The 140,973-nt window shown below is 52.9% G+C and overlaps 3 protein-coding genes and 1 long non-coding RNA gene across 9 annotated transcripts in view; 2 read left to right on the plus strand and 2 right to left on the minus strand.

Annotated features, from left to right (window-relative positions):
• Positions 1–547: 547 nt before the first annotated feature.
• CBS (cystathionine beta-synthase) lies at positions 548–31,862 on the minus strand. Of its 5 annotated transcripts, XM_058296297.2 has the most exons (18): positions 31,736–31,842; positions 29,656–29,727; positions 25,892–26,108; positions 21,760–21,866; positions 19,274–19,408; positions 18,769–18,848; positions 18,555–18,689; positions 17,589–17,658; positions 16,216–16,307; positions 15,396–15,521; positions 14,184–14,268; positions 10,360–10,465; positions 9,366–9,443; positions 9,143–9,277; positions 8,529–8,637; positions 4,202–4,286; positions 3,527–3,571; positions 548–2,808 (listed from the first exon to the last, which is right to left on the minus strand). In XM_058296297.2, the coding sequence occupies exons 3-18, from the start codon at positions 26,098–26,100 to the stop codon at positions 2,699–2,701; spliced, it is 1,707 nt and encodes a 568-aa protein (XP_058152280.1). In that variant the 5' UTR covers positions 26,101–26,108; positions 29,656–29,727; positions 31,736–31,842; the 3' UTR covers positions 548–2,698. The 5 variants fall into 5 exon arrangements, with proteins under 5 accessions (XP_058152280.1, XP_058152279.1, XP_058152278.1 ...); XM_058296296.1 differs by lacking the exon at positions 29,656–29,727 and having other exon boundaries at positions 31,736–31,862; XM_058296295.2 differs by lacking the exons at positions 29,656–29,727; positions 31,736–31,842 and adding an exon at positions 28,513–28,645.
• A 32,362-nt stretch (positions 31,863–64,224) lies between these two features.
• U2AF1 (U2 small nuclear RNA auxiliary factor 1) lies at positions 64,225–76,319 on the minus strand. Of its 2 annotated transcripts, none has more exons than XM_004452734.2 (8): positions 76,204–76,319; positions 73,789–73,876; positions 70,076–70,142; positions 66,459–66,508; positions 66,180–66,278; positions 65,596–65,729; positions 65,399–65,491; positions 64,225–64,523 (listed from the first exon to the last, which is right to left on the minus strand). In XM_004452734.2, exons 1-8 carry the CDS (start codon positions 76,245–76,247, stop codon positions 64,367–64,369), a joined length of 732 nt encoding a protein of 243 aa, XP_004452791.1. In that variant the 5' UTR covers positions 76,248–76,319; the 3' UTR covers positions 64,225–64,366. The 2 variants fall into 2 exon arrangements, with proteins under 2 accessions (XP_004452791.1, XP_004452792.1); XM_004452735.2 differs by lacking the exon at positions 70,076–70,142 and adding an exon at positions 70,942–71,008.
• A 77-nt stretch (positions 76,320–76,396) lies between these two features.
• LOC131278314 (uncharacterized) lies at positions 76,397–85,328 on the plus strand. The gene is made up of 2 exons (XR_011648735.1): positions 76,397–77,120; positions 77,560–85,328. It is a non-coding gene; the product is annotated as an uncharacterized lncRNA (long non-coding RNA).
• Positions 85,329–137,822: 52,494 nt separating this feature from the next.
• The window catches only part of CRYAA (crystallin alpha A), a 3,859-nt gene continuing 708 nt past the window's right edge, over positions 137,823–140,973 (plus strand). Inside the window, exons 1-2 of the mRNA XM_004463450.4 lie at positions 137,823–138,173; positions 140,446–140,568. Of these exons, the coding sequence (XP_004463507.1) occupies positions 137,985–138,173; positions 140,446–140,568 (312 nt within the window). The 5' untranslated portion in view covers positions 137,823–137,984. The remainder of the gene's footprint in view (positions 138,174–140,445; positions 140,569–140,973) is intronic.

The raw sequence follows: 140,973 nt of genomic DNA on the forward strand, positions 1-140,973 counted from the left end.
GTCCCCAGAATCTGAGATGGCGTCACCCTCTGCGCAGCCTCCTCGGCGGCCCCTGGACCAGGGCCCCCCGCAGCCCCGCCGGCCCCCCGGGACCGGCTCCTGCGCGTGGCCGGCTGGTTCACCCAGTGACCCGTGCCCGGGCCAGCTCGGCCGTCGGGAGGAGCCCCTGCCCCCCTCGGCCACAGGCTTGGGCCGAGGAGCAGCGCCCATCCACGGTGGGGGCCAGCGGGCAGGGCCGCGGTGCTCAGCCACCACCCGGCTCGCGACGGGGCCTCTGGCTGCGCATCCCTCCGTGGGTTATGGCTGAACCTGCTGCACCGGGCCCGGAACATTCCAGAAGCTGCTCACCCGCCGTGGGCTGTTCTCTGCTGCAGGTGCACGGGCTTGCTCCAACCCTCCGGGCACAGTGCTCGGCTGTTAGAAACCCCTCAATAAAGACAGGACGAGCCGTGTGCTAGAAGGCGAGCACCGACCACCCCCCACCTGCCCTTCCGGAAGACAGGCTCCTGGACGGGGTGCACAATTTCAACTCCTGACGGCACGAGAGTTTTGGAAGACATCAAATTTATTCATCCCCATTCATCACATTCAGCTTTTAGCCCCATGTAAGTTTTGTTCACGAAAAAAATTTGTTTTCATTTTGTTTACTTTTGTCAACAGAAATTAAGAGCGAGAAGCAATCCCGGATCCACAAAGTTGCGTGCATATCAGCTCCCACCACCGTCTGCGGCACCTCCCTCAAGCGAATTCCTCCCACTGAGGTTGGTTTTCATCTGGAAGTGTGACCATGCTGCACAACCCGCCCCCACCCCAAGACAGGAAGGAGGACCAATGAGAAAATTCCCTCAGCATGGCTTCAACTCAAAGCTGCTTTCCCCTGGAAGGATAACTCAGAAAAGGCAGGAGTGGTTCTGGGGGCCACTAGGACCTCAGGCTCACACCCCGTAAACTGTAATAGAGGATGCCACAAGTGAGTGGCCGAGGGAGAATGTTACCAGTTAAGGTAAGGTGGTGCTGAGAGTAAAGGCTTGAGGGTTCTTGGAGCAAGTTCATTAACAAGAAAAGGCCGTTGTGATTTTCAGAGGCGCCAGTCGGCCCACGGGCTGCCCTAGCCACGTCCGTCCTCCTGCGGCCGCTCTCAGGAGCCCTCGTCCAGAGCCAGTGGCGTCCTTCAGCCGGAGGCGGCCACCCCTGCTCACTAGAGTTGAACTCACTTCCGTTTCCTCCCGCTGCCCACGATGAACAACTGGGAGTCCTGGACTGCCTGCTTTGGCCCAGCCCGCGGCCCCGTCTCCCTCATCTTCCCGGGCGCTCGTGGGGGGCCCCACTCAGGAGAAGCCCACCTCCCCACCCTCGGCCACGACCCCAGATCAGGGGTCGGCAAGTTACAGCCCAATGACCAAAATCCGCCCACCGCCTCTTTTGGTAGCACCCGTGGGCTGACCCTGTCCACATCTTTAAATGGCTAAGAAAAGGGAAAAGAGTAACGCCGCCCAACAGGAGAAGAGGAAATGAAACTTGCGTTTCGGTCCATCAACTGAGAGCTGTGGAGCGCAGCCGGGCCGGCTCCCCTCTGACTGGGGGCTGCCGTCCACGCGTGGGCCGAGCCGGGCAGCTGGGATGGCGACGGTCCCCCCTGCGGCCCAGAGCAGGCACTGCCCGGCCCTTCACGGCCAGCGCCGCGGGCCCAGCTCTGGACTCGTGCCGCCGCTTGGAGCCTGGAAAGCAGCGGCGCTTCCGCCGGCGGCCACCGCTTCACGAGAGGACACCCAGGAAGACACGGAGGTGACAGAGGAAATTTAAAAAGTAGCCTAGTGGCCACGGCCAGGGTGGCAGTGACGAGAAGGCCCTAATTCCAGCACCCGCGGCGGCCCCCAGATGCGAGTGTACGAAGTGGGCGAGAAGCCGCTGCCGGAAAAACAGCGCGGACCTCAGGAACCAATGACAGGGGCCATCCGACGCCTCGGCCACGGTGGACAGGACGTCCCCGTGGTGCGTCCAGCTGGCCCCGGGCAGGGCGGCCCCGGCGGCCGGGGCGGGGGGGCACTGCCAGGACCTGTCACCACGACGCCGGGGGCTGGCGCCACAGTGAGGAGGGAGCAGCAGCGCCTCGTGCGGACGCAGGACGCGGCTTCGTGGGGGCCACACGGCCCCTGTGGACACCGCTGCCCGCGAGGAGGGACGGAACTGACCCGCCGCCGGGGCCCGTGCTGTCCCCGCCCGTGGCCCTCTCCAGAAGAGGCATTTTCTTCCACCTTCCGTCCACCCGCGCAGGAGCTCATCCACCCGGCCGCTACGCTGGAGTAAGTTCTCCTTGTTGAGCCTTCTTAGAGAGCCACACGAACACAAAGGGTTAACAGCTGGGGACCGTTAGGTGGACGACTAGGGGGGCTATGCCAACTCAATTTTCTGCCTGATTTTCCCATAAACTACAACTTCTCTACAATTAAAAAGCTAAAGTGAAAGAAGCATCTTAAAGAAGCTAAATGAGCCTAACAGAACACGCCGGGCTGGTCGGGGTGGCCGGGGGCAACGAGAGGGCAGCGGGGGCGCCGCCCTGCCCCCTCGCTCCCCGCTGGCGCCGGGCGGGCGGCCCGGAACCCCACGTTCAGAGCCCACGAAAGCCGAGAGCACGGAGCCCCGCCGCGGAGGGGCAGGCCGGGCGCCGCGGCCCCCGGAGCCCGAGGCGCGCCGGGCTCTAGCTCGTCCTCTGCGCCCGCGCCCGGGTCGCCACGAAGGTCAGCAGGTCGATGGCGGTGACGACCCTGAACACCGTCTGCCTCTTGCTGGACGTCCCCTGGCCGTGGTCTGGGGGCGAGAGGAGCGGGGCCGCGGCGTGAGGCGCGCGGACGCGGGGACCCGCTGCGGCCCCCACCCTCCCCCGACCCCCACGTGCGTCGCGGGAGAGCAGGGCGCCAGCGCGGAAGGCCAGGGGCGCGCGCCCCGACCCCAGCGGCCGTGGCTCTGCCCCCAGCCGGCCGCCGAGCGCGGACCACGGCCCTGGCCAGCCACCCAGAGCGTCACGCCCTCGGGCCCGTGGCGCGAGCCCGGGGATGAGATTGTCACTGTCACACCCAGGAACGGCTCGACCCTGGCCTCCAAATCCACTTCTAGGGGATCCCAGTTCAGAGTGGACACGTCCCTCGGGCTGCGCGCAGGTGCCCCGGCAGCCCCGGCGGGGTCCGGCTTCCGGGCGCCGCTCACCCTGCCTTGGCCGTGGGCCGGGGGGTGGGGAGGGGCACGGCTGGGTCTCCCGGGGCACCACTCGCCGCCCTGGGGTGCCGCAGAAAAAGCAGAGGGGCGCGGAGGAGAAAACCTGCCCCAATGCCAGGGGCGCGCGGGCGAGGGCGGCTCTGCAGGCGCGAGCGTCGGAGATGCTCGAACACAGGAGAGCGCGACACCAAGAGGGAGGACACCCCCCGCCCGCGGGCCCCGCGGCTGCCGGGAGCGAGGGGGGCAGGGGTGGATGGCGGGGGCTGAATGCAGAAGCCGCCCCTTCATGGGGGGCCGCTCGCCGCGTACGTACCTGCAGGCCCCCCCGCCGCCGCCGCCAGCAAGGCCTGGTCCTGTGCTGTAGGGCCGAGGGACGGGCGTCACCTGGTGCCACTGAGGCCCACAGAGCCCCGGGCCGGGCGGGGGCGGCGACGCTTCTCGGGCTCGCCCGGGGCCCGGCAGGGTTTAGAGCACCAGGCGCGCCGGGAGTGGGGTCCTGAGGGGGTCCCACATGGGGGGGCTCCCTGAGATCCGCGCGGGCCCTGGCCAGGGGCCCAGAGGAGGAGGCCGGAGAGCGGACCTCCGTGAGGAGCCCGGGGTCAGCACGCGACCGTTCCAGGTTTTTCTGGACCAGCCCTTAGAGTGGAAACTGGCCCCCTCCTGCTCGACCCAAGGCGCCCGAGCCCCCAGCCCACGCGGCCTGGACGAGGGGCACCGAGAGCCGACGCCCCTCCCGTGCGCCGAGGGGCCCCTGCTCGGCCTGCCCCCCCATCGGGGTGCTCCACCGGAATCACCGCTCACAGGGGCTCCCCGAGTGTGGGAAGGGGGGAGAGAGGCCCCCCCGTTCTGGGGGTACCTCGGCCCGGGGGCCTGGGGCTGGGGACAAGGAAGGGGCCGGCCCGCCTGGCTGGGGCAGATTCCACCTGCAGGAAGGGGTGCCATGGGTTGGCACCCCTATGGCCGGGACAGCCCCCCCAGCCCCACTTACACTGGATCTGCTCGTGCACCACGAGGGCGAAGTGGTCTGTCTCCAGGATGCGCGAGAGCACGCCCAGGGAGTCCGTCAGGCGGACCTGTGAGAGAAGGTGCCGTCAGCCCGCTGCGGCCGCTGGGCGCGCCACCACGGCCCGCCGTGCCCCCACCAGGGCCACAGCCCCTGCCTGTGCCCACACCGCCCTGCCCCACGTGCCCACCCACTGCACCACGGCCCACCAGTGCCCCCACCAGGGCCCTGCCCCTGCCTGTGCCCACACCGCCCTGCCCCACGTGCCCACCCACTGCCCCCACAGGCCCTACCTGTCCACCCACCAGGGCCCTGCCCCACCTGTCCACCCACTGACCCCCTGGCCCTGCCAGTGCCCCCACCAGACCCCTGCCCCGTCCACACACTGACCCCACGGCCGGCTGATGCCCCCACCAGGGCCCTACCCCACCTGCCCATCCACTACCCCCATGGCCCCACCTGCCCACCCATTGCCCCCACAGCCCCACCATGGCCCCGCCTGTACCACCACTAGGGCCCTGCCCCACCTGCCTACCCACTGCTGCCACGGCCCGCTGGTGCCCCCACCAGGACCCTGCCCCGTCCACCCACTGACCCCCTGGCCCTGCCACGGCCCCACTGGTGACCCCACCAGGGCCCTGCCCCACCTGCCCATCCACTGCCCCTACCTGTCCACCCACTGCCACCATGGCCCCACCTGTGTCCCCACCAGGGCCTTGCCCCACCTGTCCACCCACTACTCCCACAGCCCCTGCCTGTGCCCCAACTGCTGCCACGGCCCCACCTGTGTCCCCACCAGGGTCTTGCCTGTGCCCCCACTGGGGCCTGCCCTGCCTGTCCACCCACAGCCCCCACCAGGGCCCTGCCCTACCTGTCCACCCACTGACCCCACGAACCACCAGTGCCCCCACCAGGGCCCTGTCCCACCTGCCCACCCGCTGCCCCCACAGCCCCTACCTGTCCACCCACTGCCACCACGGCCCCACCATGGCCCTGCTGGTGCCCCCACCAGACCCCTGGCCCATCCACCCACTGACCCCATGGCCCGCCAGTGGCCCCACCAGGGCTCTGCCACACCTGTCTGCTCACTACCCCCCTGGCCTCGCCACAGCCCCACCTGTCCACTCACTGACCCTCTGGCCCTGTCACGGCCCCCACCGGCGCCCCCACCACCCCGCCCTACCTGTCCACCCACTGGCATCACGGCCCCTGCTGCCCCATCCCCTCCCACTCCCATCCCCATGTTTGTAAAAAAGACCCTCAGCTGAGCCATCAAGACACGAAAAGATCCCCCTGAAATGTGCACTTCCCAGTGGAGGCAGCAGCCCGAGGGCCACAGGCTGCACGGCCATCTGGAAGAGGTCCAGCCAGAGACTGTGGGAGAGCAGGGGCCGCCGGGCTAGAGGGGTGGGCAGGGGAAGGACTCTGCAGGGTGCTGCGGCCTGGACACGGGGCACGGGGCATTTGTCAGGGCCCACGGGCCTGGACAGCACCAAGAGGGAGTCCAAGGTGAACCCTGGACTTGAGAGTCAACAACGTATCGATAACAGTTCATCGACTGTAAGAAACGCAGTGCAGAAATTCAAGATGTTCCTGTGGTAGTTTGAGGCATTTATGGGCCCCAGAAAAATCATGTCCTTAGGGCTAATCCAGGCCTGCGGGTGTGAACCTGCTGAGGGTGGGACTTTTTGATGAGGAGGCTTCAGTTAAGGGATGGCCCAGGGTAGGTCCCAATCCCCTTACTGGAGACCTTTATGGACAGGATGAACATGCAGAGAGAGAGAGAAAGCTGCAGGAGCTGAGCAAGCCATGGACCCAAGAAGCTGGAGACAAGAAGCCCCAGAGACCAGGAGCCGCTCCATGTGCCTCGCCGCGGGACACAGGAGCTCAGGATCACCAGCGGTGGTCTTTGGGAAGAAGGCGTTGCCTGACGATGCCTTGATTTGGACTTTTTCTCAGCCTTGGAACTGTAAGCTCGTGAACTAATAAATTCCCATTGTAAAAGCCAACTCACTTCTGGTATCGAGCATTTCAGCAGCCTAGTGGACTAAAATAGATTTTGGTACCAGGAGAGGGGGTTGCTGCAATAGCAAATACCAAGACTGTGGGAAAACCTTCATAATTGGGTTAAGAGGAAGATGAGACGCTTGACAGAAAAGGCCTCGATGGCTTTGGAGAGACTGTAGGTAAAAACATGGATGCTGAAGATGCTGAAGACGAGGCCTTAGAAGTGATGAATGTGCCACTGCAAACCGGAAGGAAGGCGACTCTTGTTTTAAAGTGGCAGCGAACTTGGCAAAATCGTGCCCTGATGTCAGATGGAAGGCAGAAATTGAAAGTGACGAGCTTGGGTACTTAGCTGAGATTTCCAAACTAAACGTGGCAAGTGCAGCCTGGGTTTCCTTGCGGCTCATAGTAAAATGTGAGAGGGAGGAGATAAGCAAAACCGGGCTTCTGGGCACAAAGAAACCAGAAATTGGTGGTTTGGAAAATTCTCAATTTTTTGGAAAATGAGACCTTAGAGAATCATGCCCCGTGTGAGGACGTAAGCGAACGCAGACCCAGGAGCTGCTTCGTGCAGGTCAGGGCTGGAAACGTGGCTGTCAGGAAGGACCCAGGGAAGGTCCCACTGCCTGACGGCTGGGACCCCTGCGTGCTCCACGGGAAACCAACCAGCTTTTGTGTGAGATCTGTATGAATGGAGCCTGCCAGCCTGGACAAAAAGCATGGAGAGGAAGCAGACTTGGATCAATCGATAAGAGTGTCCATCCGCCTACCACATGGGAGGTCCGCGGTTCAAACCCCAGGCCTCCTGACCTGTGTGCAGCTGGCCCATGCACAGTGCTGATGTGCGCAAGGAGTGCCCTGCCATGCAGGGGTGTCCCCCGCATAGGGGAGCCCCACGTGCAAGGAGTGCGCCCTGTAAGGAGAGCCGCCCAGTGTGAAAAAAGCGCAGCCTGCCCAGGAATGGCGCCGCACACACGGAGAGCTGCCACAGCAAGATGACACAAGAAGAGACACAGATTCCCGGTGTTGCTGACAAGAATGCAAGCGGACACAGAAGAACACACAGAAGTGAACACAAAGAGCAGACAACAGCAGGGTGGGGGGGAGAGAAATAAATTTTTTAAAGAAAGGGATGGAAAAAGGACAGAGTGAAGGAAAAATGACTTGAAAGGCAGCAGCCCAGGAGGTCAGGACTGAAGCACCTTCTCGGGCGGAGAGAGCAGCCCACCCGGGGCGGGGAAGGGCGAGCTGGCCCCAGAGCCTGGAGAGGGCGGCCTTCCGCCCCGTTGTTCAGGGAGGGGCCTGCACCCAGGCTCCGGGAGGGGGGCACATTCCCGGGGGCAGGGAGAGGGTGCCGCCACTTGGGGCAGGACAGAAAACGGGGCCGGCAGATGGAACCGGGGGCCATCTCTGCCCAGCCACGTGCAGACAGGAAATGTGGCCTCGGCTGCCCCGAAGCGGGGGACGTCTGAAGAGCCGTCACCTGCTGTCCCCACATTCTCCTGAAATCCCATTCAAGGCACCTGTTCTGTATTTTTAGGAGGACCTGAGCCAGAGGCAGGCCCAGCGCCCTTCTGACCCTCGGGGTTTGCTGAAGTAGTTCCGTGTTCCCACGGGGTAGGGATGCAAGGGCCGCGTGTGCACGTGTGAGCATGCACCTATGTGTGCCTGTGTGCGCGCGTGCATGTATTACATATGTGCACATGACCGGAAAAGAGAAAAACCTACCTCTCCCCAGGTCTGGGCCGAGCCCCTCAGCTCCCAGGAGCAGCAGAGCTAACTGCAGCGCCAGTGCCACACCCGAGGGACCCCGACCGCCAGGCCTGTCTGCCCACCCTGGGGCCCCCGTGCCGGCGGCAATGCCCGGGCCCTTTGGTGGCTGCTTCCCATTGAGGGTGTGTCTCGGGATCTGCCGTGCCCCGGGGGGCTCAGCCCAGCAAGGGGCCAAGTTGCTGCTATTTCTCCCAGAACATTCTAGTCCTTTGCGACCAAGGACGCACACCTGGCAGTGTTAAATGAACACGAGCACGGGAAGGAGCGAGGACCTGCTGCCGAGCCGCGTCCGGACAGAGGCCCCACCAGCCTGGGCAGGGGTCCAGGGCCTGCCGGCGTACCCCGACACGCCCACACGCGGTCCACGCGGATGAGCCCTCGCCACGGCGGCCTCTCCCCGCTGGAGCTGCTTTACGGCGCCGACGGCGTGGCCAGCGCGAGCCCGGCTGGCACCGGGGGGTCCCGGGGGCCGGGCAGCGATACCCCTGCCCACGGGAGGGCTGCGAGCGGCCGCAGGTCCAGGCGCGCTTACCTGCTTGAACTGCTTGTAGATGACCTTGTGGACTTGGTCCGAGGGCTGCACCTTCCCGGCCAGCAGGGACGACAGCATGTTGCCCAGAGTCACCATTCCCAGGACGGCCCTGGAGGGGAGGGGGGGGCGGTCAGGGCACGCCCCCACCGATGGTGGCCTTGGAGTCAGAGCGGGCGGCCTGAGACAAGCCCCGCCTCCTCGTGGGACCCAGCGCGCCCCCGAGCTGGCCATCCAGGCAGAGGGTCGGTGGCTGCATGTCATGTCCTTCCGAGGGTCCCCAAGAGGCTCGGGGCAGACCTCTCGGGGGCCCGCTCTTCCGGAAAACGGGGCTCCAGGGCTAGAAGGCCAGGCACGCCTGACACGAAGCCCCCGTGTCCTCGGAGCCGGGCAGTGGTGGCGGCCCCTGCTCCAGGGCAGGGCCTGGCAGGGCCGGAGCGTAAGGCCCGGTGCACCCGGGCGGGCACTCCGGCCGCTGGAAGAGGGGACCCCAGGGGCGGGGTGGGGGTGGGGTGCCCAGCCAGCCCGACACAGTGGGGATGCACGGCCGCCCTGCCCTGCGCCTCTGACACGGGGTCCCCCCGCAAGCGGCCCGGGACGGGGGCGCTGGGACGGACCCCGACTCGTCCACGACAGGTGCCTGGTCGAAGCCCTTGTCTCGGAGGATGTTGATGGTGTGCTGGCAGGTGACGGAGGGCAGCACCGTCAGCGGGGCGGACAGGCTCAGCTCCTGCACCTGGAGGTGCCACCACCTGCGGGGGGGGCGGGCTGTGGGCACGGCTGCATGGCCAGGCCCGCCCCCCTCCCCCGGGTGCGCAGGCGCAGCCGCTGCATCCTCACCAGGGCTTCTGCCCCACGGCCGCCTCCTCCTTCAGAAAGCCCTTCTGTAGCATCCACTTGTCGCTCAGGAACTTGGACCTGCAGCCACGGGGGACGGGGTTCACCAGGGGGCACCCCACCCGCCGGCCGCGGGGCCGCCAGAGCGCACGGGCTGCGAGCCGGGGGTGTCAGCCTGGGCATGGGCAGTGGGCTGGGACCTCTCCAGGGACCTTCGCCATCCTCCAGCTCCAGCGACTCCTCTCGGCCCCTCCCCACAGAGGCGCCCAGGGAGGCCTGCTTTCAAGGTGCAGGCCCAGCGCGGGGCAGAGGAGATGGCCCAGAGCCCACGCCGCCAGATGTATGCACACGCCACTCGCACGCCCTCCCTCCCCCAGCAGGTGCACGCAGGGCGCCACTGGACGCAGCCCGGCCATCGAGTGTGCATCACGCCCATCGGGGGTGCCGGTCGGGGAGCCCAGGAGTGCCCGGCACCACCACGGGCAGCTCAGCTCCTGGAAACGCGTGAACCCCGCGGCTCCCTGGAGGAGCCCTGCAGCCCGGGGGCCCGCCCCCCCACACCCCAAGGCAGGGTGCATCCTTCCACGCCCCTCAGCCCAGTGGGAGGAGCTCAGAGCTGGAGGCTTCGCGTTGCCGCGGCAGGGGGGGCATCCTCTGAGCTGAGGGCGCCTGGGGGATGGACGGTCAGACGCCCCTGTCCCAACAACCCCAGTACGGGGCCCAGCCCCCACTCTCCAGGCCCAGGGGTCGGGGGTCAGGGCAGGTGGAAGCAGCTGCAGCTGAGAGCACCATGAGCCAAGCCCTAGAGGAGGGAGCGGAAGGAATGGGGTGGCAGGTGCCCTCTGTATACCCGGGTCCAGCTCCTCGTGCCACGCGGTCCCCATACGGGCCCTGTCAGTCCCAGCTGCAGCCACGGCAGCCAGGGAGGGGCACGCTCGCAGGCCCTGGAGGGGCCCCCACAGGCGGGAGGGGGTCCCGGGGCGCGGGGACCTCGTACATGTAGTTCCTCACGGAGTCAGGCAGGATGACCACGCAGCGCTGCCCCTCCTGCAGCTCCTGGGCCGCCTTCACTGCCACGGACACGGCGCTGCCGGCGCTGCCACCTGCCGGGGGAAACACGGTTAGACTCGCAGGGTGTGTGCGACTGAGCGTGTCAGCGTGTGCGTGAGCAACTGAGCGTATGTGCGAGCATACGTGAGTGCAATATGTGCATGGGCGTGAGGGCATGCATGTGTGCATGTGAGCAGGCATGCACATGAACACATGTGCTTGTATGAGCACGTGTGCCCGCGTGCAAGGTGAGTGTATGTGTGTGCACATGTGTGTATGCACGAATGCATGTGCCTGTGTGGGCATGCAAGTGCAAGTATGTGCACAGGTGTGAGGGTATACACGTGTGAGCGTGAACAGGTGTGTACACAAACATGTGTGCTTGTATTATAAGCATGTGTCCTTGAGTTGCATGGTGAGAGCATGTGTGGGTACATGTCTGTGTGCACGCACGTGTGTATACACGAATGCATGTGCCTGTATATGTGTGGGCATGCGAGTGCAAGTATGTGCGTGGGTGGGAGGGTAGGCATGTGTGAGCGTGAGCAGGCGTGTACATGAACACATGTGCTTGTATCACAAGCATGTGTGCCTGAGTGTGCACGGTGAGTGTACGTGTGGGTGCATGTGTGTGAGAGCAAGTGTGTGCACACATGTGTATACACGAATGCATGTGCCTGTGTATGTGTGGGCATGAGTGCAAGTGTGTGCGTGGGTGGGAGGGTACGCATGTGTGAGCGTGAGCAGGTGTGTACGTGAGCGTGCATGCTTTATGTACTGTGAGCATGTGCATGTGCCTGAGTGTGCATGGTGAGTGCATGTATGAGTGTGTGCTCGTGTGCGGGTGTGAGTGTGTGCACATGAGGACCCCTGCAGAGCTGCCCAGTGACTCCCTGTGGGGAGAGGGCCCGGCTCCCGGGGCTGGGGACACCCAGGTCCTGGGCACTGCCCGTTGGCACGAGGGTGGAACCAAAGACCCTGCGCCCACAGGGCTTCCTGCTCGGCCGGGCAGGGCTGCTGCCGGGCAATGTGAACGAATGCGCCCCCGAGGCGGGCCACACGCTGGCTTTACAAACGGGGCCCGGGGCTCAGAGGCCACGGCCACTGCCCCCGGCTGCGGGAGCCGGTTCAAGGCCAGAGAGGCAGGTCCTCACGGAGGTGACCGCGTTTGCCTCCTCAGGGCCGTGGGGCGGGCGGCCGGGTCGCGAGGCGTCCTGTTTATGAACAGGCGTGAAGAGGGTGTCGCTCCAGAGAAGGGGCCTTCGTTCTTGGCAAAGCCCGTGAGCTCCTTCCCAGGCTCCTCTTTCAAACGGAAATGGGGAACAGGGAAGATTCTGGAAACACCGAGGGTCCAACAATTATGAGGAACGGCGCCACCGTTGGATGACAACACCGTTTTGGAAAATATTTTCAGCCTGGCGGGCCGGCTCTCGAAGCCAGCGGGAGCTCGGCTGTGCAGGGAGCTGGCCAGGCCGGGGCCGGCCTCCCTCCATGTCCCTGGTCCCAGCCCGATGGAACGTGGCATTTGAAGTGACTGCCTGGACTTTCCCTGCACAAGCGCTGGGGGTGGATGTGCGTGACCGATTTCTCGCTCCCTATCACCCTAAGAGCCGCTCCCCACCCGAGGCCTCTGCCCACCCCTGGCAGGGCAGGCGAGGGGAGGGGGGCTCGGCGGGAGTCAGAGGTCAGCCTGCTTGGCCTTGGGACCTGCTGAGGAAACAGCTGAGGGGAGCCCTGCCCCTCTCCTTCAGGGCGGCGGAGGTCAGAGGGATGGACAGCTCGGCCTCTCCCAGCCCCCCGGACAAGCCTGCTCCTGATTGAAGAAACACGGCCCCCAAACTGTACCTGACCCAGAAGGGGCCAGGGCTGCTACCTGGGGCCCCCCGGCTCCCCACTGGCTGGGGCAGAGGCAGCACCGTCTCCTCGTTTGTGCTAAGCCTCTCAGGGCACCCTGAGTCAGCCGGCGCCAGGGGGGTACATGTGGACTCTCGGGGTCCCCATCCCCACTCCCAGCTGCCTCCTGCCCCAGGGGCCCCCGAGTACAGCTGCTACATGGACCTGACGGGGGCCTTGGGAGCACGGGGCACTTTTGGGCAGCACAGCTGTCCTGACACCCTAATGCTGCAGACACGACGGGATGCAGTTGTCCCACGCATGGGGCCATGCGCCCGGGAAGCCTGCTGGAAACTGCCCACAGGGCCGTGTGCACAGGGAAGCCTGGTGGAAAGTACCCATGGGGCCGTGCGCCCGGGGAAGCCTGGTGGAAACTGCCCATGGGGCCGTGCGCCCGGGGAAGCCTGGCGGAAAGTACCCATGGGGCCGTGCGCCCGGGGAAGCCTGGTGGAAACTGCCCATGGGGCCGTGCGCCCGGGGAAGCCTGGCGGAAAGTACCCATGGGGCCGTGCGCCCGGGGAAGCCTGGTGGAAACTGCCCATGGGGCCGTGCGCCCGGGGAAGCCTTGCGGAAACTACCCACGGGGCCGTGCGCCCGGGGAAGCCTGGCGGAAAGTACCCATGGGGCCGTGCGCCCGGGGAAGCCTCACGGAGACTACCCACGGGGCCGTGCGCCCAGGGAAGCCTCACGGAAACTGCCCACGGAGCCGTGCGCCTGGGGAAGCCTCGTGGAAACTACCCATGGGGCCGTGCGCCCAGGAAAGCCTGGTGGAAACTGCCCACGGGGCCGTGCGCCTGGGGAAGCCTCGTGGAAACTACCCATGGGGCTGTGCGCCCAGGAAAGCCTGGTGGAAACTGCCCATGGGGCCATGCACCGGGGAAGCCTCGTGGAAACTACCCACGGGGCCGTGCGCCTGGGGAAGCCTCACGGAGACTACCCACGGGGCCGTGCGCCCAGGGAAGCCTCACGGAAACTGCCCACGGAGCCGTGCGCCTGGGGAAGCCTCGTGGAAACTACCCATGGGGCCGTGCGCCCAGGAAAGCCTGGTGGAAACTGCCCACGGGGCCGTGCGCCTGGGGAAGCCTCGTGGAAACTACCCATGGGGCTGTGCGCCCAGGAAAGCCTGGTGGAAACTGCCCATGGGGCCATGCACCGGGGAAGCCTCGTGGAAACTACCCACGGGGCCGTGCGCCTGGGGAAGCCTCACGGAGACTACCCACGGGGCCGTGCGCCCAGGGAAGCCTCACGGAAACTGCCCACGGGGCCGTGTGCCTGGGGAAGCCTTGTGGAAACTACCCATGGGGCTGTGCGCCCAGGAAAGCCTGGTGGAAACTGCCCATGGGGCCGTGCGCCTGGGGAAGCCTCGTGGAAACTACCCATGGGGCTGTGTGCCCAGGAAAGCCTGGTAGAAACTACCCACGGGGCCATGCACCGGGGAAGCCTGGTGGAAACTCTGGTCTTTGGCTCACACTAACACACTAGTGTGGGCTCCTCAGTAGCATCAAATGCAGGTTATTAGACCCAACATGTGACGAACAGGGTAGCTGCGTGTAGAGAAGGGCACATGCCAACTCCAGGGTTCCTGCACTTCTCTGTAAACCTAAAACTGGTGTAAAAAATAAAGCCTATTGTGGAATTAGTAATGTCCGTGATACAGCTCCTGGAACACCTGCCAGGCTGCTCCTGCGGCCTCCGGCCCTCACCTGCGGCAGGACCCCCCCCCAGCGGCCGGGCCGAGGAGCGCTCAAGCAGGACGCCGTGAAGGGCCGGGGCGGACCGAGGTCCCTCCGGCGGGGCCGTCAGCGGGGCCTGGGCAGGAGGCGGCAGGGGCAGAGCCCGCGTCCCCGCGCCCGCCCCCCGCGGCCCGCAGGCACTCACCGCACAGCAGCCCCTCCTGCGCAATCAGCATGCGCGCGAAGGTGAAGGCCTCCGCGTCGTTGCTCTTGAACCACTTGTCCACCACCTGCGGGCGGCAGGGCACTGTCAGCGGGTGCAGAGGCAGCTCCCCGCCGGGCCAGGACCCAGGGCTCATGTCTGCACACCCGGGGCTCTCCCCACCCCTGCCCCGGCGCCGTGCGCGCAGAGCGAGAACCCCGGCCAACCCACCGCACGGCCAGAGGCCCCTCGGACCAAAGCCACCCAGAAGGGCCTCGGGAAAGAGCACTCCCCGGGGGTCTCATCTCCCAAGTGACCTGTTATCCCCTGTGCTCCCACTACCACCGGCCACGAAGCTGCATCGCTGGCGGCCACGGTGACTGAGAGCACAACGCAGGGGGCCACGGGGACTGCCCAGCGGGCCGGGGGTGGAGGACGCACTCCTCTCACCAGGCCTGGCTCCCAGCACCACACACCTCACTGCTGTACCAGCACTCGCTTCTCACTCAGAAGCCAACAGCAACGGCTCACGGGGAAGGCTAACCCGGCACCTTCTCCAGGACGGCAAACCCGGCACCATCTCATTAGGAAGGCTAACCCGGTACCTTCTCACTAGAAAGGCTAACCTGGCATCTCACTGGGAAGGCTAACCCAGCACCTTTTCTCTAGGAAGGCTAACCCGGTACATTCCACTGGGAAGGCTAACCCAGCACCTTCAACTAGGCAGGCTAACCCATCACCTCACTAGGATGGCTAACCCAGCACAGCTTCTACTACGAAGGTTAACCTGGTACCTTCTCAAAGATGGTGAACCTAGTACCTTCTACTGGGAAGGCTAACCCGGTACATTCTACTAGGAAGGCTAACCTTCTCACTAGGAAGACTAACCCAGTAGTTCCCACTACAAATGCTAACCTGGTACCTTCTCAAGGATGGCAAATCCAGTACCTTATACTAGGAAGGCTAACCTGGCACCTTCTCTCCAGGAAGGCTAACTCAGCACGCTCCAATGGGAAGGCTAACCCAGTACCTTCTACTGGGAAGAGGAATTCAGTACGTTCCACCAGGAAGGCTAATCCAGCACCTTCTCCAGGAAGGCTAGCTCAGCCCGGGTGGGCCAGCTGGGTGTCACTTTCGGAAGCGAGTCACAGGGGAGTGAGCCCCGGCAGTGGGGCCAGCCGCGCTGCGTCCACTGTGGGCGCCCGGCCCACCTACCGTGCGGTCCAGCACCGTCGGGATGAAGTCGTAGCCGATGCCTTCCACCTCGTACGCCGTCTGCTCCGTCTGGTTGAGCTCCTCGGGCTCCGCGAGGATGGACCCCTCGGGGTCCACGCCGATGATCTGCCCGGAGTGGCCGCCTTAGAGCTCCGGCCCCCGTCTCCTGCCCGGGCCAGGCCGCTGCGGTGGCCCAGTCCCGCCGCTAGCAGGTGCCTGTCGTGACCTCGGGAGAGGCAGGCTGGAGAGCGGCTGATGTGCCCCAGTGCAGCGCCCTGGGAGGGGGCTCCCCAGACAGGCCCACCCCAGGGGGGCATGCTCGCCGGTGTTCATGACCCCCTGCCCATGCCCACTCGCACCCCAAATCCAGGGACCCTTCCGCGGCACACTCAGCCCCAGGCGAGCCCTGGCCCTAAACACGTTGAGGAGCTACACGTGCGGCAGGCTCAGGCCTCGGGGGCGCTGCTTGGGGGCCGCTGATCTCCAGCCCACGCCCACCGTGATCGGTGTGCACCCCGTCTTCCCCCCGCCCTGTGGGGGGAGCCCAGTGCAGATGGGACCTCTTGAGGGTGTTGGCTTAGCCCCGGCCAGCTCGAGAGGGGTCTCAGCCCGGAGCAGGTGCCCAGGGCACAGGACCCTGCCACGCCACGGAGGCGGAGACTCCCGGGCCCCTTTACCTGCGGGGCACACCCGCTGAGCAGCGCTGCTGTGTGAGCCGAGGGTTGGGACCGACGAGGGCCAGCTGGAGGCAGAGGCCGCAGCCCCGGGGCTCGGTGGTGGAGCTGGCGCAGCCCACCTGGCCCAGGAGAGGCGCTCTCACCTTGCATCCAGGGCACTTCTCCTTCAGCTTCCTGGCAATGCCCGTGATGGTGCCGCCCGTGCCCGCCGAAGCCACCAGCATGTCCAGTTTCCCTGGAGGGAGAAGCCGGGCCAGGGGCACGGGCTCACACCACCCCCGGCCGCCCACTGCCCGGCTCTGAATAACGACAGGTGCGGCAAATGCAACTACGTGAAGGCAAGCAGCCAAACTCCAAAGAAAGGCTGAGCCCACCAAAGCAGCCAGCCTCTCCCACAGAGGCAGCCGCTAGCGTTTCTCTCTAAAGCTTTATCTGGAAAGGCAGTCCAGGACCCAGCTCGGGAGCTTGGCCAGGGCTTTCTGTCCCCTCACTGCTTACTGCCTGAATGCCACGTGGCCGCTGAAGTCCCTATTTGTTCACAGATCCTGAAGGACACACTGGGAGAGTGTGCAAGGGCATGGCCCAGGGGAGGATGCAGACCAAGGGGAGGACACAATAAGGAGGGGATGTGGACCAAGGGGAGGACACAGTAAGGGGAGGACACAGACATGGCCCGAGTACAGATAAGGCAAGGACGTGGTTAAGGCGCCGGCCCACTGGCTGCGGCCTGTCGGCTGGGAGGGGCCTGGGAGCAGACCCTTCGCTGTCCCTTCCTACGCTCTTTGCTTTGGAGGACGTAAGTTGAATTAAAAATGAAACAGGCTTGGCAGCTCCACCATGCCGGTGCTCGGTTGTCACGGCAGGCCTGGGCACGGTGGCACCCGCGAGGCAGAGGGGCTGTGTGCCAGGCACGCAGTTCCCACACAGGGGGCCCAGGCGGGCGAGTGCCCGAGACTGGCTCCCGGGCAGGGGACGAGCCATACCAGGCTCCCAGGGGAAAGCGGGGCCCCGGCCATCGGCAGGCAAGACCCCCTCCCAAACGAGGCCCTAGGAGAGCATCACCACCAGCTCCCGCGGGCCTTGGCGCGATGCCTGGGAGAGGCTCCCGGGCACCTCGTGCCTGTACGCAAAGCCCGCTCCTCGCAGCGTCACCCCCGCTCTGGACGTGGGAAAGTTCAGTGTAATTCAATGCCACGTGCGGCTTGAGTCCAACTCCTGTTCAGCCCCAGCCCATCCCAGACACACTGGTACCTGCACACAAGAGCCCCAACAAGGGTGTGGTGTTGACAAACACAGCCTTAGGCAAGGCACGGGCAAAGCGACAAGAGCACGATGGAGGAAGGAAACCAGTCTAGGAAAATGTGCTAGAAAGCTTTTCATAGAGCACCCATTTAGGCTGGGTTTTGAGGTATGAATAGGAGATTACCAGGGAGCTGGTGAGTGGCTTGTACACTCCCAGGCAACTAGGGGTAAATACAACCAAGATGGCCAGAGAGGGCAGGCTAGATGCACACACCGTCACACTGCTGCAGGATCTCCTCCGCGGTGGTGTCGTAGTGAGCCAGGGGATTGCTGGCATTGCGGTACTGTGTGGAAAGGGAGAAGGACTGAATGAGGCCAAGGGCACAGCAGCAGCCGCGGCCGGCAAACGGCTCTGCACACACCGGAGAGGGTGCAGGCGGTCCCGGGAAGAGCGGGGTCAGTCGCAGAGGAAATTTTAGAAACCTCACCCGGCCCAGAACATTAAAACCGGCTCTCGGGAAGTGGACGTGGCTCAACTGATAGAGCGTCTGCCTACCATATGGAGGGTCCGGGGTTCAAACCCAGGGCCTCCTGACCCATGTGGAGCTGGCCCATGTGCAGTGCTGCTGTGTGCAAGGAGTGCCGCACCACGCAGGGGTGTCCCCCGCGTAGGGGTGCCCCACGCGCAAGGAGTGTACCCTGCAAGGTGAGCCGCCCTGTGTGTAAAAAGCGCAGCCCGCCCAGGAGTGGTGCTGCACACACAGAGAGCTGATGCAGCAGGATGATGCAACAAAAAGAGATACAGATTCCCAGTGCCACCGGCTAATGCAAGCGGATGCAGAAGACACACAGCAAATGGACCGAGAGAGCAGACAATGGGGAGGACCGGCAGGGGCGGGGGGGAGAGAGAGAGATAAATAAATAAAACCGGCTCTCAAGCAGGTGCAGTTTCTGGATTAACCGGAAGTGGACGTGTCTTTCCACTGCCCGGAGCCTGCAGGGCCTTGGGGGGAGAAGCCCCTCCGGGCCGACACTGGACGCTCTGAGCGGAGCGAGCTGGCATGGCCGGCCCCCCCACGGCTCCCTGCGCCGCCAGGCCCCACGGAGGACCCGGCCAGGCCAGAGGCCGGCCGACCCGCCCACGGAGCCTCCGACGCCCGTTTGCAGCCCCAGCCCCTGGCAGACATGCCCCCCAGGAAATCCCCAAGCCCATCTCGCCCCAGGGCCCGGCGCCCCTCACCTGGTCCAGGATGTGGGAGTTGGGGATTTCGTTCTTCAGCCTCCACGCCACGCCCACGTGGGACTCGGGGGAGTCGAACCTGGCGCTGGTGGGCGTCCGCACGATCTCGGCCCCCAGGGCCCGCAGGACATCCACCTGCACCGAGGCAAGCTGCATGCCCGTCTGCCCGCCAGGCCCGTGCGGGCCCCGCCCCGGCCCCCCGGCCCCGGCCCACCTTCTCCAGGCTCATCTTCTCGGGCATCACGATGATGCAGCGATAGCCCTTCACGGCGGCAGCCAGGGCCAGCCCGATCCCTGGGGGCGCACGCAGAGGTTGGGGGGCTGCGGCGCCCCCGACCCGCACCGCCTGCCCGCAGCCTGGCCCCCGCCCGAGCGCCGGCCCCCGGGGAGGGGGTGCCCCGAAGAGGGTGCCCTGGGATTCCCAAAAGGCACAAGGCGTGCCCGCCCCGAGGGAAAGTGCGGCGGCAGAGCACCGGGCACGCCTGGCAGCCACGCGCTGGGCTCCGTGGGGGATGCGCGCAGCGGCCATCACGGCCGGCCCCGGGCAGCTCCTTCCATGCGGGACAGCCCTGGCCGGACCCAGAGCCGCGACGGGGCCCTGCCGCGGGGAGCACGGGGAGCAGGGGGCCGGGCGGGGGCCGGGCGGGGGCCGAGCGGCGGCCGAGCGGCGGCCACCAGCCAGCGCGCGGGGAGGGCCCTCGCGGCCGGGCCCCGCTCACCCGTGTTCCCAGACGTGGGCTCGATGATGGTGTCCCCCGGCCTCAGCGTGCCGGCCCGCTCGGCGTCCTCCACCATGCGCAGGCCGATCCTGTCCTTGACGCTGCCGCCCGCGTTGAAGAACTCACACTTGGCCACTGGGGGCGGGGACCAGTCACGCGGGGGAAAGGGGCCCCCACCCCGCCACGCCCTCCTCCCACCCCGAGACGCCCCGGCACGCGGGGACAGGCTGCAGCCCCCTCCTCCCCCCACCTCCCAAGCGCGTCCCCCCAGCCCCTGGCCGCATTGCCCCCGCTCCCACTGTGGTCCACAGGGTGGCTTTGTGGGGGGCGGCACCCCAGGGGCCCCCACGGCGTGGTCAGATGAGGGTGCCCCCACACCGAGCTGCACGCTCGGCCTGGGCTTCCTGAGGCACCCCTCACCCCGACCGGGACCCCAGGGCCCCTGGGCCCAGCGGGGCTGCTGGAGACTCTGGCGCCAACACCAGGACGGCGCTCCTGTCGCGGTATAAACGTGCCGTGTGATTTCCTCGGGGGGACACGGCTGCAGGACCGGGTGGGCCCCCCCATGTCCCCTGCCCCCTGCCACGTGCTTTAGAAACCTCACCACGAGGGGCGGCGGGCTTGGCCCAGTGGTTAGGGCGTCCGCCTACCACATGGGGGGGTCTGTGGTTCAAACCCCGGGCCTCCTTGACCTGTGTGCCACTAGGCCCATGTGCAGTGCTGATGTGCGCAAGGAGTGCCCTGCCACCCAGGGGTGTCCCCCGCGTAGGGGAGCCCCACGCTCAAGGAGTGCGCCCCGTAAGGAGAGCCGCCCAGCGCGAAAGAAAGTGCAGCCTGCCCAGGAATGGTGCCACCCACACGGAGAGCTGACACAACAAGATGACACAACAAAGAGAGACACAGATTCCCGTGCCGCTAACAACAACAGAAGCAGACAAAGAAGACGCAGCAAATAGACACAGAGAACAGACAACTGGGGTGGGGGGGGAGGGGAAATAAATAAATAAATCTTAAAAAAAAAAGAAACCTCACCATGAGACAGTCCCCACCTCCATGCCCCAGACCGGGTGCAAGTGGAGGCGCAGGGTCCCAAGGGCCCGGCTGGTGTTGCTGTCCCACAGGAAGTGGGACACAGGTGACAGGTGGGGCCCCGCCGCCCACGCTCTGAGCCCTGCTTGTCCCTCTGCGCAGCGGGGACGCCGTGCCCCACCGCAGGGCCCGGGCAGCAGGCGGGCTTAGCTGCGCGCCAACTGCGCGTCCTATATGCTCTCCGGGCGGGGGGCTGTGCCATTGCAAACTCCGCGCCCCCCACCCTGTGGAGCCCATGTGGAGGGGGCAGATGACAGCACCCACACGGCACTCACTTAGAGGCTTGCTCTCCAGGGGCTGGGAGGGGCTGCCCGGTCCCTCCCCTGGCTGGCGCCCCCCAGCTCTCACGGGGAGCCCCCCTCTGATGCCCTCACCTGTCTTGGCCTAACGGGCACGTAGAGTAAGACTCCTGAACCAAGTGACGGCTTCCTGCCCGGGCGGAACGGCGCCTCCGGATGCGCCCCAGTCCTGGCCCTGAACCCTCCGCGGTGGCACCCACCGGGCGCCACGCCGCCCTCCTCAGCCCCCGCCCTGCGGTCCCGGCACTGTGGCCCAGGTGCCAAGGAAGCCTGTAAGGGCACGACTCGGAGGTCCCCGCACGGAACCGTCCAACAAATCCGCGGCGTTGCAGGCGGCGGGCAACCGTCTCCCCCAGACGGAGCGCCCTGCTCCTGCTGCCCCTTGCTGCCCCCACACCGGGCCGGCCCCCACCCAGGGCTCGGTGCCTGCGCTTCCCCGGAGAGCAGCACCCTGCCTGAGCCCCAGGCTCCTGGAAAGCAGCAAAACCCTCTTCTGCCCTGCTCGGGGGGCACGGCAGCCGGCAGAGGAGCCACGTCCCACAGACCGGGGAGCCTCACGGTCTTCCCCGGTCACCAGGACCTGGCGCGACAGCCGCTTCCCTCATAAATGACTGGCTGAGCCGCTGCCCTCCCCGCCGGCTGGACCCAGAGATAAAGGCTCTGCTCGGGGGTGACTGGGACCAGCCGATTACGAAAACAGCCCCAACTGCAGTGGCCCGGCTCTAACTGCCGAGCGGGGGACCTGGGCACGAGCCCTAGAGCTCAGCACTTGGGTGGGGTTTGCCCGCGATTGTCTGGAACCTTCTTTCCCAGCTCTCTCCGCAGCTCGGCCTGGAGAGCCTGGCCTCAGCTCTGAGGCCACCTCTTCCCTGCCCTCAGCATCACCACTCAGACATGCCCCGTGCGCGCCCCTGAAAGGCTCTGCGTTAGCGCTCCCTGGCTTCTGGGCTGACTCCCCTGCACCCACACCCACCCCTACCCCTACCCAGGGCTTGTCTAAGGGGTCCCTCACTGCACCCCCGGGCCACCAATCCACCGCTGGGCCGGCACAGGCCTCCAGCGTGTCCACAGCCCCAGGGCCGGGGCCGGGGAACTCACAGAGCTCACACTTGAGGCCAAAGTTCTTCCCAATCTTGTTGATTCTGACCATAGGGGTATCCCCAATTTTCTTCAGGATATCTGGTAAGATTTGAGGGTTTTTTGACCTAAAAGAGAGGAGTTCACAATTATTCAGAAAAACAGAAACAACAGAAAAAAAAATCACAGCACCAGTCTTAGCAGTCCTGTGCATTGTTTTAAATAATGCAAGGCTCAGAGAACTGGCTTCAACAAGGGGTCTTGGGGGTGACCCCACTATCTACGCATGGGGTAAAATGCCACAGTGCTACACACACACAGTCACACGCACGCGTGTAAAAACTGCCAAAAACCAAATAATGCCTGGACTTGGTTAACAGGGTTGTACCAATCTCAATTTCCTGGATTTGGAAATGGGCTGTTAAGATTCTATCATTGGCTGAGTGGGGTAAGTCCAATAAACCAGAGTGTAGGAGCTGCAAGTCTGTTGAGGCCCAGGGCCTGGCTATCACATGGTCAGTCCAGAGATTCAGGTCCCCTGGTATACATTAAACCCCAATACCAATGGGAGGAAGAGATGTGATGTGGAGGTATTTTCGGGACTTGGAGTTGTCCTGGGTGGTGCTGCAGGGACAGTTACTGGACATTATATGTCCTCCCATGGCCCACTGGGTGGACTGTGGGAGAGTGTGGGCTATGGTGTGGACCACTGACCATGAGGTGCAGCGGTGCTCAGAGATGTATTCACCAAGTGCAATGAATGTCTCATGATGACGGAGGAGGTTGCTGCTATGGGGGGAGGAGTGGTGGGAAGGGGTATATGGGAACCTCATATTTTTTTAATGTAATATTAAAAAAATAAAGACAAAACAAACAAACAACAAACAAACAAACAAAAAGATTCTATCATTGGGAGTTTAGGGCCTCGCTGTGTTATTTTTACATCTTGAGTCTGACATTTTTCCACGTAAAAAAGTTAAAACAAACTGTCCACTGCGGAACAACAAACTAAGCTGCCAGGCAGCAAAGGTGTTTTATTTGGGGTTCTGAATTGTAATTCGGGGAACACAGATTCACGTAGCGGCCCACATCGTGTCCATCTTGGCATTGACAGGCCAGGGTTTCTGAAGAAAAAGAGATTAGGCAACTTGGTGGCTATTTGGGGGCTCCAATTGTCCTTCAGTTTAGACAAACTCCAAGATGACCTCCCAACCCCATTTCAAATATCTTAGCCCTAGCAACTCTGCTTTCTTTCTTTTTATAAAACCCTGGCTTCAAGACGGCAGCAGCCGGCCCTGGTCCAGCTCATCACTAACGAGGAACTCAGCTGCTTTCACCTGTCAGCATTTGGCCGCTGAGCTACCTCCTTTCCTTTACTGCCCTTGGATCAAAAGGTGGTGCAGGGAAGTGGATTTAGCTCAATGAATAGAGCATCCGCCTACCACATGGGAGGTCAGGGTTCAAACCCAGGGCCTCCTGACCCGTGCGATGAGCTGATGTGCGCAAGGAGTGCCCTGCCACGCAGGGGTGTCCCCCACATAGGGGAGCCCCACATGCAAGGAGTGTGCCCCGTAAGGAGAGCCGCCCAGTGCTAAAAAAGCACAGCCTGCCCAGGAGTGGCGACACACACACAGAGAGCTGACACAGCAAGATGACAAAAGAAAACAGAGACACAGATTCCGGGTGCCGCTGACAAGAATACAAGCAGACAAACACATAGCAGATGGGCAGAGAGAGCAGACAAGTGGGGGGTGGAGGTGGGGAAGGGGAGAGAAATAAATCTTAAAAAAAAAAAAAAGTATTTGAGGGGAAAAGGGAGTGCTTTTTTTTTTAAAAAAAAGGGGGGTGCAGACCCCAGGGCAGAGGGCTGAGTGGAAGGGCAGGGGCTCCCCAGGACCCTGTCTGGCCGCCAGCCCATGGCAATCACTTCAACAACAGGCCAGATGCCTGGCATTATACAGAAAATGTCAGGACAGGTCCTGTAAGAACGAAGACAGGGGCTGTACTGTTTTTGCCCAGGGAGGAGGGGTCAGGAGACCCCAGATGGGCTTCTTTTCCACAGACCACCTGTGTGCACTCACACTCCAGTGAGCGGCCTCCAGCGGTCCTCCTTGCCGGACAAGATGGGGGACAGGTGACAGGCTGCGGGAGAGGCCGGTCACCCGGCATTCACAGGTGTGCAGACTGAGAAAGGCAGTTTCCTGGCATGACGGAAGGAAGCTCGTCCAGGGCATTATGCCAATTCCACGCTCCCGCCCTCTGTGCCAAGGGCTGTGCTTGGCAAACGCGCACCAAGGAATCTGTACAACCAGTCTCGGCCTCAAGAAACCCAATCTCTTCGTGGCACCAGTGTATTTATAGTTTACCACCCCAAGGTGCTCAGACTTTAGTGAGCTTCCGAATCATGTGCGGAGGTACATGTTTCTTCAGGTACCTTCCCTGGGCCGCACTCCCCAGCTGGTCCTGAGGAGCAGGTGCTTTCCATGGTGGGAGGGGGCGGGGGCACAAGGAGGACCCAAAGCGGCAGCCACGTGGAGGAGCCGATGCCAGACCCAATTCCACCCACCCAGGTGGCAGAGACACCCAGAGATCCAGAAAGAGGAGCAGGGGGAGGGAGGGGCAGCGAGGGGAACCACGAAGAGGGAGGAGCAGGGGTGCAGGGGGCGGACCTGTGCCAAGAGGCAAAAGGTCCTTGCTGGAGGGAGTCGGGGAGTCTAAGCGCTGGATGCTGGGGTTTGGCTCATTAACGCAGAGCCGGGGATCTGCGCCCCAACAAGGGGGAGGCAGGGTTAGCAGACGCTGAGTCACGCTCACCCAGGGGGCATCGTGGCGTCCAGCCACAAGGGGACTCCCAGGCAGGGGGGCTGGGGCCAATGAGGAGCCATGGGAGGAGGCCAGGAGGACCCCTGACCCAATAGAGAATAGCAGGGGCACCCCTCTTTCTGGAATTCCCTTCCTCATTTGCTACCATGGCCGGGGCCCCTGGTTATCCAGGTGTCGGCTCCGAGACACCCTCTCCCCAGTCACCTGCCTCGTCCCCTGCTCGAGCTGCTCCAGGTGCTCTCACAGCAGGAGCCCCTGGCCGTCCGCCCGCAGGTGACCTTTGCTAGCTCCCCTCCTGGCAGATAAACCTCCAGTGCGACTTGGGGGCGACTGGGCGGAGTTAGTCCTCCAAGTTTCCAGACCGGAGAGGAGCCGCTTAAGGGTCTTTGGATGGATTAATTGGGCTGCAGGTGACGGCACCTGCATTGCACCCCCCCCCCCCTCACAGTCACAGCCCCGGTGCAGGGTGGGGGGCGCTGAGAACCGTTTGAGGTTCAGATCCTCTGGGTGTATAAATGACCATTTCTTCTATTGGCTCCTCACCCCTAGTTCTTATTTTTAAACGTGAGCCCTCTTGGAAATGTTGGGTGCTTGCACATGAACTAAGGATCAAGCGCCTAAAACACTCAGTGTTTGACTTATTTGTTCTACTTCCACAGGACGATCCCCAGGAAATAACCCAAGATAACCCTAAGATGGAGTGAGCCCAATTTAAGGTTCCTGGCAGGGAGGGGTTTTCCCACAGAGTGCATCTCCTGCACCTGCAGCAGAGCAGGCGTGCAAGAGAGATGCGCTGGCCGAATGCAGGTGGTGGTACCAGGTGCAGCCATTTGCTGTCAGTTACAGTCATTTAACGAGATGCCCGCAAACATCCAAATACCGACAGAGGGCTGGGCACATCGTGCTTTATTCCACCCACGAAAAGAGCCCAGTGTGCAAGCACACGGCTGGCGACCCGAGCCAAGCAGAAAGCCGGGCCACGGGACGGTTCCTGAGGACACACTCCCCTCTGCCACGCTCGGCGGCCAGGCACACCTAGAACGCTCAGCTCTACCGTCCCCAAAGCAGGGGACCCGGCGCCTCCCTCGTTTCTCCAGCAGCCCCGGCTCTTGCTACGGCCGAGACCAGCTGGGGCGCCTCCGAGCCCCGTCCGCTCACCGACAGAGTGCCCCCCGCCCCAGCTCTCCAAGCACCCGGGGTCACTGGACAAGAGGGGCGACCAGGCGCGTCGCACAGCGGTCACGCGGCGCCGTGGCTTCTGGGACATGGGCCCTGCCCTTGGGCGAACGTGGAGGAAGGCGAGCACGCCGGGCGCCGGCAGGGGACTTACAGGGCGGTGTGGTGGTGCGGCGACTCGGCCGCCGGCCGGCCCAGCTGCCAGGCACACCTGCTCGGGGCGTCCGGCCGGATCCACAGGCGCTCCGTGGTGTCCTGGGCCTCCGTGGGGTCCATCTCCGGGCCCCCTCTCCCCGAGGCCGCGTTGGCGAGGTAGGGGCACCGCGCGGCCCTCTTTGCCGCCGGGGGCGTCTCAGAAGGCATGCTGGCACCTGCAGGGGAAGGCGTCGGCTCAGCCGGGCCCAGGTGTCCGCGGAGAGGCCTCTGGCGACTTCTGCGGCTGGAAGAAGGCTGCTTCCCTTTCCCCAGGCCCGCCTGGGTTTGGGATCCGCTCATTCCCACGAGCCCAGGATCTTAAAGCAGAAGCAAATGGGTCAACAAGGAAAGACCGGAGCGAGCAGGGCACACGGGCACGGCCCTGCCTGGCGCGGGCCACCGGCCTCCTCGGGGACCCCGCATGCTGGCCCGGCAGCCACCAGCGCCCACCCACCTCCAGCAGGGCCGACCCTGGCCTCGGGCCCTCTCTGGCCTCCTTTGATTTCCCACACCCAACGGGAAGACCAGGCCACGTCCAAGCACCCCTGGACTCGGCGACTGCCCGGGAAAGGACGCGTTGAGGTGGGGGAGGGGCCTCGCTGGCCGGGTCTCTGTCCCCAGGGCCCAGGAATGTTCCCTCTCCCGGCACAGATGATCCTGGAAGAGCTGGGGGGGGGGTGTCCAAGGCCATCCCAAGGTCAGGGTAGGAGAGGCGCAAGAGACTCAGACGGCTGTGGCGGGCTTCGAGGGCGGATGGGGCCGCGGGCCAAGGCGCGTGGGCGGCCTCAGGAGCTGGCGGAGGCTGGGAAATGGATCCTTCCCAGGGCCTCCCGGAAGGACCAAGCCCTGCCCACCCCTCGAAGTCCGCCCAGTGACAGCCACTGCCGACCACCAGCCTCCACGCCGTCAGAGAATGCATCTGTGTTAAAGCCACCGAGGGGGGCGCAATTCGCTCTGGCAGCAACACTGATAAGACGCCCCCAGAAATCTATTCCGCGGGGGTGTCGGCTGAGCCCTGAGCCTGTGGGGGCAGGACGAGTGACCCTGGCCAGTGCAGCCTGGACTCGGTCTACTTGGGACACCCAGGAGCCCCGTGCCAGGCAGGACTTGGCGCTGTCGAGCAGGTGCTCTGGAGGTGGCTCCCCCGAGGGGACTCCCGGCCCGTGCTCCCACACCCTCCTCCCTCCTGGCTGTGCCGAGACCCTCCTCCAGGGCTCTGCACTGTCCCTGGGCTGGGCCAGCCCCACTCCCTCATCTCAGATAAAAGAGAGACCAAGGAAACAAAGACAGCCTGGCCCCCAGGACAGGCCGTGGCCCAAAAAGGGGGGCCCCTGGGCTTTCCTGCTCCAAGGTCCCTGCCGTTGGTCACCTCTCACCCACCCAGGAAGTGGCGCCGCTGGGCTGCAGGTGCTGTTCTGGGCAGGAGGGGCAGGAGTGGCCCTGTCTTTAGGAAGCCACCACCCCAGAGTGAACAAAGACAAGAAAGCAATCAACGAGCAAACAGCTGTGCACCACCTGCCCCGTGGGTCGGGGTTGGGAGCAAACTTGGCATCGCTCCAAGGCCAGAAAGCTGGCCGGGCAGCTCCAGGGGCTGCTGGAGGGGGGTGCTAGTGCCTTCACCCCAAGCTGCCTGACTCTGCCCTGGGGAGGGCAGGAGGGTCCGCGGGCGGCCCGGCAGGCGGGGCTGCGCACTACCCAAAGGAGGGCCGATGTGGGGCATGCCCTGGCTGGAGAGCGCAGGGCGGCGCTGGGCGTGCGGTGAGGACGTGGCCCGAGCGGCCAGGTGGGTAGCGGGGCCCCTTCGGGGCTGGGAAGCCTGGGGCAGGCACGGAGTTCGCAGCGAGGAAAGCAGGAACTCCACTGCGGCCGCCGACCTCCAATGCGGCAGCGTGAAGTCACAGCCGCTTGCTGGGTGTCCCAGCCGAGATGCCAAGACGATGATGAAGAGAAAGGCAGGTGCATTCCGAGGCCAAGGGCTCCGCGGGGTTGAGGCTAGAGACACCACTTGGCTCGCAAACCCCCTCCGCCATCCATTCACACGGCTGCCCTCGAAGGCCCAACTCACCCGGAGAGGCACCTGCACCACCTGTCCCATCACTCACAAAAACTAGAGTCCTGGACAGGTCAGCTCCTGATCATGAGAATTTAACGGCACAGAGCCCTGAGCGCAGAGTGGGGTGGCGGCGAGACGCATGGGGTGTGCAGACAGGAGGCCTGTATGGAGAGCCCCCCCGCCAGCAGCCTCCCCCCCGCAAGAAGCTTCACCTTGTACGGCAAATGTGCCACCTCCAGTTGGGAGAAATGACAATAGCCCCCCATGGGGAGGCGTGAGGGTCAACTGCACCAGCCCACAAGATGCAGGTGGCACCGCGCAGCTCGAGGGCTCTTCCTGCAAAGGGCAAGCCCAGGCTGGCGGCTGGACTGGGGGCCGGGTCAGCAAAATGTGCAAAACTCAGCGAAAAACTGGGAGCTGTCAGACTCCAGGTAGGACCTCTGTACAGGGATTTGAAACTGCCACGGAGGAGTCACCTAGCTTCTAATCCAACAAAAAGAAAATTGCCCCCGTGACACTAAAATCACCTTCCATCGGTAGTGGACTCTAAGAACCGAGCATGCCATCTCTAGAGTAGGAGAGAAAAAGCCACGGGTGCACAGAACGTGTCCTCGAGCTGCAGTGGGGGCCCCAGGGGGTGGCCCCTTCCTCCTAGAATTCAGCTCTGGAAAAGCCACCGCTTGTCTATTTTGAAAGTCTCTGCTGTGGACAGTGGGGGGGCTCTGACACGCTGCAGGTGCACCTGAGCCCTGTGGGGGCTCCAAGGCCGTCACAGAGAGGAGACACCTGAGCACCGTCCCAGCCGAGAGGAGCCTGCGGGGACGACTGAACGTCACACGGCGCCCTGGACCGGCTCCTGGAGCAGAGGGACAGTAGGGAGAACCAAGGCAGTCTGGATGAAGTGTGGCCCTCAGGCAACGACGATTACCAGCTCCGCTTTAACTGTCACAGACGTGCCCCAAATGTGAGGTGTTAATGATCAAACCGGGAAATCTGGGGGCGGGGGGCAGTAGGTGGCTTCTCAGGACTGTCTCTTCCATTTCTCTGCACATGGAGAGCTGCCCTCCAAAAGGAAGTCTATTTTGTTGAAAAAGTCTCCGGAGCCCTCCGGGTTTGAAAGGTGCCCACGAGGAGTTTCCAGGAACCAAAGAAACTCAGGGTGGTCTCCGAGCGCGGCCCCCACCGCCCAGCGAGAGGCGCCCGGGTGCCCACCAGCCCCCAGCCCAGAGCCCGGCGGCGCAGGCAGGGCTGGCGGCGAGCCAGGCGCGCGCTCCCGCGGCCCGCCCCCGCGTCGGCATTCACGCGCTGGTGGCTCGCCAGGCGGGGGCGCGCGCCTTCCCCGGCAGAGCCCCACCCCGCGGCCCCAAGAGTCGCTAGATCTGGGGTGGGGTGGGGATGTTTCAAGGGTGGTCTCACCGACCCCTGTGAGAATCAGAAGGCTCTGACCCTCTCTCCGAGAAAGACGCACCCATTTTCGGGGCCCCCATCCCCCGGAAGCCACCCAAGGGTGTACCACGCCTCTTACAACCCCCGCCGCGCGCGGACCTGCACCGTCCCTGCACCGCGCGCCCCGGGGGCCAGCGGGAGGGCTCCCTGCCCCCGCCCGCCACGCGCTCGGGCGGGACTGGGGACTCGCGTGGGGGCACGGCTCCTCAACTTGGTCCACTTGCCTCTCTCTGGCTTCCTCCAGGTCCGGGGCTACCAGGAAGTCAGGTCGGAATAGGGCGAGGTCGCCGTAGGGTCTAAAGGTGAGGTGGGAAGCTCGCTGGGCGGCCCCGCTCCTGGCTCCCGGCGGCGACAACGCCCGGCGGCCCGACGCACGTACGCTACCGCCGCCTCCCGAGCAGGCCCCGCGGAGGAGGCTCACCTGGGCAGGCGGCTCACCTGGGCTGGCTCACCCGGGCAACGGCTCACCCGGGCAGGCGGCTGACCTGGGCAGCGACTCACCGGGGCAGGCGGCTCACCCGAGCAGGCGGCTCACCCGAGCAGGCGGCTCACCTGGGCAGCGGCTCACCTGGGCTGGCTCACCCGGGCAGGCGGCTCACCCGGGCAGGCGGCTCACCTGGGCAGCGGCTCACCTGGGCTGGCTCACCTGGGCAGGCGGCTCACCTGGGCTGGCTCACCTGGGCAGGCGGCTCACCCGAGCAGGCGGCTCACCCGGGCAGGCGGCTCACCTGGGCAGCGACTCACCTGGGCTGGCTCACCCGGGCAGGCGGCTCACCTGGGCAGCGGCTCACCTGGGCTGGCTCACCTGGGCTGGCTCACCCGGGCAGGTGGCTCACCCGGGCAGGCGGCTCACCTGGGCAGCGACTCACCCGGGCAGGCGGCTCACCCGAGCAGGCGGCTCACCCGAGCAGGCGGCTCACCCGAGCAGGCGGCTCACCTGGGCTGGCTCACCCGGGCAGGCGGCTCACCCGGGCAGGCGGCTCACCTGGGCAGCGGCTCACCTGGGCTGGCTCACCTGGGCAGGCGGCTCACCTGGGCTGGCTCACCTGGGCAGGCGGCTCACCTGGGCTGGCTCACCCGGGCAGGCGGCTCACCCGGGCAGCGGCTCACCCGAGCAAGCGGCTCACCCGAGCAAGCGGCTCACCTGGGCAGCGGCTCACCTGGGCTGGCTCACCCGGGCAGGCGGCTCACCCGGGCAGCGGCTCACCCGAGCAAGCGGCTCACCCGAGCAAGCGGCTCACCTGGGCAGCGGCTCACCTGGGCTGGCTCACCCGGGCAGGCGGCTGACTTGGGCAGCGGCTCACCCGGGCAGCGGCTCACCTGGGCAGCGGCTCACCTGGGCAGGCGGCTCACCAGGGCAGGCGGCCCGCTCCCAGCACGCGTTAAACTGCAAGATCTTGGGGCGGTCGCTTCGCGCCAAAGCGTGCCCTCTACACCCCGCACGCACGCTCACAAGCCGGCCCCGAGCCGGGCAGTTAGAGCCAGTGGTGCGACAGTGGTAAACCCCTCTTTTAAAGTGGGAAGTTTCAGGTGGGAATCGAGACCCTGCCTAAGATCTGGGGACCGCCCGGCCCCCGGGCTTTCGGAAGGCACACTTCGGGACAGTTTGGGACAACCGCCCCCGCCCCCACCCCCGGGAATCCTTGGAGACCAAAAGTTTTGCGTTGTCGTCCCTTCCCCCACCGGGGCCCTCATTCCCAGCTCGGCCACTCGGCCTCGACTTGGGTCGGGGAGTGGGGGTCTCAGGGCACCTCCCCTTCTCCCCCCCCCCCCGCCTGAGACCGCGCCGGGGGCTGGCCCCCGCGCCCCGCGCCCTGCGCCCCTCCCCCCGCCCTCCTGCGCCGCCAGCGCCAAAACTGCAGCATTTACCCCGTGAAGAGGAGTGGTTTTGCGAAACAGCCCAAGTCCAGGCCAAAACGCAGCGAAAAATCGTTGCCGCGCAGCTTCCAAAATTTTCCACCCCGGGTCCCAGCCCGGTGCTCCCGGCTCGCGGCAGCGGGACTTGGGGTGGGGCCTGGGCCATGTGGACGCTCAGCCACCTGCTTTGCGGAGATCCCGACGCGCGCGGGCGGGGGTGGGGGGCGGGTCGGGAACCTGCGGGGTCACCCTGGGGTGCGGGCCGCGGGGACTCGCCGGGGGCCGCCCGCACAGGCGGGACAGAGGCTGCGAGAGCCTGTCCCCCCGCCGCGTCCAGGTGGCGATGATGCAACTCCGGCGGGCCGCGGGGGGGGGGGGCACCCCGGCCCCGGGACCTGGGAGGGAGAGCCGGGAGGGCGGCCTGGGCGAGCGGGGTCCGGCGCTCACCTGGATCGAGACGCGCCAGGCAGGGGGGACCCGGTTCCTCCGCGCGCGGCGAGGTGGCGTCCCCGAGAGCTGCGCGGCGACTCGGGGACCCCGCGCGGGCCTCGCCTGGCTGCGGCTGCAGAGATCGACAGCGGGCGGCAGGCGATTGGCCGAGCGGCGGGGGCGGGGGCCGCGTCCCGCCAATCCCCACCCGGCCGGCGCTCGGCCCCGTCCCCTCCCCTCCCCAACCACCCTACCCCTCCCCACCCCCCGCCGAGCCCACGCCCCCACCTCTGGGCCCCCCCCGCCCTGGGATCCCCGACAGAACCCGGCCCCGCGGGCACCTGCCGCTCCCGCTGCCCTGCTCGGTCCACTGCTCGCGTTTCCGGCGCTTGCTAAATATTTGTTCCTCGGTTCAGAGCACGCAGCCTTAAGAGGCGCAGGCCTCCTCGGCCCCGGAGAGCCCGTGCTCAGCAAATAGTTGTCGATCGCTGTGGGAGACGTCGATGCTAGTGCCCTGGGGTCCCAAGGGGCTCGCAGGAAGCTTCTCTTAGGAGGTCCGACTCCAGGGCCCGCAAGGCCTTCCCGCACGCGCCCGCAGCCGCCCGGTGCGCGGTGCACGTGGTGTGCGGTGAGCGCCGGTGAAGCTTCTCAGGACTGCGCTCCCCGTGGCGCTCCTTCAGCTCTCAGAGTGCGCAGCTCTCCCCCTGCCCAGCTCCCCTGACCTCTGGGCTCTACCCTCCCCACTGTGCAGGCTCCCAGAGTCAGGCGAGCCGGCTTCGGGACCCCCGGCCCCCGCCCGATCCCTCCACCAAGCAGCCGGGCCTCCGGAAGCTGATGGGGCCAGGAGGGCCGCGGCCAGGCGAGCCCCTGGAAGCCCTGGGCATCCTCCCGGAGGTGGAAAAAGCCCACGGCTGAGAGCAGTGTCCTGACGCTCGTGCGTCTGGCATTTTGTAGCGCTGAGGTTTCCCGTGGGTGAGTGGAGAATCCCTGCTCTGTGGAGGACCCCAGACTTTCTCTCCCTTTCTTTCTTTCTCTGTCTCTACCTCTCCTTCTCTCCCCACCTTTCTCCCCCCTCTCTCCCTCCCTCTCTCCCTCTCTCCCTCTCTCTCCTTCTCTCTCCCTTCTCTCTCTCTCTCTCTGTCTCTCTCCCTCTCCCTCTCCCTCTTCCTCTCTCTCCCTCCCTCCCTCCCTCCCTCTCTCTCACACACACACAAACACACACACCCTTAGGTGTGGGCACCGGTGAATGCGCTGAGTTACTGTGCCAAATATCTTGTGCTTCAGCTTCCTCCATCAACTAATCACCTGGCACGGACCATGTGCTGCGCATTTGTGCACGCCACAAGCTGGCAGGCTCTCTTCTGGTGCTTCTATTCTTTGGGGGGGGGGGGGGGGGAGCCGATGGACAATGGATAAGGCTTAGTAAACAAACAGACACATAATAAAATTCCCACTAGAGTTGATATGAAGAAAAATGAAGCCAGTAACGTGGGGAACAGGGAGGGAGGAATGGGGGAGCAAGTGCCAGGTCAATTGACTAGAACAGTGCCTGGATAGGTGGCGTTTGGGCAGGGCCCTGAGGCTGGGGGAGGAGCTTCAGAGCTGAGAACTGAGAGTTTCAACTGCAAGTGCTGGGGCAGGAACAAGCCCAGGTACTTTCCTTCCTTGCTGGTGGGAATGCAAAACGGCATGGCCACTTTGGAAAACAGGCTGGCAGGTTCTTACTAAGACAAACATAGTCTTAAAACAGGCAGGTGGGGGGAGGGGCAGCAGAGACCCGTGTAGGGCCTGTGGCCTGAGGCCAGGGGTTTGGGTTTTAGCCGGCGTGATGGGAGACATTGCAGTATATTCCTGAATGTAGTCTGATATATATATTTAACTTTGACATAATTTCAGACATAGTTTCATAAAAGTGACAAGAACAGTACAAAAAATTCCCGTATACCCTTCACCCAGATTTCCCAAACGTTAAATGCCTACATTTGCTTTAACCTTCTCTTTCTACATAAGATAGTTTTTCCTGAACCATTTAAGAACAAGTTGCAGATATGCTACTACTTCACTCCTAAATACTTCAGTATGTATTATTTTCCAAAACCAAGGTGAAAACAATGATCTAATTTACAAACTTTATGCCCAGTTTGCCAATAGTCCCAATAATATCCTTTATAGCAAACCCTAGACCATGTACAGCGGCATCTCTTTACTCTCCTCTCATGTGTAACAGCTCCTAAGTCATTCTTTGTATTTCAAGATCCTGACATTTTTGAAGCATGCAGGCCAGATTTGTTGTAGAATGTCCTTCAGTTTGGATTTGTCTGATGTTTCCTTGTGAAGCAGTTTTGGAAGGAGGATGGTGAATTTGTGTTGGTTCATCAGATCCGGAAGCCGCTGATGTGTTTGTTTCATTGCTGGGGATGTTGACCTTGGTCCCTTGGGAAAGGAGATGTCGGTCAGGCTTCTCCACTGAAAAGTTAGTATTCTGCTCTTTGTAATTAAAAAGTATCTTATGGGTAAGCGCAACTCCTCTGATGAACTCCCAACTCATTTTGAAGTCTCTTAGCCATATAAACTCATTTGTCTTTACCATTTCCCCCTTTTATTCAAGGTCTTTTTCTAGTTGCATCAGCCAGCTGGTGATTGGCAATAATCCCTCGGTGCCAGGGCAGCTCATCCCCAGGAGTCATGTCCCATTGCACTTCTATGCTGAGTTTGACTTAGAGAGTGGCCACATTTGAGCAAGATGGAGGCTCTCAGGAGGTAACTTAGGCACCTTGCAGCTCTAGGCCTAGTTGAAATTTCAAGTACACAGGCTCATTAAGTATAGTCATCATATCAAGGGCCCATCATTGCACCATCCTTCTTCACTGGTCTTTGCCATTGCACTTGGGGGGTTGTTGCTGTTCCATTGGGTAATGTGACAGAGCTCCCCTGGCTGGGAACTCAGCACTCCCTCAGTTGTCATTTGGAACTGTAACTATTATGAAAATATCCAACATATATCCAAACATTTTTAGGTACCTTATATACATGCCCTGGAGAACTCCCTCCCAACCATGTACCCCCCATCAATAACACCCCACACCAGTGCTCCTCTTCTGCCATATTTGAACCCCTCTGTGATCCAAAACTTCTTCAAAAATATATTGCCAAATTCAATAAGGAAATGAAATAGTAATGATAGGTTTAAAAATTAGAAATAGAATACATAATAATTTAGAAAAAATAAAATAAATTAAAAAATAAATTTGGGTATTAAAGAATGAAAAATATCATAAAACTTTGTTTCTGATGTTTTGCCTTTCCTCAGAGGGGTCATGCTTATGCATATCTCAGAAGGATCCCAGAGACAGCCAAAGTAGATACAACCCCAGGTATTGGTGCTTCTGAGGGCTATGGAGACACACAGGTTCTACAGTCATGGCAGATGGCTCTGGAGTTCAGTGCCTTGCCAGTGGGCCCTGTTTTGGAATTTGTGCTCCTGAGTGTGATGGAGTTGGACTCAGATGTGACCTTTCTAACCATGCCTTTTCTGTCACTTTTACTGAACCTGTGCTTGGCACTGGGGTTGGTATATACTCAAGAGACCTGAATCTCTGGACTGGTCATGTGCCAGCTGGGCCCTGAGCCTCAGCAGAGTTGCATCACCTACTCTCCGATTCGTTGGACTTAACACTGTTCAGCTAACAGGGAGGTGAAGATGGTCAATCACCACACCAGGGAACTGAGAGTGCCTACAACTGCAAGCAGGAGAATCATGTCCATCAGCCATTTGGGATCTAAGCCCCCTGTCAATTTAGAGGTGGAGTGGACATCACCATCCCAGGGTCCACAGGATGTAGGAATAAAATGTGAATTAGAGTGGATTTGCTGATATTCTACTATAGAACTATTGTGACTCTAGCAATGAAAGAAATTGTGTCATTGATGTAGAGACCGTGGCCATGGGAGTTGCTGAGGGCAGGGAGAGGGAAGAAGATGTGGGATATTTTCAGGTGTTTTGGGGACTTGGAATTGTCCTGAATGATACTGTAGGGACAGATGCTGAATATTATATATCCTGCCATAACCCACTGAATGGACTGGGGGAGAGTGTAAACTACAATGTAAACTCTAATCCATGTGGTGCAGCAGTGCTCCAAAATGTATTCACCAAATGCAATAAATGTGCAACTCTGATGAAAGAGGTTGTTGATGTGAGATGAGTGGGGGTGGGGAGTGGGGTATATGGGAACCGCTTTATATTTTTTAATGTAACATTTTATGTGACCTATGTATCTTTAAAAAGAAAAAGACAATTTTAAAAACTTGCCAAAAAAAAAAAAAAGGTTCTTGGGAAGCAGATGTGGCTCAAGTGATAGAGCTTCCGCCTACCATACGGGAGGACCTGGGTTTGATCCCTGGGGCCTCCTGGTGATACAGAAAAAGAGAAAGCGTGCCCATGTGGCGAGCCAGTGCCCGCGTGAGTGCCCATGTGAGTCACGCATCAAGAAGATGATGCATCAAAAGAGAAAAAAGGGGAGAGTCAAGGTGAAGCACAGCAGAAACCAGAGGCTGAGGTGGTGCAATTGACAGGGAACCTCTCTCCCCATCAGAGGTCTCCTGGACCAAATCCTGGCGAATCCTACAGGAGGGAAAATCAGAATAGAAGACAACACAGACAGCAAAAACAGCAGGGTGGGAGGAGGGGAAGGGGGAAAAATAAATAAATCTTTAAAAAAAAAGTCTCTTATGGGGAGATGCTTTGAAACTATATAAATATCCTGTTACTTCTTAAAGTTTCACCCTAGAGTTTTAGCATCCAGTGATGATTTGTCAAAATTGATTTTTATTAAGATCGTTGTCCAGTTGTGATTTTTCTGATTCCATCCTTTCTTCTACACTTAATTTCTGGCATTTGACTGTACGAGTTTCCTTTTTCCCTACTTATATATTCTCGTATCAGTGTGGATTCATAGATTTCTTTACAATAGTATTTCATATTCACAGAGTTGTGTAGCCATTACCACAATCTAATTTTCACCTGTTCCACCTCCCCCCGCCCCCCCGATAAAGCTCTGTGCTCATTAGCTACAGCAGAAACCACGCAATGGGTTGGCCTGAACAACGGGAATTTCTTGGCTCACAGTTTGGGCACTAAGAGAAGTCCAAGTCAAGGCATCGTCAAGGTGATACTCTCTTCCTGAAGACTGGCATTCTGGGTTGGCTGCTGGCCACTGCTTGTCCTTGGCTCCTCTGTCACAAGGCAGTGCATGGGGCCCCTCCTGGCCCCTCCTGGCCCTTCTGCTCTGGTTCTGTTGACCTCCAGCTCCGGGCTGCTTGCTCTGGCTTTTGTGTCTCTCATTTTGCTTATAAAGGACTCTGTCATCCCAACTGGAGCCTGGTCTGATTCGGGCCACGTTAACGGAAGTACCATGCTGAAGAGATCTTATTTACTATAGGTCCACACCCACAGGGGTGGAGTAAGTTTAAGAACGTGTTTTTCTAGGATACATGCAGCTTCAAACCACCAACCTTTTAGCCCTCCTTGGGTTTCTATTTATTTATTTTAAAGATTTATTTTTTATTTATATCCCTCCCCCCTCCCCCCGTTGTCTGCTCTCTGTGTCCATTTGCTGTGTGTTCTTCTGTGTCTGCTTGCATTCTTGTCAGTGGCACCAGAAATCTGTGTCTCTTTTTGTTGTGTCATCTTGCTGCATCAGCTTTCTGTGTGTGCAGCACCACTCCTGGGCAGGCAGCACTTTTTTCACACGGGGTGGCTTTCCATGCGGGGTGCACTTCTTGCATGTGGGGCCCCCTATGCTGGGGACACCCCTGCGTGGCAATGCACTCCTTGTACACGTCAGCACTGCACGTGGGCCAGTTCACCCCATGGGTCAGGAGGCCCTGGGTTTGAACCCTGCACCTCCCATATGGTAGGCGGATGCTCTATCAGTTGAGCCAAATCTGCTTCCCTCTATATTTCAAAATGTGTGGATTCATGGATTCTTACTTTATTGAATAGATCATCTTTTTTTTAAAAGATTGATTTATTTATGATTTCTCCCCCCTCCCTCCATTTTCTGCTCTCTGTGTCCATTCACTGTATGTTCTTCTGTGTCTGCTTGCATTCTCATTAGGCGGCTCTGGAAGCCGATCCTGGGACCTTCCGGAATGGGAGAGAGGCCATCAATCTCTTGTGCCACCTCAGCTCCCTGGTCTGCTGTGTCTTTCTGTTTATATTCAGTTTTAGGATGTCCACCACTGTATTTTTTTCCCTATTCCTGTTGTAACAAATTACCACAGACCTAGTGGTGATAATACAGTACAGTACAACAACCCAACAATGCAACAAACAATACAAATTTATTCTCTTATCATTCTGGAGGTCACAAGTCCGAAATGGCTTTCCTGGGTGAAATCAAGTTGCCAGCAGGGCTGTGTTCCTTCTGGAGGCTTGGAGAGAACCTAGGTCCTTGCGTCCTCCAGTTATGGGGGCTCCTGCATTCCCTGAATTGTGGCCCTTTTCTCCAAGTTCGAAGCCAGCTGCAGAGCATCTTCAAATCTCTTTCTCGCTCATGCCCTGACTCCGACTCCCCTGCCTCTCCCTCTCAATTATAAGCTCTTTTGTGAGAACACTGGGTCCACCCAGCTAATCCAGGATAAGATCCCATTTCAAGCTCCTTAATCTAACCTCATCTGTAAAGACCCTATTCCCATGGAAGGAAACATACTCAGGTTCTGGGAATCGGGATAGAGACATCTTTGTCTACCACAAACATCTTTACTGATTATATCTCCTTTTTTAATTTTTAATTTTTTTTGTTTTGAGTATGTAAGTTATTAACATAGTTCCAAAAGTAAGGGTTAGGAGAATACAAAAAGGTATATTCAGAGAAGTATCATCCCATTTCCTCATTTCCCACCCCATCCCCACCCAGGCCCAAAAAGTCACCAATCTCATGCTTATCTGCTTTATTCTTCTAGTGTTTAATTTGCTCAAATGAGTAGATATGAAAATAATAAAATAAGTTTCTAAAAGCTCATCCTAGCTGCAAGATAGAGAATAACTTTGAAGAGGAAAGAGGGAGAGCAGGAAGAACAATTTGGAATCCACTGTAATAGTTGTAGGCTTAGAACAAGGGTGTTGAAACGGGGGTGGTGGAAAGAGATTGAATTCAGCATATATTTTGAAGGTAAAAGCAAATGGAATTGGAAAGTGGATGTGGCTCAAGTAATTGGGCTCCCGTCTACCATATGGGAGGTCTTGGGTTCGATTCCTGGAGCCTCCTGGCAAAGGCAAGCAGGCCCACATGGCAAGCTGGCCCATGTGGAGAGTTGACACAATAAGATGATGCAACAAAAAAGAGACAGGAATGACAATGAGAGACACAATAAACTAGGGAGCTGAGGTGGTTCAAGCAACTGAGTGCCTCTTTCCCATGTCAGAAGGTCCTGGAATTGGTTCCTGGTGTCTCCTAAAGAGAGAAGTCGAGAAGAGAAGACAAGCAGAAACAGAAGAACGTGCAGCAAATGGACACACAGAGCAGACAACGACCACAAGCTGTCTAAAAAAATTAAAATATTTATTTTTAAAAAATCTTAAAAAAAAAAGAAAGCAAATGGAATTGCTGGGTGTTTAGGTGTGCTCAGTGAGGGAAATGATAGGAATCAAGGGTAACTCTAGGGTTTACCTGAGCATCTGGGTGAGCAAAGGTGCCATTTCCTAAGTCAGAGATGACGGAACTAGAGGACAAAACCAAGAGTTCTGTTTTGGATCTGTTAAGTGGAGATTCCTATCAGGCTTCAGGTGGTTAAACAAGTTTGTAGTTCAGAGAGTTCTGGGCTAGGGACATGAATTAAGATATTTTCATGTTATTAATGATAAAGTGATCACCTATAGGGTGAGAACCAATCGAGAAGAGAAGAGGTCAAAAGATGGAGAATATCAGCACTTACAGGTGAGGAAGAGAATTAAGCCAAGGAGACGGAGAAGAATTGGCATGTGGGACAGAAGAAAGCTCAAGAGAGTGTGATGTTATGAAGACAAATGGAAAGAGCATTTCAAAAAGAAGAATGGTTTGCTGTGTCAAATCCTGCCAAAAGACCAGGTAGGATGCACTTTAGCATGGATCACTGGACTTAACAAGGTGGAGAAAGTAGCAACCTCAACAAATGTGGTTTCCAAAGAGATGGAGTTGAAATCTCAGTTGGTGTGGGTTGAAGAGAGAATGAGAGCTGGAGAAGTGGGGATCACTACCAACGCAGCCCTTTCAACTTCCCTTTGCTACAAAGGGAGGCATAGAAATGGGACTAGAAATGAACAGTGGTCAAGGGAGATGTAGATATTTAATGGTATAGAATGTTTGTATTATGAGGGGAATGGTCCGGTAGAGATTGAGAAATTGATAAGAAAAGAAAGAGGCGGCAGACTTGGCGCAGTGGTTAGGGCGTCCGTCTACTATCTGGGAGGTCCGCGGTTCAAACTCCAGGCCTCCTTGAACCGTGTGGAGCTGGCCCATGTGCAGTGCTGATGCGCGTAAGGAGTGCCCTGCCACGCAGGGGTGTCCCCCGCATAGGGGAGCCCCATGTGCAAGGAGTGCACCTTGTAAGGAGAGCCACCTAGCGTGAAAGAAAGTGCAGCCTGCCCAAGAATGGTGCCGCACACACAGAGAGCTGACACAGCAAGATGACGCAACAAAAAGAAACACGATTCCCGTGCTGCTGACAACAACAGAAGCGGACAAAGAAGATGCAGCAAATAGACACAGAGAACAGACAACTGGGGTGGGGGGGGGGGAAGGGAGAGAAATAAATAGAAAAATAAATCTTTAAAGAAAAAAAAAGAAAAGAAAGAGAAGAGGCATGGGAAATGATGGCATGTTCAAAGTAACAAAACAGCACATCTGAAAGCATCAATGAAGAAGTCAAGGCATTGAACCTACCAGACAAAGACTTTAAAATAATGGTCTTAAATATGCTCAAAGAGTGAAAGGAAATGAGAAATACAATATCTTTACTTATTTATTTTTAAAGAATACATATTTTTTATTGAATACATATTTTATTGTCTTTTTTTTTTAAAGATACATAGATCACAAAAAATGTTACATTAAAAAATATAGTCAATTGAGCATGTCGAGACCTCAGTATTGTTGCAAGCATCTCTGAACATGGCCCTTCAAGCAATGAAGAGTGATTGTCACTGTGGGCCCTGAGGGGACAGGGAAAGAGGTATTGAATAAGTGGAATCAGTGTAACTGTGGGGCAATAGTAGTGTTCCACAAGATTATGCAAGGATGGATATAGGACATGTTAAATTACACCAAAAATGTATAGGGGCCTATAGGCTAAAATGTAAATTATAGTGTAAAACATAAATAACTAAAAATTTAGAAAATTGTATAGTCTAAAATATAGACCACAATGTAAACCTTGGTGTAACCTTGTTTGAAAGCTACTGTCTCAATATCTGTATATCAGTTGCAGTAAATATAGTATGAACATGTAAAAAGATTATTGCTGGGGAAGGGACAAAGTATCTGATGTTGAATATGTGGGAGTACTGTATATTGTATATATGAATTATTGTTGTCTAAAACTTCTGTGAAGACAAGCTTAATAATTAGAAAAAAAAAGATAAAGAAAGGAAGTAGACACTGAGGAAGAGATGGAAGAAGCTGCCTTGCCAGTGTGCATACAGGGCAACACTTATTGCAGTGATGGAAGGCAAAATATCAAAAACAAAGCTTTTTAATTTTTAAATTTTTGATACCCCAATTTATTTATTTTTCTAAATTAATGTGTATTCTATATCTAACCTCTAAACTCATCACTTTATTCCATTTTACTATTAATGGAACCTGACAATATAGTGGGCTTCATTTTTGGAGTGGTTTTGGACCACAGAGGGGTTCGATGGTGGCGGGGGAGGAATACTGGTGTGGGGTGTTGTTTGTGGGGGTCATATGGTTGCAAGGGAGTTCTCCAGGGCATATGTGCAGGGTGCATAAAAATGTTTGGATATTTTCATAGTGGTTACAGTTGGGAATGATGGCTGGGGGAGTGCCGAGTTCTTGGCCGGGAGAACTCTGTCGCATTCCGTAATGGAACAGCAACAGTCCTCCTAGTGCAATGGCTAAGACCAATATGGAAGGATGTTCCAACAATGAGCCCTTGATGCTAATGACTATGCTTGTGGGCCTGTGGGCCTGAAATAAGAACTAGGGCTAGAGCTGCAGGGTGCCTAAGAGTTACCTCCTGGGAGCTTCCATGTTGCTCAAATGTGGCCGGTCTCAAAGCCAAACTCAGCATGTAAATGCATTGCCCTCCCCCCAGCATGGGACATGACTCTGGGGGATGAGCCTCCCTGGCACCAAGGGATTAATACCAAGTACCAGCTGATGATGTGAATGGAGAACAACCTTGAATAAAAGGGTCAACTAAGGCCAGCAGAATATCTCAGCCTACATGTAATATCAGGAGTTGAAAATGCTTTTTGACCTTGAATAAAAGGGGGAAATGGAAAGGACAAATGAGTTTATATGGCTATGAGTCTCCAAAAACGAGTTGGGAGGTCATAAGAGGGGTCACCCTTATGCACACCTCAGCAGAGTCCCAGAGACAGCTAAAGTAGATACAACCCCAGGTATTGGTTCTTTTGAGGGCTACAGAGACCCACAGGTTCTATTTCATGGCAGATGGACTTCAGTGCCATGTCAGTTGGCCCTACTTTGGAGTTTGTGGTCCTGAGTGTGATGGAGTTGGACTCAGGTGTGATCTTTGTTCACAAGCCTCTCCTGTCACTTTTACCAGACCTGTGGTTGGCGCTGGGGTTTAGTGTATACTCAGTGGGCCTGAATCTCTGGACTGCCCATGTGATAGCCAGGCCCTGAGCCTCAACAGACTTGCAACTCCTACCCTCTGGTTTATTGGACTTACCCTGGCCAGCTAACAGGGAGGTGAAGAAGGTCAACCACTACACCAAGGAACCAAGTTTATTGGACTTACCCTGGCCAGCTAACAAGGAGGTGAAGAAGGTCAACCACTACACCAAGGAGCCAAGAGTGCCTACAACTGCAAACAGGAGAATTGCATCCATCATCCAAGTGGAATCGAAGCACCCTCTTGATATAGAGGGGGAGTGGACATAACCATCCCAGGATCCACAGAATGGAGGAATAGAGTATGGATTAGAGTGGACTTACTGATACTCTATTCTGGAACTAATGTGATTAGTAATGGAAGTAAATGTAGCACTGAGATAGAGAAACTGGCCATGGTAGCTGCTGAGGGTGGGAATGGGAAGAGGAAATATGATGTGGGGGCATTTCCAGGACTTGGGAGTTGTCCTGGATGGTACTTCAGGGACAGTTACTGGACATTGTATGTCCTCCCATGGCCCACTGGGTGGACTCGGGGAGAGTGTAAACTGTTATGTTGACCATTGACCATGTGGTGCAGCAGGGCTCAGAGATGTATTCACCAAGTGCAATGAATGTCCCATGATGATGGAGGAGGTTGTGGTTATGGGAGGAGTGGGGTGAGGGGGGTGGGGGTATATGGGGACCTCATATTTTTTTAACGTAACATTAAAAAATTAATTAAAAATTTTTAAAAATAAAAAAATAAAAGGTTCCCATATACCCCACCCCCCACCCCCATCCCCACTCCTCCCATCAACAACCTCTTTCATCAGTGTGGCACATTCATTGCATTTGGTGAATATATTTTGGAGTATAGATGCACTGCATGGATTATAGTTTACATTGTAGTTTACACTCTCCCCCAGTCCATTCAGTGGGCTATGGTAGGATATATAATGTCCAGCCTCTGTTCCTGCAATATCATTTAGGAAAACTCCAAGTCCTGAAAAAGCCCCCACATCACACCTCTTCTTCCCTCTCTCTGCCCTCAGCAACTCCTGTGGCCACTGTCTCCACATCAATGATACAATTTCTTCCATTGCTAGTACAATAGTTCTATAGTAGAATACCAGTAAGTCCACTCTAATTTATATTTTATTCCTCCATCCTGTGGACCCTGGGATGGTGATGTCCACTCCACCTCTAAATTAAGGGGGTGTTTAGATCCAACATGATTGATGGATGCACTTCTCCTGCTTGCAGTTGTAGGCACTCTCAGTTCCCTGGTGTGGTGCTTGACCAACCTTCACCTCCCTGTTAGCTGAACTGGGTAAGTCCAATGAACTGGAGAGTAGGAATTGCAATTCTGCTGAAGCTCAGAGCCCAGCTGGCACATGACCAGTCCAGAGATTCAGGTCTCCTGAGTATATACTAACCCCAGTACCAATCACAGGTTCAGTAAATGGGACAGAAGAGGCATGTGTAGAGAGGTCACATTTGAGTCCAACTCCATCACACTCAGGAGCACAAATTCCAAAGTAGGGAATGGAATTCCCCACTGACAAGGACTGAACTCCAGAGCCATCTGCCATGACTGTAGAACCTGTAGGTCTCTGTAGCATTCAGGAGCACCAGTACCTGGGGTTGTATCTACCTTGACTGTCTCTGGAATCCTGCTGAGATGTGCGTAAGCGTGACCCCTCAGATGACCTCCCGACTCATTTTGAAGTCTCTTAGCCATATAAACTCATTTGTCTTTACCATTTCCCCCTTCTATTCAAGGTCTTTTTATAGTTGCATCATCTAGCTGGTGATTGGTAGTTATCCCTCAGCAGCAGGGAGGCTCATCCCCAGAAGTGATGTCCCATGCTGGGGGGAAGGTAATGCATTTACATGATGAATTTGGCTTAGAGAGTGGCCACATTTGAGCAAGATGGAGGTTCTCAGGAGGTAACTCTTAGGCACCCTGCAGCTCTAGGCCTAGGTGAAATTTCAGGCACACAGGCTTCTAAGCATAGTCATCAGTATCAAGGGCTCATCATCAGACCATCCTTCTTCACTGGTCTTTGTCCTTGCACTTGGGGGATGTTGCTCTTCCACAGGGAATGTGTCAGAGCTCCCCTGGCTAGAAACTCAGCACTCCCTCAGTTGTTGTTTGTAACTCTACCTACTATGAAAATACCCAATGAATATCCAAACATTTTTATATACCCTATATAATGCTGTGGAGAACTCCCTCCCAACCATGTGTCCCCCATCAATGACACCCCCCACAAGTGTTCCTTCCCTTCCATAGTGGAACCCCTCTGTGGTCCAAAACTTTTTAAAAAATGAAGCATAATATATTGCCAAATTCAATTAGTAGGAAAATGAAATAGGAATGATGGGTTTAAATATTTAAAATAAAATACATACTAATTTAGAAAAACTAAAATAAAGTAAAAAAGAAATTGGGTTATTAAAAAATGAAAAATATCATAAAACTTTGTTTTGGATGTTTTGCCTTTCCTCACTGTAATAGGTGTTGCCCTGTATGTACAGTGGCAAGGCAATTTCTTTCATTCCTTCCTCAGTGTCTACATCTTTTTTTTTTTTTTTTTTAAGTTTGTTTTAAAAAAAGTTGTAGATCACAGTAAAGTCACATATACAATATAGGGGACTCCCATATATTCAACATCAAACCCTTTTCCTCCTTCCCTAGCAGTGAACTTTTTACATGTTCATGTTATATGCGCTGCGGCTCATATACAGATATTGAAACATAGCTACCAAGCATGATTCCATTTTGGCTTACATTATGGTTTATATTTTAGACTGTATACTTTTCTAAATTTTTAGTAACATTATGGTTTACATTTTACACTATACACTTTTATAAATTTTTGGTGAAATTTAACATGTCCTATATCCATCATTGCATGAAATTTTTTTTTTTTTAAGATTTATTTATTTATTTATTTAATTCCCCTCCCCTCCCCCGGTTGTCTGTTCTCTGTGTCTTTTTGCTGCATCTTGTTTCTTTGTCCGCTTCTGTTGTCGTCAGTGGCACGGGAAGTGTGGGCGGTGCCATTCCTGGGCAGGCTGCACTTTCTTTCGTGCTGGGCAGCTCTCCTTATGGACGCACTCCTTGCGTGTGGGGCTTCCCTACGCAGGGGACATCCCTGTGTGGCACGGCACTCCTTGCGCGCATCAGCACTGCACGTGGGCCAGCTCCACACGGGTCAAGGAGGCCCGGGGTTTGAACCATGGACCTCCCATGTGGTAGGCGGACACCCTAACCACTGGGCCAAAGTCCGTTTCCCGAAATTGTTGAACACTTCCATTGCTCCCCGGTTACCCCTCCTTCCCTTTATTCTATTCCTCTCTCCCTCACCCCTCAGGGCCCACAGTGACAGCCAAGCTTCACTGCTTGAAGGACCAGATTCACAGATACTTGCAACAATGCTGAGGGCTTGACACACTAGTCTGTCCTCCCCCATTGGGAGCCCCCGGTTCTCTTGAGAGACACCCTTCCCTATGTTTGAGAATATCAGGCCTCCCAGGTTGGGGGTACACCTTCCCACTCATTGGATGGGTCTCCACCCAATTACACAACACACTATGACAAGATGAGCACTCACACACTCCCTAGGAGCCTGCCTCTGTGCCAGATGCCCCCCGTTAAGCACCTTAAACAAGTAACTCTTCCTTATTATATTATATTTTCTAAAGAGTTTTCTCAATGTTACAGTTTCAACCACATACCCAACAATCTCCCATGTTCATGTGTTACCTCCAACCCTCCCCCCCAATTCCTTGGGCCATCTGACCCATCCTCCCAACCCTAGTCCCCCTCAAGCCTTCAAAGTCCCACCCAATATTATCCCTATGCCTCCATCTTATCCCTTCCCTGTACAACTATTTACTTCTACTTTATCATAGATTTCACCCATGTAGGCATCAACTCACAATATCTAAAAAAATCAGAATTTATATAAAAGGGAACCAAACAGAAATATGGGAGGTGAAGAGCATAGTAAACCATGCCCCCATAGCAGTTAGATATTATAGCTGAATTCCAAAAAGAAATATTGGATTATGTTTGTAAACTGGTCTTTCCTTCTGGGTATATTAGAGTGTATTAGACTCAGAGGTTTTACTTTTAATTGATTAAATAATGATTAAGGCTTTGATTGGGCCACATCAGTAGGATGTTGAGTCTCCACATGACAGAGAAGGGAGTTTGGTAGTTTTGAACTGGATCCTGGGAAGTGAACACACAGGAGAAGAACACAGAGGAATAGGGATGACTCCTCAGACATGGCAGAAGCCTCAGGGAGAGAGACAGAGCCATTTGCTTTATAGTCTACAGCTGGTCTTGTGGAGAGAGCACAGTAGTTGAGTCCAGAGAGAAATGGAGCCCAGGAAGAGAGGAACCCAGGAAGCCTGAACTCTTGGCAGATGTCAGCAGCCATCTTGCTCCTACACATGGAAATAGACTTTGGTGAGGGAAGTAACTTATGCTTTATGGTCTGGTAACTCTAAGCTTCTATCCCAAATAAATACTCTTTATAAAAGCCAACAGATTTCTGGTATTTTGCATCAGCACCCCTTAGGCTGACTAATAGACCCCCTAAAAAAAATCCCTAGAGGGTTTCAACAACAGATTGGAGCTGGCAGAAGAAAGAATCAGCACACTTGAAGATTTGACAATTGAAATGATCCAGTCTGAGGAACAGAAAGTAAAAACGAATGAAGGAAAGTGAAGATAGCCTAAGAGATCTGTGGCACACAATTGAGTATACCAATGCATATTATGGAGTTCCAGAAGGAGAATAAAAAGAGAAAGGGGCAGAAAGAATATCTAAACAAATAATGACTGAAAAATTTAAAGAATATGACTCTTTCTTATTCAAATTTCTGATCCAAAGGAATTAAAGAGCAGAGTTATGTATTAAGGAAACAGTACTATTGGGTTTCACATTTACTCATTTAGTTATCTGCACTGATGCCTTCGCTTGTTCCCACTCTCCAAGCCACTCTCTTGAGTCTTTTCCTTTCAACCTGAAGAGTCCTGTCAGCAACTCTTGCAGAGTAGGTCTTTTGTTGATGACTTCTCTTAATTCCTTTTTATCTGTGAATGTTTTTAAACCCTCCCTCATTTTGGAAGGACAGTTTTGCTGGATAAAGAATTTTTGTCTGGCAGCTTTTTTCTTTTGGCACCTTAAATATATCATACCACTGCCTTCTCACATCTGTGATTTCTGATGAAAAATTGGTACTTAGTCTTTTTGAGGATATCTTGTATGTGACAAATCAATTTTTCTTGCTGCTTTCAGAATTCTCTCTTTATCTTTGGCTTTGGAATTCTGATCGGTATGTGTCTTGGAGTAGGTCAAGTAGTATTTATTCTGTTTGGAGTATGTTGTTCTTCTTGGACATGTATATTTACATCTTGCATAATATTAATAATTGGAGATTTTCAGTCATTATTTCTTCAAATATTCTTTTTTTTTTTTAAGATTTATTTATTTTATTTTATTTCTCCCCCACTACCCCAGTTGTCTGTTCTCTGTGTCTATTTGCTGCATGTTCTTGTCTGCTTCTGTTGTTGTCATTGGCATGGGAATCTGTGTTTTCTTTTTGTTGTGTCAGCTCTCCGTGTGTGTGGCACCATTCTTGAGCAGGCTGAACTTTCTTTTGCACTGGGTAGCTCTCCTTATGGGGTGCACTCCTTGCACGTGGGGCTCCCCTACGTGGGGACACCCCTGCGTGGCAGGGCACTCCTTGCGTGCATCAGCCCTGCACGTGGGCCAGCTCCACACGGGTCAAGGAGGCCCAGGATTTGAACCACTGACCTCCCTTGTAGTAGGCGGATGCCCTAACCACTGGGCCAAGTCTGCTTCCCGCTTTAAATATTCTTTTTGCCCACTTTCCCTTCTCTTCTTCTGGGACCTCCATGGTGCATATGTTTCTATACTTCATGCTGTTACTCAAGTCCCTGAGACACTGTTCAATTTTTTTCTATTCTTTTTTCTGTTTTTCTGACTATATGATTTTGATTGTCTCGACTTCAAGTTCACTGACTCTCTTCTGCCTGTTGTATGTCTCTAGGGTATTTTTAATCTCCATTATTATGACTTTCATCCCTATAATTTCTGTTCCTTTTTTTTTAAGATTTATTTTATTTCTCTCTCCCCGCCCCCATTGTCTGCTTTCTGTGTCCATTGGCTTGTGTGTTCTCCTGTGTCTGCTTGCATTCTTGTCATGAGGCACCAGGAAACTGTATCGCTTTTTTTGTTGTGTCATCTCGCTGCATCAGCTCTCCACGTGTGTGATGCCACTCCTGGGCAGCTTGCGCTTTTTTGTGTGTGAGGCGGCTCTCCTTGCAGAGCACACTCCTTGCACGTGGGGCTCCCCTACATGGGGGACACCCCTGCATGGCATGGCACTCCTATGCATGTGGCAGCACTGAGCATGGGCCAGCTCACCACATGGGTCAGGAGGCCCTGGGTACTGAACCCTGGACCTCCTATATGGTAGGTGGATGCTCTATCAATTAAGCCACAACTGCATCCCATCTGTTCCTTTTTAAACTACTTCTCCTTTTGTTCATACATTGTCTTCTTAACATCTTTTAGCTCTGTGTCCACTATCAGTTTATTTCTACCCATGTTTTTCTTCATCTCCTTGAATTGATTTAGGAGATTTGTTTGAATTTGTTTGATTTGTTGTTCCAAATTCTGCGTATCCCTATATCTGGGCTTATCCCTATATCTGGACATTTGATTATTTTGATGTGCTTACTCTAAAGTCAGTTTCTCCTTTTCTGCCTAGGGTTTATTGTAGATTGGCTATGTGTTAAAGCTCTTTTTTGATGCTTAATTCAATTTATTCTGGGCTTTTTCTGTAGCTCATGTAAAAATATTCAGGTTTTCTCAGCTTTTCTGCAAGTGATCCATGCCCTTTTAATGTGCGCTTGTTTCACCTCTAGGATAAAGCTTCCTTTCCACTAATCCTCTCCAGGAATCCTGATCCTTCTTTGTTCGTTTTTGTGCAGAATTCTATTCCCAACTTCTATGGTTTGTTTAAATTCTCTCCCTCAGTTAGTGTCCCCTTTTCATTACACTTTTTAGTTCTGGGAGCCATCCTGTCTTCCAGCAGTTCAGTTTTTCCTTTTTTTTTTTTTTCAAATTTCCCATGAGGCTTTTCTGTCTCTGGTTTCTTCCCCATTAGGGTATCCCACCCCAGGGAGCCTGATGGGGTCAAGTCAGAAAAGTCTATTTTTGTTCAGGTGGCCCAGCAAACAGAGACTAAATTGAGTGTGCACACCTCTTCCCAACAGTTCTGCTGTGCTCGTTCTTTTTGTCCCACTTTTGTACGTGGCACTCCCGGTGGCTTGTGCTCCAGGCTGGGTCTCTGTGGACTTGGGTCCCTGTGCCTGGCTCTGCTGGAGCTCTGACCCCCTGCTGTGAGCAGTTCCAGGGCTCCACGCGCGGCAGGAGGCAGCCAGGGCCTTCCTCTTTGCAACCCTGAAGCTGCAAGGCACTGGGTGAGGGCAGGGGTCCGATGGATAGGTTTGCCACGAAAATCTCCTACCTGAGTTTGGCATGTTTTCCCTTCAATTCAGGGTTTTTGGTGTCCTTCTCCAGTCTCTGTCATTTTCCAGAGTTCCAAGCAAGTGGGATTTGTCCTTTTATTTGTTGATTCCGAAGGCGGACTTTCCCAGGGGTTTTCTTACATTGCCATGTTGATGACATCATTGACCTTTGACTCATTTTGAGTTAATTTTTGTATATGGTGTTAATTAAGGGTCCAACTTCATTTTCCTGCCTGTGGATATTCAGTTGTCCAAGCACTATTTATTGAAAAAACTATTCTTTCCCTGTGCCTTGGCACCCTGGTTGAAAATCAATTGACCATAAATGTGAGAATTTATGTCTGACACTTAATTCTATTCCATTATTCCTTATCCAGGTACCACATTGTCTTAATTACTGTAGCTTTATAGTAAGTCCTGAAGTTAGGAAATGTGAGTCCTCCAAATTTTTTTCTTTTTCAAGATTGTTTTGGCTAGTCTGAGTCCCTTGAAATTCCATTTGAATTTTAGAATCAGTTTGTTAATTCCTCCAAAGAAGTCAGCTGTGTGATTCTGATAGGGAATTGCATTGAATCTGTAGATCCATCTGCAGGAGTAAATATTCTGACCCATGAAAATGGAATATTTCCCCCTTTATTTAGGTTTTCTTCACTTTCTTACAACAATGTCTTATAGTTTTAAGACTCTAAGTTTGGTACTCTAATGACCTTTTACAACCCTCTCTTGCCTCTTTGCTTTGTGAAACGAGCCTGTTGGTTCTTACCAATTCCCCTACTAGTCCTTCTCCCACACCCTATGTCCTACCTTCAGCCACTCCTCCTCCCCCCACTCCTACTACTCATTGCAAAAATGAGCCACTATTGAGCACCTACTATATGTGCCAGGCCCTGCTCCAAGTGCTTTACCTGTATGAACTCATGGGACCTCACAGCAGTGACAGAAGTCGGGCATTATCTCACCATCACATCACAGAAGAGGAAAATGAGGCACGTGCCCCAGCTCTGCACCTAGCAGGGAACAGAGCCAGGATTCGGAGCCAGGCGGTCTGACTCCCAAGTTTCTGCTTTTAACCACTGAGCTTCGTGTACCTCCTGCAATGACCGTCAACCCAGCCGTGGGAAACATTAGGTTGAGTCATAGGAAATTGCTGATAGTTGGTCATTTTTTTTTTAAGATTTATTTATTTATTTCTCTCCCCTTTCCCCTCCCCCCCGCCTCAGTTGTCTGCTCTCTCTGTCCATTCGCTGTGTGTTCTTCTGTGTCTGCTTGTGTCAGCCGCACCCGGAATTTGTGTCTCATTTTTTGTTGTGTCATCTTGCTGCGTCAGTTCTCTGTGTGTGCAGCACCATTCCTGGGCAGGCTGAACTTTCACGCTGGGCAGCTCTCCTTATGGGGCGCACTCCTCGCGCGTGGGGCTCCCCTATGCGGGGGGACACCCCTGATTGGCACGGCACTCCTTGTGTGCATCAGCACTGTGTGTGGGCCAGCTCATCACACGGGTCAGGAGGCCCGGGGTTTGAACCCTGGACCCTCCATATGGTAGGTGGACGCTCTATCCATTGAGCCAAGTCCGCTTCCCTACTCAGTCATTTTTGACCTGCCAAGATGGCGATTCCATATTTCAACTTACTGTAAAAATAAAAATACCTGTGTTTTGAAGTGGGAGCCTGAATATATCTCCCCCAGACAGCTGGAGGTGGGGCTCTCTTAAGTCTATGCTTTTACTCCATATGGCTTGAACATATTCTCCAAGGAAGCTCCAGCTATAAAGGAGCTAACTATACATGGATGTGCCTGACATTTTCTGTCCTGAGAGGGGTTTGGAGGTGAGAGCTCTTTCCCTAACCCTGACAAGAGATGGAAGAGGTTTCCTGCCTAAGAGCAGTAGCGCACATCTAAAGGAGTCAGCCATCAGGCTGGAATCCATCCCCAGGACAGGAAGACTTGGAGTGGTAGCCCTTGCTGGTATGACAGACCTCCGAGCACGGGATCTCTCCCAGGAGGGCCATGGATGCACGGCAGCTCTGTCTTCTCAGGCTCGTCGTGCTGCCCCGACAGGTACGAGGGAAGGCAGCCACCTGCTCGGTCTCAGGATTGTGTGGTTAAGAAGGTTCCATTACATCAGACGTGGAAAGAAGAGACCTTGGACTTTGATTTCTTCGAACGTGAACTAGAAAGGGGAAGGAGATTTCAGCTTTGGAACATTTCCTTTTAGAGATTTGGCAGTGGGAGGAGAGGCATCATTTCCAAATCCAGACAGTTTTAGGTGCTGGCATTCTTCACACTGGATTTCTTGCACCAACAGTGGGTGCGGCGGCTTGCTCGGTTGGTAGAGGTGGGGTCTGGCTGCGGACGAGGGGTCGGTCCAGCTCTGGACGAGGGGTCGGTCCCGCTTGGGACGAGGGGTCGGTCCCACTTGGGACGAGGGGTCGGTCCGGCAGCAGACGAGGGATCGGTCTCACAGGGGTTGCGCGGTTCGGCTGACGGGGTCGCCCGGCGAAGCCGGCGACGAAGGGGTCGCCTGGAGAAGCAGGCGACGAACTGGGGACAAGGGAGGCCAGGCCCTTGTCGGGGGCTCTCAGGACTGGAGGGCGCACGACAGAAGAACTACCGCGGAGACAAGGTAAACACGCAAGTCCACTTTATTGAGGGAGAGGCAACAGTTTTATAGGGGCTGGGGAAGGCTGATTGGTCGAAGCCATGCCCTGTTCTGATTGGTTGCCGGCGAAAGGTCAGTGGGCGGTACTGGACGGGGGAGGGGTGGTGGTTAGGGATTGGCTGTCGCTGTTGCTGGGGGAAGGGGCAGGGTTTAGGGATTGGTGGCTGCTGTTGCTGGGGTGGAGGGCAGACTTGAGTTTCCCGCCCACGCCTGGCTGTTGCTGCTGTCGGGGGGGAGGGAAAAGGGCAGACTGGATTTTTCCGCCCACGCCTGGCTGTTGCTGCTGTTGGGGGAGGGGAAAAGGGCAGACTGGAATTTTCTGCCCTGCGCCTGCGCAGGGAGAAAGAAGAAGAAGGGTGCTGCCCCACAGGCATCGTGTGGCGCCATCCGGGAGGAGGGGTGGCCGCAGAAGCATGGCTGCCGAGAAGGGGAGACCCGAGGGCACTCTGCGCCCATGCTGAGCTCCCTTCAGGGGTGGCGGTGAGTCCGACCAGCCACCCTATTATGGGGGCAGCGGCTTGGCCTGCTGCGGCTGCTCCCCCGCCAGGCCAGCAAACCACACTTCAGCCCGAGGGGTGACCGCAAGTGGGGAGCCCTCCCCAGCCAGCTCTGGGTGTCCGCAGGCGTAAGCCCAGCGGGCTAAGAGATGGACGTGAGGACCACTGGGGAGAGTGTGGCGCTCCTTTACCTCCCTCCTCCCTCATTCCCAGGAGCAGAGGCGTAAACCGTCTGACAGGGGGGTGGCAAGGCTCTGACATTGACGAGCCCACACCTCTCAACTGCAGGGGCTGAGCTGTCTGTTTAAAGTGTGCAACCCCAGGACTTCCTCTCCTCTCTGCCCCCCACCCCAGTTGGTGGAAGTCAGCCATCCCGGTGATGGCACAAGCTCTGCAGGCCCGGGCTGCACTTCACGTGAGCCGTCCAAGGTTGAGCCAAGGACATAGGTCGTGTGAACAAGTTCGTTGGGCCTTAAAATCTAAATCCAAATTCTCAGATTAGCTTGATCAGTAATGAGGTTGATGAAGGCAAAGAATATCGAAGTTAAAAACCTTAGAGCCAGCCTTCAGTCCTCTCACATTCCACATCTGACCTACCGTCCCATTGGCTCTCCATTCATTCAGAATATATCCCAGGCCAAGAATACACACGCACACACACTCACATGATGGAAAGAATACACACGCGCACACACTCACATAATGGGAGCGAGGAGAATCCAGACGTGGGTCATCTCTATATGTAGGCTTACTTGACACACCACAAAGCAGAACTGCAATTGAGGGGGAAAGAATTTATTTTTTTTCTTCAATAAATGATGCTGGATCAATTGGATATCCATGTAGGGGGAAAAAAAACCCAAACTAATCTCACACCATACATGGAAAATGCCTGGAGATTAATCACAGACCTCAACATGAAAGTAAAACCCCAAAGCTTAGGACAAAAATGTAGAATATCAAGAGGACTTAGGCGGGGAGCAGAGCTGGAACAGATAGGGCGTCCACCTACCACATGGGAGGTCCAGGGTTCAAGCCCCGGGCCTCCTTGACCCGTGTGGAGCTGGCCCATGCGCAGTGCTGATGCGCGCAAGGAGTGCCCTGCCAGGCAGGGGTGCCCCCCCCGTAGGGGAGCCCCACGCGCAAGGAGTGCGCCCCTTAAGGAGAGCCGCCCAGCGCGAGAGAAAGTGCAGCCCACCCAAGAGTGGCGCTGCACACGCGGAGAGCTGACAACTGGGGGTGCGGGAGGGGAAAGAAATAAATTAAAAAATCTTAAAAAAAAAAAAAAGAGGACTTTGGGGAGGGGAACAAAAAGCACCGTCCACAGAAGATGGATAAAATGGGCGAATTAATCTGAGGAACGTCTGTTCATCAAAAGGCACCATTAGGAGCGGGAAAAGGCAGCCAGACTGGCAGAAAGTTCTCGCCGCACACGTGACCGAGGAAAGCCGTGTGTACTACTCTACGAGGAACTCCCACGGATGAGGAAGAACATGAAGAATGCCTCGTTTCTTAAAAATGGGCAAAAGCCTGAGGGCGGCCCTTCGTGAGAGGCCGCGCGGGTGGCCCGCAGACCGCAGCAGGTCGCCTCGTGGGCCGTCAGCGAGGCGCACGACCACCCGCCGCAGCCCGCGCGGCACAGGCACCCCCGAGGGCTCAGCCGAGCTCGGGCCGGCCCACCCCAGACCCGGCGCTGCCCAGCGGCTCCGCCAGGCTCCCCCAGCGCGGGACCCCCGCCGCCTCCGCCTGGCGCCCCGCCTGCTCCGGCGTCTGCGCGCCGAGCCCCCCGCACCCTCGGCCCGCGCCCCACGGGAAGCAGCTGCTGGGGCTTGACTCGCGCCCCGGGGAAGGCGTGCCAGGCCCCAATCCGGGCTCTCGTCAGTGGGACCCTTGAAGGTGCGACGTCGTCTGTGGGCAGGACCCCTGAAGATCCTTTTAGACGCGGCCAAGGCGGGCGAGGCTGGGCCTTAATGCACACGACCGTCTAAGGAAATCCGACGCGGGGTCAGACAGACACAGGTCATAGAGACGCTGCTGGAGCCTTGGCGCTTTTTTTTTTTAAGATTTATTTTTTATTTATTTCTCTCCCCCACCCAGTTCTCCACTCTCTGTGTCCATTCGCTGTGTGTTCTTCTGTGTCTGCTTGCATTCTCGTCAGCAGCACTGGGAATCTGTGTTTCTTTCTGTTGCGTCATCTTGCTGTGTCAGCTCTCTGTGTGTTCGGCGCCATTCCTGGGCAGGCTGCACTTTCTTTCGCGCTGGGCGGCTCTCCTTACGGGGCGCACTCCTTGCGCGTGGGGCTCCCCTACGCGGGGACACCCCTGCGTGGCACGGCACTCCCTGCGCGCATCAGCACTGCACATGGGCCAGCTCCACACGGGTCAAGGAGGCCCGGGGTTTGAACCGCGGACCTCCCATGTGGTAGGCGGACGCCCTAACCACTGGGCCAAATCCGCTTCCCTCGGTTCTTCTAGATGCCTTAGATTATCAGTATTCCATCCTCCACCTGCAAAGATGTCTCCATTGGATTCATGCTTGAGCAGGTAAGCAACTCAATCCCAGAATCCCCTCTTGAAGATCTGTCTCTTGTACCAAGAACCACATCAATCAGGGTCTAACTAGGAAAATAAGAACCACTTCAAGTATTTGGAGCAGAGAGTTGGTGAATGCAAGGAACCGAATGCACAGGTGATGAAAGAGCTGGGATCCAAACAGGGAGAACGAGGTGTCCCAGAGGCTCGCCGAGCAGGAAGCCACTGCACGTCCAGGCCGGAGAGACCAAAGGAGCCCAGGACCTGAGTTGCCAGCAGGAGGTGGAGTCCTGGAGGGTAAAGCCCCGTTCCTCCCTTCCCGGGCCTGGTCCTCCCGGCGCCTATCACTGGCCGACTAGCTGGGAGCTCCTTGACATGGGCGCCTGGGAGTCAGTCTGCAGAGGTCAGCAGAGGTGAGAAGGAGAAGGCAGTAAGGATGAACCTGAGGGCAGGCTGGCTTGGAAGAGGTATGCCGAAGCTGGTTTAACATAAACATACCAATGTGATTGACTATATTGGTAGATTAAAGGAACAAGTATGTGTGAGCTCAGCAACTGATGCAAAAGGATTTGATAAAATCTTACTACACATCCTTCAATCTCTCAACAAAAATGGACCGAGGTTCTGCTCACATGAAATTGTCCAGTCTCCTGTGATATGGGAGTAAGACAAATAAACCCACACACCCCTTATGAGCCGTGCCTGGACTGCAAAGGCTGGGTCCCAGCAGGGAGGAGGCTTGGCAGAGACGGAGGCACCAGGCTGAGAGCGGGAGTCTTGAGTGGAAGGGAGAGGAAACAATTTTCGAAGACCTTGGGGGAGGAAAGAGCCGGGCACTTTTGAGGAATGGACAAAAACGCAGTGGGTTTAGCGCTTGAGGGTGGAAGAGGATACGATGAAGTCGGGAGGCAGCGAGGGAGCGCAGGGCTGGCAGGCCACGCTAAGGAATGGGGAGATGACTGGTCATTGCACCAACGTTAAAAGATTTGGCTGAGCCGACGGGCCACCTTCTCTTCTAGAACCCTTGGAGTCTGGCCTTGCCTCGGATCTTCCCTGCAATGGTAGGGTAGACTTATTCTAGATGTCTATTGTTTTCATATTCATTTAATCCCATCAGGAGTTTCTATTTGTGTAATGGTGACTATTGAGGTCCACTTGTCATTTCCTCCTTCTTCCCTTCCTCCCTTTTTAATTGGAGAAGTTGTAGGTTTTCAGAAAAATCACACATAAAATGCAAGTTTCCCGTATACCATGTACCATCTTGCGTTAGAGCAGTGCTCTTGCTGCAATCAATGAAAGGACATTTTTATCACTGTGCTTTTCACTGTGGTCCATGGTTCACCCTAGGTGTCACTGTTTGTATTCTACAGCCCGATGGACTTTTAAAGAAATGTATTCTAACAACCTATATACAACCAAAACTTCCTCCTTTAGCCACATTTGTTCACAGTGTTGAGCTACCATGACCACCTCTGTTACCAAAACTTTCCCATCATCCCAATAGAAACTCTGTACAGTTAAAGTGTTAACTTCCCATTCACCATCCCAACCCCGGCCCCTGGTAACCTAATGGAGCAGTTTGATACTGTTTATGAATTCCACAAATAGATATTGGATTGTGTTTGTGAACTGGTCTGTCCCTCTGGGCATTAGATTGGATTGGATTCAGAGGCTTCACTTTTACTTGATTAAATAATGATTAGGGCTTTGATTGGGCCATGTCAGTAGGTCATTGAGTTGGTGGGCAAGGACTCAGAGAAAACCACAGAGCAGAGAAGAGAGTTGGAATTTTGAGCCAAAGCCCAGGAAGTAAACACATGGGAGAAAGCAGAGCAGCTGAGCCTGGAGAAAATCGAGCCCCGGAGAGAGACGAGACTTATCCCAACCTTCAGCCAATGCTGGAAGAAGCTGGGACCACGGAGCCTTCAGAGGAAGAGGAAGGCTGAATGCTGGCAGCCATCTTGCTAATATGTGGCAGCAGACTTTGGTGAGGGAAGCAATTTATTCTTTATGGCCTGGTAACTGTAAGCCTCTATCCCAAATAAATGCCCTTTATTAAAGCCAACAGATTTCTGGTATTTTGCATCAGCACCCCTTTGACTGACTGATACACCTATATTTTAGTTTAATTCACTTATTCTAATTATTTCATATCACTGAGATCATACGATAGTTGTCCTTTTGTGTCTGTCTTATTTCATTCAACATGTCTTCAAAGTTCGTGTTGTTGCATATATCAGAACCTCACTCCTTTTTACAGCTGACGAATATTCCACCGTATATATGGACCACATTTGTTTATCCATTCATTGGCTGATGGACTCTAGGGTTGCTTCCATCTTTTGGCAGTTGTGAACATCGGTGTGCAAATAGTTGTTTGAGTCCCTGCTTTCAATTCTTTTGGATACATAGGTAGAAGTGGGATTGCCGGCATATGGTAGTTCTTACGCAAGTATACCTCATTTTATTGTGCTTCACAGATACTGTGTTTTTACAAATTGAAGGTATGTGACAACCCTGTGCTGAGCAAGTCCATCAGCACCATATTCTAACAGCATGCACCCATTTTGTGTCTGTCACCTTTTAATTTAGGTGTGTGCATTCCTTTTAGACATAATGGTATTGCACACTTAATAGACTACAGTTTAGTGTAAACATAACTTTCATATGCACTGGGAACCCAAAAAATTCGTATGGCTCCCTTTTTTGTGGTGGTCTGGAAGCGAGGCCGCAGTATCTCCGTGGCATGCCTCTACATCACTGAGGAGCCACAAAACTGTCTGCCACAGTGGCTGCACCATTTTAAACTCCCAACAAGAATGCTCCTATTTCTTCACATCCTCTCCAACACTTGTAATTTTCCATCTTTTTAATAGTAGCTATTCTAGTGGGTATGAAATGGGATCTCATTGTGGGTTTTTTTTTTTGTCTTTTTCTACTTTTTTTTAATTGAAATATATCACTCATACATGAGCACACATAAACAAAAATTGTAAAGATTGCAAACTTACAAAATAAACATACATAACATCACACAGGGTCTCATACATCACCCCTCCACCGACTCTTTGCACTGGTGTGAAACATTTGTTACCAACTGCACATTGTGGTTTTGATTTGCATTTCCCTAATGATGCTGAGCGTCTTATGTTTGTGTGTGTGTGTGTTCTTAGTCATCTGTATATCTTCTTTGAAGAAATGTCTATTTCTTCCAAGTTTTTTGCTCGTTTTTAAACTGCCTTGTCTTTTGGTTGTTGTGTAGGATTTCTTTATGTATGCCAGATATTAAACCCTTTATTGGCTATGTGGTTTCCAAATATTCTCTCCCATTGTGAAGGCTGTCATTTTACTTTCATGACAAAAGTTTTCAATTTTGATAAGGTCCCATTTATTTCTTTTTCTCACTTGTGCTTTGGATGTAAAGTCTAAAAACCATTGCCTAGCACATGGGCCTGAGGATATCCCCCTACATTTTCTTTTAAGAGTTTATAGTTCTGGTTCTTGTATTTAGGTCTTTGCCCCATTCTGAGTTGATTTTTGTATTTGGGGTGAGGTAGGAGATCACCTTCATTCTTATGTAAATGGAGATCTAGTTTTCCCAGCACCAACTGATAAACTATTCGTTCTCCCATTGAGTGGACTTGGCACCCTTGTCAAACATTAGTTGGCAGTTGTTCTAGTTTGCTCAAAAGCAGGTTCCACTTTTGGCTTTTAACAGTAGGGATTTATTAACTTACAAGCTTATGGTTTTGAGGCTGAGAAAAATGTCCAAATCAAGGCCTCATCAGGTGATGCTTTCTCTCTGAAGACCGGCTGCTGGCAATCCTGGACTCTTCTGTCACATGGCAAGGCACATGGCAGTGTCTGCTGGGCTCTCCCTTCTCTTCTTGGTTTCGTTGCTTTCAGCTTCTTGCTTCCATGGCTTTCTCTTTCTTTGTCTAAATAGCATTCTCTTATTAAGGACTCCAGTAAGAGGATTAAGAGTTGAATAGTGCAAACAAAAGTATAACAAAATAACATGGTTCCACTTACATATATAAGTTAAAAACAAGCAGAACTGTATTTAGTGAAGCATATCTAGATGGTAAAATAATAAAAACAAAATGATTATACCATAAATGTGAAAATAGTTTTCTCCTCTAGGAAAGTGGAAGAGTTTTATGGCCAGGGGCTGCTGCTCTGGGGTCCTGGCAATGTGCTACTTCTTGAGCGGCACTTAGTAACATGTTTATGTTATAACTGCTCTTTATGACTGACCCAGGTTCTAGATCCTTTGCTGTATGTCATGTATGTAATTAACAACATGGCAAGCATAGAAGACCGCTTAAGAAGATTCAACGCAAGCACAAATGTGAGTCTACTGAAAAACTTAAATGGGACAAATGAAAATATTTGATATAATTCATCCTTGGACTTTCAAAATAAATTCCACTTAATTGTGGCATATTATTTTAATACACTAGATCGTTAGCCAATATTTTATCTAGGGTTTTTGCATCCATATTCTTGAGATCACTGTATTCTTTTTCGTACCATTTTTGCCAGGTTTTATCGCTATCATCCTCATTATGTATAAAGAATGTGGAAGCTGTCCTTTTTCTGATTGGAAAAATAAGTAGCATTGACCTGGGCAACTGAGATGTGAGATGCTGGGGGTTTGGGGCAGCGGGGGAGGAGAGAAGAGATGTCCTTTCTCTTAGGAGAGAAGGACTGTCTAAGTTCCTCTGCAAGTAACCGGAAGAGTCTAGAGAAGCTGCAGCCATCACAGCCCGAGGTGATGTTTTTTTAAAAAATATTATTATTATTTATTTAATTTCTCTCTCCTTTCCCCCTGCCTCAGTCGTCTGTTCTCTGTGTCCACTTGCTGCGTTCTTCTTCTGCTTCTGTTGTTGTCAGCGGCACGGGAATCTTTTTTTCGTTGCTTCATCTTGTTGTGTCAGCTCTCCGTGTATGCGGCACCATTCCTGGGCAGGCTGCACTTTCTTTCGCACTGGGCGGCTCTCCTTATGAGGCCCACTCCTTGCGCGTGGGGCTCCCCTACGTGGGGGACACCCCTGCATGGCACGGCACTCCTTGCGCACATCAGCACTGCACATGGGCCAGCTCCACATGGGTCAGGAGGCCCAGGGTTTGAACCGTGGACCTCCCATGTGGTAGACGGACGCCCTAACCACTGGGCCAAGTCTGCTTCCTCTGAGGTGATGTTAAACTCCACATGGACCACAGACAGGGGAGAAGGGCAAAAGGAGCTGATGCAGGTAGACCTGTCCTGATATGTCCATGGCACGTCTAATTATACAAGCCCACACATCAGTGATTGTGTTGTATATTGAGTCAGTAGCACACTGGGACATCCTGGCCAATTTACCTAACCTCTCTAAACCCAGGTCCTCTTTCGTGAAGTGAGGCACTCCTATTCCTCAGAGGTTAGGTGAACTGGCGTAACGTACATTCAACACATTGGTCCAAACTGGTCCCTTCTCTCCTTCTCTGCCCTGTGTCAGCTACAATTCCCCTCTCCCTGGCACCTGAATCCACAGCCCAGCTCGTTGTGCTGCTTCCAAAGAACCCTGAAACCCTTCCCATCACGCCCCCTCAGTTGGCTCTTCCCAGACCCCTTCCCTTGTTGCTTCTCTGGACCTGAGTTCTCAGGGTAGGCAGCCTTGCAACACGAACTGCCTCTTCTTTTTAAGCTAGGCCCTTGCTTCTTTTTGTTCTGAAACGCTGGCCAAAAGACAGTGCTAATTTGGCATCTACTATGTTTTGCTCACCGCACCTGCCTAAACCTATGCTTCCCAAACCCTGACCCAGGGAAATACGAAATCCTAGGCACCCTCGGGAGGTTTTCGTAAAGCTAAACTTATTCCAGGACTGGCCTTTCCTCCGCGGCTGTAATGGGGCAAGTCCTTATTGTCAGAGATGCAAACCTAAGACTTAGGGCCAAAGTCTCTGGGGCTGCATGATAACCTCTACTATGGCATATATCTGGAATTTTGATAATAAAATTCAAATGCCTTCTTTCATTAAACGATGACGTTTGATGAGAGCAAGTTTTAAAAGTCCCACTTAGCAAATTAGAAGTTGGGGATCCTGTGTAGATCACCATTTCCCTGGAAAATTTTACATGGTCTGTAAAATCCATGAGTCTGGGAACCAGTGGAATAAACAAAGCTTTATTGGCCAGCCCATATGACATTTTAGTGTACAAAGACCCCGAGTCTTACTTTCCATCACAAAGTTCTAGAATGTAATTTGTAATACTATCCTTAGTTTTCTGCACTTTGAATTGACTCCACGCACCCCCCCCCCTTTTTTTTAAATAAATCACATTATTTTATTCCCTTTTGGTAAATAAGCAATCCTAAATCAAAAAGTGAGGAAGTGATAATTAACCAGAGTCTGGATACTGCAATTACTTTATCACCAAATCCTTTGTTCACTCAAAAAGAATCCTTTCCTCATTCAAAGGAAGCAAATTTTCTCCAACCAGCAAGGTTTTGGTAACCTCATTAATCCATGCTTTAGTAACGTTTAATAAGTAAGCTTATTTGATACGCTGACTCAAAACAGCAAAGAAAAAAAGCTGCAAAGTAGCAAAAAATAATTGAGATAATTCAACAGAACTGCTGAATTAAATGTGCTGATACCTTATTTCAACAGTTATTCTAATTTGGTTTTACAGTCTTAATATACATTATATAATATTTAAAGACAACAAACATTTTACAGTAATATTTGTACCTGAATTAGTTACAAATCAAAATTATTGCAACTGACCTTTCCTCACCACCACTCACCCCTTTTTAATCTGCTTGAACCTAGGACTTATGTAAAAGTTAACGATTTGCTTCCCTATCAGTAGTTTAATGGGCTAATTATTAAGCTGCTCGGTATCAACTAAGACCCCTACATACCACAAAAGAGCAGCACCCCAGACGGGGATGTCTTTGGAACAGACTCACCCACCTCATTCCAGACCTGCACTTGGGGGCCCAGAGAGAGGGAGGTGGTGAGGAGGACCCCGACTTTACTTTGTAAGCTTACTGTTCTTACTTTGGTGACAATTTCAGGACTCTTTTAATGGGATTTTCATTTAAATTTTAAATAGAAGTTAACTTTCACAAGAAAAGCTGATTCTAATCAAAGTCAAGACACAAAATAAAATACACCTTTCCTCCTTCAGATTCAGTGGAAATGACTGAATAATCTCAATTTTGACTGAAATTAAGATAGGAAAAAAAGAAATATTTGTATTTTTTCCCAGGGTGGTGAATAGAGAATATAAGGATTTAAACGAAATGACCTAGTCTTCCAACGAAGAATCACCAAGTGTTCATCCAAAATCATTTGCCCACAAGAGCAAAATTGTATATAATTTCTACACAGACCAAACCCAGATAAAACGAATGTCCGATCAACAGCCACGCTTAGAAGTTTCACATATACTGGTCAAGTAAGGTTTCCTTCCAGGGGGTCGCTAAGCGTGGTTATCTTATACTGGCTTTGAGTACTATTTACTGATTGAGCAGTGGGAGCAAGTCGGGAGACAATGAAGCAGGGCATTTCATGTTCCCATCTTGTTCAGACTTGGGAGGGGTCATGCCAAAGTCCACCAACAGCCATGAACGCGTCTAGGCAGCAGCACGGAGCCGTGTTTTTGGTTTGCCTTCCTGCACCTTCACTTAGGAATGAGGAAAGACTTCCTCTCAAGAAGACAAACTGCTCCCAGTACTGAGACACGGTACTATGACTGAACAAGCTGACACCTGGCTGCAAGTGCTCAATTACCAACTGCCCCAACAGTTCCATTACCAGCAGAGACCACCCACAGAAGTAGCCTTAGGGGGCAAACACCAGAAAGGCAGGTCTGCCTCACAGGGACCTCAGTGTGGAGCCACGCAGTGCTCAGCTGTGACACAACGCTGCCCGACTGGTGGCTCTTGGGGTGAATGGACACAGCTGCGTCTTCTGTGCCTTCAGGGAAACAATGCCTGGTCCCTTTTCAAACGAAACTAGAAAAGTCAGATAAGTAAGAGTAAAGTAGCACGCAAGGTCCACAAGCTGCATTTCCACCCACGTCAGCTCTCCTCTAAATGCCAGTGCGGAGCCGAAAGGCTGTGTATTTAGGAGCTGTGGCAGAGCAGTTCTAAAATGAGCCACTCTTCTTAGGAGCATCACAGAAGTTCTAGATCACTTGTTGATATGAGGGCAACAAGAAACAGTCTTGATTTCCTCTCATATGAATTTCTCTTTAACCGACAGCTTTACTCTATAGCCTAGGTTTAAAAATATGGTTTCATTTATACCCAAAGTGATCAATGAATATTAATCTCTACCGCATGACTGAAAGCTGGCAGGTTTGTAAAGGAAGACAAAAAAGAAATGTTACACCAATAATACTGTTATCACTACAAATTTTATTCAGAAACCCATCTTTGTGTGTTTTTTTTTTGTTTTGTTTTTTAAAAAAAATTCCCATTATGAACTGGCTTGGTCAATCAACTACAACACTTCCCAGCAGACACACAATAAAAATGGCTCAGAATCGCCCAGATCTTTCCCGATCTCTCGATCGCCTTCTGTCACGCTCCCGTCCCCCACCGCCACCGCCGCCGCCGCCACCGCCGCCGCCACCGCCACGTCCACGGTCTCTAGATCGAGATCTACGTTCACGAGACCGGGACCGAGACCTATGCCTGTAGACCGAGAAAAAGAAAACAAGGTTGGGGGCATCAAAAACCAAGTGTGGAACACAAAATCACAACTACTACCCAACACTTTAAAATCCTCTCATCAGACTGACAATGCCAATAAAGATAAAAATGTTGCCTGAACCATAACTAAGGTATACCCTGATCTCAGATATTAAAATGCCAGGCAAAAAACCACATCTTAGAAATGAACAGATAGAATAACCTCTATCTTTCATATATAGTCTGACACAACAGTTTTTGGGGGTGGGGAGAGTACAGTTCTTTTTCATGCTTTTTTGGGCTGACAATAAAACAATCTTCGAGAACGCTTGCATTTTCTAAGATCTATAAAACAGGAGCAGCCCCGGATCAGGCCTCAATCTAACTCTGAACAGCCACACCAGAGATGTTCTGACATCTCGTTTCCTTTCTGTTGTCACCTGACTGTCCTGATTCTTTGCGGCAAGGATGACATCTAACAACCCCCACCCCCCAGTAGAATAAAACAACATAGCCGCCAAGCCCCAAATCTCCAGGGGAAATGGGAAGTAGTTAAAGGAAGGTACCTGAACTAAATGATCTAACCAAGAGAATAAAAAACCGTGTACCGAATCACCTCATGAGCATAACTGAGGTTCCACACTGATTATCCAAATCGTAGTGGTCGCATCTAACTGCCCCCTTGCTTTGTTACTGGGAGTTTGAGCTCTACTCGAGAAGTAGGAGGAACCAGACATGTGTGCACGTTAATATGCTTCTTTACAGAGTACATTTTTATGTTTTAAAATACGTACTACATTCTAAGCAGTGCCTTAAAAAAAAAAAAAATGAAAACTAAATAAAGAGCACATGGCACTTTACAACAGATATGTACTCACTTCTTACGCCGTCGCCCGTACAACTCCCGCCGCAGTTCTCTAGAAATGGGCTTCAGGTGCATGAAATTACAGAAGCCACCTCGTGTACACTCTCTGTGGATCAGAACCAGTAGTTACCACGGCGTGTCTACACATGGCTTTACTTGGCTTCATTACAGTATTACTTGAAAGAATAACCCCCCAGGCTCCAGACTCACCCCATTTCATACTGACGACAACAGGCTTCTCTGAAGTCAGTCACAGGTGAAAGTTCAGCATGAATCGGCTGTCCATTAAACCAACGGTTATTTAAGTCAATCACAGCCTTTTCTGCATCTTCTTCCCGGCGAAACTGAAAATCAAATAAGCCAAAATGCTTGCCACTCACACTTAAACGACAAGTATTTCCAGTTACTGATCTAAGTATGTATTATGTGTTCACTTAGGAAAAATAATGAAGGTGGAATAGTGTTGTTGAGCAATTTAAAAACCAGAAAATCCTTTATTTACAATTAGATTACTTAAGTTCCCCACTCCAGTCTCTAACCAACAGCAACTAAAATATCCTTTGCTAAAGAAACAACACACTTAATAACAAGCTCTTAAAGTATCCTTTGCTGAAATAACTTCACACCCCACTGATGGGGCGCTCCCACCAGGCTAGTCTCTGACCCCAGAGCTGTGGGTCAACCCACCAGAATTTAAACGCCGATCACGCAGAACTCTCAATGGTAACAGTACAAAGGGCTCTGCAGCCTTTGCCAGGCAGCACCGAAAGCTCCCCTCACCACTTCAATCCTACCTTGACATAAACATTCCCGACGAGATGATCTCCAAGATTATCACAGACGTTCATCTCCTCCACTTCGCCATACTTCTCCTCCATTTCTGTAAAAACCTCCTGATGCAGGAAAAACAGCGGCGTAAGGATCAACACACATTAGCAAGAAAAGGGCAACAGCATCTAACTTTCTAATTTATGTTTAAGCATTTTTATTCATAGGGAAAATGTTCTGATTCCTTTCAAACAGATATACAGAAGGCAAACAGGTCTATCAGGTTCAAATAGTCCGTGTCTCACCTCAAAAAACTCATCATAGTGCTCCTGCATCTCCACATCGCTGACAGCACCTGGCAACAACAGAGATCTTGCTGGTTAGAACATGGAGGTGACCAGGAGAGAAGGCTTGTCTTACGATCACTGCTATAACAACACTCATCAGAGTGCTGGAGAGAAAATGTAACAAAGTTGCACTCTGCTGGAGCACTGAAGAGACTGTGTGACACAACTAACTGTTAATATTTTGAAGTGTGGTGAGATTTTAAGATGCCCCCTTGACAGTCTCAATTCTGGCTAGTAAAATAATAAAATCACAAGTTTTAATCAGCACCATAGGGCCACATTTTCACAAAATTTGTGAAGAAAAAGACTCTCAAGTTAAGAAAAAATTTAAATGGAATTTCCTCCCTTTAAGATTGAGAACCGAAGCCAGTAATGGCACCGATTTCTCCCCCTTTTATCAGGTTAAAATGAAGGCTGAAATCAGTAAGTGATGAAGAGCTTACATTCCTAACTAGTTTCTTTTACAGATTATCAGCCACACAGAATGCTATGAAATTCTTTCTGATGCAATGAAAGCCCAAATAACCATAACGACTTAGGATAAATACCAGGTACCACTCCAATACTTTGGATGCCCCCCAGATAAAGGGAAGGGCATAATGCTTTGTTGAAGAAAGCATTCTTATTTTCATCTTCACAAGTTCACTCTTCACAACCCATGTGCACTGAATTGTGAAATTTACATTCTACTGCCATAAGCATTTTCTCTGACAAATTTAGTCTAAATGGGAGAGTTTTCTTGAGCTAAATCTGAGAAACTGCAAAGCTTGTGCTCAAGAAACTCACGTCCCCAACCGTTGCATTGGGGATCCCACCAAGGGCGGGCTGGCTTCAGCGCCCGGTCAGCTCACTCCTCCAGCCTGTACCTTCCACAGCCAGACTTGGGGTGAGGCGCTCTTGTGGGCCGCCTAGACTGTGCTACCCTTGAACAACTGCCCATGTGGCTTGAAAACCCCTTTGTTATTCAAGGTAAGAACTGCTTCACTCTTTTTACTCTGAGAAATGATCTAAGTCACCTTCTCAGAAGAGGGGGCCTCTCTCTATATTTTGGTTATTTTTGTTTGGTTAATTTCCAGGAATCCAGCTTGCTTTAAAAAGCAAAACTTACTGAGTGCATTAGGCAACAACTACCATTCCTGACGGCCCAGCCAAAGCTATCACAAAATAGTGAGATTTAAAGGCTATCAACATACCTCCCACCCTCAACAAAAATCCAGTTAACAGCAGAAAAGCCAGCCAGAGAGAAGCACATTCCTAAGGACAGATTTTAATGCTTAAAATTCAATTCTTTCTCCACATCATAAAGTGTGAGGAGGAAAAAGTTCACATCCTCAAATTTTTAACAATGATGAGAAAGTTCTGGTGGTGGCTATTTTTAAACTACTGGCTGTATTCATGCTATTTCTACTCTGCTACTATATAACACAGCATATTCTGTTTTAGTAACTTCCAGAATGTTTTAAAAATTGCTTGACAATGGGCATATTTTATCTTCTATATTCTGCTCAAAACTTTTGGATTGATCAAAATGACTTGAAAAGCAGAGACAAGTTCAATAAAAAACTGACCAACTAAAAATTATCTTAATAACTCAAAATATTTTAAATATAACTTAAAAATACCCAGTTTTCTTACAGAAAAACTTATTCAACTGGGATTCATTCACATGTAATCTTAATTCAAGCAAAGTGTATATTTCTACATATGAAAGGGTATGCTAAAACAAAACCAAAAAGGAGGTGAATTTTAAGGAATTGAATCTAACTGGCCAAAATTTCATTGTAAAAGTCTGTTGTCAAATATTTCAGGTTCATCAGCTTAAATCAATTTTCTTCCTAAATTGTAAAATCAGTGTCATTTAATCTGTATAAGCTGGACCCCAGAATTTGAATATTTATTAACAGCTAAATTTTAATTCTGTAGCATATGCAAAGAAAGATTACTGTGAATTGCAAACAACACAGAAAACTAATACAACATTCTACAGTCAATAAAACACACACAGTCCCCAAAGAAACAATAAGGGCAAAGAAATTTTTAATTGTTGTTAAGTCTACTTTTCATTTACTTTTGCCCCAGGAGAGGGCAGGGCTGTTACAAAAATTATTTAATGAGTCATATGTAACCATTTCCCTCCACCTATTGATCTTATTTCAATTAAAAAAACAAACAAATAAACCCAAACCTGAAAACAAAAACCCAAAACAAAAAAAAACAAAAAGCAGGTAGTTTAAACCAAGGGTTACACCATGTAAATTCTGTTGTCATCAGATTCAGGGATGAAATGATCTTTCTACTTTCAGGTCAGTTCCAGCACTGACCACCACTGAGTGTCCCAGCAGGAATAATGAGCACAATAACCCATCCTCACATGGAAAGAGGCGCACAGGTGCGTGCAAGGGCGCAGAACCCTGGGTCCTCACCACCGGGGACCAGCCTGAGTGTGGTGACAACTACCAGGTTATTTTACGGCATGGGTCACCTTAGAAACCGGTGGGCTCCGATTCGAGTGTATATCCGAGTTAGGCTTGTGGCAATCCAGGGGTGCTGTTTAAAAGCTCCTTCTACTCATTTTCACTGCTTTGAAAGAAACTGGTGAAGTATCTACTCTTCCTTGTTGGACCCCTGGATTTTTAAGAGTCCAGACTGTCTCATTTTCAATTTATCCACAAAGGACTAAATCCCAATGGTTCTACAGCTGGAAAGTTATAAAAATTAAATTTTAGTTTTCTGTTCTTTCCAATGATACTAATCTGTATCCTGTTCTCCAAAACCACCACTCTGTAATCACAATATCCATAACCTAAATTTAATATTTCCCAGCACAGCAATAAACCAGTAACGCCTATCAAATGCCCAATTTAGATCTAGATCCCTGCGAAGTACCCTTTATTTTTCCAAAGGTAGTAAGCTAAAACCTAAAATTGGAGCTTAAATGTATGCAAAGTATTGAAATAAAAACTATCTTTTCTGTCAAAGACTCTTTGAATTAAGCAAACCCAGAATGGTCAGGGTATCAGGCTGGTGGCGAGGCAAACTCAGGGACCACACAACCGGTGGGTCCTCAGCTGGGACCCTCTCAGAACAATGTTCTCCCAGTGTGTGACCTCCAAAAGAGTGTTTAAAGTTATATTTTTAAAAAAAGGCTTATAAGAAATGCAATCTAACAAATAATTTCAAAATAATGCGTTTTTTAAAAGTACCTGAAAGTGAGGTGAACTTTCACATATGGTTGCCCTTAAGAGGGAAAACTATAACCCAACATTTTAAATTCCAAGTCTATTTCCCCGAGGATGACGGTTAAAGGAAAAGAGCAGTAGCTCCTAGCTATGTTAAGGGGCACCATTTCCAGTCATTTCTTTCTTGTTAAAGGAAGTGGCAGGGGTCCAAATAGCAAATAGCAGTTTTCTGGGGGATGGAGGTGGGGCGGGGGCAGGGAGGGCACTAGGACAAAGCTTCTCGACACCTTTAAGGAAACGTGGTCCTTTACACTACAATGGCAGACCAGACTGAGTCGACACTGAGCTCTGGCACGCAAGCCCAGGGAACCAGTGAAGGAACTTGTATGAACTTACAGCGCAAACCGTCAGCAGACTGGGAAGAGTTTTGAGGGTTACGGTAAATGTTCAAGAGGGCAATGGTCTGAAATACAAAACGCAACAACTTTATATTACGGAAAATTAAATGTAAACACTTAACCGGTTTCCTTTGGCGATCGCGTCAGACGAGACTCAGTGCTGAAAAAAGAGCAAGTTATTTTCTTCAGAAGCAGGGGGTGTTTTCTCTTAGTTGATGGCTGCCTCGATACACCCTAACACTGCAATGCAACAGAGCTCTCGTGATATGCTAATATTGTATTTCTATGGAATGTAAAAATTTGCACCTCGCAATTCTAATCCAATTTAGAGTGCAAATAGTTTGCCAAGCCATTATACCGAAATGTTCCTGGGTGTTATCTTAAGAAGAAAATTGTAATGTCATAGAAATACAATAAGTACGTATCATGAAACCTCTACTTCCTAGGGAAAGAAATTATAATGGTGAAATAAAACCCACACTTATTGGGCAACTTACCTTATTGACTCCTAAATAGTCCTAAGATTTTTGAATTTCACAGAAAGAACTCAATAAATGCCAGGGGTTCAGTCACTGTGGAAACCAGTGGCCGGCTAACCATGTTCAATGTTTCACAGGGCCGGACCACCTCTCACCGAACAACATCCACCAGTGCGAGGGGCCCGGCCAGTGAGCCTCCCTAGAAAAGCCTCCTGAACGTGGGCAAGTGTCAAGTTCTTGCTGTGTGCACCAAGGAGGCCACCACCTTGTCCTGTTTGCAACAGCTCTATGTCAGCAGCTCAGGAGCTACCAGGATGTGTCTCAATTAAGAGTGGGCTCTTTAACACCATTCTTTTAAAAAAATTTCTCCAACTGTGGGACTTACAGTGTGAGCCGTCAGCCGTCTGTGCACTGTTTTGGGGATTACGATAGATGTTTTGAATCAAGATGGTCTGCGGGGAAAAAAAAAATAAAAAGGGGAATTCTACTGGCTGCTGTGCATATATTAGACAATTGCAAAGAGACAATTTGTTTGCAAATGGCTAAACGTTTTTTTTTTTCCCGCAAGTCAGACACTTGTGTTTTGACGAGTCCACCAAAACCATCATATTATGAAAACAGAGTTTGAGCAGTGACCGAGGTCAAGTCAGCCAGCAACCAAGAAGAAACTAATTGTTATTTTGAGTAGTCCCACATTATCAGTATTAAAGTGTTTTCATACACAATAACTAATAGAATACTAACATTTTCTGGTACTTCAACCTGGCAGGCACTAAAATGTCTAAAAATTCACATTATAATCATATTCCCCACACAATACCATTTTTTGAAAACCAAATGCATAACTCAACTGTATGCAATACATTCAAGTTCTCTAGTGTCTTAACAAAATAGGCACACCAAACAGGTTTCTTAACTCAACTGGATACCGGGGTGTCTTTTTTACACTTTCTTGGTGGGATCTCTGTTTACATAATACAATAGCTTAAAAGATTTGCTCTTTTCCAATCCTTTTAGGAAAAAAATCCTTTTAGCCCTTGTGCTTTAAACTGGATCAGGCAGACTTGAAACCTTACATTGTACCGTTCTTCTTAAAACCAAGTTGTCTGAAAAAACAAACCATGTTTAAGTTAGTAGGCTAATATATTACATAAATCTTAACTTCCATATCACTGTAAGAAGCTTAAAAAGAAACCCACACCGAATTATACTAGAAATTAATAAACTGCATGATTTATAAATAAATTTTCTGGCTCAAAGGCATGTGTGCAGAGCAGTCTTGTACATGGCTTTGCTGCGGACTTATAAAAACCAGCCAAGTCCACTCCTAGCTTATGGAAAGGAAGGGAAGGGAAGGGAAAGCCTTGGTCCCAGGTCTGCAGGCTGGAAACCCACCTGGCGGAATCATCTAGTAGTGAGAGCACATGGAGCCCACACCTTAACCTGAGCGGGCTACTTTTTAATCTAATCCCTCTGCCAAGGGCCAAGCATCTATCAGGCCCTGTTCCTTCCCTCGCCACCAAGAACTGCCCTGAATAAAAATCTCTCAGATTCAGATGGTGGGAAACATGGTGCCCACTCTAATGAAAAGCTATACTGAGCCCAGATATTTAACAGTGTATTTATTTTAGGTGTCACCCAGGTAACCAACAGAGGATGTTTAAACAGAAGAAATGTCACATAAAGGGGCAATGCAGTTCCAGTAAAATCAGGGTGGCTAGTTACCTAAAGCCAACCAAACCAAATAAAGTGGTGCTTAAACTAATACACACAATCAACCCATCAACTTTAATGGGATCACCAGACTGTTTCGGTGTCCACAGTACTCAAATCAAAATTTACCATTAACATCCTGAAGTAACAGATGATCCCAAAACAACCAACCAACCTACCTCTGGCTAGTTTAAAGAAAATATTTAGGGGACAGCGTATCTCTTTCTTAGCCTGACAGTGGGTATACCAGTAAGAAATCTCAAAAAACAAAACAAAAGCCCCAACTACTCCCCCTCCCCTGCGAATTGATTGTACACTTAAGGTGCTTGGTTATTGTCCCACCTATGGCCACTGGCTTAGTTGGGAAGGTTTATTTCATAAATCAAAACACTATTTTTAAATATAACAAAAGAGTTTAAAACAACTTCTCCAATAATTTGAAACTCACAAGAAGAAAAATGAAAGACATGCTTAAACTATTAAAAGACAGATTCTTGTTACACTAACCACTAGCTGAAGAGTAATGGGGACAAAAAGCCCCCCACTCCCAATAAAACACAATACTCTGTGAGAGTTTTTATGGGCTTGAATTGGACCATACTAATGTCTCTTTTTTACAGCTCACTTATACCAACTGGTTGGTTTTCCTAAAATAGAAAAACATATAAATATCTGTTCTGTTAAGATAAAATGTGACTAGAAAGAGCAGAGCTCAAAACCGGGCCAAGCAGTTACCCTGATGGTCCAAGATTACCCATTCAGACTTCAGGGATGGCTTAGAAGGAACTCAACAAAAATGCAAGAAAGGATTTTTCAAATTCAGAATGTCCTGGTGAACAAAAGCCCAAAATAACAGGCATCTCTCATTTAACCAAACAGGACTACTATGAAGGGTAATGACCCATCTTCTAATGCCAGGCTTCAATTTTAATGTTTCTAGGAAAGATGATACCACCTGCTGCCTCCTCACCTAGGGGACCAAAAGAGTGGACCGTGCTCAGCAGTACCAGAGAAAGCTCTGAGCAGCACGGCACAATGGGTTCAGGGGCAGATAACCCCTGGATAAGGTCTGGTAAAGGGGATATGTCACTCTACTGTCCCGAGAGCAAAGAGCTGAGGTCACCCAACAGCCCCGGTGTGGGCAGAAACGCCTGAGGAAGCCCATGTCGGCACTGTCACCCTCTGGATTCCTGTCTTAGGGGGAGACAGGAGAATGGCAGGGGAGTTAACATTAGTTACAGGTGACATACAAATGGTAACTGCACCAGCTAAAAGAGCGCCTCTTTTTAAAGTTTCTCTGATGGTAAGAACAGGGAGTAGTGCCCTCAGACCTTCCACAGGGGGTGTCCACCTATCTCATCCACACAAACTAAACACACACACTCACTTAGGAACATAAATGGAAAACTAGAGGGAAAAATGACTTGCCTAATATATGGAAATTACTAACTGCTCCTGAAAGGCACACAAAGTTTTGGTAATTTACATGAAAACGGGGAAAAAAACAAAACAAACAAACCTGGCTAAAGGTCGGTTTATTGTGCAACCGAGAGCATCTGTCTCCATGACGACATGCTCCAATTTTGAAATAAAATGAACAGTTGACTCTGTAAGGGAAAGTAAGAGCTGGTTATTTTGTTGAGAAATATACAAAGCACATGTTTTATATAGTAAGAATAAGCTGACTGGCAGCAGGCACCTTCCTCTTCCTCGCAGTATTCCAGGACTAAGTAACGCCAATATCCCTACAAACAAGCTACTCTTTCCATGAAAAGAACACTCTAATTTTATGAACTGTGAACTGCTCTCTTGAGGACGCTAGCACAGTGTTCCCAGGGCTCAGACCCTGACCTTGGTACCAGCCTCCTGGCTTGGCCTTTCCTGGTCTCAGATGCCACGTGTAAAAAGAGGAAAATGCCAACCTGGCCCTGTTCCAAGGATCAGATAGAATGTATATGTGCTTCATACACAGTGCTCCTTAAATGCTATCATTATCTAAATAAAAGAGAAAACCAAGTTCAGGTCCTCTCAGCTGTGATATGACACCAGTAGGAAATGTCTTAAAGTAGTCTAAAGTAAATAATTTTCCTGGATTCAATACACTTAAAACAGTCTATTAGGAAACTCAACCTGCCTTTAGGACTACAACTTCTGTCTCCGCCACAAAGTCCTCCCTAAAAACTCTTCAAATCAAATCAAAACCAGCAGTGAGCCAGCACAACAGCAAAGCCAGTGGAGTAAGGGGTCTGTGGTGAACTAGGACCTTACTAGAGGGACCCTATTCAAAATTAAACTTGTGGAAGTGGAAAGGTTAGCCTGTAGATTCACTTCGTTAGCAAATGCCATTACATTTAGACAAGCAACCCAGAGAGTTAAGACTGAAAGGGCTTCAACCGCAATCAAAATCTGAGTGAAATGAAGAGTGACTAGCCATTAATTCAATATTAGGTAACAATAAAGATGAGCAAGCCTGAATTTACTGAGAAAATGACTACTACATATATTTGCAAACGTATTTATAGGTCTTAATTTAGATTATCTAACTTGACCAGACAATAGTATTACATCTTGAGGGAAATCACCTAACATTAAGGACTTAATGTAAAAATAGCTCAGAATGAACCACCACCTGGTCTAACCAACTAATATCTAACTGATCCACATGATTACAACTACTGTTCCTGTAATTCCAAATATGGCTTTCATTTCACTATGTCCAGTTCAAGTGAATTAAAAACTTTGCTAGGGAAGCGAATGTAGCTCAAGCAGTTGAGCGCCTGCTTCCCCCCACAGGAGGTCCCGGGTTCAATCTCCGGTACCTCCGAAAATACCAATGTACAAAACAAAACAAAAAAAAACAACGAAAAAAACCCACAAAAACTTTTCTTGCAATAAATCTCAGTGACCTGCTTATTAAACTGAATCAAATGAGAAGTGTGACTTATAACCACAGACAAGGTATGAGAAAGGCTAATACATGCCTGGATATACAGGAATGAGCGTAAATTTTTAATTGCTAGAGACCTATTATTTTGTTTCTAGCTTAATTAAAAAACAACAACAACAAAAAACCAACTAAAAAACCACCCCAAAACAAAACAGGTAATAGGAACCATCAACATTTTTTAGGAGTTGCTCTTGATCCAATTCTAAAGCTGATTTCCTGAAAAGTAGTACGTGGCAAGGTGACATTCGAACAAAGACAAGATTAAATTCTTTACTTTTACCTCAAAAATTAGAAAAGGTATGCAACCTAAAAAAACAAAGCAAAAACTTTTGCTTTATGTGGGAATGGCATCTTCAACTATTTCTAAAACAAATACGTCCCTTACGGTTAACTAACTCAGAGGTCTCCAGTGATACTTTTTCACGTCAAAAAAAATCCTATCGCCGGTCCGATCACCACTTAAACGTGCCGGAGACGTGACAAACAAAACTCCCACATTATCCCAAATCATCTGGCGACTAAGGGGGGCCAGTTTTGTAGCACAGCTCAGCCAAGGCGACATTAAAAAGCTGAAAGTTGGGGAGAAACGTGTTAGCACTTGAGAGATCACGATCCGCTAGAGACAACTTGAGCACAACTCGAATCGGCTTCCGAGAGCTGGCGAGCGCGGAGGCGCCGAGACCCGGGCGCCAAGGCCAGCCCGGTCCGCCGAGACCCCGAACGCGGGCCTCGAGTCCCACCGCCCACTCGGAGCGCTCCATTCATCCGCCGAGAGGCCCAACGAGGCGACGGCGCGCGGGGCCGGAAGGGTCGCCGCTTCCCGCCGCCCGCTCCCCTCCCCCTCCAGCCCGCCGGCCCGCCCGGGCCTCCCGCCGCCACCCGCCCGCGAACCTGGGGACGCCACCCGCTCGGGCCTCCTGCCCGGTCTCCCCTCGCCGCCGCCTCGGCCTCCTCCCCTGCCCCGGGACGCCGGCGGCTCCTACTCACTTGTCTTTCTCAGTGCCGAAGATGGACGCCAAGTACTCCGCCATTTCCCACCCGCCGCCGCCGCTGCAGACGCCGCCGACTCTGGCGGACGCCCGCGGGAAACGTCACCCGAACGCGACGACGCTCTCCCCGCCCTCGACGGCGTGGCGGAGACGCCCAATCGGGTGAGGCGCTGCCTGCGCGTGGGCGGGACATCGGGCGCGCGGGAGGCCCCGCCCCTCGTGTCGGGCCCAGAGCGCCGGGGAAGCGGCCAGGCGGATCCGCGCGGAGGCGGGCCGGGGCTGAAGTGCTGCGAGGCTCGAGCCGGCCCGGCCGCAGCTATGGCGGCGGCCGCGCCAAAGCGGGAGCAGCCGGGGGCTCCTTTGCAGGGTCTCCGAGGGCGCGCGTGACTCGTGGACCGGTCGGGCCGCACGTGGGCCGGCTTCCGGGCCGGGCGCACGCACAAACAGTCTGGGGGCCAGGGGCCGTCCTCTTTCCCACAGTTTCTGTAGGGACACCCCATCCCTCTTGTTCGAAGCGCCCCTCCCACCCCCTTCCTCTCGCCCTGGCGCGTGGAGTAGTGTAGTGAGCCCCAGGCGACCCTCGGGTTTGGGATTGGGAAAACCACGTGGTTTGGGAAAGGGTCTAATCCCAAGAGACAGGTCGCCAGAAATCGCTTAAGGCCTGTGGCTCATAGACCTAGGCTCTTGGGCTCCTTGAGTTTTGTCTGAGTTGGTTGGGCCAAGATGTACTGGGACCTGAAAGATTGACCTGAAAGAGGGCTCGGCTTGCGTGGCTGGTGGAAGACAGCAAGTATCAGGGCTGGAATAAGTTCAGGGGTGGAAAGTCACACCCAGCACAGGCTCTAGCGGAAATCTTAAAGGAGATGATGGTACTGCGTGGCACTGTGGGCAGCGAGGGGAGCTACTTCATCACAGGTGGGTAGGACACTCTGGGAACAGGGGCTAGGGCATCATGGGATTTAGGGGATGTGTGTTACTAGTAACAGCATGGGGGAAATAAGAGAAGGGTGGCAGGATGGTTGTGCTGGAGAGGGGTAAGGTGATGGTGCACAGAGCCCAGGGCTGCCTGGAAGGAACTGGCCTCGAGGGCAGCCCTAAAGGCCATAGAGGGACCCACAAAATTTATCAGCTAAGATTCCCACTTGTGAGGTAATTTGAAAGGGCAAGGGTGGAGCATTTATCTCCCCTTCCAGTAGGAACTGACTGACCAGATGGCCTAGAGGAGACAAGGATCGGCGCTTTACAGACAAGCTCTGGCTAGTAGGAGTAGAAAGAATATGAAATTGGCAACTGGAATGAGATTGTTGGTTTACACCAGGATTGTTAATGAGTATTAAAACTTTTTTTGCAAAAGGTTGCTGGAGGACTGGGCGCTTGTGAAGTACCCTGGTAAATTCACTCCTTTTGCATTTTGGCCATAACAGGAAAAAAAACAACCATGCAGGAGAGGTATGTGACTTCCCCACACGAATTCAGTTCCAATCTCAGCATCACTCGTGACAGGCAACTGTGTACTGATGTGATGCAACTTGCTGTATGATGTCTTCTCCCAAAAACCGAGATGTAATTTCCAGGTTATAGGATCATAGGGATGGAGGATCCAACCACATGAACACATGAGGAAACAACCAAAGCAGGAAGGTGGGCCTTGCTACTTTCAGGGGGCTGGGCTTCTCAACACCTCAGCGTCATCAGACAAGAGACCTGGAGGATGGAGAGAGTTAGCATATGTCTCAGGCCCCTCTAACCCGTGGCCCTGGGTTAGATTTTGGTTTGGACAGACCAGTTTGCTGGACAGCTGGGGAATCTAAAAACAGACTGGTATTAGATGGCGGTAAGAGATTAGTCTTCATTAAATGTGACAGAGTTAACTTTAGCTACGTGAAAAAAGTATTCACTTTTTTTAGACAGACATTTGTAACTATTTAGGGTGGTCCATCATGCTCTTTTCTGCAGTGGGTAAAGTTGATTGTATTAGCTTGAGAGAGTCGATCGTTAAATCTTCAGGAAATGTGTGAGCTGGTGAGCTGGTGACAGTATTTATACTGAGGAAATGGGCAAATGCTACAAGTCAGACTGCCTCACTGCCATGCAAGTGTTAAACATTGGCCACTGTAATGTGTTTTGCCATGCTTCTGTTGGACAGGCCGAGGCGTGTGTGCATTAACTTCAGTGTCCACCCTGCGAGTTGTCTGTGGCTCTCATGGAACACGTACGGGGCGGGGGGCGCTCCATTGGCATTTATTCCAAGGACCACACCAGAGGCGGCTGCTCTGAGTGCTCCCCTTGCTGCCTCTGGCATGTTGCATAAGATACCATTGCCCAGACCCAGCCACAGTCTGTCCACTCCCACCCAAGCTTGTTTCATCCGGTGCCCCACCCCACACCCGCACCCTGCTGGAGTTTTTCATGCAAATCCTGGTTGTTGTATTATATCATCTGTAAATGTCTCAGTACATATCTCTAAAAGATATGGATTCTTTTTTTTTGCTTTTTAGGAGGTACCAGGGAATGAACACAGGATCTCATACATGGGAAGCAGGTGCTCAACCACTAAGCTATATCCACTCCCCAGTGAGTTGTTTTTTGTTTGTTTGTTTTTAGGAGTTACTGGGCATTGAACCTGGGACGTCATACATGGGAAGCAAGTGCTCAACCACTTGAGCTACATCTGCTCCCTGGATTCTTTTTTTTATTAAACCCAACCATAACTGTTATATGACTATCACACCTAAAATGTTTTTTAATAATCCCTGGATGTCATCAATACAGAGTATTCACAGTTCCAAATGTCTTATAAATATCATAATATCATGTTGTTTTTCACAGTTTGTTTGGATGTACATTGGAGTAAAGTCCATGGCTTGTAATTGATTGATGTCTCTAAAGTTTCCTGCTGCATTTCCCTCTGCCTCCTCCACCCCGTGCCCTTTTCCCTTCCAGTTTGTTTGTTGACGGAAACCATTGCTTGCCTTGTAGAGCTCCCATGGTCTGGATTTTGCTGACTGCGTCTCCATCGTAGTGCTTAACACGTTCCTTTGTTCTCTCTATTTCCTGCAAATTGGTAATTGGATGTAGAGGTTTGATCAAATTTAGATTTAATCTTTTTTGGCACGACTTCCTCTCTCTCACCTTGTTCTCCCATCATGAGGACTGTATTGCCCAGTGGTCTCTCTTGTTGGGTTGTTGGCAGATGGTGCCACTCAGTGCCCACATCTACTGCTTGGTCAGGGGTGAAGGAGGATGTTGTTCTAATTGTGTCATCCTTTCCTTGCTTATTAGCTCCAGTACTTTTTTTTTTTTAAGATTTATTTATTTCTCTCCCCTTCCCCCCATTGTCTGCTCTCTGTGTCCATTCTCTGTGTGCTCTTCTGCGTCAGTGTTCATTATCCAGCGGCACTGGGAAACTGTGTCTGTTTTTTGTTGCGTCATCTTGCTGCATCAGCTCTCCATGTATGCAGCACCACTCCTGGGTGGGCTGTGCTTTTTTCACGCAGGGCAGCTCTCCTTGCAGGGCACACTCCTTGGGCTTGGGGCTCCCCTACGCGGGGGGCATCCCTGCGTGGCACCGCATGCTTTGCCCGTGGCAGCACTGCGCGTGGGCCAGCTCACCACATGGGCCAGGAGGCCCTGGGGAGCGAACCCTGGACTCTACATATGGTAGACAGACGCTCTATCAGTTGAGCCACATCCACTTTCCCCAGTACATTTTTATTCATCACACAGGCAATTCCAAACTGCCAACCTCCCTCCATTGATACCAAGTTGATTTAATCGATGACCAATTTGAGTTGTTTTACCATTTAAATGCCATACCACAGATCACAGTTGCCAAACACAGAGCCATCCATTGAGGTCAAGCAAGTTACTGTCTTTTGCAGATCACGTCTTTGAGGTGGTGCAGCGTTTGTAAATTAGAGCCTGCCTGTTCAGGTTTAACACCGCATTCCATTTTAGGCCCGTCTGGCAGGGGTGCGCTTCTGCCCATACACACTGGTCCGGCAGTTTGGCAGGCACTGCCAGGGAGGTGCGTTACACAGTTACCAGTAGTTGGATGTGTGGAATACCTTTACCTTCGCCCTGATTCTTTCTCACCAAGGCAGGACAAAACCAGTGCTCATAATGGTAGGAGTCACTCTTGCCATTTTTTGAACAATTGCCACTCCAGAGGCACCCAGCTTAAACTGTGGGGTCCCCAGGTATTGAAGACTGCTCGATAGCAAAGTTGGACTCAGCACCTGTGGTTTGAAGCTGACGGGACCCCAGGAAATCCTGTTCTTAAACCCAACCCACTCTTGTGGGTGTGAGCCCATTTTAAGTAGGACCTTTGGATGAGGCGACTTCAGCTAAGGTGTGGCCCAGCCCGAGCAGGATGGGTCTTAATCCTGTTACTGGAGGTCTTGTAAACCGAATGAATTCAGACAGAAAGAAAGCCACGGAAGCCAGAAGCTGAAAGCAATAAAACATGGAAGAGAAGGGAGAGACCGGCAGATGCTGCCATCTGCTCTGCCTGTGTGACAGAGGAGCCCAGGATAGCTGGCAGCCAGTCTTCAGGGAGAAAGCACTGCCTGATGATGCCTTGATCTGGATGTTTTCCCAACTTCTAAACTGTTAGCAGATACACTTCCGTTGTTTAAGCCTGACCGTTTCATGGTATTTGTTGCCGCAGCCCTGCAAACTGAAGCGGCACCCCCTCCGTCTTTGTGTGGCCTGGCTGCAGTCCTCACTCAGCCTCTGACAAGGTGCCCCCCACATACCAGGCCACCCAGGACTCAGCCTCGCGGCGGCCCAGGCAGGCACAGAGGGGACTCTGTTCAGCAGCAAGCCCTCCAGTGCGTTCTTCACACTGATGGGGCCAGGTGGTAGAGTTCTGCCACCATCAGCACCCTCCCGGAGAGGGAGTCGAAGGCACCAGGTCTCCGGAGGGCGCAGCTCTGATGCTGTGCGTGTGCTGCCGGGTCATGCTTGTCACATCCTTGGCCCTCGGCCTCTAGTGGCTGTGGCCCCCCAGGGCTGTCACAGTTGTGGGTCGTTTCCCACGCCCAGGGCCACTGGCCCTCCTGGAGCCCACGTCAGTGCAGTCGAAGCCAGGCACCCTGCACCAGGCCTGGCTCTCGGGCAGCATGGATGGATCTGTCCTGCGTCCTCAGGGCAGGTGGTGGCTCTGGGCTCGGCCGTGGTACTTGTACCGAGAGAGACTGCCTTCTCTACTGTTTGGTGACCAAGTGGTACAGTTTGAAAATGTTACATATTTCCCTTTATTTTCCAGTTTTAAAAATAATGAGCTAGTTCATTAGCTCTTTGTTTTTTGTGTTTTTTTTTTTTCACATTTTCATTCTGATACTTCTACTTCCCATTTGGGATGATAAAGTTTTTGCTTTTTAAAGGTTTATCTCCCCCCCCCCCCCCGCCATATTCTGCTCTCTGTGTCCATTCGCTGTGTGTTCTTCAACGGTGTTTTTACACAACCTGCTCTTTCATCCGTAGCTCACAGCTGCCACACCCAGACTCCCGTCCCTCCAAAAAGCAGGGAATGATGATACGTTGTTATTCCCGTGCTGTATTCCACACATGCATCAGTCTCCAAACCCAATACCAAATGGCCAACCGGTAATGTAGTTGCTTAACATGGTTTCTGTGGAGTTGTTTCTCTGTCTTCCAGTATAGTCCACTATGACTGCAGAGTTGAACTGCTAACCTGGGAATAGCTTCTCGTTCTATGGGTGTGCTACCAGTTGGAGGCTCATGCATGTCTTTTCATTTCAGATTTTGGGGATTCCTTCTAAAAATCTATGTTTTTGAGGTATGGTTTATATGCTACAAAATGAGTTTCTTTAAGTGTATAATTTGACAAGTTCTGACAAAATGTGTAACTGTGTATGAGCTGACGCCCACCCCGCAGTAAAATAGTCCAGTTATTCCCCAGAGTTCTTTTGCACCTCTTTGCGAAGCTCTCCCTTGGCTCAGACCCCAGCCCTAGGTAGCCCTGGCCTATTATCAGCCACTAGAGATTAGTTTTGCCTGTTCTAGAATTTCAAACAAATGGAGTTTAAAATGTGTACTGTTTTGGATATCTGGCTTCATTCTACAAGGTTTGTTAGGTTTCTGACTGTGTTGATTTCACCTTGATTTCTTTGCCCCAGGAGCCTCCATCTGAAATAGGCTTCACTTTGGGGTGGGGAGAGTGACACCCCCAGCCTGCATCTATCCAGAAAGGGTCAGGCATCCAAAGGCAAGGCTCCTTCCAAGGGACTATAATGTACAGGCTAAGGTGTAAATAAACAATTGGCTTAAAAAAATACATATATGAGAACCAGCAAGATGGTGGTGGAGGAAGGAGCTCCTAGAGGCAGCTCCTGCTACAGGGTAGTTAGTGAACACCCAGAGCCCTCTGGAGCTATCTGAAGCACCTGTTTGGGGGCTTCGGGAAGCCAGAAGGGCATCCTGCAATATCTTTGAAGGACTGGAAGGAGGAGACTGCTCATCTGCAGAGCGCTCCATGCCCCGGAAGCCGGTGCCCATCCTCCACTGGAGGCACAAGCTGCCTTGGGAGCTGTTCCACGGCTGAAATTGAAAGCTCCACTTCCCCAAAATGGGAGGAAGAAGCGGTTGGGCACCAACTCCAGCTACTGAGGAGTAAGTTCCATGGGCTAAAGCATAATCCTGAGAACAGCTAAAGTGTGAGCCTGTCTAAGTCAGAAAGAGGCCAGGAGCCACCATCTGAACTCTGCGCCTGGGCACAAGGGGAAGTGGGGCGGACTGAAAATCACAATGCTGGTGGGAACTGGCTTCTCTCCATCAAGGTCAGATTGCAGCTCTAGCCTAGGCCCCAGCACCACCTCCAGCAGGGAGGAAGCTGAGGGCATCTCCACTAGCCTCTGTGAGAAATTACTGGCCAAACTATGGAGGCTGGTGATTATCCTACTCTGGTGACACAAGCCACCCAGGAGCTATTCTGTGGCTGGAATTGGAGCTCCATTTCCCAAAAAATGGGAGGAGGAGATGGTTGGCTGCCGATTTCAGCTACTGATTGGAAGACTCAGCTGGCTAAGATATAACCCTGGGAACAGCTGGGATGTGAATCTGCTGAAGTTGGAAAGAGGCTGGTGGCCACCAATTTGACTCCACCCCCAGCCTGAGGGGAAGCCAGGCTGACTGAAAATCACAGTGACCATAGGAACTGGTTTCTTTCACCCAGCTGAGCCTGCAACCCTAGACTAGGCTTCAGCCCCACCTCTGGCATGGAGAAGGCTGGCGGGCCCTGCACCAGACTATCCAGATAACTGTAGGGACCTTTGGCTGGCACAGACTAATTGGTTGGAAGTCTGCTGGGTCAACTGCGGTAATCTTGGACCTGCACTGCATAGATTGCTGCCCACACCTGCAGCTCCATCCCTGCCCCAGGCAGAGGAGAAAGGGGCACAAAGCTTTATCAGTCTCTCTATGTAACTACAGTCTAGGCCTGCACGACTTGGATTACTCCACGACCTGGCAAAGGAGAAAGAAAAATCTGAATAGACCATACTAATCACAATGTCAAATGCCAAAGACAAAGAGAGGATTCTGAGAACAGCAAGAGAAAAGCAATGCATAACATATAAGGGATACCCAATAAAGTTAAGTGCTGATTTCTCACCAGAAACCGTGGAGGCAAGAAGACAGTGGTCTGATATATTTAAGATACGACAAGAGAAAAACTTCTAGCCAAGAATTTTGTATCCAGCAAGACTGTCTTTCAAAAATGAGGATGATATTAGAATATTCACAGATAAACAATAACTGAGAATTTCTAGGCAAGAGACTGGATTTTCAGGAAATACTAAAGGATGTTCTAGAACCTGAAAAGAAAAGACAGGGGAGAGAGGCCAGGACAAGAGTCTAGAAATGAAGAATATATCAATAAAAGTAACTAAAAGTTTCAAAAGAATGGTGAAAATGAAATATGACAGATAAAACTCAAAGAGTCAGGAATGAACTTAGCCAACTAGGTAAAGCTGAGTGTATTCAGAAAACTTCAACTCAGTGTTAAAAGAAATTTAAAAAGGCCTAAGTAATTGGAAGACCATTCCATGTTCATGGACTGGAAGACTAAATATCATTAAGATGTCAATTCTACTCAAAATGATATACAGATTCGATGCAATCCCAGTAAAAATTCCATGACATTTTTAAAATTGAAAACAAGATGATCAAATTTATATGGATGGGCAAGAGGTCCTACATAGCCAGAAACATCATAAAAAGGACAAGTGAACCCTCATCTCCAGACTTTAAATCATATTACCTAGCTATAGTGGTAAAAACAGCATTATGCTGACGTAAAGACAGACACATAGACCAATGAAACCAAAATTTATGGTTCAGAAACAGATCCTCACATGTATGGTCAAGTGATTTTTGACTAGCCTGTCAAACCCACACAGCTAGGGTAGAACAGTCCATTCAACAAATGGTGCTGAAAGAATTGGATATCCATAGCCAAAAGAAGGAAAGAGGACCCCTATCTCACACCATATCCAAAAATTAACTCAAAATGGATCAAAAACCCAAAAATAAAAGGAAGAACCATAAAACTTCCAGAAGGAATTGTAGGAAAATATCTTTAAGACCCGATCGTAGATGGTGAATTCTTAAAGGAGGAAATGTTGAAAAATAAAAAGCATAACCTTGCAAAAATATCTAGCACGTCACTCCACCCCCCGTTTCTGTAAATCAGCCTGTGAAAACATGGCCTTGCAGTAAAATATCAAGTGAATGACTCCTGCCCCCTGCTTCTGTAAATCAGCCTGTGAAAACATGGCCTTGCAGTAAAATATCAAGTGAATGACTCCTGCCCCCTGCTTCTGTAAATCAGCCTGTGAAAACATGGCCTAGCAGGAGAGTATCTTAACAAGTAACTCCTGCCCACGTGTCTGTAAATCAGCGTGCAACAGCACAGCCTTGCACCTGCATTCTGCTTCTGTAACCCTGCTTTCAGAATTTCACCTAGCAACACGTTAACCAATGAGCAAAAGTTATGCTGATCCCACCTGAAATCCTGTATAAACCTATGGAAACTGAAAAACGGGGCTCAGAATTTGGAGATTGACTCTCCACGCATAATAAACCTGTTTCTCCATTTCTCATGAGTGTTGCTCTAGGGTTTCTTCTATGGTTCAGTACTCCTGGCTTTGCTGCAACATTTGGTTCCCTTTCTGGGAAACCCAACCACGCTGGCCCCTTAAGCCCCCGGTTTGGAATTGGTGGGCACGGCCAGCAGAGATCTCCACACGAACAAGGCAATGCCACCTGTCTCCTTGATGGGGCCTCCTTCAGGGGAAGGATCCCTGTGGGTCATGTCCTCCACCCCAGCCTGACTCGGTAGAGAGGTGAATTGAACAACATCAGAAAACATTGCAAAGGTAAGGCCCCAGGGTTCTGAGTCCCAGTCAGGCCCATCTCCAGAAGGAAGGGGAGACTGGTCACCTTCCAAAATCTTGAGATTCGAGATTCCAGGACAGGGCAGTCCCTTGGGTGGGCCTGGGTAACCTCTGAGTGGTTGAGTGAATGAATGGGGACTGCAGAGGCCTCTGCTGATCCAGTCTGTGGCTCCATGGCCTGCACTATGGAGTGTGAGTGGGCCCCAACCTACACACACTGCAGTACGGCATACGGCAAAATGGCTATTTGGACTCTACACGGACGCCTTAGCTAAGACGAGCCTAAGTTCTCATGAGAGACATGGACAGGTGGGCATCTGAGTGGCCTCATGAGAGGCTCCCCTCCTTTGTTTGTCCCGTGACACCAGTTCAGGGATGGGATCATCACAGTCCAAACTCACATCTTAGATTGTATGCTAAAAAAAATTCAAGATAAGGCTTTTCCAGGGATTATGTTGCCTGTTGGTCCCCCAGAACTCTCGACCTCGTGTGAGTTGGAGTGGCCCACATTTGGTGTGGACTGGCCCTCAGAAGGAACCCTAGATGTAACCAAGGTTCATGCAGTTTGGTGTGTAGTCACTGGGACCCCTGGCCGCCCTGATCAGTTTACCTACATCGATTCATAGTTAGAAATCGCCCACACCCTGCCCCCTTGGGTCCGGTTCTGTCGGAAGGAAGCATCAGAGTAGGGTCCTAGTAGCTCAGATGGCCAGACCTCGAGAACCTATTATTCCTCAAGGACCTTCAAAAGAAGACACTTTACCCCCACCGTATGTTCTAGCCATTCCAGGGCATCTCTCTGCCCTGGACCCTCCTCAAGCAGATCTCCCAGAGACTCCTCCACCTTCAGTCTCCCTGGGCCCATCAGCCTCCCCACGGGGGATCCTGAGATCCCTTTGGTGAGAAGACATTGGTTTGCACAGCCTGCACTTCAGATGCTCTCTGTGAAACACAGGCCCAGCCCAGAGCAGTGCAGACGGGACTGTCCACCCAGGAGGTCAAGCCTGCGTTCTTAGCTTTCCACAGCTGCAGATCTTTAAACTGGAAGCACCATGCCCCTTCACATTCAGAAAAGCCTCAGGCTCTTACCCACCTCATGGAGTTCATTTTCCAAACCCCCCACCCCACTTGGAGTGATTGCCGCCAGCTCCCCCTAACCCTGTTCACCGTGGAGAGAGGCCGGGTCCTCACGGAGGCCAGCATGTGGTTGGGAGAACAGGCCCCGCAGGCGTCTTGGAGCCAGAGGAATGGGTCCCAGAGGTGGCGCTGGGAGCCCAGCGGGCCTGGGACCGTAACACAGATCAGGGGCGGCTGCCCTCAGCGGGGTCGAGAAGCCCTCCTCAGGGGTCCAGGAAGGAGCAGGGCTGCCCACAAAGGTCCATGAACGGCCTCCGTCACTCAAATGCCTGCAGAGCCTCTGGGAGATTTCCATGAGCGACTCTGCGAGGCCTTCAGGATCTACACCCGCTTCAGCCCAGAGGCCCTGGAAAGCAGAGGATGGTCAGCACAGCTCTCATCACCCAGGCTGCGCCAGACGTCAGACAAAACCTTCAGAAGCCAGGCGGGTTCTCAGGCATGAGCATCTCCCAGCTCCCGGAAGTCACAAAGTATTCGTCAGTCAGGGTGAAACTGCCGAAAGGGAAGCGGAGCAGCGAGGGAAGCAGCAGGTGCCCTGTTAGCAGCAGCCTCAGGAAATCCAGACCTGACCAGTCAAGGAGGGCCACCCTGGAAAGGGGGGAGCACTACAAGAGGGCACCCTTGGAGAGAGATCAATATGCCTAATGTAAAGAAAGTGGACACTGGAAGAACGAATGTCCACAGAAAGGCCGGACTAACCAGGGAAATGCTCCCAGAGAACAAGACTGACCGAGCCCCAAGACCCCCTGGCTGGGCTAGCTGGACTCAACTCTGAATAGGGGCGACCGGACTCACTCGAACTTGGCCTCCACGAGCCCACAGTCAGAGTAAACGTCGGGGGCCAACCAATGACTTTCTCGGTAGATACTGGAGCTGGATATTTGGTAGTAACCGTGCCAGTCGCCCCCTTTAGCAGAAAGACGGCTGACATCGTAGGGGCAACTGGAAATCAGTCCAGCCAGGGTCTTCCTGCCAGTCCAGAGCCTGCCAGTTGGGTGGCCACGAGGTGACCAACGAATGTCTGTATCTACCTGAGTGCCCAGTTCCCCTGCTGGGCAGGGACCTTTTAACTAAACTAGGAGCCCAGATCACCTTTAGCCCTGAGGGGTCAGCAGGTTTAAGCCTTGGGACCAGCCTCACCCTCCTTGTCACCATTCCCCTGAGCGAGGAATGGAGACTGCACCAAGAATAAACAGAGTGAACATCCGGAGAGACTATTAGAACTGGACCCCGAGGTCTGGGCTGAAAAGAATTCACCAGGAATGGCCCAGAACCATGGCCCTCTCATCAAGACCTAAACCTGGGGCCACCCCGGTCTGACAAAGGCAATACCTGATCCCGCGTGAGGTGCAGTTGGGTATGCTCAAACACAGAAACCACTAAGAAAAGAAGGGGTCTTGATCGATGCCAGTCGCCCTGGAACCCTCCACTGCTGCCATGAAGAAACCTGGTGGGACGGGATATCGACCCTCCAAGACTTGCGGGCCAACAACAACGTTACCATTACCCTGCCCCCAGTAGTTCCTACCCAGACACCTTAATGGGGCAACTACCGCCTGGGGCTGCCTGGTTTACTTGTCTGGATTTAAAAGATGCTCTTTCGGCCTGCGGGTGGCTCCCCAGGGCCAGCCACTCTTTTGCGTTTGAAAGGGAGAATCTCAGGACTCAGTGAAAGACTCCATTAACTTGGACTTGACCCCCACGGGGCTTTAAGAACTCCTCCACCCTTTTTGGAGAAGCCCTGGTGGTGGATCCGACTTCCTACCTACAGGAAAGCATAAATTGTATCCTCCTTCAGTATGTAGATGACATCTTGCTGGCTAGCAAGACAAGAAAATTGCTGGGAGGGAACTCGGGCTCTCCTACAACTTCTAATGCAAACTGGCTATAAAGTGTCCTGGAAAAAGGCTCAAATTTGCCAGCAACAGGTTAGGTATCTAGGGCTCGTCGTCTCAAAAGGGCACCAGACACCAGGACCAGAACGAAAGAAGGTAATTTACATCATCCCAGCACCTACAAAGGAAAGCTCTGTGAATTTCTGGGGGTGACAGGATTCTGTCACATCTGGATCCCCGGTTTTGTGGCTATGCCTAACCCCTTTATGAAGTCCTTATGGGCCTGGAAAAAGAACCCCTCATCTGGAGTATAACCCAACAAGAAGCCTTCAAAGAAATTAAAACCAGCTCAGCTGGGCCCCCACCCTAGGACTTCTGGATGTATCTCGGGACTTTAACCTGTTTGTGTGTGAGAAAAACAAGGTGGTCCTGGGAGTCCTCACTCAAGCATTCAGCCCTTGGCAGAGACCTACTGCCCATCTATCAAAACAGGTCCTGTAGCTGCCGGGCGGCCTCCCTGCTGAGGGCTTTAGCAGCAGCACTAGCCCTTGTCAAAGAGGCCGACAAGCTCACTCTCGGGCAAGCCATTCATGTCATGGTGCCGCACGCCGTCCCCACTTTCACGAGCTTACACGCTCACCGGTGGCTCCAACCCAGGCTCACTCACTTCCAAGGCCTGCTCTGTGAAGACCCAGGACAGCAGTAGAAACAGCGCACACCCTGAGCCCTCCATTTCCTGCCGACTGGAAGAGGAACTCCTGACCACGACTGTGCAGAAGTGACAGAAGAAGTGTAGGCCAGGCGCCCCGACCTCCAGGACAGCCACTTCCTGGCCCAGACTGAACCCCGTTCACAGACGGCAGCAGTTTTATCAGAGAGGGAGAGAGGCTTGCTGGATGCGCAGGGACCACAGCTGCGCAAGTAGTGGAAGCAGCTCCTACCCACAGGGTGGTCTGCACAGCGAGCAGAACCCTGGGTGCTAACTCGGGCCCTATGACTGGCCGCCGGGCAAACAGTAAACATGTACACTGACTCTAAGTAGACATTTGCTACTGTACATATAAGGAGAGGGGACTCCTAACTGCAGGGGGAAAAGAAATAAAAAATAAAGAGGAAATCCTTCAACTACTGGAGGCAGTCTGGAAGCCAGCCCGGGTCGCCGTCACCCACTGTTGGGGACATCAGAAGGGAACAGATGCGCTTACTAAAGGAAACACACTAGCTGATGAAGCTGCTCGATGGGCAGCCAGGGAAGCCCTTGAAGTGCAAGCCCCACCACCGGGGCCTCGCCTGCCCCTTGCAGGGCAACACATTGAGAAACTAAACTATACCCGGGAGGAACAGGAGTGGGCAGAGAGAAAGGGCACCAGACCCCAGAGGGGAACTGGCTACTCCCGGAGGGCAGAGTCTTCATCCCAAAGAGAGCTGCCTACACCCTGGTTCAACAATACCACAGCTCACCCGCCTGGGAAAGACTGCTTTAGGAGCCCTGCTCGGAAAGTATTACCACGTTGCCCGGATGACCTCGCTCTGCACCACCGTTAGCAGCCGTTGCCAAACTTGTTCTAAAAACAGTCCCTCCCAAGGTTCCCAGGCCCCAGCCGGCATCCAGCACACAGGAACTGCCCCTTTTGAAGACTTAACAATGGACTTCACAGAAATAAAACCAAGTCAAGGGTAGAGACACTTACTAGCAATAATGTGCGCCTTCTCAGGCTGGGTCGAAGCCTTCCCCACCTGCACTGAAAAAGCAAGAGAAGTAACTAAAGCTTTGCTCTGAGAAATAGTTCCCTGGCATGGAACTATGGCCAGGTCCATTTGTCGGTGACAGTGGTCCAGCTTTCATAGCAGCCGTCATCCAAGAACTAGCGAAAATGTTAGGAATCAAGTGGAAGCTCCATATAGCATGCAGGCCCCAGAGCTCAGGGAAGGTAGAACGCATGACTTGAACTGTCAAAACCACCTTGGCTAAGTTCTGTCAGGAAACTGGCCTCCCATGGGTAGATCTGCTCCCATTAGCCCTCGTTAGAGTCAGATGCACCCCCAGGCCCTCAGGCTATTTATCTTTTGAAATTCTGTTTGGATGACCACCCCCAATTATTCATACCTTTAAGGGAAAATGCAGACTCCTAGAAGAGACTGGCCAGGATGCTACCCTCCAGCAGTTGGGAAAAACCCTGGCCCAGATACACAAAGCTGTCCTGTCTCAGGATCCCATCCCATTAGGCCACCCAGTACACCCACACTTACCCAGAGACCTAGTTTGGGTAAAAGACTGGAAAAAGGAGCCCCTCCAGCCCACCTGGACAGGCCCACGTACTGTTATGTTTGTAGCTCCCACTGCTCTCAAAGTTTCAGGTATCGCCCCTTGGATTCATCATGCCAGAGTTAAAAGGGCACACTCCAACTAAAAAAATGAATGGACAACTCACCCCATACCTGACTGTCCCTTGAAAATCTGAATTGCCTGGAGCCACCAAGAATTGTCATCACCCGACTAGATGGACTCCTGTTCCCTGTGGTTCCTGCTCCTCTTTGGACTGCTCGGCTTACTGTTTGGGACTGGCCTGGCAGCTACAGCTCCCAGAGACTGGAGTGTAGCTGAAAGGATACTAATCTTAATAGTGTACTTGTATCTTGTAGAATACTTTGCTACTTTAAGTTGTTTTTCTTCACTTGGCTTGGGGCCACCACCAACCCCTACCCCCACTGTACTGGGTGCTACAAGGCCATAGTCTACACCACTATACAGAGGCCAAAGTAGCTCAAGGGACAATGGTCTCCTGTCCCTGCCTTTAACTATCACACCTGTGTGCCAGCAAAATGTTATGATATCTGAGCTGTTACCCTATGTTCAGAAAATGGGCAAAAGTTCTGGACAGGTGTAATTAAACACTGGGGCAACTGCAAAACCTGGGATAATCCAGGGAAAACCATATGCTGGATCTATCTCCCACAAATGGGCATGTCTGATGGGGGAGGGGTATTGGACCAAGCCCAGGAAAAAGTCTTAGAACAGGTCCATGCCAAACTTGTCCAACTAGCCAAAGGCCCCAAATATCAGTGGGCAAACCTCACAGGACTCCACCAACTTGCTCAGCTCATAGCCCCCATTTGGCAGGTGGAGCAGCTAGCCAACACCACTTACACCCTCCTCCTTAACGCTCACCCAGATGCCAACATCTCTTGGCTGTGCTGCCCCTCTCAAGAAAAACCTTTATAGGCACCCCATCTCCTCCAGGGTGGACCCCCAACCAAATCTTAGCTAAAATTAGAAATGAAATTGCCCCTATTGGCCTCATGGCCCTTAACATCTGTCTAGGTCTCTGAGAAGACAATAAAAACAATATAACCTGCTATGTGGGTAAAACTTCTGATCTAACATGAGAATTGGTTGGGACCATCTCTGCAAACCTATGTACTGCCAATAAAATCCTAGCAAACAACTTGACCTGGTGTAACCTCCCAGGGTTGTTCTTCCTTTGCAGAAGCACTGTGTATAGATGCTTAGAAGACAATTGGACAGGGAGTTGCATCATGGTATTCTTAACACCAGAAGTGTTGGTATAAACTGACTATGAGCTAGAACCAGCCCTAAACCTGCACCAAGAATGGGCCAACTGAGCTTTGCTCGCCACTGCCCTTATAGGAGCAGGTGTGGTTGTAGGAATGGGAATGGACTGGGAGGAATAGGTTCTTCCTTCAACTTTATTACAGACTCTCCCAAGGATTAAATGAGGACATAGAGTTGCTGACTCCCTAGACTCCCTCCAGAGCCAAGTCAACCCACTAGCCACAGTAGCCCTGCAAAACAGGAGAGCCCTAGACCTATTAACAGCAGAAAAATGAGGAGCATGTATCTTCCTTGGGGAAGAATGTTGTTACTATGTCAACCAATCAGGAATAGTTTAAACCAAAGTAAAAGAGCTAAGAGACCAAATTCAGAAAAGAAAAAGGGAACTAGAGGAGTCATGAAGCTGGAATTTGGGACAATTGTCCTCTTGGCTCCTGCCCCTAGCAGGTACCCTGATCACTTTACTCCTGTTAGTCACATTTGGCCCCTGCATAGTCAATGCCCTTATCAGATTCATTGAAACAATAGTAACCCAGAGAGCAACAGCAAGAGTTCTAGCCCTAAGAGAATATAAACCACTTGGCATGAGTGATGCCCTATAAAAAAATTTTAGGGGCATCAAAGGCGGGGGGGGGGGGGGGGGGCGGGGACATTGAGAAATAAAGAGCATAACCTTGCAAAAATATCTAACAAGTCACTCCTGCCCCTGTTTCTGTAAATCAGCCTGTGAAAGTATGGCCTAGCAGGAGAGTATCTAACAGGTAACTCCTGCCCACATGTGTGTAAATCAGCCTGCAAAAGCACAGCCTTGCACCTGCCTTCTGCTTCTATAACCCTGCTTGCAAAATTTTGCCTAGCAATGCATTAGCCAATGAGCAAAAGTTATGCTGATCCCACCTGAAATCCTATATAAACCTATGGAAACTGAAAAACGGGGCTCAGAATTTGGAAACTGACTCTCCTCTGGGACCACACATACTAAATGTGTTCCTCCATTTCTCCTGAGTGCCGCTCTTGGGTTTCTTCTACAGTTCAGAACTGCTAGCTCTGCTGCAACAAAAAGAGGAGGACTGAGATGGACTATTGATGTTAAATGTATGTAACAGTTTTAATTAGTTTTACTGTAAAAGTGTGGAAATGTATAGAGTGTATGGGAACACATAGTGAGTAGCAGCTAGTTTATAAATGGGGATGTGATTGAAAATGGTAGTCTAGGGATGTAAATACCAATTGACAGAATGTTAGAGGATAATATAGGAACTGAATAGCACAGTAAACCAAGAGGTGGATGAGAACTGTGGCTGATGGTACAGATGCAAGAACGTCCTTTGTGAGCTAGAGCAAATGCACATCACTAATGCAGGGTGTTGGGGATGTGGAGAAGCATGGGAAAAATACAGCTGGGGTGACCTATGGACTGTGGTTAGCAGTAATACAATATTCTTGTATCAATGAAAAAGATGTACTGTGTTTATAATGAAGCAGTATGGAAAATGTGAGCCAAATGTACACTATGGACATGGTAACAGATGATACAATCTTCTCCGTAGCAAATGTTCCACCACAGAGTGGCACACCGTGGTGTGTTGATGGAGGGTGTTGTTTGGGAATTCTGCACACGTGCATGACTCAACCTCAGTCATGCCTCACTGACATAGCCCAATAAAAAGCCCTATAGCAATCTTGAAAGATAATTTAATCAAAGGCCCCTCAACTAATTTAATGCAATCAAGGGGCATCATACCCAGAGGAACAGATTAGTTTACAAACGTAATCTTTGTTTTTTCAGGATTCATAAAATAACCTCAAATTGTCACACCACAAGACTGGAATGCCAAGACCAAGGGCCACCGTCAGCCAGCCCCAGCACGCCACAGTCTCTGGGGAGAAAGCGTCATCTTCCTGGTGCCTTGATTTTGGGCCTCTCTTAGCCTCAAAATCAGGAGCCGACCAATTCCTGTTATGTAAGTCACCCACTGCGTGATAATTGTTTTAGCAGCTAGGAAACTAGGACACCATCTTTGTATCCATTTTCTGAACCCCTGAGTATAGGTTGTATACATCATGCTCCTTGAACCCTTAGCACTGCCTTGTACATTTCCTAAGAGCAAGGATATTCACTCGAGTAACCACCTCAAGTGCAGTTATCAAGACATTTTACATTGATATCAAGCTCACAGTCCTTATTCCAAGCTTTTCATATGTCCCAATAATATCTTTTTTTTTTTTTTTTAGTTCCTGGGGATTGAACCCAGGACCTCACCTCATACATGCAAGGCAGGCACGCAACCACTTTGCATTAAACCTTCTCTCGTCTCTTGTTAGATTTGGTCCAGGTTCCCATATTACTTTTAATTGCCAATTGTCTCCCTAGTTGCTCTTTTTTTTAAAAAAATGTGTAGCATGTATTCAATGTAAACTTTCCCATCCAACCTTTCGCAAGCATACTATTTAATGGGATTAATCACATTTGCAGTGTTGCAGGGCCCTCTTCCATTATTACAACTTCCCCATCTCCCCAAACAGAAAGCCTACACCCATTATGCATTAACTCCCCGTTGCCCCTCTCCTACCCCTTGCAACTTGTATTCTAATTCCTATCTCTATGCACTTGCATATTCTCCAATATTTTCTTTGTAGTTACCGAGGGGCTTAAATATAAGATTCTAAATCTCTAATAGTCTTGTTTGCTTTGGTACTAACTTAACTTCAAAAATTTACACAAACTATGTTCCCACACCTTTCTGTCCCCCACCTGTATGAAGATGCTGTCACAAATCACGTTTATACATTATGAGTCCAAAACCACTGATTTGTCAGTACATTTTATACATCTGCCATTTAGAATCTGTAGAAGTAAAAAGTGGAGTTACAAACCAAATGTACCGTAGCAGTGGCATTTCTATTTACCCGTTGCTGTGCTCACTGGACATTTTTATATCTTCACGTGGCTTCATTCTACTCTCTATTGTCCTATCCTTTCTACCTACAGAACTCCCTTTAGCATCTCCTGAGGAGACAGTCTAGTGGTGATAAACTCACTCAGCTTTTGTTTATCTGGAAATATTTTAATCTTTCCCTTAATTTTGAAACACAGTTTGGCCAGATATGGAATACTGGGTTGGCAGTATTTTTGATTTGAGCACTTTAAATATGTCATTCCACTGCCTTTTTGCCTCCATGGTTTCTGACAAGAAGTCAGCACTTACTCTGATTGAGGCTCTCTTGTATGTGACAGGTTGTTCCTCTTTGGTGGCTTTCAGAATTCTCTGCTTATCTTTGGTGTTTGGCAATTTGATTATAAAATGGTGCAGTGTGGGTCTGTTGGGCATATCCTTGTATTAGTCAGCCAGAGGGGTGCTGATGCAAAATACCAGAAATAAGTTGGTCTTTATAAAGGGTCTTTATTTGGGGTAGGAGCTTACGGATACCAGGCCTTAAAGCATAGGTTACTTCCCTCACCAAGGTCTAGTTCCATGTGTTGGAGCAAGGTGGCTGCTGATGTCTGCCAGGGCTCAGGCTTCCTGGGCTCCTATGTGTCTGGGGCTTGCTTTTCTCTGGGTTCAAGGTTCCTTTCTTCCTGGGCCTGGCTTCTCTTTCCTCTGTGAGCTTACTTCCTGGGTCTTTAGCATCAAACTCCAACATCAAAATTCCATCAGAAACCCTCAACTCTGTCCTTTGCCATGCCTTTTACCTGTGAGTCCCCACCCACCAAGGTGTGGGGACTCAATACCTTAATCATAACTCAATCATGCCCAGGTACAGATCATATTATAAGCATAATCCATTATTTCTTTTTGGAATTCATCAATAATATTAAACTGCTGCAATCCTATTTGGAGTTCGTTGAGCATCTTGGATGAGTATATTCATGTTTTTCATTAAATTTGGAAAGTGTTCAGCCATTATTTCTTTGAACATTTTCTCTGCCCCTTCCTGACTTTCCTTCTGGGACTCCCACAACGTGAATATTGGTACACTTGATGGTGTCTGTATTAGCCAAAGGAGTGCTGATGCAAAGCACCAGAAATTTGTTGGCTTTATAAGAGTATTTATTTGAGATAAGAGCTTACAGTTACAAGGCCCTGAAGAGTCCAACTCAAGGTTACTTTTCTCACCAAAGTTGGTTGCCAAATGTTGAAGCAAGATGGCAGGTGATGTCTGTGAGGGTTCAGCCTTCCTCTCTCAAGGCTCCATGGGCCCATCTTCCTATCTCAGCTGTAGGCTAGGGGGCTTGCTTATTTCTGGGCCTTCCTAGTTGCTTAGGGCACTGGTCTCTTCAGCTGCAAACTCTTCTGTGACTGGCTCAGCTCTCTTCAGGACCGCAGGATCAAGTTCTCTCCTCTGCTGGGATGATGGCGCTCTCTCTATCCCCGTGTATCTTCTGTGTTCTCCTTGAGTAAGCGTCCGTTTATGTAGACCACCAAGGAGATGGGACTCAACCCTGCACACCCTAATGATGTGGCTGAATCAAAGCCCCAATCTTGATATAATCAAGTAAACTTAAAACATTTGAATTTAATACAGAGGGGATCACACCCAGAGGAACAGATCAGTTTACAAACATAATATCTCTTTTTGGAATTCATAAGTAATATCAAACTGCTGCAGTGTCCCACAGCTTCCTCAGGCTCTGTTTGCTTCTTTTCATTCATTCCTTGTTCTGCTCCCCAGATTGAATGATGGCAGCGATCTTACCTTCAAATGCATGGTTCTGCTGGCGGCGCCGATCTGCTGCTGAACCCCTCTAGGGAGCTTTACACTTCTGTAACTGTGGTCTTCAGCTCTGCTTGGTTCCTTCCCATAATTTGCACCCCCCTATTGATATTCGCTTTGTGTTCATCTATTTGTTTTCCTGATTTCCTTTAGTTCTCTGTCTGCGTTTTCCTTTAGCTCTCTGAGCATACTTAGGGACTTTTTAAAAAAGTCTTCGTCTGGTTTGTCCCAGATCTTATCCTCCTCATTGATAATGCTTTAATCTCCTTTGTCTGGGCTGTCACGTCCTGTTTCTTTTTATGTTTTATAGTCTTTTGTTGAAACCTGGGCTTTTTTATATTTTAATGTGTTTTCATTGGAATTTAGACTCTGAGGTGTCTGTTTGTTAAACTTGTATTCTTTTAGTGTTATGACAGCTTTCTCTGAATGCTAGGCACTAACAAAGGAGGAGGTGGGGGATGGGAGGAGGGGGAGGAGGAAGAGGAGGAGAAAGGAGGAGGAGGAAGAGGAGGAGAAGGAAAAGGGGGAGGAAGAGAGAGGGAGGAGGAAGGGAGGAGGGAGGGCGGGCAGGCTTCTTTCTGATCTCTGCGGGCCGACCTGGCAGTGCTCTTGTTGAGGCTTAGCCATGCAGGGAGTTTAGGGAATAGCTCCAGGTGAGAAGGAAGAGGGTCTGCCTTGCATTCTAGTTGCGGCCATGCTGTCTCGGGCTTGTGTACGTGGCCCTAGGAGTTCCCTGCTTTATCCCGCTAACAGTTTCCTCATGATCCTGGGCACTGCGCTGTGTGCCCTGCAGCCAGCAGTCCCCTGCCCCAGCCAGCCTAACCTTACTGCTCTCCCACAGCGTCCTGTCAGGGAGCTCGGGGCACCGCCTTCTACACGCTGGACACGATTTGGGATGGTGAGTCTTTAGGCCACCCCTGGACAGATTGGACAGACATGCATGCGCGGTGTGTGCACGAGGCTACTCTGCTCTCTCCAGAACTGGGGCCAGGGACAGCACCAGGAGCATGGGCTGGCTCAGGGTGGGCTTGGGTGGAAGGGGGCATGGCCAGCCAGGGCACCGTGGGGTCCCACTGCTTGAATTTAAGAAGGTCCTCTCTTGATCCGGCACTCTGACTGATCATCTGTTGCTGCAGTCTTTGTTTTCTGGAATCTTTGAAAGGTGTTTCTGCCGGTTCTTGCTGCTGTGGAAGGTGCCTGTGGGGGCAGAGCCCTGAAGTCTCAGTCCACCATGCACATCCCGGCAGGGCCTCGTGTAATATTTTTTTGTTGTTGGTACTATTTTTTAAAAAAATGATTGAAGTATAAACAGTAAGTGTATAGTAATAGTTGTGAACTTACAAAACAAACATATATAACATCATACAGGACTGTCATACCTCACCCTACCACCAACACCTTGTATTGTTGTTAAACATTTTTAACTAACAATTAAAGACCATCATCAAAATATTACTACTAACCAAAGAATTTTCCCCCAAATGCCCCTATTATTATCTTTGTATCATTTATACACGAACATACGTAAACAATAAATGTATAGAAGAAGTTGTGGACTTACAAAACAAACATGCATAACATCACACAGGGATCCCATACATCAACCCTCCACCAACACCTTGCACTGTCATGAGACAGTTGTTACAAATTATGAAAGAATATTGTCGAAATCTTAGATTAATTATAGTCCTTATCTTACATTTGGTTTATTTTCCCCCAACCCACTCTATTATTATTTTTAAAATGTATTTTTATGAAAGAAGTTGTAAACTTACAAAACAATCATGCATATGTGCAGAATTCCCAAACAACACCCCTGTATCGACACACCATACTGCAGTAGAACATTTGTTACAGATTATAAGATAATACCATCCAATTGTTACCACATCCATAGTGTACATTTGGGACACATTTTCCATACTGCCCCATTATCAACACAGTACATCTCTGTCATAGATGCATGAATATTACATTATTACTGTTAATAATGTCCATAGATCACTCCAGTTGTATTTTTCCCATGCTTCTCCACATTCCCAACACCCTGCAATAGTGATGTACATTTGCTCTAGCTAACAAAGGACACCCTTGCATCTGTACCATTAACCACAATTCCCATCCACCTGTGGATTTACTGTGCTGTTCAGTTCCTAGATTATTGTCTAGCATTCTGTCAATTGGCGTTTACATCCCTAGACTACCATTTTCAGCCACATCCCCATTTATAAACTAGCTGTTACTCACATGTAGCTATACATTTCCACACTTTTACAATAAAGCTAATTAAAACTTCTACAAATGTTAAACATCAGTAGTCCATCTCAGTCTTCCTCTTATCTCCTTTAAAATCCACTACTACCACTAAGTCTTGAAGATATTTTCCTATATTTTCTTCTAGAAGCCTTATGGTTCTTGCTTTTATATTTAGGTTTTTGATCCATTTTGAGTTAATTTTAGATAAGGTATGAGATAGGGGTGCTCTTTCCTTCTTTTGGCTATGGATATCCAGTTCTCTTAGCACCATTTGTTGAATGGACTGTTGTGCCCAAGCTGGGTGGGTTTGACAGGCTAGTCAAAAGTCATTTGACCATACTATTTCTGAAGCATCAGTTTGGTTCCATTGGTCTATGTGTCTGTCTTTATGCCAGTACCATGATGTTTTTTACCACTGTAGCTAGATAATATGATTTAAAGACTGGAGATGAGAGTCCTCCAACTTCACTTTTCCTTTTTAAGATGTTTCTGGCTATTCAGGACCCCTTATCCTTCCAAATAATTTTTCTAATTGTGTTTTCAATTTATTTAAAAAATGTTGGTGGAATTTTTATTGGGATTGCATTGAATCTGTATATCAATTTGAGTAGGATTGACGTTTTAATGATATTTAGTCTTCTAATCCTTGAGCATAGAATGTTCTTCCAATTATTTAGATCTTTTTTAAAAATTTCTTTTAACACTGAGTTGTAGTTTTCTGAATACAAGTGATATACATCATTTGTTGAGGTTATTCCTGAATATTTGTCATGTTTCACTTTCACTTTCCTTTGACACTTTAAGTTACTTTTGTTGATATAATCTTCATTTCTGAACTCTCTTCCTGGCCTCTCTCTCCTGTCTTTTCTTTTCAAGCTCTAGCACACCCTTTGGTGTTTCCTGAAAATCCGGTCTTTTGCTTAGAAATTCTCTCAGTTTCTGTTTATCTGTGAATATTCTAAACTTGCCCTCATTTTTGAAAGACAATATTGCTGGATATAAGATAGTTGGCTGGACTTTTTACTCTTGTAGTATCTTAAATATATCAGACCACTGTCTTCTTGCCTCCATGGTTTCTGGTGAGAAATCAGCACTTAATCTTATTGGGTATCCCTTATATGCTATGCTTTTCTCTTGCTTTTCTCAGAATTCTCTTTGTCTTTGGCATTTGACATTGTGATTAGTATGCATCTTGGAGTTGGTCTATTTGGATATTTTTGGATGGCAGTACATTGTGCTTCTTGGACATGGATATCTATGTCCTTCAATAGGGTTGGGAAATTTTCTACCATTATTTCTTCAGATATTCCTTCTGCCCCTTTCCCTTTCTCTTCTCCTTCTGGGACACCCATGCCATGTATGTTTACACACCCTTTGCTGATATTTATTTCCCTGAGGTCTTGTTCAATTTTTTCCATTCTTTTCTTCATCTGTTCTTTTGTATATTCACTCTCAGGGGTCATTTCTTCAAGTTCACCAATCCTTTCTTCTGCCTCCTCAAAGCTGCTATTATATGATTCCAATGTATTTTTTATTTCTTTTATTGCACCTTTCATTCCCATAAGATCTGCTGTTTTTCTATGTATGCTTTCAAATTCTTCTTCGTGCTCATCCAATGTCATCTTAATATCCTTAATCTCTTTAGCCATCCTATTGAATTCATTAAGATTTGTTTGAACATCTAGATTAGTTGTCTCAACTCCTTTATGTCATCTGGAGGCTTATCTTTTTCCTTTAACTGGGCCATAGCTTCCTGTTTCTTGGTGTGGATTATAATTTTTTTGTTGGTGTCTTGGTATCTGGCTTACTAAACTATTTATTCTGGGTGCAGTTTTTCTCTTTAGTTTAAGGCTTACTGCCCTTTCTCCCTTGTTGGTTGTGCAGTAGGACCCAAGGATGTAGTTGGTGCTGTAAGTTGTGGAGGCTCAAGATGCCCTCACTGCCCCGGGGATTGATGAAGCTTCTCCCAACTTTGTCCTTTGCCAGGGGCAGGGACAGGTCACAGCTGTGTGGAGTAATCCAAGTCATGGAGGCCTAGACTGTAGTTGCCCAGATTGATGAGGCTTCATGCCCCTTTCTCCCCTGTCTGGGATGGGGATGGAGCTGCAGGTGTGGGCAGCAATCTATGCTGTGTGGGTCCAAGATGACTGCAGCTGCCTGGGTAGACTTCTGATTATTCAGTCTGTGCAACCAAATGCATTTGCAGTTACTCGGAGCAGCTGGTGCAGGACCTGCCAGCCTCCTCCCTGCCAGAGGTGGGGCTGAAGCCTAGTCTAGGGCTGCAGGCTGATCTGGGTAAAAGAAACCAGTCCCTACTGTCACTGTAATTTTCAGCCAGCCTGGCTTCCCCTCATGCTGGGGGCAGAGTCAAAATGGCAGCTATCAGCCTCTTTCCAACTTGGACAGATTCAAACTTTAGCTGTTCTTAGGGTTATATCTTAGCCTGCTGAATTTACTAATCAGTAGTTGAAATTGGTGGCCAGCTTTCTCCTCCACCATTGTGTTTGGGAAGTAGAGCTTCCAATTCCAGCCACAGAGTAGCTCCTGGGGCAGCTTGCACTGACAAGGTAGGATGACCACTGACCTCCGCGGCGTGGCCTGTATTTTCCCAGAGAGGCTGGTGCAGGTCCCCCCGGCTTCTTTCCTGCCAGAGGTGGGGCTGGGCTTAGGCTAGAGCTGCAACCCAATCTGGATGGAAGGGAGCCAGTCCCCACCAGCACTGGGATTTTCATTCTGACCCGCTTCCCCTCATGCTTGGGGTGGAGTTAAGGTGGCAGCTCCCGGTCTCTTTCTGACTTGAACAGTTTCAAACTTCAGCTGCTCTTAGGATTATACTTTAGCCCTCTGAATTTACTCATCAGTAGCTAACGTTGGTGCCCAAATCTCTCTTCTTCCCTCGTTTTTGGGAAGTCAAGCTTCCAATTCCGGCCGCGGAACGGCTCCCGAGTCAGCCCGTGCCACCAAAGGAGGATGGGCACTGGCCTCCAGGGCGTGGAGCGCTTTACTTAATGAATCTTCTCTGCAGATGGGCTTCTCCTCCTCCTTCCATCCCTTCAAAGATGTTGCAGGATGCCCTTCTGGCCTCCTGCATCTCCAGAGAGCTCTGGGTGTTTACTAGCTCCCCTGCAGGAGCTGACTCTAGGTCAGCCTTACTTGCTGCCCTCTGGGTGGTTGTCCAGTCAACTGCTTTTTGACAAACCTACCAAGTTAATGTCACAGGGACAAAACAGCCTCTTCAACAAGTGGTGCTGGGACAACTGGACATCTATAACCAAAAGAATGGAAGAGGGCCCTACCTCACTCCCCACACAAGAGTCAACTCAAAATGGCCAAATACCTAAATATGCAAGTCAGGACTATAAAACAGCCAGAAGAAAATGTAGGGAAACATCTTCAAAACCTTGCAGCAGGTGGTGGTTTCTTGGACCTTACACCCAAAGCACGTGCAACAGAAGAAAAAATAGATAAATGGGACCTCCTCAAAGTTAAACACTTCTGCATCTCATAGGACTTTTTCAAAAGGGTAAAAAGGGAGCCAATTCAATGGGAGAAAATATTTGGAAATCACATATCCAATAAAGGCTTAATATCCAGGATATATAAAGAGATGTTACAACTGAACAATAAAAAGTCAAATGACCCAATGAAAAAATGGGCAAAACACTTGAATAGATGTTTGTCCAAAGAAGAAATACAAATTGCAGGAAAACACGTGAAGAGATGCTCAACATCACTAATGATTAGGGAAATGCAAATCAAAACTGCAACAAGGTATCATTTCACACCTATCAGAATGGCCACTATTAAAAAGACAGAGAACTACAGGTGTTGGAGAGGCTGTGAGAGATGAGAACACTTATCCACTGCTGGTGGGAATGCAGAATGGAGCAGCCGCTGTGGAGGACTGCTTGGAAGTTCCTAAAGAAGCTGAGTATAGACTTGCCATGTGACCCTGCAATGGCACTACTGGGTACACACGCAGAAGAACTGAGAGCAGCGACACGGACATCTGCACACCAGTGTTCATGTTGGCTTTATTCACGACTGCCAAGAGCTGGAAACAATCCAGGTGTCCATCAACAGACGAGTGGATAAACAGACTGTGGTCTAGTCACAAGATGAATACTATGCAGCTGTAAGGAGAAATGAAGCCGTGAAGCATATGACGACACAGATGAATCTAGAGGACACTATGTTGAGTGAAGCAAGCCAGACAGAAGGACAAATACTGCATGATTGTGTTACTGTGAACCAAATAGAATCTGTAACCTCTTGTAGGATTCAAACATTTTTTATTGGTATCCAGTACATTTAATTGAGAAATGTATGTTTTATTCAACTGTTTTCTTTTTAGTTTTTAATTGATTAAATGTACAAAATAAAGTAAAAAAAAAAAAAAGAGCAGGAAAGGAAAGCGTGGGCTGTGGCTGAAGAGGGCACGGCTGCAGGTTTTTAGGCGGCTGAACCTGGCTCCCCAAGGTAAAGCTAGCCGTCACTGGGAAAAGTCACAGGTACAAAGGGGGAGGCACTTTCCCCAGGTCCTGCTCTATGCACCAGATCATCCTGGTACCTGAGAGATGCTTTCTGCCTGCTTGAAGAGCCCTACGTCACCCTGGCATGGATTCCCCGCAGAGGCTGGGCTGCAGGAAACTAGCTTCTTATTATTTCTGCACAACTGCCCCACACATTCCCTTCCTGAATGTCACTTGAAAAGTAATGCTCCTGGCATTGTGAGAGGAGTTTTACCCTCCAGGAAGAGCGAATCCGAATGCTTTTCTCGGGGCGGCAGTGGTCGTCACTGGGTGCTTCTCTCGGAGACAAAGATTTCCTCCACAAGTTGACTCGTGGGGCCACCACTTCCATCCGCCACGGCCTGGGCAGTGCAGATGGTTCCTAAAAGGAACCTAAAAGGAAGCTCGAGACCGAACCCGGTGAGGAAGCTTTGAGGGAGTTCCGATGCCACCCGAGAAGATAATAGCAAACTCAGTGTTTACCCCAAAAGGACGTACTGTAGAGGAGAGCAAGGTGGGGGCGATGGCGCTGGAGGCCTGTGAACGTGACAGGGCCCCCGCCGATTACGGGGTGCTACCGCATGATGCGGGAACACACCCGAGGGGGTCGCAGCTGTGAGGAGCGATTTGTGAGCCAGGCAGCCTCCCACTCAGAAAGTAGAAGGGAGCCTGGCTGGGGGCGTGGACAGGGGGTGCTCAGCGAGCTTTGTTTTTGTTTCCTGGGCTGCTCGAGCAGATACCAGGACGTGGACTGGCTTCAACGAGCGCGAGTTATTAGCGTACAGTTTTTTTTTTTTTAATATTTATTTATTATTATTATTATTTTTAATTACATTAAAAAAAATATATGAGGTCCCATTCAACCCCACCGCCCCCGCCCCCCACTCCCCCCACAGCAACACTCTCTCCCATCATCGTGATACATCCATTGCACCTGGTAAGTTTATCTCTGAGCATCACTGCATCCCATAGTCAATGGTCCACATCATAGCCCAGACTCTCTCACGTTCCATCCAGTGGGCCCTGGGGGGATCTACAGTGTCCCTTAATTGTCCGTGAAGCACTATCCAGGACAACTCCACGTCCCGAAAACGCCTCCACATCTCATCTCTTCCTCCCGTTCCCCACACCCAGCAGCCCCCATGGCTACCGTTCCCACACCCATTCCACATTTTCTCTGTGGACATTGGATTGGTTGTGTCCATGCACACCTATGTCAAGTGAGGGCTTAGATTCCACATGGGTACTGGATGCACTCTTCCCGCTTCTAGTTGTAGACACTCTAGGCTCCATGTTGTGGTGGTTGACCTTCTTCAACTCCATGTTAGCTGAGTGGAGTAAGTCCAATAAGTCAAAGTGTAGGAGCAAGTCTGTTGAGGCTCTGGGCCTGGGTGTCATATTATCAGTCCAGAGATTCAAATCCCCTACATATATCTTAAACCCAGCACCAACTACAATTCCAATAAAGTAGCATGCAAGTCTTGTGAAAAGAGATCCCCTCTGAGTCCATTTCCATCACGCAGAAACACCAGCTCCAAAGAAGGGCCATCTGTCATGGCAGTGAACCCCTTCTGCCATGACCATAGAACCCGTGGGTCTCTTTATCCCTCAAAAGAACCAATACCTGGGGTTGTATCTACCTTATCTGTCTCTTAGACTCTGTTCAGTTGTACATAGGGGTATTCCTTCTGACAACCTCCAGACTCTTTTTTAGAGACTCACAGCCTTATAATCTCATTTCTCCTTTCCATTTCCCCCTTACATTAGGTCAAACCACTTCCCGAAGTCATGTTATTATATGTAGACAGGTATATTCTGCTGTTCCGCATTGAATCTTTAATTCAAGGTCATTTTCTAGTTGCTTCTTCAGCTGGTATGTGGTAGTGATCCCTCGGTGCCAGGGAGGCTCATCCCCGGGTGTCGTGTCCCACGCTGGGGGGAATGCATCACATCTACACGCTGAGTTTGGCTGTGAGAGTGGCCACATTTGAGTAACATGAAGGCTGTCAGGAGGAAACCCCCAGGCACAATGCTACTCTAGGCCTTGTTCTTATTGCAGGTGCATAGGCTCAAAAGTGTAGCCATTAGTATCAAGAGCCCACTGTTGGGCCCTCCTTCCTTCCTGGTTCTTGCCGTTGCACCTGGAGGATTGCTGCTGCTCTCCCAGGGCCCACAACAGTGACCCCCCGGCCAGGAGCCCAGTACCCCCCCAGCTGTTGTTTTTAATTGTTTCCACTATGAGTATATATAGACATTACCATATACCCTGGGCATATGCCCTGTATAACTCCCTGTCAACCATATATATCCTGTCAATAACATCCCATATCAGTATTCCTCCGCTGCCATTGTTGAAACACTCTGTGATCCAAAACTTCCCATAAAGTGAATCCCAACATAATTTTAGCTTCAGAAGAGTCTTAGATCACCAAAATTCATATATACAATATACAGTATTTCCCCAGATCCACCATAAAACCTTTTCCCTTCCACAGCAATAATCTTTTAACTTATTCATATCATATTTCCTGAAACTGATGTACAGATTCCAAAACTATAGTTTTCAAACAAGGTAACATTTGTGCTTACTATGTGGTCCATACTTTAGGTTGTACAGTTTTCTAAATTTTTTAGTTATCCTATGTTTTGTCTTATGGTTTTCATTATAAGTCTGTTGTCCCCTATATGTTTTTGGTGTAATATTAGCTGTTTTATATTCATCCTCGTGTACTCTCACATAACTCCTCTTTTGCCCCCTTATTTACCTTTGTTCCATCCATTGCACGTCCATTTTCCCCTCCCCTTAGGGCCCACAACGCCTGCCAATCTAATGCCCTGGGAGCCGTCCTTTCTCACGAGAGATACAGTTCTCTCTATTCGACGGCATTAGTCTTCCCCAGGATATGGGTCCACCCCACCCAATGGTAGAACCCACCTTGGCAAAATGAGCCTTCAGCTATTCCCTCCAGAGTCCGTCCCACATCAGACCATACCCCCTGAGCGTCCTAACCAGGTAACCCTCCTACTTATACTTTGATACGTTTTACTCAACATTTAGTTCTCAACGAACTTCTGGCACTCTCCCATGTTTGTATGTTGCCCCTCCCTCCCACCTATTTCTTGGACCATATTACCCCTCTTCCCATCCCCAGCCCCCCTCAAACCCAGAAAACCCCACCCGAAGGTAACCCCTTGCCCCCATTTTGTCCCTTCTTTGTGCTCATACTTACCCCCAGCTCATCACAGATTTCACCCCTACAGACATTAACTCACATCCTTCCTCCACCCCCCAATTTCCAGTAAGCCACTTTTCCAGACTCTAGCTCTCTGAGGCAGTTAACTTATTTCATATCATTGAGGTCATATAGTATTTGTCCTTCAATGCCTGGGTTGCTTCACTCAACATAAGATTCTCAAGGTTCATCCATGTTATCACGTGCGATTGTAGTGTATTGGTTCTTACAGCTGAGTAGTATTCCATTGTGTGTATATACCACATTTTATTGATCCACTCATCTGTTGATGGACTTTTGGATTGATTCCAACTTTTGGCGATGGTGAACAATGCTGCTATGAACATTGGTGTACATATATCGGTTTGTGTCCTTGTTTTCAGATCTGATGGGTATATACCCAGCAGTGGTATTGCTGGGTCATATGGCAAATCTATGGATAATTTTTTGAGAAACTGCCAAACTGTCCTCCAGAATGGTTGGATCCTTCTGCATTCCCACCAGCAATGGATGAGTGTTCCCCTTTCTTCACATCCTCTCCAGCATTTGTATTCTACTGTTTTTTTCATGGCTGCCAGTCTTATGGGAGTAAGATGGTATCTCATTGTAGTTTTGATTTGCATTTCCCTGATAGCTAGGGATTTGGAGCATTTTTTCATGTGCTTTTTAGCCATTTGTATTTCTTCTTTGGAGAAGTGTCTGTTTAAATCTTTTTCCCATTTTTTAAATGGGTTGTTTATCTTTTTGTTTTCGAGATCTATGAGTTCTTTATATATGCAAGTTATAAGTCTCTTATCAGATATATGGTTGCCAAATATTTTCTCCCATTGTGTGGGTTCCCTTTTTACTTTCTTGACAAACTCCTTTGAGGTGCAGAAGGCTTTAATTTTGAGGTAGTCCCATTTATCTATTTGTTCTTTTGCTGCTCGTGCTTTTGGTGTGATATTCATGAAGCCATTTCCTATTACAAGGTCCTGTAGATGTTTCCCTACACTGCTTTCTAAGGTCTTTATGGTCTTGGCTCTTATATTTAGGTCTTTGATCCATCTTGAGTTGATCTTTGTATAAGGTGTGAGATGGTAATCCTCTTTCATTCTTCTACATATAGCTATCCAGTTCTCCAGGCACCATTTGTTGAATAGGCCATTCTCTCCCAGTTGAGAGGGTTTGGTGGCTTTATCGAATATTATATGGCTATATACATGAGGTTCTATATCTGAACTTTCAGTTCGATTCCATTGGTCTGTGTGTCTCTCCTTATGCCAGTACCATGCTCTTTTCACTACTGTAGCTTTGTAGTATGTTTTGAAGTCAGGAAGTGTGATTCCTCCTATTTCGTTTTTCTTTTTCAATATGTCTTTGACTATTCGGGGCCTCTTTTTATTCCAAATAAATTTCATAGTTAGTTTTTCTAGTTCCTTAAAGAAGGCTGTGTTGATTTTTATTGGGATTGCATTGAATGTGTAGATCAGTTTTGGTAGGATAGACATCTTAATAATATTCAGTCTTCCTATCCATGAACAGGGAATATTCTTCCATTTATTTAGGTCTTCTTTGATTTCCTTGAACAATCTTGTATAGTTCTCGATGTATAAGTTTTTTACCTCTTTAGTTAAATTTATTCCTAAGTATTTGATTTTTTTATTTACTATTGTGAATGGTATTTGTTTCTTGATTTCCTCCTGATCTTGTTCATTATTGGTGTATAGAAATGCTACTGATTTTTGCGCATTGATCTTATAACCTGCGACTTTGCTAAACACATTTATGAGTTATAGGAGCTTTGTTGTAGATCTCTCAGGGTTTTCTATATATAGGATCATGTCATCTGCAAATAATGAAATTTTGACTTCTTCCCTTCCAATTTGAATGCCTTTTATATCTGGTTCTTGTCTCAGTGCTCGAGCCAGTACTTCCAAGACAATGTTAAATAGGAGCGGAGACAATGGGCATCCTTGTCTTGTTCCTGATTTTAGAGGGAAGGATTTCAGGATTTCGCCATTGTAAACAATGTTGGCTTTCAGTTTTTCATATATACTCTTTATCATGTTCAAAAAGTTTCCTTGTATTCCGATCTTTTGGAGTGTTTTTATCAGGAAGGGGTGCTGTATTTTGTCAAATGCCTTTTCTGCATCTATAGATATAATCATGTGGTTTTTTTCTCTCAGTCTGTTTATATGGTGTATTACATTGATTGATTTTCTTATGTTGAACCATCCTTGCATACCTGGAATAAATCCCACTTGGTCATGGTGTATAATTCGTTTAATGTGTTGTTGAATACGATTAGCAAGTATTTTGTTAAGTATTTTTGCATCTAGGTTCATTAGAGAAATTGGTCTGTAATTTTCTTTTCTTGTGGTGTCTTTGTTTGGCTTTGGTACTAGGGTAATGTTGGCATCATAGAAGGAATTAGGCAGTGTTCCTTCTGTTTCGATTTTTTGGAATAGTTTCAACAGGATTGATGTTAGTTCTTTCTGGAATGTTTTGTAGAATTCACCTGTGAAGCCGTCTGGCCCTGGGCTCTTCTTAGTTGGGAGATTTTTAATGACTGATTCTATCTCTTTGCTTGTGATTGGTTTGTTAAGATCATCAATTTCTTCTTTCGTCAGTATGGGCTGCTTATGTATTTCTAGGAATTTGTCCATTTCCTCTAAATTGTCATTTTTGTTGGAATATAGTTTTTCAAAGTATCCTCTTATGATAGTCTTTATTTCTGTGGGGTCAGTGGTGATATCACCTTTCTCATTTCTTATTTTGTGTATTTGCATCTTTTCTCTTTTTTTCTTTGTTAGTCTCGCTAAAGGTTTGTCAATTTTGTTGATCTTCTCAAAAAACCAGCTCTTGGTCTTGTTTATTTTTTCAAGTGCTTTCTTATTTTCTATTTCATTTAGTTCTGCTCTTATCTTTGTTATTTCCTTCCTTCTTCTTCCTGTTGGGTTACTTTGTTGTTGTTTTTCTAATTCCTTCAAATGTGCAGTTAATTCTTCAATTTCTGCTCTTTCTTCTTTTTTGATATATGAATTTATGGCTATAAATTTCCCTCTCAGTACCGCTTTTGCTGCATCCCATAAATTTTGGTATGTTGTGTTATCATTATCATTTGTTTCAAGGTAGTCATTGATTTCTTTTGAGATTTCCTCTTTGACCCACTGTTTTTCTAAGAGTGTGCTGTTTAATTTCCAAATTGTCGTGTGAAGTCTGGGTCTCTGTCCCTTGCAAATTTCCAGCTTGACTCCACTGTGGTCAGAGATATTGTTTTGTATGATTTCGATCTTTCTGAATTCATTAAGCCTTTCTTTGTGGCCTAGCATATGGTCAATCTTGGAGAATGTTCCATGTGCACTTGAGAAAAATGTATATCCTGCTGTGTTTGGGTGTAATGATCTATATATGTCTATTAGATCCAGCTCTTCTAATATACTGTTCAAATGTTTTGTTTCTTTAGTGATTCTCTTTTGAGATGTTCTGTCCAGAGTTGATAGTGGTGTATTAAAATCCCCCACTATAATTGTAGATGCATCTATTCTTTCACTTAGTTTTTCCAGCGTTTGCCTCACATATTTAGAGGCGCCCTTGTTAGGAGCATAAATATTTATGATTGTTCGATCTTCTTGACAAATTGTCCCTTTCACTAAAATATAGTATCCTTCTTTGTCTCTCACAATTGTTTCGCATTTAAAGTCTATTTTGTCTGATATTAATATAGCTACTCCTGCCTTTTTTTGGTTGTTGTTTGCTTGTATGATTGTTTTCCAGCCATTCACTTTCAACCTCCATGAGTCTCTGGGTCTAAGATGTGTCTCTTGTAGGCAGCATATAGATGGGTCGTATTTCCTTATCCAGTGTCCCAGTCTGAATCTTTTGATAGGTGAGTTTAATCCATTGACATTCAGTGTTATTACGTTTAGAGAGTTATTGGTAGCCATATTTTGGTTGGATTTGTGTTTGTTATATTTTGTTTGTATTATTTTATTTTCCCCTTCTATTTTTGTCTTTCTTGTTGCTTTTACACTCTCCTCCATCTCTGACTGTCCTGTTTTTTCCTTTCTTCCTGCAGAACTCCCTTAAGAATTTCTTGAAGGGGAGGTTTCTTGTTGATATACTCTTTCAGTTTCTGTTTATCTGTGAATATTTTGAACTCTCCATCATTTTTGAATGCTAGTTTAGCTGGATAGAGTATTCTTGGTTGGAAATTTTTTTCCTTTAGTACCTTGACTATATCATACCACTGCCTTCTTGCCTCCATCGTTTCAGATGAGAAATCAGCACTTAATCTTATGGAGTTTCCCTTGTATGTGATGGTTTTCTTTTCTCTTGCTGCTTTTAGAATTTTTTCTTTGTCTTGAGCATTGGATAATTTGACAAGTATATGTCTTGGGGTGGGCCTGTTGGGGTTTATGACCAGTGGAGTGCGCTGTGCTTCTTGGATATGTACATCTGTCTCTTTCAGTAGATTTGGGAAGTTTTCATTCATTATTTCCTGCAACACTCCTTCTGACCCCTTTCCCTTCTCTTCTCCTTCTGGAATGCCTATAATACGTATGTTTGAGCGTTTTGCGTTATCATTCAGGTCCCTAAGTCCTATCTGGATTTTTTCTACCTTTTTATTGACCACTTCTACTATCTGTTTGATTTCCAATGCACTGTCTTCCACATCACTAATTCTCTGCTCTGCCTCTTCTAGTCTGCTGATATTTGCTGCAAGTGTATTTTTGATTTCTTGGATTGTGGTGTTCATTTCCATCATATCTGTTATTTTTTTGCGCATGTCTGCAATTTCCCCTCCAAGTGTTGTCTTCACGCTGTTAACCTCTTTCATTACTTCATCAAATTTGTCGGTGATAAATGTTCTGAGATCTTTCATTGCTTGTGCGAAGTCCTGTCCCCCTTCCTGATTTTCAGTTTGTTGATTGGATTCAGCCATGTTTTCCTGATTACTGGTTTGGTTTGTAGATTTTTGTTGCTGTCTTGTCAACATTTTTTCTTGACGGGTTTAATCAGTTCCTTAGCTTCTTTGTCTAGTCTAGGAGATTAATCAGCTGTTGTTTTTGCGTAAGTGTTATATCTTCTCTTTGTCACTTTGTTCTTCTTATTCCAATTTCTTATTGCTAGTTAAGCTCACTTTAAAGGAAAGTATTAGTGCTGGGGAAAGTCAATTGTGTAAGGGAGGAAAAAGTGTGAAGTAGTATTGGTGATATATGTTAACAAAGCAACAATATGAGTTCTGGGAGGATGGAGGTTAGATCATGTAAATTTTGTAGAGTTATAGTAGTAGGAAAGTACCTATAATGAGGTAGACGACCGAATATGGGAGGAATGTGGTACGTACTAAGAGGCTATTGTTTCCGTGAGAGAGGGAAAGAGAAAAGAAAGGTAATAGTTTCAGGGACGAATACCAGATGGAAAACTAAACAAAGGTATTAGAAATTAAGAGTTAGACACTTTGCGGATCAAAGATAGGGAGATGGAATATAGGAGAGATAGTAGATGGTGGAGGATATCAAGTTGTAGGGGAAAGGGGATAGTGTAGATAGGCTAAATCTATTCACAGAGAAATGAGGCAGTGGAGGGTGAGGAAACCCAGCAAATGTGAGGTATTTCCTGTAGGACCTATTGTATTGTTAAGGTAAAATAGTATAAGAAGAATATTGGGGACAAGAAAGAGAGGATTGAAAAAAAAAAAAAAAAGAAAGAACAACAAGAACAACAAGAACAACAACAACAACAAAAAACCAAAGAACAGAAACCCCGCCGCCAGGCTCGGCTGGGCTCAGCTGGGCTCCGGTCCCCTGCCCGCTGCCCGCCGCGGCTCGGCTGGGCTCGGCTGGGCTCGGCTGGGCTTGGCTTCCCCTCCCGCCGCGGCTCGGCTGGGTAGCGTACAGTTTTGAGGCTTAGAGAAAGTCCAAATCAAGGCCCCGGCGAGGCCATGCTTCCTTCCTGCAGCCCATGGCGTTCTGGGCTGGTGCGGGCCGTCCTGGGCTCCTGGGCACGTGGTGAAGCCCATGGCGGCCCCGGTGGGCTCTCCCCTGTCCCCGGGGTTCTGTTGACCTGCAGCTTCTGGCAGCTTCCTCTTTGTGTGTCTGCATTTCATTCTCTTGTAATAGACTCTGGTAAGAGAATTAAGACACCTCCTTACTGAGCTGGGCCACCCCTTAGCTGAAGTAGCCTCATCAAAAGGACCTACTTACACTGGGCTCCACCCAGGAATGGATTAATTTTTTTAAGATTTATTTTTATTTATTTATTTCTCCTCGCTCACTCCATTGTCTGCTCTCTGTGTCCATTCCCTGTGTGTTCTTCTGTGTCTGCTTGTCTTCTCATTAGGTGGCTCCAAGAACCGATCCTGGGACCTTCTGAGATGGAAGAGAAGAGATCATTCTCTTGCACTACCTCAGCTCCCTGCTCCGCTGCGTCTCTTGTTGTCTCTCCTCTGTGTCTTTGTTGTGTCATCTTGCTGCGCCAGCTCTCCATATGGGCCAGCATTCTTGCGCAGGGCGGCACTCCTGTGTGGGGCCATACTCTGCGCAGGCCAGCACTCCCCGCAGTCCTGCACTCCGTGTGGGCCAGCTTGCCATGCGGGCCAACTTGCCCTCACCAGGAGGCCCTGGGCGTCGAACCCTGGACCTCCTGTATGGTAATGGGAGCCCAATTGCTTGAGCCACACCCACTTCCCATGAGTGGATTAATTTAGGAACTTGTTTTTCTTGGGTACACACAGCTTCACACCACCACAGAGCATGAACGTGGAAGCAAGGGAGGAAATGTGCCAACTGGCTGAGAAGCTGTTTCCATTTTACTTAGGGGGCTCTTAGAAAGGGGGGAGCAGACGTACATTGGCTAATATGGTCGCTTGTCCGTTCTGATAAGCTCTCTATGGACTGAAACTGGGTGCACCACCAGGTGTTGCATGCTGACATACCTGCAGGGTGTGTTTCATTGTCTCAGAGAACTGCAGATCAGTTATTTCTGTCTTCTGGAAAAGCTTTCTCATGTAGGGGTCTCCTCCTGGCTATGGCTAAAGCAGCTGGTCATTATATTTTACTCTTCCTGTGTCAGTTGCTACCTGCTGGCCTCATCCAGGACACTGACCCACCAGCAGTGTTCCCTGGCTTGAAGAGACGTGTCTTAGCTAAGAGGCGGTGCCCCCGGGGCTGCACTGAGGAGCCCGTCTGTGTGGTGCTGCTTCGTGGCTGCAGACGCCTTCCGGCTTGTTCTCCACCCCACCTCCGGCCTGAAGACGACAGTTGCGTGACACTGCCGTGCCTTGTTCCCAAGACCCATGGGCAGCCAGACATGACCCACGGGCAGCCAGATGTGACCCAAGGGCAGCCAGAGGGGACCCGTGGGCAGCCAGACACAGCCCATGGACAGCTGTATGTGGCCCACGAGCAGCCAGACACGATACACAGGCAGCCAGACACAGCGACGCTCCTTTCACGTGTACATGCAGGCAGTGAGCTTGAACGTGTCCATGCTAGAAGCTTTACTGAACATTTTCCTTGGGAAAAGAGGTACTATACCTTTACAGCCTATAGCGATCTCACTCTTTCACGAGCACATCTATTGCTGTACCAATAAGCTGGCGGCACACTGTAATGCTATTTATGGATCATTTATCCCACCCAGCATGAGGAATCTGGCAGCGGAGATGTTGCTGTGTTTGGTTCAGGGGTCCTGCCCCAGCCCCTGCTGGTGGGGGCAGGAGGGTTTTGCTGTATAGAGCAGCGTGGTGCCGTCAGGGACACCGGGGCCAGCTCCCAGCCCCCGTCCCCCTCCTTTCCCCCTCGAGCTGGGTTGTGCGCGGGGCTTACCGTGCTTGCCCTCTTGTTCGTGGCCTGCAAGGCTCTGGCCTCTGCCCACTGTGCTTATTTGCATGCAGGTACTCGGTGTGTTTCTGTTTTATAAGTGACCGCGGGAGGCTGGGGTGGGGTTCAGCCTTAGCCAGCCCCTGCGGCCCTGCGGCTTGCCCCCTGGCAGAGCCAGCCCCCTGGAGTGTGCAGGAGCCCAGGCCTCGGGCGGTGCAGTGTCCCTCATCTCCAGCGTGAGGCGAGTGGGCCGAGCGCCATCGACTACACTGGCCCGAGAAGCGGGCCTCCCCAGGGGACTGGCCGTGATGGGACCTCTTCCCCCGTGCTTTGGGACCCTTTGTGCTGTGCACACTATGAAGTGGCCATTTGCTGGGAGCCTGCATTCCCACGATACACTGCTGAGCAACTCGCTCCACGAGGAGTGCTGCCGCCAGACTAAATGACGGTGCCCTGTTAAATGTGGGTTTCAGATAAGTGACAACTGTTTAGTACATATATGTCCCAAATATTGTATGGGACTTGGACTAGAAAGATCCATCATTTATCTGAAATTCGTCTTGTATTTTTCCATGCTAAGTCTCTCTGGCAACACCAGCCGGGGTCGCCGTCACCTTTGTGTGTGGCCCCCAGCTCGGTGCCTGGCACCAGAGGCCTCACGTGACGTTTGTTGAGTGACGGACTTTTGTTGGGGGCCAGGGTTTCTCTCAGTGATCAGTTTGTCAACAAATGTATCACGTTTTGCCTCTTAACCCCAAATCCCCCCTTCTTGGCCTGCTCTGGATAAGGGGGCTGGGCTTTGTAAATAGTTCTCCTTTGCCGGCTGACACAGTGTCGGGGGGTGCTGGGGGGCCGTGGTGGAAGGAGGGGCTTTCTGGAGTTGCCGTGTTCCGGGGTCCCGCCGTGCGCAGTGGCTAGCACCTCCCCTCGGCACCTCCTCTGGTGGCCCCACCGGCAGGGCCCCTCTCCACGAGCAGCTTCTCCTGGTACCCTCTGGGGGAGTTGCAGGGCTCCCAGCCAGGGCACCCGGGGGCTCTTCTGCCCCCATGGGCGGCCGAATTCGAGCACTCCCGCGACCCCCTGCCTGCCATCCTTGGTCCATGCGATGTCCACTCTGAACAGATCAGGGTTGGGGGCGTGTCCGGGGGGCTCGTGTCGGCCCCGGGGGCTGTCCACTACTCCCGTTCCTTGGCGCTCTCCATTCCTCCAATCCTCTGTTAATAATTCTTTATTTCAAACATTCCTGTTCAAATTACCATGTGGTTTCTGCCTCCTGATTAATAAAAAACAGTACAGGAAGGAGTGCCTTGGCAGGTCTGTTTTCACTCTGATCCTGGTTTGCTTTTCTATTTCAGAACAAGAGCGATGTTTCGATAGCTCGCCTAATTATTTTGGAAGGAAATCAAGTCCAGCCCGCGGGCTCTACTGGTGCAGGCTCACACGGGCAGCTCAGACCCTCGTCCGCTCCCTGGAGGGGGGTGGTGGCCCACGGTGGCCTCTGCTACCCCGCCAGGCCCTTTGGGTGAAGGAAAGTCGGAGATTGGGTGTCCAAGTTTAGGAGAGGGAGCTGGACCTGGTCCTTAGGGTGTCCTCGTTTCTGCTGGAGCAGTTACAGCACCCAAGCTGGCCTAGGCAACAGGCGCTCGTTGTCTCAGCCTGGAGGCCGGAGGCCCGAGGTCGAGGTCCCCGAGGACCGCGCACTCTGCAAAGTCTGCACCTCCGGTGGCGGCTCACTGGCAGCCATAGCTCAAGCCCTGCCCCTTCCCCGGGCCGTCCTCCCATCTGTCTCCTCTGGGATCACCTCTGTCTCCTGCCAAATACCACTGATTGCACACTTGGGATGTGTTCTTAATCCTGAACTGCGCCCCTGGGGCTGTGGCCCCACCGTAAACAGGACTTCCTGATGATGTTATTTTTAGTCGGTCTCTCCCCCAGCCTAAACTGCTGCTTCTCAGAAGTATGAACAAAATGAAGGGTTGTTGTCTTAAGCCACTAGGTGTTGGGATGGTTTCTTACGCGGCACGGGCGGCACCAAGAGGCAACTGATACAAAGTCTTTGCCGTGCGTGGCTTTCCAGCTAAAGACTAGCACCTTCTTGATGACAGAGCTACCCGGTGACGGTGTTGGGTTGACCTCTGACCTCTCGACAGCCACACCACCGTGTGTCAGCTGTGCAGAGCCGCTGGTGGAGGCACCGGGCAGTGGAGCAGCAGGGTCCGGGGAGCTGAAAACTCCCACGGGCCGGCAGAGCCGACAGCAGGAGCTGGCGCTGCAGGTGCCCAGCTCAGCGGTCAGCTGGGCTGCGCCAGGTGTCCCCTCCCAGGCTGGCAGGAAGCCCGGCGGGCTCGAGAGGCTGCTTGGTGGCTCGCTGCTCGGGTCGGAGCTGGCCCTCAGTCCACAGCGGCGCGCCGGGTCTGTTCTCCCTCACTTTACTTTTAGAGGAGAAGACAGAAGGTGACGCGCCCACGCTGGAAGCATGTGTCCCCTGCACACTACAAAGGCTTACGAGCCGGAGGAAGAGGACTTTATCTTCACCTGGGCAGGGATGGATGTGTGATGTCAGAAAAAATAACCCTAAGCCAAGCAGCCAGACAAGACCCCACAGACACGCGGCGGGCGGGTAAGAGGCAGCAGGGTTTGCTAAAGCCGGGGCCGTGGGGTGTGAGCCCCCCGTGCTGGGGTGCTGGGACCGCAGGCTGGCCCGGCACTGCTGCACTCGGCCTTCACTCATTCACTGCCTGTTTATCAAGCACCTTGTAGGAGCCGATGCTGCTCCGGGCACTGGGGGAGCCAGGTCCCTGCCCTTGGCGAGCTGTGGGGCCCAGGCGGCGGGAAGGGCCAGCAAAGGCCCGGGGGCATGAGCTGCTGTGGATGGCACAGGAGCCGGCAGTGCGGCTGCAGGTGGGCGGAGGGGGCGTGGGTGGGCTGGCGCTGCCCCCCCGACACTAGATGGCATTCTGAGGTCAGCGCGTGCCCTGGGGGCTTTAAGGAAAAGAGGCAAAGTCCGATCTGAGATTTAAATCAAAGTCTACAAAGCAGAACACACGGTGGGATATTACTCAGCCATGAAAAGGGAGACCTGAGCCGGGCGGCAGCAGGGGTGAAACTTGACGCCACGGTGCACAGTGGGAAGAACCGGATGCAGAACGTCACGCGCTGTGTGATCCTGGCGAAAGGAAGCGTCCAGAAGGGCAAAGCCGTGGAGGCAGGCGGCAGCCCTTGGTTGTCAGGGGCCTGGGAGCGGGCGATGACGAGGGAGAAGCCTCCCGGGGCTGGGCCTGCCCCGAAGCCGCTGCACTGCTCACTCAGGGCAAGCGGAGCTGGAGTGGGGCGGCGAGGTGGGCCCGGGCGCGGCAGCCGCGGGGGGCTGTGGGAGTGAGCTGCCAGGCCCGCTGGCAGGCTGGGTGGCCGGCGAGGGACGGGGACCTGGTTTGGCCTCAGCGGCCGGTGTGAGGGACTAGGGGGCAGGGGGGCGCCGGCGGCTCTGACCAGGCCCTGCCGGGTGCCTGCTTCCACCCACGTGTGACGCACGTCCGCGCCAGGAGTCAGGGTGGATGATGGCCCGGGGGTCTTTTGGGGACCCCGTAGATCAGGGTGTCTTCTGGGCTCCCTGCGGAAAGGCTGTGAGAGCATGGGGGCTCCTGGCATCTCTTGGGGCTGGTTCCTCGTTTGTAGACTGAGGTGCCAAAGGCTCCGTCCTGCAGGGCATGGGGCTGAGGCGGGAGCAGGAGCGGGACACCTGGGCTCTGGAAGAATCACCTGCTGGGTGAGGGCCACAGCCCGGCCTTGGCTGAGGAGCCGTAAAGAGGGGGCCGGGCTTGGGGGCACCCTGAACCCATGGACGCCCGCGGGTCTGTGGTTCTGGTACCTGGAACATAACCGCCAATGGCCAGAGGAAAGCTGGTCCCTTAGAACAGCCGATGTCGCCTCCCTGGGGGCCTGGGCACAGCAGGGCCTGACGCAGGACGCAGGGCGCCAACAGCCGGGCGCGGCGGGCCTCCGGCTCCTCGCAGCGATGCCTCACCGTGGGGGACCAGACCTGGCCTCCGCAAAGCCAAGTGCCCTGGCGTGTCCGTCTACGTGCATCTGTAATGGATCAGAAAGCTGCCACCTGCAACGGGACCTCGAAGGGACGCCTTTATGTCCGGGGCAGTACCGGGGTCGGCGGTCACCACACATGAGCTGCGTGCTGGCCTCCTAGTGCCCCTGTGTCTTTTTTTTTTTTTTTTTTTAAGATTTATTTATTTATTTCTCTCCCTTTCCCCCCCACTCCGGTTGTCTGTTCTCTGTGTCTATTTGCTGCGTCTTCTTTGTCTGCTTCTGTTGTTGTCAGCAGCACGGGAATCTGTGTTTCTTTTTGTTGCATCATCTTGTGTCTTCGTGTGTGTGGCGCCATTCCTGGACAGGCTGCATTTTCTTTGGAGCTGGACAGCTCTCCTTACGGGGCGCACTCCTTGCGCATGGGGCTTCCCTATGCGGGGGACACCCCTGTGTGGCACGGCATTCCTTGCACGCATCAGCACTGCGCATGGGCCAGCTCCACACGGGTCAAGGAGGCCTGGGGTTTGAACCGCGGACCTCCCATGTGGTAGACGGACGCCCTAACCACTGGGCCAAGTCTGCCGCCCCCCTGTGTCTTTATCCTCCATTTTTTTTTCTTGATTTTTAGAACAATTTTAGGCTTACAGAAAAAATGCTCAGAAGATACGAAGTTCGCACTCCCTCCGCCCGCCCCAGTTTCCCCCGCTGCTGGCACCTTGCCTTGGTGGGGCTGCTTGTTATAGTGGCCACGCAGCAGTGATGCATCGGTACTGCCAGAAGGCCACCTTACCTGAGGGCTGCTCTTTGTGTCCTCCAGTTCTCTGGGTTTTGACAAATGCCTGATGGAATCTCTTCACCAGTTTGGATTCATACAGAATAATTTCACTGCCCTAAAAATGCCCTGTTCTCCCCCAATTTATCCCCCTCCCTCTTTTGCAGGCATGGCAACCACTGCTCTTTTTACAGTGTCTGCAGTTTGGCCTCTTCCAGGAAGGCACATGTTGGAATCGTGCCGTCTGTAGCCTTTTTTAAAATCTTGGCTTCTTTCAATTAGCAAGGCACATGCTAATGTGTACTCCATGTCTTTTCGTGGCTTGATAGACTGTTCCTTTTTTTTTTTTAGGAGGTACCAGGGATCGAACCCAGGACCTTGTACTTGGGAAGCTGGTGCTCAATCGCTGAGCCATATCAGCTCCCCAGTGATAGTTGGCTTTTTTTCATTTTTTTGTTTTTGTTTTTGTTTTTAGGAGGTACCAGGATCAAACCTGGGACCTCATATATGGGAAGCAGGTGCTCAACCACTTGAGCTGCATTTGCTCCCCATTCTTTTTATTGCTGAATTTTATTCCACTGTGGATGTGCCACAGTCTGTAGGTGCGTTTACCTGTTGAAGATCTTGGCGGCTGTCACGCTTTGGAGGTTATGATGGAGCTGCTAGTGAACGCTGCTGTGTGGTTTTTTGTGGGTGTGGAAGTCAGTTTCCTACTCACTTGGTGTATTAGTCAGCCAGGGGGCGCTGGTGCAAAATACTAGAAACGGGCTGGCGTTTATAAAGGGTGTTTATTTGGGGTAGGAGCTTACAGAGACCAGGCCATGAAGCATAAGTCACTTCCCTCCCCAAAGTCTATTTGGAGCAAGATGGCTGCCAACGTCTGCCAGGGTTCAGGCTTCCTGGGCTCCTCCCTTCCAGGGTCTTGCTTCTCTCTGGGCTCAGGGTTCCTCCCTTCCTGGGGCTGGCTTCTCTTTCCTCTGGGAGCTGACTTCCCAGGGAAGCCCAGTTTAAGGCTTCAGCATCAAACTCCAACATCAAAACTCCAACATCAGAAACTCCCACATTAAAAGCCCTCAACTCTGTCCTTGGCCATGCCTTTTATCCGTGGGTCTCCACCCACCAAGGGGCAGGGACTGGGTGGGGCCTCCACGCCCTAATTATAACTCAATCATGGCCAGGTACAGATCAGATTACAAGCATAATCCAGTATTTATTTTTGGAATTCATCAATTATATCAAACTGCTACACCAGGTATGGACGGAAAACAGAAGTTACAGAAGAAATAAAGTCTGTCAAGAGCGGAGCTGGGGCACCTGCCCCGGGGGCACAGTGGAGGAGCTGGCCGTAGGGCAGAGTCGAGCTGGGCAGAAGGGTTGTGTGGAGGCACCGGTCGCACATCCACAGGGGTGGGGTGTGGGGACCCCTGGCACAGACGTGGCGTTCCACAATGCCACTTGACAAGGTGTGGAGTAGAACGCAGACGGGAGCCTGGGCTGCGCCCTGGGTCACCCAGCTTGGAGAGGCGGGGGGCAAAGGGGGCCTGCAGAAGAGCCGGAGGGGGCAGCTGAGCTAGCAGGAGGAGCGGGAGGCTGGGGTCCAGGGGCTGCGGGCAGGGGAAAAAGCTGGAGGCCACGGCTCCCGGGGCCGGGGGGAGATGGCGTGTCCAAGGGGCGGCGACCAGCTGCGTCAGGCACGAGAGTCAGGCTGGGGGAGGCGGGAAGGGGCCCTGGGCGTACGTAGCGTGGGGCGTGCGGGCGGCACACGAGACCGGTGAGAAGCAGGCGAGTCGGAGCAGCCCGGAGCCCCCAGGCGCCCCCAGATCTGTGCTGGTCTGGGTGGGGTTTGAGGACAGGCTCCATGTGTCCCCCGGGCTGGCTGGATGCACAGTGACCAGCCCGATGGGCTGCCCTCACCCTCCAGGTGACCTCAGGAGCACACCTGTTGCTGACACGCCCCCCGGGGACCGCGGGCACCTCAGCCAGTCCCAGGGCGGTGGGCTTGCTTGTGTGACGGGGGCCCAGGAAGTGGGTTTGTTCCAGGCTGGGAGCCACGGGCAAGGGGGCAGTTCTGTGTCCACAGGGAGGGAGCCGCCCCCCTTTGGCCAGCAGGGGCCCTGGCCTTTGGGCCGCACAGCGGCCATCGAGGTCCCAGTGGGTGGGAGCAGGGCCCCGGGCCCGCCCCGGCATGGGTGGGTGTCCCAGCAGCAGCGCGCTGGGAGGGGCTGCGCCCCGCCTGGAGGCTCTCACCGCATGGCCTCTGCAGGCCACCGCCCCCCTCTGTGGCTCTTGCCAGGTCCCCACCGCGGCTAAGGGCCGGCTTCGGGTGGGCCGCGTCTCCCCCACCCCGGCGTGGGGCCTCGGGGCTCGGGGCGCTCAGCCCACAAAGGGCCTTCACCAGGAGGGGTGGCACCGGGGGTCAACGCCCCCGAGGCACACACGGGTCATGGGGCTCCCGGGGACGAGCCCCAGCCGCCCGCACCAGCCGCCCGCTCAGCAGGGGGTTGCCCCTCCCCTGCCTCCCTCTTCTGGGATCACCTCCCAATTAAAGGAGCCCCTGTCCCTCTCAGGTCTGCTTCTGGGGGAACCTAGGAGGACGCTGACACCCCCTGACCACTGCCCCCTGGGGGTTTCTCCTCAAATGCAGTCACCCTGGCTGGGAGTGGGGGGCCAGGAGGGCGAGGCCACGGGGCTGGCAGGGCTGCCGGGCGGGCCCTGAGCCGGCGCACCCGCGCTCCCCTTGCTGCGGTCACAGCCAGCGAGTGGCTGTCGCTCGCCGTCAGCGGGGCGGGCAGGGCTGCTCAGCGGCTTGCCGTCACCCCAAGCGGAGCCCAGCGTCCTCAGCCGAGGGCCTGTGGCCAGTCCCGGGGGGTTTCCTCGTTGCTCAGCACCCGCTGGGCGTCTGTCCCCCGCCCGGCAGCCTCGACCCCTCCCCAAGTGCACGGCTGTCCGTCGCTGGGCTCGACTGTGTCCACCCAGACGGTGTTCCAGCGAGCTGGCCCTGTGGCCGCCAAGGGGCCAGGCCGCCGTGTGCCATGGGTGCAGCCTGGAAGCTGACGGCCACGGGCAGGCGCGGCAGCTACCCCAGGAAAGTCGAGGAAGAAGTTTCACGTGGAGACCCCGAGAGGCACAACAGCAGTGAGTGTGTGAGCGTGCGTGTGTGAGTGCATGTGCAAACGTGTGATTATGCGCACGTGTGTGCATGTGTGAGCGTGTGTGATTATGTGCACGTGTGTACATGTGTGTGCGATTGTGTGCACATGTGTGCATGTGTGATTGTGTGCATGGGTGTGAGTGTGACCGTGCACGTGTACGAGCATGCAGGTGTGCGTGTGTGCGTGGGTGTTGGGGCTGAGCCCCCTGCTGTTTCCCCGGGCCTCGGCAGTGTCCTCTGTGGCCCGGGTGCCGGCGGCCCCGACGTCCCAGGGTTCCCGTGAGGCTCGGCCGGGCCATTCACGTGACCCTTTCAGGGCAGTCCCCGGCAGTGTCAGCACCCAGAACCATTGGTGCTTTCCACACCCTGGACTCCACCCGCCACCAGCCCTGGCTCCGTTTATCTTTCCCCGTGGTTTGTCCCCGCCTTCATTTAGCTTTTCTCCCAGGAATTATTTCCTTTGAGCCTATTTTTCACTCTAAAATTCATATGGGAGCTGAAAGGCTGAGAACGGCTGAGGGCCTCTTGCAGAAGAGCGGGTGGAAGGAGTCTCCTGTCAGGTACCTGGACTTGGCCTCCGCTTCAGTATGCAAGAGCTTGGCTTCGCTTAGCGGTGGAGGCGAGGGAGCAGGGCAGGGGCGGGAAGCAGACTCTGCACATGGCCCCCTAACTCGGGCCAGAGCTGGCCTTGCCTCGAGGGGGTGGGCTCGGCCCGGCACCCCTGTGCCAGGGCACTTGGGTGTTGTATCAACACAGCAAGGGATTCTCTATCCCTCGTCACACACCGAAAAATAATTCCTGGTGGACATAAAAACACAGGCCATGAAGGAAAATATTGGATAAATTTGACATCATTTACATGGAAAACCTCTACGTATTAAAAATGTGTGTAAAGTAAAAAGACATGACACAAGTATTTGCCACACATACAGTCAATGAAAGCTTAGTATTGAGAATAAACAAAGAATGTCTATAAAGCAATAAGAAAAAAGGTGATCCAGTAGAAAAAAGGGCAAGAACCAAATAAGCATCTTGTAGCTAAACACGTCTGTAGCAGCATTGCTTCTATTTGCTTATAATAGCAGAGAAAAACAACCAAGAACAAAGGCAAACCTCCAAATTCAAAACACCAAGACCAAGAAAGAAAAAGTAAAACTGGAACCAACTTGAAGGACCATCGAAGGTAAAAGGATGACAGCCTTGTGGGCAGAAAATGGCCAATCCTAGCAGCGAGAAGGAGTGGAACGGGCGCATGTGCCAACGTGGATGGATCACAAACCCAATTTGAGCAAAAAATAAAGCCATGGAACAATACATGGTGTATGGTTCCATTTATATAAAATGTGCAAAGAGGCAAAACTGAAGAATGTGCTGTTTTGGAATGCAGACATGCCTGGCAAAAACTCAGCAAGGCAGGAGGGGAGCAGCCCACTCCGTCCTGGAGTGTGCCCTGGACGGGGGTCACACGGGGCCGCAGGGGCCAGGGCTGGGCTGTCGCCTGAGCTGTGGGGAGGCAGCGCCGACTCTTGGGCCGGTAGCCTTTAAATGGCCCATGGACCTTGGAAAAAGGCCCTCTGTGCACAGGCCCTGCTGCACGGGGAAAGATTGTACCAGGCGGGAGGCCGGTGGGTCTAACGTGCCCTTGAGGTCCGAGGACTGCTGCAGGGGCCCCCAGACCGGGTGGGCGGGCAGATGGGAAGGCGGGGCTGGGTGGGGGTGTTGGAAGTGGCGATTTCAGAGGCCAGGATGGTCCAAGGCGTGGCCTGGAGGGGTGGGTGGAAACCTGGACGTGAGAAGTTGTTAAAGCAGCCATACTGCACGTCCTGTTTTCACCTCGCATGAGACCCTCAGCATTTCTGTCCACCTGTCTGTCCGTCCATTCATCCATCCGTCCATCCATCATCTATCTACCCAGCTATCATGTATCAATCCATCATTTATCTATTATCTATATCTATCTTTATAGATAGATATCTATTATCTATCTTTATAGGTAGATAGTCTTATCTATCATCTATATCTTATCTATCTATATCTTCTATTAGCTATCTATCACCTTCCTCTCTATCCATTATCTAGCTATTCATCTACCCATTATTGATCATCTATTACCTATCACCTACCTATCAATCATCTATCTATCCATCCATCACCTATCCATCTATCCACCCATTAGCAATCATCTACCTATTACCTATCACCTATCTATCATCTATCAATCATCTGTCATCTATCTCTCTCTCTATTGTCTATCTCTCTATCATCTATCTAGCGTCTCTCCTTTCCCTGAATACACATGGGCCGTGGCCGCGGTGATCTTTTGAATGCGGTCCTCTGACGGGTCTGAGTAGAGGAGGGGGGTGCTGGCGTGTGGCTGAGGCAATGCCGCCCCTAGAGGTCCCCAAGGGTTCTTTGCCTACGGCCGTCACACCATCCCAGAGAGACCCGGGCTGGCAGCGCCTCTGGAGGGACCCGGAGCCCAAGTCCCAGCCGCGCCCCTGGCCTGGCTGCTGGCCTCCTAGGGGCTGAGGGGGGTCAGTTTGATGGGCAGGGGTCCCCATGGGGGTCCCGGCTGGGACTCCCGGGGTGAAGAATCCCAGGACGTGGGTGGCTCACGTGACTGGCGGGGGGCGTCCTGGCCTGTTTGGGTGGGAGTGGCCGGGAAGGGGTCCCGCCGTCCTCCAGCCCACTTCGGCTGCCGGCGTTCCAGCCGCTGCCCTGGGCTGGCCGTGCGCACCTGCCTTGGTGTCGTCCTCGCTCTTCGCCCTCGTGCTCTCTATTTCCTTGGGCTAATTCCAGGTGTGGGTGCAATTCAGGGAACTGGCCCCTTATGCCGAGCAGCCTGTCAGAAGACACGTCAGAGGCGAGCTTGCGAAGACAGCGTTTTATTGGGGACACCTGAGCTTTGCTGCAGCCAGGAAGCCAGGCCACTTGCAGGGAGGGAAGTAGCTTCTGGCTTTTAGGGATGGCAAAGGATTTTTATTGACAATAAAAGGGAAATGGGTATTTGGGAACCTCTTATATTTTTTAATGTAACATTTTGTGTGATCTATGTATCTTTAAAAAAAAGGGACAATAAAAATTTTTGCTAAAAGAAAAGGGGGAGAAAAAGGAGGTTAGTGATGGGACAGGAGTTCATCCATCTTTAAGGGGCAGGTGGAGGGCAGGCGGGCTTCAGTTAGCACTGGGCCAAATGTCGTGAGCGGGGGCTTTGTTGACCCTCTGGCTGGCTGCTGGTGCAAAATACCAGAAATGGGTTGGTTTTTATAAAGGATATTTATTTGGGGTAGGAGCTTACAGATACCAGACCATAAAGCCTAAGTTACTTCCCTCAGCAAAGTCTACTTCCACATCTTGGAGCAAGATGGCTGCCGACATCTGCGAGGGCTCAGGCTTCCTGGGCTCCTCCCTTCCAGGGTCTTGCTTCTCTCCTGGCTCAGCTCCTCTTCTTTCCCCACAAGGCCAGCTGTAGACTCTCAGGCAACTGGCTCTGTCTTTGTCCCCGGGGCTTGATTCTCTCCAAGCTCAGCTGCTCTGCTCTGTGTGCTTACTTCCCAGGCTCCAGCTCAAAACTCCAGCATCAAGTCTCCAACATCAAAACTTCACCTCTGTCCTTTGGCACGTCTTTTCCCTGTGAGCCCACCCACCAAGGGGGGTGCCTCAACACCCTACTGACTTGGCCCAATCAAAGCCCTAATGATAATTTAATCATGCCCAGTTATGGCCCAGATGACAAACATAATGCAGTATCTGTTTTTGGAATTCATGAACCATAGCAAACTGCTACGACTGCCTTGGTAGGGATTTCAAATAAGAGAAAGAGGACACTCCAGAGGGAGTTCCCGGGGGGAGCAGGGCATGGGCTTTTTGGCTCTGGGGTTCTCAGGGCGTTCTCTTTGTGATTTTGTCGAGATGATACCTGCCTCCCCTGGGGTGTGGGCTGGAGAGAGCTGGCAGCTGTTAGAGTGGCCCAGCCCCAACAGTTGTCCTGAGCGGTGGGGCCCCCATGTGGTCCCCCATGCCCTGGGGGTCCTGCTGGCCCGGCACGACTAAAGGGACACCCCGCCCACTGCTCAGTGCTGGGGGGACAGTGCGCGGTGGGGCTGCCCGTGGGAATTCAGGGGTGGAGGGGCCCTCTGGCTCCACGGTGCCTTCTCGGTGGGGACCTGTCCATACCCCTCCCTTAGGAACTGCTTTCCTGCTCTTTCTCTCTGCAGCCCAGCAGGGCTGAAATCCCCGGAAATGCCCAGCAGGGTCCTCGCTGGGGAAGCTCAGGCTGGCTGGGTGGGGTTCAGTGCATGAGGCTGGCCGAGGGGTCCCCCACGTGGGGAGAGGGGATGGGCTCCACCCTGGGGTGCCGGGTCAGTGGGCCGGCCCTCATGAGCTGCGACCCCCCACCCCCACCTGGAAATCCTGGGACTGTGCGTGTGAGCCAGGACGCAGGAGGGCGGGGCGTGCAGACCCCACCCCGGTCCTCGGGGAAGGGGTCCCAGGGCAGCACCCAGGACCCCGATGCTGTGGCGTCAGCCTGAGCAGCCCCCGCCCGCCCACGGCCGCCCTCCGGGCACACCCTGAGCCCTCGTCCAGGCTGCCTGGTCACCAAGGCCCAGCTGACCCACTCCACGAGGAACTCAGCGCCCCGGGGCCCGTCTCGGCGCCCCCTGCCCCGGCAGGCTCGGTGGTTTCTACGAACGCGTGCCCACAAACAAAAATGAGTGGAACTGGGGTCCTGCTCTGGCGGGTTCTGCAGCCTGCGTGTTTAGATCTAGTTAGGTCCCCCGTGGCTACCACGACGTCCTCATGGGGGGCCTCGGCCCTTCCCTGAGGCTGCCGCCCCCCCACCCCTCGTGACCCCCACCCGGCTGCCCCCCACCCGCCCGGGCCTTCCCCTCGGCCTGCTCCCGGGCTTGCATGGGGGCTTCTCTCCAGCCGCGGGGCTCCCAGGACCCCTGGGCTGTTAGTGGTGTCGCTAGCTCAGGCCGCCCGGGCTCCTCGGCTGACAGGTGGCCTCGGGGCCAGGTATCTGCAGCCTGCGGGAGCGAGGACAGGCTGCTGAGCAGCTGTGCAAAGAGGTGTCTGCAAATCAGCACAAACCCAGAGACCCCAGTAAAGTGGGCGGAAGAGAAGGGTCACCAAAGGTACAGAAGAGCGGAGAGACGCTCAAACTCGGTAACCAGGGACATCTCTGCCCCTCCCACGCAGCCGTGAGACGGCACTTGGCGCCCACGGCAAAGTGATCGCCACTACCAAGTGCCCTTGAGCAGTTCTGTCACCTTCACATGCCCTGACAGGTAGTGAGCTCCCCGTGCGTGGCATGGGACAGAATTATGAGAAATTCCTAAAGGAGATTCACCACCCGAGCTTCCCTCGTGCCACCTTCTGATGGCACCTGCAGGGCTCAGTGGGGCCTTCGGTGGCCTCTGCTGCCCTGCCGCTTTGTCTACAAGGGGCCCGAGAGGGCGAATGGCCCCCCGCCCTCTTTGGAGGGCCGTGGGTGGGGACCTGCCATGGATGAGCCTGCCTGACTTGCTGACCTCACCACGAGTCGGGGCGAGGGATTAACCAGGCACATTCCGGTGGATTCTGCAACAATGCCCCAGCGGCCCCAAATGCAGCGTCGGCTTGGGGTGAGCGCACAGGGCCCCGCGGGGGGACGAGTGGGGCTGCTGGCCGCTGGACAGCCGGGCTGGGGCCGGGCGGGCTGTGCATTCCTCAGATAAGCTCAGCCCTTGTGCGGGAGGGGCGTGGCGGAGCCTGCAGCCGGCAGGTCAGCGCCAGGACGGGCCAGAGTTGGCCGCGGGGGCAAAGGCCGGGGGACGGGCCGGCGGGCAGGGGCGCCCTTCGGCCCAGCTTCCGGCCTGCGGAAGGGCTTTCTGGGCGCCGAGGACGGCTCCCTGACTGGTCCCATTGGTTTGGGCATTTGGGGGTCACAGCTCGTGCCCCAACCTTGTTGAGGGTCCCCAGTACCCATGCTCTTCCACGCTTTGTCCCCTGGTTCTTCTGGGCCCTCGCTGCTCTCTGCAATCTTTTTTTTTTTTTTTTTAATTTCTCTCCCCTTTTCTTCCCCCAGTTTTCTGTTCTCTGTGTCTATTTGCTGTGTGTTCTTTGTCTGCTTCTGTTGTTGTCAGCAGCATGGGAATCTGTGTTTCTTTTTGTTACGTCATCTTGCTGCATCAGCTCTCTGTGTGTGTGGCACCATTCCTGGGCAGGCTGCACTTTCTTTCACGCTGGGTGGCTCTCCTTAGGGGGTGCACTCCTTGTGTGTGGGGCTCCCCTATGCGGGGGACACCCCTGCGTGGCAGGGCACTCCTTGCGTGCATCAGCACTGCGCATGGGCCAGCTCCACACGGGTCAAGGAGGCCCGGGGCTTGAACCACGGACCTCCCATGTGGTAGGCGGACGCCCTAACCACTGGGCCAAGTCCGCTTCCCTCTCTGCAATCTCGAGCCCTGCACCCTGGTAGTGCTCCTCGCCCCCCAGGGAGCCCCTGTTCTCGCTGCAGGCTTGTGGAGGTCAGGATGCCCCCGTGCAGGGCGGGGGCGACGGGGGCGCTCCAGGAGGCCTGGACGGGGCCTTTCCCGGGCCGTGGAGATGGTGCAGGCATTGCCCGTGTCCCCAGACCTCGGGGAGGCAGCTGTGCTGGAACTGCCCCCACAGGAGAGAGCGGCTCAGAGGCCCTAGAGTGAGCGCTGCCCTCCTCGCGGGGGGTGTGAGGTGTGGGCCGTGGCTCCCCCCCCCACCCCTTCCCCAGGGGCCACTGCAGGGGGCAGGCTGTGGCCTACCGCGTCGCCCCTCCCTCAGCTCCAGCCTCGGGCCTGGCCCGAGGGACCCCCCTCCAGGTGGGAAGCTGCGGAGCCGTCCCCGCGGTCCCTTCTCAGCCGCGCCCAAAGCCAAAGTCACACCCCTGCGCGCGCTGTCCGGAGCGCCCGGCGTCTGTCCTCGGGGTGGCCTTGGGGGCCGCCCCCTGCACACACTGGTAGAATCCCCCCCAGGGACAAATCCTCCACGGCAGCTCGGCGGCCCCCCAGGCGCTGCGGCCGGGCCCTGTGGGTGAGGGCCCCGGTGGGCATCTCCAGGACAGGGCCAGAGGTCCCAGCCTGACCCTAGAGACCCCCAAGCAGACAGTGGGGGAAAGGGGCAGGGCTGGCCTGCGTCCACAGGGCGCCTCTGCCATTTCGAGGTTGGGGCGCAGCTGGGGGCGCTTCCCACGGCCGGGGGTGCCCCGTGGGCCTGGCCTGGCACCCGCACCCCACCCCGATGGCGCTGCTGGAGCTCCGGGCTCGTCTTTCGAGGACACCCTCCGGGTGGGCTCCCGAGGCTCTGACGAGGAGCCCAGGAAGCACAGCGGCCTTTAAGGAACGCTCGGGTGACAGCAGATTGCGGGTGCCGTGTGCCTGCTCGGCACGTCGGTGGGGTTTCCCAAATTCTGCGTGATGACATCTTGCTCTTATAATAAAAATCTTATTTAAAATAAACAAAAATGTCGGGTCCAGTGGCCCCATCAGTCTTCTCTTTTTTTTAAAGATTTATTTATTTATTTATTTAATTCCCCTCCCCTCTCCCGGTTGTCTGTTCTCTGTGTCTTTTTGCTGCGTCTTGTTTCTTTTGTCCGCTTCTGTTGTTGTCAGCGGCACGGGAAGTGTGGGCGGCGCCATTCCTGGGCAGGCTGCTCCCTCCTTCGTGCTGGGCGGCTCTCCTTACGGGGCGCACTCCTTGTGCGTGGGGCTCCCCTACGCAGGGGACACCCCTGCGTGGCAGGGCACTCCTTGCGCGCATCAGCACTGCGCATGGCCAGCTCCACACGGGTCAAGGAGGCCCGGGGTTTGAACCGTGGACCTCCCATGTGGTAGACGGACGCCCTAACCACTGGGCCAAAGTCCGTTTTCCTCAGTCTTCTCTTAAAAACCTGCTTCACAAAGGGCTTCCCGCAAAACCGTTGTCTTCCAAAATCTGCTTTCCTGTTGAAGAATAATAAAAAGAAGGCCCGGCCTCAACCGGGGCAGGCCCGTGGGGCCGCGGCTCTTGGGTGTAAGTCCGCGCCGGCTGTTGGGGAGCGCGACAGTCTGGCCGGAAGGGACCTCCCGGGGGCCGCGGCTCTGCTGGGAGGGCTCGGGGCTCTGTGTGACATCACGTGCCCTCGGTACCGTGGGTCCCAGCCTCGCAGGGGCAAGGCAGTTGCATCCTTGGGATTCCCAAGGGTCCTGGGGTCACACCACCAGGGTCCTCCCAGAGAGTCCGGGGGGGCTTCCGTTCCGCCTCGCGAAGCACCGAGTCCAAGCCACTCTTGCAGAGCTGCAGGAAGCTTCTGGAAGGCAGCTTGGAGGAGCCGAGGCCAGGGCCTGCTTCACACCCCGGTGCCCGGGGACCCTGCCGCTCTACCACCAAATTATGGTCAGTTCATGATCCCACGGAATGATCATTATTTTCCCAATGTGCTCTTTTTGTAAAAAACTTGTAACATAGATACCACTCGAAAGCTCCCATTTTAACCACTTTCGAGTGTACAATTCAGGGACATTAATTCCATTCACAAGATTGTGCGCCCATCATCCCCGTCCACTACCCGACTTTTTCAAGCCAGCTCTGCACCTGCCAAGCCGTCACTCCTCCTCCCCCGGCAACCCGTGAACTTTCTGTCTCTGCGAATTTGCTTCTTCTCGGTACTTTGTAGAAGGGCGATCATACAATGACTGTCCTTTTTTATTTTAAGATGTGTTTATTTCTCTCTCCCCTCCCTCCTTGTAGAAGGGCGATCATACAATGACTGTCCTTTTTTATTTTAAGATGTGTTTATTTCTCTCTCCCCTCCCTCCCAACAATCATTGTCTTTTCGTGTCTGTCTTCTTTCACTCAAGACGATGCCTTCCAGTTCCACCCTGCTGGGCCGCGCCTGAGCTCCATCCCTCTTTAGGGCGGATGCTGTTTCCTCGCGGACAGAGCACGTCTCGTCGTCCCTTCATCGGCTGATGGGCTCCTGGCTGTCTCCACCTTTTGGCTACTGTGAGTTACGCTGCTGGGAACATGGGTGTGCAACCATCTAGTCAAGTTCCTGCTGTCAATTTTTGGGGAGGAATACCAAGAAGTGGGATTTCCAGGTCAAATGATAATTCTATTTTCAACTTACTGAGGAAACACCAGACTGATTTCCACAATGGTTGCACCATTTTACTTTTCCACCCACAGTACATGGGGCTTTCTGTTTCTCTGCGTCCTCGCCAACACTTAATGTTTTTCCAGTTTGTAAAAATTAATAGCCATTCGAGTGGCGTGCAGGGGCATCTCGTCGTGGTTTGATGGCATTTCCCTGATGACCAGTGATGGTAGGCATCTTTTCCTGTGCTCATCTAGCTTCTTTGGAGGAAGGTCTCTTCTAGGCTTTCTCTCATTTTTAAATTGGGCTCTTGGTCTTTTTGTTGTTCCTGATTTGTTGTTGTTTTTTCTTTTTTTTTTCAATTAAAAATTTTTTCCCTCTGCTTTTTTTTAATTTTTATTTTTTTAAAAACACTTTTTAAAATTAAAGTTAATAGGTCACATAGAACGTTGCATTAAAAAAGCATAAGAGGTTCCCATATAACCCCCACCCCCTTCATTTTTGTAAATTGTATTTTTCTGAAGATACATACAGCACAAAAAAAGTTACATTATAAAAAACATAAGAGGTTCCCGTATACCTCCCATCCCCCACCCCACTCCCCCCACACCAACCACCTCCCCCGTCCTTGTGGCACCCTCATCACACTCGGTGAGCACATTGGAGCACGGCTGCACCACGTGGATAATAGTTTACCCTGTAGTTCACACTCTCCCCTGGTACGTTCAGTGGGTTATGGCAGGATATGTAACGTCCAGCATCTGACCCTGCAATGTCACTTAGGACAGCCAATAATTAAAAAGAATACATTTCAATTTTAAAGATATTATTCGCATTCAGTGAAATACTTCACACCCCCACCTCTAAATGACCAAATTGTTGTCACTTAAGGATCCCAGGTAATAGTCCTGAGCAACTGCTTTCTCGTGTTAAATTTTAGACACAAGTGAGAACCCCAGGATGTCACAGCGCGGTCAGTGGGAACGGCCTGGGTCTGCTTCTCCCTCTCTGCCGTCGTTGCTTATTTGACGTCTGCCCTTTAAACTCAGGGGTAGGGCGTGCCGCAGAGGCCAGAGCTGTGGACTGTTCCAGAAGCGAGCCTGCCCGTTTTCCCACTGTTTATAGGTACATACTCTCCAAACGCGAAACGGGCATGTAGCGGAGGTCATCTGTACCAGGCCTGCCTGGTTAATGGGGCGATCTCTGGGTGATCCCACAGAGCACAGGTTTATAAAAGGCTAAGAAACAGAAGTCTGCTAAACCTGATGGTTACACAAATATTCAGGTAGAAACTGCTTAGAACCTCACCCCACAAAAGACCTTCCCTCCCCCAGAAAAGCCCCTCGGGAGGAGGTTTTGCCGCTGCCGTTATTTAGACTTGACCGTGCACAGTGATGGTAAAAAGCAGACAGGTAGGAAGCAGCTGTGGCTCAATTGACAGAGCATCCGTCCACCATATGGAGGGTCCAGGGTTCAAACCCCGGGCCTCCTTGACCCGTGTGGAGCTGGCCCAGGCACAGTGCTGATGCGCACAAGGAGTGCCATGCCACGCAGGGGTGTCCCCCGCATAGGGGAGCCCCACGCACAAGGAGTGAGCCCCATAAGGAGAGCCGCCCCACGTGAAAAAAGTGCAGCCACCTGATCATGCAAGCGGACGCAGAAGAACACACAGCGAATGGACACAGAAAGCAGACAACTGGGGGGAAGGGGAGAGAAATAAATAAAATCTTAAAAAAGAAAAAGCAGACAGACGTTCGCTGGTCTGACTTTCTTGGGAAATTCTTCGCAGACGCTGGCCCCCCTCGTGCCGGCGGGCGGCTCCTGCCACCCCCACCCCGCACCCACGCACCTGAGGACGGCAGGGACCCCGCCAGGAGCTCAAGGCCTGACTTCCCCGGGAGCCCAGGGCGGCGAGGGCCAGGCTGGGCCGGGCCGGGGTCTGGGGCGAGGGGGGACGCAAGCCCCCGTGGGGGAGTGGCACGTCCTGGTGCTGGCCACCCGGCGTCCCGGGGGCTCCTGCTGCTGCTGAATAGCCCCTGGGGGCCACGTGGCCCCTTCCTCTCGACATCAGCCCCACAGAGGCTGGGCTCTGCTTCAAACGCCTCGTGCCCTGCTGCCAGCCTCGGCCGGCGTGCGCTGCTGAACAGAGACGTCGCCGCGGCAAACCGGGCCAGAGGGACCCCAGAGCCGGCTGAGCTGCAGGGCCGTGGGGGGGCTTGAGGTTGAATCGGGTGGTCGGCGTGCGTAAGGCGAGTGGGCACGGACGCGGCGGGCTGGTCTCTCTGTGCGCCGAGCTCCTGTGGCGCCCTCCCGTCCCTGCAGGGGGGCATGTGAGGGTGGCCCGGGCTGCCCCCTGGGACAAGGGGGGCAGCGCTGCCAGAGGTCGCAGGGAGCCCGTTGCCGGCACCTGGCGGCGCGTCCTTGCAGGCCCCTGCCCACCCGCCACGAGGCCCCCCGGGAATCCACGCCAGGGCCCCTGCCCTGTGCGTGTGACGGCGTCTCGGGGCAGGGGAGACGCGGCTGTGACGGCGTCTCGGGGCAGGGGCTCCGCTGACCTTGACAGGAGAGGGCCTGGGTCTGTGCTCCGCGTCTGCAGGCTCCAGGTGCTCACTGGCCTCTGTGAGCCAATGTGACGTGATAAAGACGCGGCCGCCGTCGCCGTTTGAGGATGGGGTGGGACCATGGGCCAGGGCGCTGGGCCTCAATGAGCCGCAACAGGCCGGAAAGTGGCTCCTCCCCGGAGCCCCGCTCGCCCGGCCCGCTGGGGCCGCCTGGCCTCCACCGCGGGCTGTTTCAGCCTCAGACACCTGGGCTCCCGCGCCTGGGCCTTCGCGCCAGGGCGGCGCAGGCCCGGGCGCCCCTCGCCTGCAGGCCAGTCCCCGCAGGCCCGGCCAGCCCTGTGCGGGAGCCGGGGGCGCCACGGGGGCCTCTGCTCCCGCCGGGCAGCGCGCACCCGAGCCTTGCCCTTGGCCGCCGTGGGCGGTTTAGCCTGGAGGACGTGGTCGTGCGCCAGCCCAGCGTGGCACTTGGGCTCCGTCCCTGCCTGAGTCCCAGGCTCCCTGGAGAACCACAGGCCACGCCGGGCCTGGGGAGGGCGAGCGAGGGGTTCACCTCCAGCCCAAAAGGCAAGGGGGGGGCGGTGCCAAAGCGCCCAATATTTTCAAGCAATTTTTAAACATCAAAATTAATGCAGAGTTCCATGGCGAACAAAATATCAAAATGTTAAGGATGGGAAGTGGACTTGACTCAACAGATAGGGCGTTCGCCTACCACATGGGAGGTCCAGGGTTCAAACCCCGGGCCTCCTTGACCCGTGTGGAGCTGGCCCATGCGCAGTGCTGATGCGTGCAAGGAGTGCCGTGCCACTCAGGGGTGTCCCCCACGTAGGGGAGCCCCACGCACAAGGAGTGCGCCCCGTAAGGAGAGCCGCCCAGTGCAAACAAAGTGCAGCCTGTCCAGGAGTCGGGCCGCACACAAGGAGAGCTGACACAGCAAGATGAAAAAACAAAACAGAGGCACAGATTCCTGGTGCCACTGACAAGAATGCAAGCAGACAAAGAACACACAGCAAATGGACACAAAGAGCAGAAATGGGGGGGGCGAATGGGAGAGAAATAAAAAATCTTAAAAAAAAATATTAAGGGGGTGACCAGTTTTATAGGGTCTTCCTTCTGCCTCGGGGTCCGGCGTGGCTTAGCCAGGTGCTGACCTCCCTGGGCAGGTCCTGGTCAGCTGGACGCTGGCGCCCGCCACCACCACCCTGTCCACACCCCCTGCTGCTACTGGGCTGTTGACCCTCCCCCCGGGCGGGTGGCCTGGGGGTTGCACGGAAGGTCTCCGGAGCCTGGCGTCCTGGCTGGAGGCCCCTCCTCTCCGTGCGAGCCGATGCTCTGGCGTGGAGGGTCGCGCTGTGCACCCCAGCTTGGAAACGTTCCTCTCGCGTGCACGTTCTGGTGGGGGGCCCCCGTGGGACATAGGGTCGTAGGGTCCCTGGAAGCTGTTTCTCAGGGAAGGGTGGCCCCACTGAGCCAGGTGGGGCCTCACTCTGGGTGGCTGGCACCCCGTATAAGCAGAGTGGAAGTCGGGGAGGGAGACGCGGAACCTGGAGGAGAAAGGGGAAGATGCCGCCAGGGCAGTGCGTGCACCGGGAAAGCCAAGGACCAAGGAGCGCTGGCAGCCGGGCCCGGAATGCCAAACCGTGAGCCAATAGGTGCCTGTGGGTTTTATTTTAAAGATTTATCTTATTTATTTCTCTCCCCTTCTCCACCCCATAACCCCTTTGTCTGCTCTGTGTCCATTCACTGTGTGTTCTTTTGCGTCTGTTTGCATTATCAGGCGGCACCGGGAATCTGTGTTTCTTTTTGTTGCATCATCTTGCTGTGTCAGCTCTCCATGTGTGTGGTGCCATTCCTGGGCAGGCTGCTTTTTTTTTTGCCCTGGTTGGCCTCTCCTTACGGGGCGCACTCCTTGCGCGTGGGGCTCCCCTATGCGGGGCACACCCCTGCATGGCCCTCCTTGCGAGCATCAGCACTGGGCCAGCTCCACATGGGTCAGGAGGCCCTGGGTTTGAACCCTGGACCCTCCATATGGTAGGCGGATGCTCTATCTGTTGAGCCACGTCTGCGTCCCTTGTTCCTGTGGTTTAAGCCAACCCATCACAGGGTGTTTGCTTTCACAGCTGGGAAATGAAGATACCTGGACACACAGTCTCCCCTTTCCTCACCCCACTTTCCTGGTCTAGAAAGCGGGTGATCTTGGGGCCTGCCTTGGGGGGGGCTGGGGGCGGTCACCGGGATGGAGCCGCAGGCACCTGGCCAGGTCTGGGTGGGAAGGTCCCTGCCCTGTAGCCCCTGATATCTGCATCCTGAGTCGGGCGGTCGTGGCTCAGCGCATACAGGGCCGCCCTCTCGTGCGTCTCGCTCACCTTGTGGAAGTGCGAACTCACAGGGCAGAGACAGCATCGCGAAGGTGAGCCAGGGCCCCCGCCCACCTGGCCCCGGGCACCCAGGAGCTGCTAAGCCACGTGGGGGAGGCCCTGCTGGTCACGCACGCGAGGGACGCCTGGAATGTCCGCTCTCAACAGTCCTTCTGTCTTGGGTGGGTGAGCACCCACCCCGCTCACATTCTAGGATCTTCTACATCCACGGGTGGGAGGCAAATTGGCAAAGATGGTCCTGAGCTCGGTCCCACAAACGTGAATTGGACCTAGTGGGGCAGCCTGACGAGGGGCTGAAGGGCGAAGGGTTGAATTCGAGGTGCATTTGCCAAGCCCCCGCCAGGGCTGTGGGACTGGGCGTCCCCGAAACCATGGGCGGGGGACAAGCTAGCGTAATCTGCCCAGAGGCGAATTCACTGAAAACACCTTAGAGCCTTAAAGCTGGGAGAAGCCTGCAGGTGCCCCCTGGGCTGTGGCCTGAGAAAAGAGCCAGGCCAGGGGCACGGAGTGGAGGGCAGAACGTTGCAAACAAGCCACTGCCCGCTGGTGTGGGCATCACGGCGTTCTCGCGGCGGGGACGCTGTGGGGCTTTGCAGAGGATGACGTGGAGCTGACCGAGCTGTGTCCGTGGACGGGGCCGCCACCCAGGGTGGGCCTTGCAGGGGAAGCCCAGATGGCCGTGTTCCCATTTGGGTCAAAGCCAACCTGTGTCCAGGCCCCTGCGCCCGCCGGCCACGTGCAGCGGAGGCCACGGGATGGGCGGGATGCACAGCAGGCCGACCTGGCCGAGCTCTGATTTTCCTGTGTTATCTCTCCTGAGGTTTTTACGAGAGTGTGTCGTCTTTATCAATCACTCACAAGTGGAGAGCATTCCGTTTTTGAAAAACAGTGCGCCGCGCAGTAGCTGTGGGATTTGGGGAACCAGCGGTCTAACTTCTGTGCCTCAGTCTCGGGGATAGGAGCGCCCGCCACTCAGGGCGCCCGGGGGCATTGCCCAGAGCACGCCAGCCCTGGGCACACGTGAATGGGAGCTCACCCCAAGGCATGCGTGGGGCGGGCACAGCCGCGTGACCTGCCGGATGCCCCCGGGGTGCTGGCCAGTGCCGGCGCCGCGCCCTGGCCGCCCGCCCAGCCCGGCTCCTGCTGACGGGGCAGCCTGCCCCTGAGCTCAGGCCTTTCCAGAGAAATCCCCTAATGCCTCCTTTGTGCGGGGGCGTATAAGAGGTGCGGTCCCCACGGCGCTGCAGAGGTGCCGGCCGCCTGCCCGCCCCTCCGCGCCCGCGCAGTGCCGCAGCCGCCATGGACGTGGCCATCCAGCACCCCTGGTTCAAACGTGCCCTGGGGCCCTTCTACCCCGGCCGGCTCTGGGACCAGTTTTTCGGCGAGGGCCTCTTCGAGTATGACCTGCTGCCCTTCCTGTCCTCCACCGTCAGCCCCTTCTACCGCCAGTCCCTGCTGCGCTCTGCGCTGGATTCGGGCATCTCTGAGGTGAGAGACCAGAGAGAGGGCCGGGGCCGCGGGGAGCGGGGAGCGGGTGTGCGCTGTGCTCCAGCCCAGGGCGCTGCGCTCAGGGAGCAGGTGACAAGGCCATGCACTTCTCCCTGCCCACCCCACACGCCTCGCAGCCTAGGGGTCCCCGGCCACGCCAAAGCCGGGGCCGCCTGGCCGAGCCTCCCCACAGGGCGCCCCCCCAGGACCTGGGGAGGGGCCGGAAGAGAGCGCAGCGCTGCCTCCCCCCATCAGCCCGTGGCCCACCTTGGCCGGTAATGCACCTGCCCCAGCCGCCGAGCCCGCGGGGCCAGCGGGATGGCAGACGCGCACCCGCCGGGGAGCCCTTCCCCACTTTCCCTTCTTGGGGGGGAGTCTGGTGGGGGTGGGCACGCCGTCTTGAATTCCAGGCCCGAGGCCCCCCGCCACGCCTGCACGGAGCCCCTCCCCTCTCCAGACAGCAGCGCAGCAGGGGCCGGCGGCGCTGAGCCAGGCCTGAGCCAGGCCACCCAGGGCGGCGAAGCCCCTGCCTGCCCGCCCCCGGGGGGCACGGCGCTCGGGCCGCTGGTCCTGGGGGGCCGAGGGTCCCCCACCACTTAAAAACGAGCGGCCCAGAGTTGGCGCAGGGACCGCGCTTTCCAGGGCCGGAGAGATGCCCTGAGCGAGCCAAGTGGGAGGGCCGCGTGCGTGCGCGGCGGGCTTTGTCCACGGCGGGGCGGGGCGGGGATGGGGCTGCCGGCCTGGCGTGTCCGCGTGGAGGAGAGGCCGCGGCTGTGTCCTGGACGGCGAAGCCAGGCTTATCCCCGATGCGCGCCAACCGCCAGCCGACCCGTCACCCGCCAGCCACGCTGGGACACGACTGGGCGGCTGCCATAACCAGCTATGTAACCCGCGAGTCAACCGGCCATAACCGGCCCCTCACTGCCCAGCTGGCCGGCTCATGCCGGGCGGGGCGACGGGCAGGCGCACTCCGCGGGCCCTGGGCCCGGACGCCCACCCGGCGCGCCCCTCCATGCCTCCCGCGTCCCCGCGGCTGGGCTCTCTAGTCCACTCTGCGCGGAGGGAGACGGGCGTGGGGCCCTCAGCTCTGTCCACTGGTGGGGTCCAGAGCCACGGGGCCACGCATTCACTGCCCCCCAGCCCTGCAGGGAACCCACTGCCCCCAGCCCTGCAGGGGCTCCAGCCTCCCCCACCCCTGCAGGGACCCCCACACCTCCAGCCCCACAGGGACCCCCCGCCGCCCTGCCAGCCCTGCAGGGTCTGCCTCTCCCCCCAGCCCTGCAGGGACCTCAGTCTCCCCCAGCCCTGCAGGGACTCCCACTGCCCCCAGCCCTGCAGGGAACCCCACACCCCCAGCCCTGCAGGGACCCCCACACCTCCAGCCCTGCAGGGACCCCCACTGCCCCCAGCCCTGCAGGGACCCCCACACCTCCAGCCCCACAGGGACCCCCGCCGCCCTGCCAGCCCTGCAGGGTCTGCCTCTCCCCCCAGCCCTGCAGGGACCTCAGTCTCCCCCAGCCCTGCAGGGACTCCCACTGCCCCCAGCCCTGCAGGGAACCCCACACCCCCAGCCCTGCAGGGACCCCCACACCTCCAGCCCCACAGGGACCCCCCGCCGCCCTGCCAGCCCTGCAGGGTCTGCCTCTCCCCCCAGCCCTGCAGGGACCTCAGTCTCCCCCAGCCCTGCAGGGACTCCCACTGCCCCCAGCCCTGCAGGGACCCCCACTGCCCCCAGCCCTGCAGGGAACCCCACACCTCCAGCCCCACAGGGACCCCCGCCGCCCTGCCAGCCCTGCAGGGTCTGCCTCTCCCCCCAGCCCTGCAGGGACCTCAGTCTCCCCCAGCCCTGCAGGGACTCCCACTGCCCCCAGCCCTGCAGGGAACCCCACACCCCCAGCCCTGCAGTGACCCCCACTGCCCCGCCAGCCCTGCAGGGACCCCCGCTACCCCTCCAGCCCTGCAGGGACCCCTGCCCCCTCAGCCCTGCAGGGAACCCCACCATCCCCAGCCCGCCAGGGACCCCGGCCTCCCCCAGCCCCCCCAGCCCTGCAGGGAACCCCACCGCCCCCAGCCCGCCAGGGACCCCTGCCCCCCCAGCCCTGCAGGGACCCCCGCCACCCCCAGCCCTGCGGGGACCCCCGCCTGGCTCCCTGTGGCCATCTCTGCAGGGACCCCCGCCTCCCAGGCCCTGCGCCCCCCCCCCCCACCCCGGCTCCCTGCAGCCAGCCGGCTGCTCTCGGGGCAAGCGGCTGACACAGGCCTCGGCTTCCAGGTCCGGTCCGACCGGGACAGGTTCGTGGTCCTCCTTGACGTGAGGCACTTCTCCCCGGAGGACCTGGCCGTGAAGGTGCAGGACGGCTTCGTGGAGATCCACGGCCGGCACAGCGAGCGGCAGGTGGGCGGCCCCGGCCCGGCGTCCCTCCTGCACGCGTGGCGGGGGGCGGGCCGGGCTAGGGGTCTGCCAGCTAGAGCCCCTAGCGGTCACGGCTCCACCGGGGTGAGGAGGGGGGCTGGAAAGGACCCCAGGCAGGCCGAGGTGTGTTTCCACATAAAGCTGCGCTCGGCCGGCGAGCCTGTGGCGCCCCGCACAGCCCGTGCTGGCGGACATCACAGCGCTGTGCGGGACGACGCATCCGCCCTTCAGCCACCCTCTCCCCTCGGCCCCGGGGGTCCCTGAGCCTCCAGGGAGGACGAGGGTCCAGGGCAGGCCGTGGCCGGGGTAGTGGCCCCCGCCCGTGTCCCCCGTCCCGGCGTGGTCAGAGCCTCCCCTGGCGTGGCCGAGCCCGCTGACCGCCCCACG

This window comes from Dasypus novemcinctus, chromosome 4 (assembly GCF_030445035.2).
Source record: "Dasypus novemcinctus isolate mDasNov1 chromosome 4, mDasNov1.1.hap2, whole genome shotgun sequence".
NCBI classification, from domain to species: Eukaryota; Metazoa; Chordata; class Mammalia; order Cingulata; family Dasypodidae; genus Dasypus; species Dasypus novemcinctus.

Coding starts and splice junctions, on each gene's coding strand:
- CBS (XM_058296295.2), bottom strand. Junction 18,849..19,273: donor GCCCACGTCTGGGAACACGG/GTGAGCGGGGCC, acceptor GTGCGCCCCCAG/GGATCGGGCTGGCCCTGGCT. Junction 16,308..17,588: donor GATCCTGCAGCAGTGTGACG/GTGTGTGCATCT, acceptor TTCTCCCTCCAG/GGAAACTGGACATGCTGGTG.
- U2AF1 (XM_004452734.2), bottom strand. CDS start 76,247: ATGGCGGAGTACTTGGCGTCCATCTTCGGCACTGAGAAAGACAA. Junction 66,279..66,458: donor ACTATGATGAGTTTTTTGAG/GTGAGACACGGA, acceptor TTCCTGCATCAG/GAGGTTTTTACAGAAATGGA. Junction 65,730..66,179: donor TCGGGAATGTTTATGTCAAG/GTAGGATTGAAG, acceptor TTTGATTTTCAG/TTTCGCCGGGAAGAAGATGC.